General features: G+C 43.0%; 1 protein-coding gene, 1 long non-coding RNA gene and 1 other non-coding gene across 7 annotated transcripts; 2 read left to right on the forward strand and 1 right to left on the reverse strand.

Moving 5' to 3' along the window:
- Positions 1 to 12,081: 12,081 nt before the first annotated feature.
- On the forward strand, positions 12,082 to 12,223 carry LOC117088881. The gene has a single exon (XR_004439398.1). It is a non-coding gene; the product is annotated as a small nucleolar RNA SNORA67 (small nucleolar RNA).
- Positions 12,224 to 16,212: 3,989 nt separating this feature from the next.
- On the reverse strand, positions 16,213 to 108,890 carry ADTRP (androgen dependent TFPI regulating protein). 5 transcript variants are annotated; one of them, XM_033216228.1, is made up of 8 exons: positions 91,428 to 91,448; positions 82,042 to 82,401; positions 72,997 to 73,050; positions 71,217 to 71,351; positions 69,208 to 69,309; positions 39,027 to 39,142; positions 26,403 to 26,554; positions 16,213 to 17,140 (listed from the first exon to the last, which is right to left on the reverse strand). In XM_033216228.1, exons 2-8 carry the CDS (start codon positions 82,192 to 82,194, stop codon positions 17,106 to 17,108), a joined length of 747 nt encoding a protein of 248 aa, XP_033072119.1. In that variant the 5' UTR covers positions 82,195 to 82,401; positions 91,428 to 91,448; the 3' UTR covers positions 16,213 to 17,105. The 5 variants fall into 5 exon arrangements, with proteins under 5 accessions (XP_033072119.1, XP_033072116.1, XP_033072115.1 ...); XM_033216225.1 differs by lacking the exons at positions 72,997 to 73,050; positions 91,428 to 91,448 and adding an exon at positions 108,693 to 108,883; XM_033216224.1 differs by lacking the exons at positions 72,997 to 73,050; positions 91,428 to 91,448 and adding an exon at positions 108,666 to 108,883.
- Positions 31,235 to 34,390, forward strand: LOC117086732. Its single transcript, XR_004438552.1, has 2 exons — positions 31,235 to 33,397; positions 33,847 to 34,390. It is a non-coding gene; the product is annotated as an uncharacterized LOC117086732 (long non-coding RNA).
- Positions 108,891 to 144,179: the final 35,289 nt, after the last annotated feature.

Raw genomic sequence — 144,179 nt, forward strand, 5'->3', positions numbered from 1 at the left:
AAAAGGGAGTCTCACTATGTTGCCCAGGCCAGACTCGACCTCCTGGGCTCAAGTGATCCTCCTGCCTCAGCCTCCCAAGTAGATAGGACTATAGGCACACACCACTACACTTGACTTAGTTTTCTTAATAGATCAAAAACTCTATACATTATCAAACTATATCATTATCTACTCCATATTATCAATTTACACTATTTTTATCAAGTGTAAAATATTGCCTCAAAATTTAGTACCCTAGGGCAACAAATATTTATAATCTCAAAGTTCCTGTGGGTTAGGAATCTGGGAGCAGATTAACTGAGTGATTCCAGCTCAGGGTCTCTCAGGATGTTGCAGTGGAGACATCAGTCAGGGCTCGGTCCTTCGAAGGCTTGCCCAAGGCTGAAGGACCCCAGCAAAGGTCATTCATGAGACTCTCAAAAGAGCCTCTGCTTCTCACCACGTGGTCTTCTTTATCCAGGGCTGCTCAAGACCTGGCTACTAGTGTACCCCAGAGCAAGTGAACTTGAGACAGCCACCAAGACAGAAGCTGATTGTCTTTTATGAACTAATCTTGGGAATGACATACCATCTCTTCTGCCATATTTTATTGGTCACACAGAGCAACCGTGGTACAATGTGGGAGGGGGAGGTATGTCAGCGTGTGAGTACCAGGAGGTGGGGCTCATCTGGGGCCATCTTGGAAGCTGCCTGCCACAAACTCCTACAGTTCAATAAAACAAACCAAAAGCAAACCCCAAGCAGAACAAGAGATATATGGAGACACATATAAATAAATACATGTAGAGTAAAGATAAAGACAAAGGTATATCTTTATGTTAAAATATATCTTAAACATAAAAAGGTGCTTGACCTCACTCAAATTAAGAATAATGTAACTTAAAACTGTATTGGGACACCATTTCTACCCATAAGATTGATAAAGATAAAACACAAAGTTCTAACTCACTGTATAGTTGAGAATTTGGGGAAACAGAACCTCGTATTTTGTCAGCGAGTGCAGACTTTGGTAAAACCTCTATGAAGAATAATTTGGCAATAACTATCAAAAGTAAAAATATACATATCCTTTGATCCAATAATTTCACTTCTAGGAATTTATTCTAAGTATATTCTGGCACATGTGCAAAAATGATGTCTGCATGAAGATATTTATTGCAGCACTGACTTGTAATAGCTAAAGATTGGAAACCATCTGAATTTCTATCAATAGAGAATTGATTAAATAAATTATGATAATATACGTATAATAGAATTCCATGCATCTCTTGAAAAAGAATGAAGCAGCTCTCTTAACACTGATTTAGAATTTTCTGCAATATGTACTGAAAGACGTAAAAGCAAGGCACGGAACTGCATGTCATCATTTGTGGGAAAAATACGTACATGCTTGTATGTGAACTGACTATCTCTACTAATATATCCAAAGGGTTGAGACTTGTAGCAGTTTTTGTAGAAGGGAACCGGGTGGTTAGGGTGTAGGAGTGTGAGGGAGACTTACCTGTTATGCATTTGTGATTGTATATGTTGAATTCTATACTATGCACATGTATTAACCCCTCAAAAATAACTTAAAAATACATTTTAAAAAGCATACTGTAAGCCTGGGCAACACAGGAAGTACCCTGTCTCCACAAAAAATTTAAAAATTAGCCCGGTGTGGTGGCACATGCCTGTAGTCCCAGCTACTGAGGAGGCTGAGGCTAGAGGATTGTTTGAGCCCAGGAGGTCGAGGCTGCAGTGAGCTGTGATTGTCCCACTGTACTCCACAATCAGTGATAGAGAGAGACCTTGTCTCAAAATAAATAAATAAATAAATAAATAATAAATAAAATAAATAAAAGGATATAGTAATGTCCTGAAATTAAGATGCCCTAATCTAAGTTGGCCTCAATAGAAATAAAGAGAAGTAGAGTTGGTAGGACATGGTGAATCATGGGATTGGAGAGTGGGAGAAGGAAGAGTTCAACTTGATGATCCAATTTCTGCTACAGGCACCTGAGAAGATGGAAGATAGGAGCCCAGGAGAATGCCTCTGATAAGAAAACTTATGTATTTGATAAAATGGCTAAAGTTTATAGAAAAAGAAACACATTTTTAAAAAGTCCAGGCTATTCTTTTTTATACTCTACTATCAGCTTCTTGCAACTAGATATTATATTATAAATTTTCTTATAGCTCCTACAGTACTTAGAATGGTGTCTTACTTGTTATAGGTGCCCAATAAATATTTGTTAGATGAGCGTCTGAAAATCAAATTTCTAAAACACTATTTTATCTTTTCAGAACGTGGATTAAATATTTGCCTAAATGCAAAATGTGAGCATCAAAGAAGTTGAAAATGTTATATCTCATTATCTCTTTACTCAAGGGTGAGGGGTCATAAGTGGAGAAAAGATGAAGTTTATGCAGCAAATTGCTAACTGGAACAAGGCATAGGATTTTCAAAACACAAGATAATTAGTTTTACTCCCTCTTAAAAAAAAGAAGAGCCCATTTAGCCACCAGAGGGCTCTCATCTTCCCATTTAATAGCAGGCCTAGACCCAAACATGAGCTAATGTAAAAATGCAGTTGAAAACCAGAAGAGAATATATGTATGTTCAACTGCATTTTTTCATTTTATATTTTGCATATACAAAATACACACACATATATAGGTATTTCCTTTCCACTCCATGAAATGTATACTACAATTGTAAAAACATCCTGCCAAGCCTTCTTATTACAACATAAGAAGATAGAAATTCATCAAAAGTGCTTCAAATACTCTACCTCCAAATATCAAAGAGGCCCTCCTTGTCTTTTGTTAATTGCTAAATGAGGCCGGGCGCAGTGGCTCACGCCTACAATCCCAACAATTTGGGAGGCCTAGGAGGGTGGATCACTTGAGGTCAGGAGTTTGAAACCAGCCTGGCCAACATGACAAAATCCTGTTTCTACTAAAAATACAAAAATTAGCCAGGTGTGGTGGCGAGTGCCTGTAATCCCAGCTACTCAGGAAGCTGAGGCATAAGAATTACTTGAACCCAGGAGGTGGAGGTTGCAGTGAGCTGAGATTGCGCCCAGGGTGACAGAGCAATACTCCATCTCAAATAATAATAATAATAATAATGATAATAATAATAATAAAACAAAAAAGCAAAATGAATTTGTCTCTAGGGCTCTGTAAGACCACGACTGCTTGGGAGGCATTCCTATACACCCGTAGGAAGAAGGAAGGCGCTACAATGGACTGCTTTCCCTTTGCGCAAGTCTCCTGAAATTGGGTTATGTGTTGAAATGTTAATGCTTTGCATAGACTTAGAGGGTTCTAAAATCTAGGATTTCTAGACTCCATTGCATTTACAATATTTCATTGCCTTTCTTTATTTTTATTGTGTTTGAACTTCAAGTTGGGGAATGGGTGCTGGAACATGGGATTTGGAACCCTCTTGTTGATACTGTGAAGCTACGCAGACAGTAAGTGAGCTTCCCTTCCATGAACGCCGTCTGCATCCTAGTGCTGCCATCAGCTCCTCTATGCTATAATTTCACACAACATGTCCCAGGCGTTCAAATTATAACCCATAAGTAGCCTCCATTGGATTAGTAGAGCCTTTTAGTTAAGAGAACAGAGAAAGAAATGGGTGTTTATTGGATGCTGACACTGGGCTGAATGTCCTCAGCCTATTATTATTATCAACATCATCATCCTTCTTCTCAGTAGCACTAACACAAAGCAGGTATTGGGTTCCTCCTCTATATATGAGGAAATCAAGCTCTGAAAGGTTGAGTGAGTAACCCAAGATGATAAATGCTGTGGAAATGGGACTAACTGAATTTAGAGTATCTGTAAACCTTGTGTTCTTTCATTCTGATGCTGCAGTACCACCGTGATGTGAACGTATACTTTGGGCTTTCTTTGTCCCTGGGATACCACCCCCTGTCTATGGCATTCAGGGGTCTCTGGAGTCATAGCTTGTAGGTGGAGCTTTGAGGCAGAATGTCCCATGGCTCTGCAATGTCCACTGAGAATGTCACTTCATGGTGGTTGCAGCAACACAACAGGGGCCCTTCTATATGTGCGGTAGGAGGGGAAAGATAGTGCCTCCTCAACCCTTCATCCTTCACAGGAGGAAGACATGGTGGCCCACAGCTGAGAGAACACATGCTCAGAGATTTTCCCTGACTGCTCCTTGCTTTAAGCAATGTCATAAGAACAGGGTGGTGGCATAGGGTTGGTTGTGAAATCTGCAGCCATGTAGGACAGTGGCCTTCAGTAGCTTGTTCAGGAGGCCACGCCCCAGACCACCATCTAGTAGGCATCACTAGCCACATAAGACCACGTGCCAAACGCAGACCTGTGCAGAGCAGAGGGAGCCCTGGAGCCTGTGGAACACCAAGTCCCCTCACTGTCATGCATGGAACAGTCTCCAATATGAATTTTCAAAGGAACACTCACACAGACAGAGTTTTCTTTCTGGAATCTGCTCCACTGAATGGCTCCATCCTAGGGAGGAGAGACTGTTGTTTCCTTGGTGGGATGATGTGGGATTTGGGGAGACTCTTGAATGAAGAGAGGAGAGTTTGGCAAGCCGAAGCGGAAGGATTATTATAGGCCTATGAGTCACAGACACTGCAGGCAAACGACGCAGAGAGCGGAGAGTGGGCGGATCCAGAGAAAGGAGGTGAGGCCAGGGGAGCTAAGGAAGAAGAGTGTAGCAGTCAGCGATCTCCAGAGAAGCTGGATCAATGGGATGTGTACATACCTAGAGAGAGATTTATTTTAAGGGCTTGGTTCACGTGATGATGGAAGCTGGCAAGTCCCATATTATCAGGGCAGGCTAGCAGGCTGGAGACGGAGGGGAGAGCCCAGGCCACAGTTCAAGTCTAAAGGTCATTTGTTGGCACAGTTCCCACAAGGTGCCTTCCCGGCTATAGTAGTCTGGGCTCTTGCTAGGGAAGTGCACTGAGGCCCCAGGGAGACAGGAGACAGCCCCACCAGAAAGCTTTGCAGAGGCATCTGAGCCATTCCCAGAGTCTGGCTCCACCCTCCACCTCAAAGTCTGTTGCGCCGAAAGGGACCAGGCAGTTGGTCATGCCACAAAATGTGCTGGGCGTTTGCATGGCTGGGCACTTTGCAAGGAAGCTAGGAGAAAGGCAGTGGCTCTTTCAGATGATGTTCAAAACAACCTGAAGACCTCAGCTGCTGCCATAGGCAAGGAAAATGGACAAGAATTCCCATACGTCAGGAATCCAGGTGGCCTCCAACCCTGGCTGCACATGGGAATGACCTGGAGGTGCTTTTAAGATTCCCAGTGCCCAATCTGCAGCCCAGACCCATTCAGAATCTCTGGAGGAGACATCTGGGCATAAGTACTTTTAGAAGGTCCCCAGTGGCTCTGAATCTGCAGGCGAGGCTGAATGGCTCTGCCATATACTCTTAGCAGCAATTCGTATTTCCCCTTTCCCTTTGAAATGGACAGAATGGTCCCCTTCTGTCCATTTCCCCACTTGTATGCCTGTTAAGGCTCAGGCTCAGGAAAGAGGGTGTTTCCAAAATAACACTCGTCCCCAAGCCTGCACCCTTCCCACAGTGCCTCGGAAGATTTGAAATGAAAATGTTTAATGTTTTGACCTTGAGGAGGCAGAAGGAAGGTCTGGTGTTCCAGACATTGTGAAGGGAACAGAAGCAGGATTTGGTAGAAGTTGTGTGGTTTAATGGAAAGGGGGTAGGTGTCAGAGCCAGCCAGAATGAGCTCTGTGCTGTCGTTGGGTAATTCTTTGTTGGAAAAATCTGTCAACTTTGCTGAGCTTCAGTTTCTTTATCCTTAATATGGAGAGAATGATGCCTGAATCTCTGAGCATGGTGAGGTCTAGAGATAATGAACTGCAAATGCCTGTCCTGTAGTGGGCACTCAACAGATGGTATAAATTACTGGCGACTCCTTGAACCAGGAAAGACACGTGAGAAGAGTTAAAAGCTGGAATTTAGCATCTCAATCCCCTCATTTGTCAAATAGGGATAATGTATTGGGTTGAATATGGTCTCACCCCTTTCACCCCCAATATGCATGTCCACCTAAAACCTCAGAATGTGACCTTATTTGGAAATAGGGTATTTGCAGATATGATTAGTTTAGGATCCTGAAATAAATGATCCTAGACTTACACTAGACTCTAAATCGGTGACTAACATCCTTATAAGAGAAAGGACAAGGAGATTTGAACACAGATTCCAGATTCTCTGTAAGGTAAGAGGTGCAGAGACACACAGGGAAGAATGCTATGTGGAAACAGGCAGATATTGGAGTGATGTGGCCACAAACCAAAGATTAGTGGGAGCCACCAGGAAGAAAGATTCTTCCTCAGAGGCTTCAGAGGAAGCGTAGTACTACTGACACCTTGATTTCAGACTGCTGGCTAGCAGAATGGTGAGAGGATACATTTCTATCATTTATTTATTTATTTTTAGACAGAGTCTAGTTCTGTCGCCCAGGCTGGAGTGCAGTGGCATGATCTCAGCTCACTGCAACCTCTGCCTCACGCGTTCAAGCGATTCTGCTGCCTCGGTCTCCCGAGTAGCTGAGATTACAGGCACCCGCCCCCATGCTCAGCTAATTTTTGTTGTTTTAGTAGAGACGTTTCAAGGGATTTCACTGTGTTGTCCAGGCTGGTCTCGAACTCCTGACCTCGTGATCCACCCGCCTTGGCCTCCCAAAGTGCTGGGATTACAGGCGTGAGTCACCACCCCTGGCCACATTTCTATTATTTTTAAGCTACCTAGTTTGTGATAATTGGCTGTAGTAGCTCCAGGAAACTAAAACAGATAATAATCATAACTATACTACTTCTAGGTTATTGTAACTGAAATAAATTTATATTGCAAATATAACTGAATTTAGTAATAGTGAAATTTTAGTTAAGTGTAAATTGGAATTATTTAGATGCTAAGTAAGCAGTCTAGGCTGATGATTTCTGTGCTAGGAACAAAGGCCACTGGCGCTTGGAGGGTCTTTCAAGTGTGACGGTGTGAGGCATACAGTGAAATGGCAAGGGTTGAGTTTAGGAAGGGAGAAGGTGAGACGCAATAAGTCAACACCAAAGAGCGCCCTCTCGGGCACCTCCACTCACCAACCAGGGAAGAGCGGCTGGCTATCCTTTGATCTCTATCTCACAAGCACCTCATGCTCAAATAGCTTAGCATCTTCTTGGCTCTCATCTTGGGGATCTCCCTTAAAGTTATGCTTTCAATCCCATCCCCAATAAGCAGCTGCAGAACCACGATTCATGCAGCCATGGCATTTTCGTTAAGCCCTAGAATGAATGGGTAAGTTTACCTTTGTCATTGTGTATATAGTCATGCCAATAATCCCTGTCTTCCACGTTTGGGGTCTAAAATGGCTCCCAAGTGGACTTAGAGGTGTTCATCCATGAATTGGAAGGACATTTTGGAATGGTTCTTTCCTTTCCCTTGATTTGAGGATTGCATAGAAATCCACATTGCTGAGTGGGAAAACTATGAATTGGTGTCCAGCGGTTCTTTTGGCCTCTTCCTCTTAGTTTGGTGATATGTGAGGGTAACAAAAGATCATGATGGCAGGATGAGTCTGGAAGAGGAAAAACACTGGCAGTGATAATGCAATCTATTTTACAAGAAAGACAATTTTATTTAACCACATGATTTTAAAAATGGGCAAAGTTGCTGGGTGCGGTGCCTCATGCCTGTAACCCCAGCACATTGGGAGGCCAAGGTGGGTGGATCATCTGAGGTCAGGAGTTCGAGACCAGCCTGACCAACACAGTGAAACCCCCATCTGTACTAAAAATACAAAATTAGCCAGGCATGGTGGCACATGCCTCTAATCCCAGCTACTCGGGAGGCTGAGGCAGGAGAATCACTTGAACCCAGGTGGCAGAGGTTGCAGTGAGCTGAGATCATGCCATTGTACTATAGCCTGGGAAAGAAGAGCAAAACTCCATCTCAAAAAAAAAAAAAAAAAAAATTGGCAAAGTTGAGTTAATGCATATATATAAAATGGCAACATAAGTGCATTTTAGAACGTAGTTAGAAAAATTTTCATAAGGAATAAAACATGTCTAGATTTGGAGTCTTCAGAATCATGCACCAGATTCCTGGCAAGGTATTGTAAAAGTCATACAGTACATATTTTCCTAACTCTACGTCATCTAACTGCATTATTAGAATCTTAATAAAATTTAGTGTTGAGTGAAAACAAATCCCTAAAGTGTAACCAAATATATTTGCTCAGGCCAGACTTAAGCCTCAGCGGAAGGTTTTGTAAGCTCTTATGGTGGAAGGGATCCTTTTCTTCTTCCTGTTAGCGTCTCAGAGGAGCTGAGTCTAGCGGAGCAGCTGCTAACAGAGGAAGCTGGGAAAGCCAGGCTTGGCTTCTCAAAGGAGCGGCAAGATGAAAGCATGCGAGCCTCCGACACAGGCCTGCAAATGCCAGGCGGATGACCACCATGTCCCTATCCTCAGGCCATGGCATGCATATGGCCAGGGACATACACATAGTAGGCACTTTATAATGATTTGTATAATGAATGAACGAATCCTACAGTGTGGTGGAGTGTAGTGTTGTCCAACTTACTGAACTAAGTTGAACCCTATTATTATTATTATTGGATTAAGAAATTCATTATTTTTGGCCGGGTGTGGTGGCTCATGCCTGTAATCACAGCACTTTGGGAGGCTTAGGCCAGCGGATCACGAGGTCAGGAGATCAAGACCATCCTGGCTAACACAGTGAAACCCCATCTCTACTAAGAATACAAAAAATTAGCTGGGCGAGGTGGCAGGCACCTGTAGTCCCAGCTACTCCGAAGGCTGAGGCAGGAGAATGGCGTGACTCGGGAGGCGGAGCTTGCAGTGAGCAGAGATCGTGCCACTGCACTCCAGCCTGGGCGACAGAGCAAGACTCCGTCCATCTCAAAAAAGAAAAAAAGAAAAAGAAATTCATTATTTTTAATAACACTATTATTGCATTAAGAAATCAATTTCATGGTCATGACATATTTTAATGGAATAGGAAACAACATCATAGAAAATAAAGTGGCATGTCACCCATATTAAAATCGAGTATGAGTTTATGAAACTTCACAGATGTGTGTGTGTTGTGTGTGTGTGTTTCTACTGGATTATGACGTAAAATGTATTTCTGAGCATACCAGTCAAGAAAGATTGTGCACTGTTGGTGGAGTGGCAACTATTTGGGGCCATTTGGGTCAGACAGATCTTGATTCGAATTCCAATGCCACTGTCAGACACTGAGCTTGTTACTTAAATCCATCTGAGCATCACATATGCATATAAAGTCAACCATATAGTTGCGCTCGATGGGAGAGATACAGTGGTGAGTAGGAAATACTCTTGCCCTCAGAGCAACACAAAATATGCCCTTAATAAGTGTCCACTTCTCTGCAACACTTCAGGATCTCTGTGACTGGTTGGTAAGACAGATGTCTGGATAGAAAGAGATCTTGGAGAAGCTCAACACTGCTTGAGGTTCTTCAGGAGCCAAAGGAATCCTAATGTTTTCTTTGCTCTGTCTTCTTTCTCCTTAAGCATGGCAACAACTCATAGGTAGTAAAAGCTGTGATACTCATGCATTTTGAGGGAAATTTGAGAAATATCAATACCCAAAGCTTCTACCGTGGAGCCATTCATGTTATCCAGTCTTTGTTTCCAGAATCATCACAGGACCCTGATGACAGTAGCACCAACTCTCAAACATAAATTTGAGAAAATGAAAAAGTGGCATTGAATATCTACATGGAACTTCAGAAAAACAACACATGCACACACACACACTCATACACACAGATCCATGAGCAATCATAGTAATTTGAACAACAACAAAAACCATGATGTTGAAATTTGGAAGATGTAGCACCTAAGGGTCTAAGAAAGATTAATTTATGCTACCAACAAACGCACATTTAAATTGTGGGGAAAAAACACAGTGGCAACCCAACACTACTCTCTCAAGACACAAAGCAGGCCAGACATGGTGGCTCACGCATGTAATCTCAGCACTTTGGGAGGCCGAGGCAAGCAGATTGCTTGAGGCAAGCAGTTCAAGACCAGCCTGGCCAACATGGTGAAAACCCATCTCTACTAAAAATACAGAAACTATCTGGTCATGATGGCACATGACTATAATTCCAGCCTCTTGGGAGGCTGAGGCAGGAGAATCACTTGAACCTGGCAGGCAGAAGTTGCAGTGAGCTGAGATTGTACCACTGCACTCCAGCTTGGGTGACAGAGTGACACTCTGGCTCAAAAAAAAAAAAAAAAAAAAGACATAAAGCAAGTTTAAATTCCTGTAGTGCCATCCAGATAATCAAGGCTGGAAACTGAGGGGCACATCACAGCTATGTCCCCTCTGTCCACCCCTCCAAGAGCATGCAGAATTTAGTTGACCTAACAGCTGCCAAAATCATGGACCAGCTTCATTTTGGAGTGCTCTACCTGTCAAGAAGCTCTCTCATGGAGGGGTGCAGAACACTCCTAACCTGCATCTCTTGGCAACTCACATGGTGAAAAATTATGAACTAGGCAAGGTTTGTCCTTGGAGTCTACAGCTGACCCTTCTGCACCTGTTCCTTTACTAACAATATCCTCATTCTTACTCTGCCAAGCACACCCTTCCCCACATTAAAATTTACTTTCAAATCATCAAATATCCTTCACTGAGGATTGAACAAGCATGAGTTCAATAGGTTACTTCTCTCAGAAGTATTATACGTTAAATCTGGCTCTCCATATGAAATGGGCGGCTTTATTAGTGAAATTTTTTTTTTTTTTTGTATATTAGCAAGATATTTAGGGTGGCAGTGAGAACAGAGGCCCTTTTCATGGCCCCGAAATAACTACACCATGCAAGAGGCTGACGACATCATGGTGATGATGATGTGCTAGTCAGACTAGACCAGGCCTTAATGATAAGCACGTGCCATCTGTCAAGAAGGGGTGAGAAGTCACCTAAGGTAAAATGAATGCTGATGTAAACAAGGTTTGTCTTCAACATCCCCCCACCTCCTGTTTAAGGATCAGTCTTCTGACTGGGACCCTAGTAGCCTATAGGCTCGAGTCATCAGGGCCATCTAATCGTCCATTCTAGAGCTTCCCTGCATGCAAGCCATTTATCCTCCAGGCCATTCCTCATCTCCTTCTCCTTTTCATCAAATGTATCTGCTATGCGTCCTATTCTATCAATGTTCATTCACTACCAGGTCACATGAAACTGTAATTTGCTCGTCACTGTAAATAGATTTGCAGTATGTAAAATGGAGAGAGTATCTGAAATGAAACAATGACTCTAATGTTGAGACTATCAGCTTCCAGGGAAGCCTAGGGTGGAAAATAACTGGTGGTGATGTCTCTAAGGTTAAGAAGCTATAAGGAATCCCCAAGTCTGTCTGTGTATTTGAGTACTTTCTAATGGTGCAGAGTTAGGCTCTGTTGGAGATATAAAGAGGAAGACATGGCCCCTAGTCCCAGGAGTTTGCAGTCAAGCAGGTGGGATGGTGAATTAGGCCATTCTTGCATTGCTATAAAACAAATACCCACAGCTGGGTAATTTATAAAGAAAAGAGGTTTGATTGGTTCACAGTTCTGCAGGCTTTACAGGAAGAATGGTGCTGGCATCTCCTAGGCTTCTGGGGAGGCCTCAGGACGCTTACAATCACGGCAGAAGGTGAAGTGGAAGCAGGCACGTTATATGGTGAGAACAGGAGCAAGAGAGATGGGGGAAGGAGGTGCCACAGCCTTTTAGACACCCAGATCTTGCCAGAACTCACTATGACGAGGCCAGCCCTAAGAAGATGGCTTTAAATCATTCATCAGAAATCCACTCCCATGATCCAAACACCTCCCACCAGGCCCCACCTCCAACACCGGGGATCAGGATTCCACATGAGGTTTCGAGGAGACAACACCCAAACTATATCAGACGGAGATCTTGGGTGCCAGGCACTTGCATCCACCACTTTAAATTACCTTATTTAATTGCGGTGGTATCATCATCTAATTTTGCAGACAAGGAACCAAGGCTCAGAGGAGTAAACTATTTTTATCCAAGGTGAGTCCCTCTCCAAGGGGCTGACTAGTGCCCCTCTTAGGACAGCAGCGAGTTGGAATAAAATCGGGCATGCCTAAGGTCTTTAAGGAACAGGGGATGCTTACTTCCTTTGCATTCCTTTGGCCGCCTACATAGCATACTTAAGCTCCTTCTGGATAGACTGTGTCCTCTTATTCACATGATGAAATTGTTATATATTTTTAAACAAATAATAAGCGAATAATACATTTTTCTAAAAAGTAACTGATTTTCTCTGGGTTCAGTACAGATAGCCAGCCATGGGAGTCAGAATTTGAACTCAGATCTGGTCTGGTTCTGAAGGCTCTGTTCTTTCCAGCTTTGAGACAAAGGAGCAAATGTGAGAAGCGCCTTTTGCTCACTTCTGCTTGCCAGCAGAATTTCACAAAAGCCCCGGACTGTGAAGATGTGCAGCTCTTTGGAAAGATGCTTTGAAGACGAAACCTTTAATAGGATTAGTGCCTATGCCTCTGTAATCTACAACCGGATGCACTCTTACACCCAAGCCTTGATGGGATTCTGCTGCGATGTAACTTCTGAGCAAATTTGATGTGATTGTGCAGGTCCTGAAACTCCACTTCCTGTCTGTCAGCAGTGGACTGAAATCCTGGGCTGGAGCAGTCTCATAGGATCTCTCTGAAAGGCTGTTCCCAGGCTGTAGGCCTTGGTCTGTAGTCCACAGTAAGACTTCTGAATACAACTAACTTGAATTCTTTAAAAGCTTGACTGTTTTCTTTAGTTGGCATGGCATTCCATACCATTCCAGAAACAGAAGCCAGGGGGATATGTGAAGGAGAGAGTGATGGCGTAGTGTGTGAAGCTGATTAGCTGTTAACTAGCGGAGTTGAGAGAAGGCAGCCGGCCAAATGCCCTGGAGGGGCAAGGAAAAGCTTTTCAGAGAGCTGGGAAGTGGCACTCCAGTGAGGTCTGAAGCCATGAGGGATGACTTATTTATCCCACAGTAGCTAGAAGAAGAGGGGTCTTTCCAGGGAGTGTGACCAGTTTAAGCAAAGGCTTGGGAGCAGGAATAAAAATGTGCTGGGCCGGGCACAGTGGCTCACGCCTGTAATCCCGGCACTTTGGGAGGCCGAGGCGGGCAGATCACGAGGTCAGGAGATCGAGACCATCCTGGCTAACACGGTGAAACCCCGTCTCTACTAAAAATACAAAAATTAGCTGGGCGTGGTGGCGGGTGCCTGTAGTCCCAGCTACTTGGGAGGCTGAGGCAGGAGAATGGCGTAAACCCGGGAGGCGGAGCTTGCAGTGAGCCTAGATCGCGCCACTGCACTCCAGCCTGGGCGACAGAGCAAGACTCCATCTCAAAAAAAAAAAAAAAAAATTGTGCTGAAAGTGGGAAAGGGGATCTGGTTAAGGGACTAAAAGTTATTCCTTGTGGACCACCTTCTCATCACACGCTCTTTGACTTCATTGTAGTTCAATGGAGGGAAAGAGAGTCAAAAGCAGGAGGTAAGCTTCTCTCCAAGCGGACAAGGGCTCAGCAAACCCAGCCTTCCCCACAGTCTTACCTGGAGCTATTGCCTGGGGAAGAGGGTGTTCAGGCCACAGTAGCCCAAGGCTGGGGGCACCTTTGCTCAGAAGCCCCTGTGGTGCTGCTCCTCGTGAGCCTCCTGGGAGGAAGGGCCAGGGAGCCAGGCGGTTCTCCCATCCCCTTCTGGAATCCTGGCCAGTTTCCATGTACATAACCCAGCTTAATCCATAGAAACAGGAGCTGCAAGGCATGTTCTTTCTCTTTTTTTCCTCTCCAAGATACGGAAACCTTTATTTTCTCCCTACACCACAAACCGGTACTGTTAAATAATATTGGATAATTGCACCTGTCGTACTCCCCATATTGTGCTGAGGAAAAATAATTGCTGGTTTTCTGCTTTGCCGTTTAGCTGTGACTCCGTCATTTGACTCGGAGCATGTCATTTTCTCCCATTTTAGACTGTGTACAGTCAAACCCTGTGAAAGGACTCACAGACAGCGGCCCTGCGTGTGTGAGTGGGCGCGGGCCTCATTCAGCAACGATTTCTAATTTATACAGCATTGAAAATCCACAGCTATAAATAAACAGTTCTGACTGGCTTTGCTGCCTACTCAAATGCTTTATTAAAAAAAAAAAAAAAAAGTCACCAGCAACTGCATGAGAAAGGAAAACAAGAATGTCTGGAGGTGGATTCTGGCTTCTGAATCCTGGGCTTGGGAGGGGGAACGCCCCACTTTGGGACCGGCTCAGTGCTCAGCCCCTCCAGTTTTTGGAAGGCCTGGCCTCCTCGCTCCTTGCTCAGCCCCTCACGCTCCCCACGTGTGGGTGCAATGTGTTTGGGGATTACAGTATATGAAACTGGCTTCCTGTTATGACAAGCATTGCAAGTGAGTAGGTGCGGAGGAACTGAAAATAGCTTAAGAAATGTAGGACCCTTCTGGGGAGAGAATGGGGTTAAGGCATTGTTTAGGCAACAAGACAAGTCTTCTACCCAAATTCAGAATTGGTTTCAAATGTGAGACAGCAACACTGGAACAGAAGCATGAGTATAGGCCAGTCCCTGGGGTAGTGGTGGCAGTGTCCTTCCTCCTCCTGTCATGGGGACAGTTTCCACCAATTTGGGATCTCTTGACCACCTTCTTTTGTCCAGCTCTGCAAGATGTGGACACGTTTTTGTTTTGTTTTTTAAATAAAGGTTTTTGGATGACCCGGTACTGCTTTGCTCTGTGAGAAAGAGGAAGGAAACTGGGCTCAGGAATCAACTATCTGTCTGACCTTGGAGTTGTCATTTCCCTGCTCTGAACGAGAGGTGTGCTGGGGCCAGTCTGCGCAGGCTCTCGAGGACTGAGTGGCTGTGCACATCTCTTCCCAACTCTACATTCAGCAGCATGCTGCCAGCTTGAAAAAGGCCATGGTGAGAGTGTTTACACCATGGAAATGAGCACACAGGATCAATCAGAGCCTGACATCTTTTCCCCAGAGAGCTGGTTGTTAAACATTTCCCAGCACACCACCATCAGAAACTCAGTTTGCTCATTTGTAAAATGAGAACGTAACTCATCTCCTACTTACGAAGTTTCCGTGGGCTAAAATAAGTGAGAGTGGTGATAAATTACTTGACACTATATAAATATTGCTGGAATCATCATGTGGTTGCTATAGTTGTCATTTTCTACTAAGGGCCTAACATAGTGCTATGTAATTTGCAAATACCATGTACCTTACTGTAAACATTTAATCAGTGTGTTATTGTTTTGTTGTTGATCCTTTCTTAAGCCACTGCAGCACCCAGCATGCTCTTGTGTGCTTAGGTATGTGCTCAATGGGAAATGGTTCCGAGACATTTCTAGTGTTGGAAGAGACACTACACAATGGCCAGGCATGCTGCGATCAAGGTTTAATTTGGCCCTAGGCCCAGTAAATCCACAAATAGAAACGTGCAGGCTCCTCCCCACCAAAAGCTTACTGTGACTGCGAGTGTACGAAGCCCGAGTCACCTTTGGGGTGTGGAAAATTTGGGTGATCCCCCGAGGGCCTCACGTTTGGGGAATTTCCACTGTGGCAACTGCTTCTGAGCTCCTGCTGAGACCAGGTGCTTGGAGCAGTGAAGAGGCTGCAGTAGATGTGGGGAAAGAGGTGGTATTCCCAGCTCCATCTGGAAAAGACTTGAGGCCCATATTAACAGAACAGTAGAAAAAGAAGTGGGGATTAAGCAGGTTTCTTGGTGCCTGTCCTGGTCTTCCCTTGGGCTGCCTTCCTCCCTGAGATATTCTGTCCTCTTCTGTAACCCTTCAAGACCACTCTTGCTCATTTTTACCAAAATTTTCCTATATAGTGTTAGGTTGGGAAGTCCAAGTGCAATTTTCTTCAGTGTCCACACCCCAACCCATATAAGCCTAGTGACATACTAGTAGACTCAAATATGTTTACCCACCAATAGACATTTGCCATTTGTGCCAGGAAAATAACACTAGGAAAATCACAGGAGGGATCATGAATCCTTGTTAAGCATCTGAAAATCAGCTTTGTTAAACCACACACTAATTCAGAAAAGTGCTTTGTAGCAAAGCAATCTCAACAGCTCTCACAATTCTATCACTTCCCATCCAGATTCTTCTGTAAGTAAAAGTATTAACACACTGTTTATTTGATGAATTAATCTTCCCATCCAGATTCTTCTGTAAGTAAAAGTATTAACACACTGTTTATTTGATGAATTAATCAATGTTCAAATGGAAGAGGTTTTGACAATGTCACTAATACCTGCCCTGAATGCTTGCTTAGAGAAACAGATTTCCCAGTATTTTTTATAACTTACTTTCCCATTGTCTCCAATTAATTTGCTATTATCTCAAGTAGACAGACAATTTCAGTAGTAGTAGCCATCACCCTACATTTTTAGATCATTGAAAAAAATGGATGAGCAATCGATGAAAATAACTAGCTTACTGAAATGCTTGGTTTTTAAAGGAAAGTTGGGATTATTTAAAAAAAAAAAAAAAAAAAAAAAAAAAGGCCCAGGACTGGTAGCTAGGAGATCTGGGAGACAGAAGCCATTGCCTTGGTTCTGACACTAAGTAACCCTTTTGCCTTGTGCAGGTAACTTCTCATCTAGGTCCTCAGCATCCTCCTCTGTAAACTTAAGAGTTTAAATGACTCTAAGTTCCTCTCTCTCTCTCTCTAGATGTTCTGTAACACCAAGTTTATGTGAGTTTCTTTGGCTAGGCTTTAACCAGAGACCATCCTCCATGAAGGTCAAAGGTAATCAATTCTGAGATGGCAGGAGTTGTTTCTGGCATGTGCAGTCAACCTTTCAAAAAACCAAGAGTTCTCAAGTTAAGCTACCTTCATGAACTTCTTATTAAATTTAAGTATCACTCTCTGTCCCTCCTGCTTTCCTACGTTGCTCCACCACCTCCCTCCATCAGGAAAAAAAAAAAAAAAAAAAAAAAAGATGAGAAAAATCTCTTGTGTTTTCTTCCTTCTTGGTTCTTGGAAAACGGTGTGCAATCACTTCCTCTTGTTCCGTGGCTGCCTCATGTCACCTGTGCAAACAAGAACAGAGACAGACCTCAGGCTTCAGGCTTTCCCTAATGGGTATTTTTGCTGTGGGTAAAGATTCACTCTGATTTGGGGCAGTGGAAAGTCGAACACACTTTTCCCAAGGTGACAAGATACAGTTTAGGGAGTTATGAAAAATAGTTGCCACGACGACAGGGGCAGAGAACAACTCTGCCGTCCTCCCTCAATGCTGGGTTCACAGTTAGCCAGGCACCCATGATGCTGTTTGCCTTCAGGTGCTCTGCATAGCTAAGAGGAGGCATATTGCTGTGGCTCTGAGTGAGTGTTTGCAGGCTACACACAATCCATCAGCAAACTTTGAGACTTTGCAGATGGAGATGAAGAGACCACATCAAATTAGAGAGGAAATAGAAGGGTGGATGTTCACCTAATTGGGGTCATTCTGTGACCTCTTAGCAAATGAATTCATCAGCCTGGTGGAAAAGTACTGGCATATGGATTAGATTTGAGTAAGCTTATTACAGGGGCATTATTCTACTGAAATTATAGCATTAGATTTGTAGAATGACTTCTATTCAGCCAACAAGTTGGTACTCCATATTTAATGATCATAAATCTTTGTGTAAGCTCTGCAATCTACGAAATTTCATTAGCTCATTATCCTTTGCGCTTGTTGCCAAATACTATCAATCCTACTTTAAAAACTTATCCATTCCAGAACTTATAGCCCTGGTAGTTCCGGCTTGATATTCCTGCAGCAAATCCATGCTCCTAATTCCACAATTCACCCTTCAGACCTTGCCACCTTCATCAATTCTATCCTTAACAGTAAACACTAGATATCTTATACTAATTCCATTCTGCTGGAACTCCACTTCTTAAAGGCTATCGTGACTGGTGACTTTTGAAGTCCTGTTTGTGGACCCTTAATCACATTGATTTCCTAGGATGGCCACCTCTTGGTCACGCAGTCCCCATGGCTATCCTTGTGTTCATCTCATGCAACATTTTCAAGATCAAAGCTCTCTCTTCTTCGTCTGCTTCTCATCAATCTAGACTACCCAGTCATCAGCCAACACTTATTGTTTATCAAACTTTATGGGTTTCACATTGCTTTCATTTTTCATTGGTGTGTCTACTTTTTTCTCTTCTGTTTTTCTTTTTCTTTTCTTTTCTTTTTTTTTTTTTTTTTGAGACAAGGTCTTTGCCCAGGCTGGAATATGGTGGCACAATCTCAGCTCACTGCGGCCTTGAACTCCTGGGCTGGAGTCCTCCAACCTCAGTCTCCTGACTAGTTGGGACTATAGGTACACACCACCATGCCCAGCTTTTTTTGTTTGTTTTTTGTTTTGCTTTTTTATTAGATACAGGGTCTCACTATGTTGCTCAGGATGATCTTGAACTCCTGGCCTCACCACGAGAGATCCTCCCATCTCAGCCTCCCAGAGTGCTAGGATTACAGGCAAGAGCCACCACCCTCGGCCTTATTTCGGCCTTATTTTGATGTGAATTCTCTCCTCCCTAATTAGGCCTTCTCTACATTAGGTCTATAAGTACAAGCACAGTACCACCTCTTTCTGTAGAGTATACTCTGGGCCTTTAATGAATTCTTTTTTAATTAAATAACCAGCTTACATACAACAGGGACAATATAAACTTGGTCAATATAAACTTCTCAAATTTCTACCCCCTAGAGTCATTCTGAGGGTTCCTAAAACTTTCTTTCATCCGTGTTGTTTACCAATCCTCAGGCCCTCAAGCCTAATTATAATCATAACCTCAGTCCTTCCACCTCAGGTGTCAAGGGCTGAAGTCTCCCTTCTCTGTTTAAGAAATGCAACAGAACCCGAAGGTCTGGAGAAAGGCCACCCAGGAGCAGACGTGGCAGTGTGAAGCTCTGCTAGGGGAGGAGAGCAGGTGGCTCCTTCCATTGACTTAGAGTCCTCTGTCCAAAACCAAGTAGCTAGGAGGAACACTAAGAAATGTCCACATACCCATCCACATGCTAGAGAGAAGGGACTGTCCCCAAATGGATCTCTGTGGTCCTCCCAAAGTCATTTTATTCTGGAGGGACTCACACGGTGTGAACATTGCAAAAATCATGTTTCTTTTTGCTTCTAGCAGCTGGGAATGGCGAGTAGGGTCTTAAGTCTTGAATTCTTACAGAGCTAAGCAGTTTCTAGGCTTCTTTAAGTCTTCGGAATGTACCTCTGATGGTGTTTTTTTTTTTTGTTTTTTGAGACAGGGTCTTGCTGTCACCAGGCTGGAATGCAGTGGTATGACCTCGGCTCACTGAAACCTCCACTTCCCAGATTGAAGCATTTCTGCCACCTCTCAGCCTCCCGAGTAGCTGGGACTACAGATGTACGTCACCACACCTAGCTTTTTTTTTTGTTGTTGTTGTTGTATTTTTAGTAGAGACAGAGTTTCACCATGTTATCCAGGCTGCTCTTGAACTCCTGAGCTCAAGTGATCCACCCACCTCGGCCTCCCAAAGTACTGGGATTACAGGTGTGAGCCACTGCGCCCGGCCCTCTGACCATGTTTCTATAATACATAGCTGGAAATGAGGAAACTGTTGACTTAACAATAGATCATATATCTTACCCAAACCAAATTCGCAAAATGGATTTTAAGTTGTAATTGGAAAATTATGCTTATTATAAAGATTTTCTTGATTGAGAAGCATTTTTCCCAGTCAAAAGTATCCTAGTTGGCAGACAGTAAGTTAGATTCACCCTAATTTGTTTTATTCCTTTATCCTCTATCAGATAGTACCAAGGGCTAGAAATATTTTTATAACCCTGATATTTCGCCTGATATTCTTGACCACTGGGTGCTTGGCTGGTGACTTCCAATCAGGCCACTGGAAGCAGAGATTCCAGCTGTGTCTCAGTATTTCAGAAGCAGAGATTCCAACAGATTCTAGCTTCCATCTTTGCAAGATCTGAACATTTTCTGCAGGCATGACCAAGAAACTATTGTTTCAATCAACATCACCGTAGGTACCAAATATAATTACATACCTTATTATTCCAATAGTTAGAACTCAGGATAAATAAAAACACAGTATTCCCAAAGATTGACACCTATGTATCTATAATCAGGAAAATGAATGCCAGGAATTGAAAATTTGAAGAACATTTGCCTGGTTTCAGTGGCCTGACTCAGAAAAGGGCAAGAAGGTTGATTAGCAGGTGTTAGAGAAATGAGGTCTGAGCACTGATAATCCTATGTTCACACTGCAGAAGTCCAGGGAGGAGAGGGAGCTGAGGGCTGGCTGGAGAAACCCCTGTGGGAAACAGGCTGAGGAAGAGGGAGGAATGGTAATCCAGAGCGGGCTCTTTTTGAGTTTAGGGAGATGAAGTTAGGACAAGAAAGGCAAAATGGAGATAACTTTTTGTCATTGACTAAATGCTGCCCCAGCAGGACCATGCTTTAAAGTACCTATGGAATCACTGCACGATAAAATTCTTCTGTTATGGAATAAGTGAGTTAATAAGACAAACCTCATTCAATTCCTTTGTGAATAAAACAAGGAGGTGGGCTAAATGGCCTCTAGGCAGCTTTCATCAAGAAAATCTCCCTTTTAAAAAACCTGGTATATGGCAAATAATATTAAAAGCAAGCTTCAATATTCTGTCCAAGACACAATCCCAGCACCACTTAGCCAGGCTGGAATTTTCAGCTTACAATCTATCCTTAGGATGAGAAGGACCTATGGTCTTAGGGGCCCTGACAAAGGACAGCCTGACCCCGGCATGTGTCCACCAGGGGCATAGGGAGAGGGGTCGCGGGCCCTGGGTAAGCTGACTGTCTTTCTAACCATCCCCACATAGCAGAGGCCCTGCCATTTGGGCCTAAGGTGCTTAGCCCCTTTCTGTGCCCCATATCTCTTGTGGGATGATTTTCTCTTCCCAAGAGGCTTGTGTCCTGGTGTCAGCATCCTTGAGTGCTATCAATCATCCAGGAAAAAAAAAAAAAAAGAAAAAGAAAATTAAGCATGTAAGGGGCAGAGAAGGGAGCCTTTGATAGGATGTCCTGATCGCCTCTTGCCCCCAGTCAATGTGGAAGAGAACCTGCCCCGGGCATGCCTTGGTGTTCAGTCATAGTCACGGTGAGCCAAGCTCTCAAGGTCCTGCCAGAGATAGCCTCTCCTGCCTGCTTCTATCATGGTTTGAAGTTAACATTCCATCTAACTCCTCCCAAAAAGCAGAAATTGAATCTTTCTGGGGGGATGACTGGTCCCAGTAACTGACTCTGTGCTTGCCCAACCCTCTGCCTCATGACACAGAAAGGCTAGCACAGGGCAGGGAGTGAGATGGTGACAGGTCAGGCCAGGGGGCCCTGCGGAACCTCTTGTGAGCTTTTTGAGCCTCAGTGCATTCTTTTTTTTTTGAGACGGAGTCTCGCTCTGTCACCCAGGCTGGAGTGCAGTAGCCAGATCTCAGCTCACTGCAAGCTCCGCCTCCCAGGTTCACACCATTCTCCTGCCTCAGCCTCCCGAGTAGCTGGGACTACAGGCGCCGCCACCTCGCCCGGCTAGTTTCTTTGTATTTTTAGTAGAGACGGGGTTTCACCATGTTAGCCAGGGTGGTCTCGATCTCCTGACCTCGTGATCCGCCCGTCTCGGCCTCCCAAAGTGCTGGGATTATGGGCTTGAGCCACCGCGCCCGGCCTCAGTGCGTTCTTGAAGGACCTTCCTGTGGGCCACGACAACACCTGCCTCCCTGATGCTCAAAGCTAGTTCCCTGCAACTGCACGCCCTGGGAGGACTTCATCACACACTTTCCAAGTTAACATGTGATTCTCAGTATTGTTTCCTATTGCTGTCCTTCTTGCCCTCCTGTCCATATTCACCCACTGATGTGGTACAGGAGGAGGGAGAAAGTGAGTAGATATTCAGCTATTGTGACCATCACCACCAACACTCTTCTCAGTCCAGCAGCCCACTCAGGACAGTACCATACTGCACAAGGATGCTGTAGACAGAATTATCCACACTGGGAGGAGACCAGGGTCCTGAAATGTAATAGAGTCTTGTCCTCACACCAGCAGCATCGGTATGTCTGGAGTATGCATTAGAAGGGCAGAATCTCAAACTGCACCCCAGATCCACTAAACCAGAATCCACACTTTAACAAGATGTCCGGGTTCCCCAAGATCCTCATTTTGATGAGAATCAGCGGCCCATACAGGTTTGAGAAGCAATGCTCTGTAACAGCGGCTCTGGATCCTGATTGCAAGTTAAAATAACTGGGAAGCTTTAAAAAACACCCATGTCAAGTCACCATCTCTAGAGATATGGATCTAATTGGTCTAAGGCCGGCCTGGGAATTATTATTTTTTAAACTCCCCTAGTGTCTCTGTGATGTAAAAAGCCAAGGTAGAGAACTACTGCTAGAGAGATCCTGTCACGTTGAATGGCTCTTGACTGATACTTCGCGTGATATTCTTGACCACGTGGTGCTTGGCTGGTGACTTCCAATCGGGCCACTGGAAGCAGAGATTCCAATTCTGTCTCAGGATTTCAGAAGCAGAGATTCCAACAGATTCTAGTCTCCAATAGCCTGACCTCCTATTCGCTGTAAGTACCTGAGGGCGTGCTTCATCTCTGTCCATCTGCTGTCAGGTAGCTGTTACCTTTATTCACTTTCAGCTGGGAAACTGGTAATGTATACATCAACTCGAAGGGGAGAATGAGGGAGAATAAGATGACCAGCAGCCGTGACTAACTCTGTATGCCAGGTCCTGCTGTAGGCGCTAGATCCTCAGCAAGTCATCTGAGGTTCTCCGTGAGCCCAGGAGGAGGTCACCAGCATTATCTCCACTAGGACAAGAGAAAGCTGGGGCACAGAGACCTTTAGTGACTTAGTCAGTCTCACAGGTACAAGTGACAGGGCCAAGATAGAAACTGAGGCAGTTTGGCACCAGAACTTTTCTTCTAACCACAGCCCCCAACTGCCTCCCTGAAGCATTCATTTGAATTTCTGCTCTCACTGAAGGGGGCTCAGGCTGTGGAAGGAGAGAAAACATAGCTTAGCTCTGGCTTTGGACAGAATATGTGGCTATCTATAAGTTTCCAGAGCCGAAGATCTGGAGAAAGGCTCCCAGGTAGGGGAACCAGACAGTGGAGTGCCCAAGCCAAGATGGCATCAAACCTTATGAACACTGGCCCAGCAGGCACAAACAGGGACCATCTCAGGCCTCCTGGGCTTGGTGGCCACTCTACTTAGAGGCTGCCTGATCATGGAGGAATTGAAGTGCATTGCCATAGGATACATGGTTGGTTTGCGGCCAGGTGAGGGACATACCCTGGCTTTCCTGATTCCTACTCCAGTGCTCTTTCCCGTTTAATACTTTCTGCCCTAACATGCATGTCTTCAACAACTCTCTAACTGGTACACCTTGTCGTCACCCTCCTATACTCCTTAAACTCCCTGCCCAATACTCTACAGTCATTAGAGTCACTCCTTATCTGCCATCTCCAGAACACCTTTGCAAAAAGTTCTACTTTACACCTAGGGAAAAAAGTCCTTGGATATCCTATTGTCTGCACTGATTGATGCAATGAGAAAGCTAATGGAAATGAGGGATTTTAAAATGAACAAGACGTATCCCTAATCCGTAAGACACCTGAGGTCTAGTGGAAAAACAAATCCCTAAAGCAGTAGCGAAACAGCAGTCGTGATAAAGTGGTAAGTCTGGTGATTGGGAGGTAAAGGGGGATGCACTGGGAAGGACATGAAGTCCAACCTGGGCTGACCAGGGAAGGCTTCCTGGAAGAGGTGAGTGTTGAAATGAATGAATATGAGCCAGGCAAAGACTGAAGGATAGGAGACACAGAATCCCACGGACATAAGAAACAACATCAATGTGGAGGGAAAACCAGCAGTTTGGTGCCACTGGGGCACAAATATAGAAGAGCAAAAGCCAAAGCAGGGACTGGGTCACAGAGGCCCTTGTGTGTCATTCCAAGGGCATGACTTTTCTTCAGTAAACTGGGGAAAGCCTTAAAGTGTTTTCAGTAGAATAGGACACGGGGAAATGTGTTCACATAGGTTGCTTAGCTTTCAGCAATGTAAAAGTGTTCACTGTAGGCCGGGCGCGGTGGCTCAAGCCTGTAATCCCAGCACTTTGGGAGGCCGAGACGGGCGGATCACGAGGTCAGGAGATCGAGACCATCCTGGCGAACACGGTGAAACCCCGTCTCTACTAAAAAATACAAAAAAACTAGCCGGGCAAGATGGCGGGCGCCTGTAGTCCCAGCTACTCGGGAGGCTGAGGCAGGAGAATGGCGTAAACCCGGGAGGCGGAGCTTGCCGTGAGCTGAGATCCGGCCACTGCACTCCAGCCTGGGCGACAGAGCGAGACTCCGTCTCAAAAAAAAAAAAAGTGTTCACTGTATTGCAACTTTAACAAATCTAATTTTTCTTCTAATTCTTACTAAATTATTCATAATTAATAAAGATCTATCCAAGATTTAATACATTTATGATCTTATTCTGATGTTAAATAGGACCTTTTACTCATTCTCTTCTTTAAAAAGTTAAAAATCTAGAAAGAGCTCGAGAGATGAGCACAGTCATTTACAATTGTCTCTTTCACTTACATGAAAACTTGCATGTACATGAGGTAATTGAGGGTCTATATGTTGATGCCGGCTTATCTATTTATTGGGACTTAATTATAGTTAAAAATTGGATGCAGTCCTTAAACAATAAGGCTTGTTAAGCACTTTGTGTTGAGAATAGTAATTTCAATAATAACAAATATGATGATAATTTTGTTTTTTAGTTCAATGGATGTTTAATATTCACCATAGAGTAACAATTTAAAAATTAACTCAATACATTATTGAACTCAATACATTATTGAACAATTGATTTTAAAAGTTGTTGTTCTCTAAGCTCTAAGTAATCAAGTTTTTCTCTGTACTTCTAATATCTTAAACCTTCTTTAAATATATATATATAGAGAGAGAGAGAGAGAGAGATTTGGGGAAAGCATCAGAAATCTTTACCCAGAACTTCGAGGAGCCAAAACTAGTTAGAATTATATGTCAACACATCTAAAATGTCAACACATTTTTTTTTTTTTTGGCGATAATTTTCTGTGATTTGGAATCCTGATTGGGAAGTAATTTTTAGTATTCCATTTTTTTAAGTGTTTGCTTTCAAAGAGAATTTTGCCCTTGAGAGTTTCTTAAACTAGTCAAATTCTCCAAGAGTAGAAAACACGTGATACACCCAAGTTGCATGCTTATTTCTCCAGGGTCTCAGCTTCCTCTCAGAAACACACGCTCTGGTACTGAACCTTCTGAAACTGTCAGGTTTTTTTGCATACACGGGCTTATGTTTTCACACCAGTTCATAGATTGGGCGGAAGATGGCACTTCTGCCATCTCTATTTTGATAGAACAGAATGGCATGTGGGCGAGTGATGTGGGGGATTGGGTGTGACTCTCTGCCTTCCTTATATACAGAATCAGGGTAGAGTTCCTGCGCTTCTCCTGGGGTAGGGAAATAAGTCATGGGTGTTTTGCAGCCTGACTTTCTGGTAGTTACTTTTCCAACAATAAAAAAATATTCTGGGGTGGGGTAAGGAGAGAGGAAGCAGGAAGGAGAATGAAATCTTCCATTTTAAAAGTAACTAAGATGATTTTTTTCTTAGGAAGAAGCAACAGGATTCTACCCACCTGTAATGAGAAAGTTTAACTTACTGACATATCTCATTGCTGAAGACTCTGTCTGAATGAGGATTTCAGTCTCAAGTCTAGGATGTGATTTCTTCTGGTAAATGTCTTATGGAAGGCTGAGGAGCAGCCTAATGAGGCACTGCTGAGGTGGGAGGAGGTGGGAGGAGCTGAGAGGACTATCTGGACTTACTTCCTTCAGAATGAAATCTTGATATTTTCAAAGCTTGTGTCCCTGGAACCCTCACTTAGGGTTAGGGGGAGACCCCTGATTTTATTTATTCATGCTAGGGATGGTAATGCCCTGTTCTCTAGGTCCTGGGCTTTCTAAAGAAGATGATTTTCAGCTTTAAAGTTAAATGATGCATTGTTTGGGGGAGGAAAGGAGATCCTTTGATGAGGTCCTTTAAAAGAGTACCCCACCCCCAACGCTCTCCTCTTGCCTGTCTTGGCAGAACCTGTCTGAGTCCTTGGAAACATAGTAAGCATCATTGCTTCTGTTTGGGGTTAGTTTTTCTTTCGTTTCCAGGTGAAGTGGAGATGTAGGCACGGAAGAAGTGCATCTGTAGCTAAGAAAGAAATACACTGACCCCATTTCCAGTGGTTGAGCTTCTCTCCAAGTAGGTAGATGCTGGCGATGAAGATGTGGCTGAGAGAGAAGAAAGCTGCTAGACCCACGGGGCTGAGTTTGGCAAACACAGGATACACCCAGGTACCTGTCTCAAAGTAGAGCCACAGGATGCTGCAGGAAATAAGAAGTCATGGTGATTAGAGCAGGAGGAGAAAAACAAGCCATTTTCTCATCAGGATCAATGAGGTACTGGAACCTAGGCAGGGGAAAAGAATCCATACCAGGGACTTTTGTCAACAGCTGTAGTATTCCCACAAACCTAAATAAGTGAGGCTTTTCTGGGTAAATCTACTTGATTCAATAAGACATGCTGTTTGATAGGCTGGGCTGGGTTGTTTTACCTAACTCATTAAAATTCAACGTTGGTGACAAAATAGAAGAGAACATAGGGTTGGGCACCGTGGCTACCACCTGTAATCCAAGCACTTGGGGAGGCTGAGACGAGTGGATCACCTGAGGTCAGGAGTTCAAGACAAGCCTGGCCAACATGATGAAACCCTGTCTCTACTAAAAATGCAAAAAATTAACCGGGCATGGTGGCTCAGGCCTGTAGTCCCAGCTGCTCAGGAGGCTGAGGCAGGAGAATCACTTGAACCTGGGAGGCAGAGGTTGCAGTGAGCCAAGATCATGCCACTGCACTCCAGCCTGGGGGACAAGAGTGAAATTTCGTCTCAAAAAAAAAAAAAAAAAAAAAAAGAGAGAGAGCGAGAACATATTGTTAGCTAAAGGGAGTATCTGGGAACATGAATGATCCCTTTCCCTGAGAGGTATGGCCTTCTGAGACATCAAATCTGCTATTAAGGAATTCATTTTGCTGGCTCTGAGCCAGAGGAGTGGGGTTTGCTTTTTTTGGATCTAAGAATCAGGTGCAGCTTTCCATTAGCTCTCCAAGTCTGCTGGGATGAGGGAGCAGAGATGGAGTGTTATTGCCCTAATACAACATGCCTAGGATTTAACCATTGGCCCTGATTTTCACTCATGCATATAGTCATAAATAGAGTGTTAAGCAGGAATGCATGGATTTGCAGGGAGACTCAGATCTTGCTTATGTGAGGATAGGCTGTAAGTCATTTCTGGAAGCCAAGAGAAGAAAAAGAAATGCTAGGAGAAGAGCCATGATGTCTAAGTGAAGCCTAAAAATGCAGTTTGCTGGAAACCAACTGCACTGGAAGGTGCCAAAGTCTGAAATAACTTTTAAAAATTAAATGTGGGGAAGCTGATGCATCAGCTACAGTTCCTCATTGGTTAGGAGCACAGAATCTGGAACCGGGCTTCTGTGATTCAAATCCTAGCTCTGCCACCTAGTAGCTATGTTACCTCCAGCAATTTTGTCAACCTTTCTGTCCCCATCCCCTCAACGTGTAAAGTGAAGATCCAAATAGCATACACCTTCTAAGGCTGTTGTAAGGATTGCAGGAGTTAACACATGTAAAGGATACAGAACAGTGCTTGGCATATTGTAATATTTGACAAGAGTTCAAAAGCTTCTGTCTCCACTGAGGGATGGCACAATGGGAGTGCTCTCAGAAAATCTTCTTTGAAGCTGCTGATCTCTTGTAACAATTAGGATAGGCCGGGTTATGCTTCAAAAACAACTTTTAAATTTGAATGTCCCATGTTGTCAAAGGAATTCAGATGGAAGAATGAAATTCTGTGCTTAAACTTTCAGAAACCCAAGGGTGATCTCTGTCATTTCAAATACTTGAAGTTTGTTAAATGTTTTGTGGAAGAGACAAGGGCTATATTCAGGGCCAGGAGTAGGGTGAAGCAAGAGAGGTCCTAGGGTGTAAAATTTAAGGGATTATCTCTGTGCATCAAAGGATGCAATAAACAGTGTGAAAAGGCAACCCATGGAATGGGAAATAATATTTCTACTAAGGGGTTAATATCCAAAATATGTAAAATATTCCTGTAACTCAACAATAACAACAAACCCAAATAACCCAATTAAAAATGGACAAAGGACTTGAATAGACATTTTACAGAGAAGATACATGAAAGGCCAACAAATGCATGAAAGAATGTTCAACATCACTAATAACTAGAAGAAATGCAAATCAAAATGACAGTGAGATATTGTCTTACACTCATTAGGATGGACACTATTTTTTTTTTTTTTTAAAAAGACAAGATAACAAGTGTTAGTAAGGACAGAGAGAAATTGGAACTCTTGTCCATTGTTGGTAGGAATGGAAGATGGTACATCTGCCTTGGAAAACTATATGGTGGTTCCTCCCAAAATTGAAATAGAATTACCATCTGATCCAGCAACTCCACTTCTGAGTACACACTCAAAAGAATTGAAAACATGACTAACATGGTGAAATCCCGTCTCTACTAAATATACAAAAAATTAGCCAGGCATGGTGGCGGGCAACCTGTAGTCTCAGCTACTTGAGAGGCTGAGGCAGGAGAATGGTGTGAACCCAGGAGGCAGAGCTTGCAGTGAGCAGAGATCACGCCACTGCACTCCAGCCACTCCAGCCTGGGCAACAGAGCGAGACTCTGTCTCAAAAAAGAAAAAAAAGAATTGAAAACAAGGATCTGAAGAGACATTTGTACACCCATGTTTATAGCAGCATTCTTCACAATAGCCTGAAAGTGGAAGCTACCCACTGATACATGAATGGATACATAAAATGTGGCCTATACATAGGCATTAAGAAGGGAGAAAATTCTGATGCATGCTACCACACGGATCAACTTTGAAGACATTTTATGCTAAGTGAAATAAACCAGTTGTAAAAAGACAAATACTGCATAATTCCATTTACATGAGAAACCTAGAAGGTCAAATTCATAGAGGGAGAAAGTAGAATGGTGCTTGCCATGTGGTTGGGGGAGAAGGCAGTGGGGAACGCGATGGTTTCAATATGGTTTGTTTGTTCCTACCAAAATTCATGTTGAAATTTGGTCCTCTGTGTGTTGGTGTCAGGAGTGGGAGACTAGTGGGAGGTGTTTGGGTCATGAGGATGGATCTCCTAAGAATGGTTTGATGCTGTTCTTGTGATAGGAAGCTCCAGAAATGGATTTTTTCCATGAGAATGGCTTGTTATAAATCTAGGATGCCCCTCAGGTTTTGCCCTTTTCACTCATGTCCATTTCCCCTTTGACCGTCTCCACCACATTGTGAGGCAGCAGTGATGCCCTTGCCAGGAGCCAGGGCCATGCCCTTGAACGTCTCAGAATATGAGCTAAATAAACTTCTTTTCTTTATAAATTACCCAATGTCTGAAATTTTTTATAGGAACACAAAATGGACTAAGCCAGGGAGTTATTGTTTAACGGGTAGACTTTCAGTTTGGGAAGATGTAAAAGTTCTGGGGATGGATGGTGGTGATGGATGCACAATAAGGTAAATGTACAACATGATACAGAGCTTAAAAATGATCAAAATGGCAAGTCACTTAAAATGGTTAAAATTGTAAATGTTGTCTACCTTTACCACAATTTAAATGTATCTAAGGAGGTGTTAATTTTAGGGTCATATAAATGTAGGGTTGGCATTTAGTTCCTTGCCTGGGCCCTGCTGGTATCACTCTGCTTTCCCAAACTTGTCTGGATGTTCCTCCCAGATTGAGAATGAGGTGACTAGAACAAACAATAATTATCATCATTATTACTAATATTAGAATTCTTTTTTTTTTTTTAGATGGAGTCTCCCTCTGTCCCTCAGGCTGGAGTGCAGTGGTGCAATCTCGGCTCACTGCAACCACCGCTTCCTGGGTTCAAGTGATTCTCCTGCCTTGCCTACCACTTCCTGGGTTCAAGTGATTCTCCTGCCTTGCCCTCCTGAGTAGCTGGGATTACAGGCATGCGCCACCACGCCCAGCTAATTTTTGTATTTTTAGTAGAGACAGGCTTTCACCATGTTGGTCAGGATGGTCTCAAACTCCTGATCTTGTGATCCGCCCGCCTTGGCCTCCCAAAGTGCTGGGATTACAAGTGTGAGCCACTGTGCCTGGCCTAGAATTCTTTAAGATATGCATTCCATGGATGCATTACAGGATACCCACAGTGATTCTTACCTGCATGGCGACTTCTCATGGCAGGACAAAGGAAGTATATGGCATAGAAAATAAATAGTTTCAAGTAGATAGGGCTAGGAGTTCTGAATATACTCCAAACAAGTTGCATCACTTAGTTCACTTTGTTTACTTTATATACTTGAAATTAGAGCTTCTAAATGCCCATGCACATTTATGTAAGATAGTCTATAAATAAGGACATCCCTCCAGAGGCTTGGAAAATTTCTGTTTACTTCATATTTGTTTCCTTCAGCATAAGGCTTGTAAAGGAAAGTTCCCGAGGTAAGCTAATGAATTGTGTACTTTGACAGAGAAAGTGCAAGGAAAGTTATAGGTGTGGTACCTGATAGTGGGAAAAGTAACAGAGATACAGAGTATGAGGCAAGATGACAGTAATTTACCAAGGGTACTCAGCAGAGAGGCATGAGTGAGGACAGAGTCACACTGTTAGTTGACATCACTTCTTTATGGCTTGCCTGAATATGAGGGGAAGGTGGGAAGAGAGAGGGGAAGGAAGAAGAAAGAAAGGAAGGCAGGAAGGAAGGAAGGGAGGGAATGAGGGAGAGAAGGAGGGAGGAGGGAGGGAGGGAAGGAGAGAAGGAGGGGGGAGGGAGGGAGGGAAGGAGGGGGGAGGGAAGGAGGAAGGGAGGAAAGAGGGGAGGGAGGGAGGGAGGGAGGGAAGTAGGGAAGGAGGGAGGAGAGAGGAGGGAGGGAGGAGAGAGGGAGGGAGGGAGGGAACTTTGCATTCAACATGTCTTCTATTTCAGTCAATGTCAGCCCTCCCTTCAATCTTGCCCCCACATTTGAGCCCATGAAATCATATCTATACTAAACTTCCTTATAAATGTTTCCTCAGTCTCCCCATTTCACAATCTTCCTTCAGCCTCCTTCATTCCATCTGGGTTTCTGTCACCGTCTACCAACTAGGCTTTCTTGCTCCTTTCAACCCACTTCCCCTACTGCAAGCCACCAATAATCCGGTAATCTTTCTAAAAGCGGTCTCTGTCCACAGCCCTTGCCTGTCTGCAGTGAATCCCAGGACCCCAGCTGCTCACCCCAGCCGACCTGGCCTGGCCGTGCCCACCCTCCATTTGTAGATCTGCGGTCCCTCCATATTGAACCCCTTTGTTTCTTGAATGAACTGAGGTCTGCAGTTTCTTGGCTTTCACACCTGCTGTTGTCTTTGCTGACCTTTTTGTTTCCTGGAACCTGCTTCTCTCTGCCCGGTGTCTGGCTGAATCTTACTCATGCTTCAAATCTCAGCTTAAAAGTCTATTTCTCTAGAAAAGCTTTCCTGAAGCTTTCTCCCCCAACCCTGATTCAGTTAAATGCTTATGCCAGTTGCTTCCTCCACCCTGGAACTTATCTTTGTTACTTATTTGTTTTTCTCACTAGCTTGAAAGCTCTGCAGGGGCAGGGACTGTGTCTGTCATGCACATTTATTTGCCAAATGCCCCAAAATGCAACAGGTTCTTTGTATTTTGAAATGAATTGCTGTGTTGGGTGGCTCTGTAGGACACTGCTATGGACAGCTCTCAGTTGCCTGACTCACCAAGACCACCACAGGCTCTGAAAATTTGGAAATATACCAGTGGCCTTTCAAGTTTTGGTTAATCTCACTTTACTAATACTTTGAAGAGGCCAATGACATTGCCCCTCAGTTCAAAGAGCAATTTCACATCCTTCCTGAGCCATCCGCTATGTGAACCTTTGTGAGTTGGACCAGGTGGGCACCAAATGGCAGCCAAAAATTAATTTTTTAGGGTCTCCTTATCCTAAATCTTAGAGGATTAAAATGGCTGTCAAGAAATTCATAACTTCTGCGTCTTATCAGTAGGGAAATACAGACGTCTGTGGGTGGCAGATAAGCAGATAACGGAGTTTTGTGGGCTTTGGGCATATAATTCTTTCTTTCGGTGTTAACCCTCATGTTACATCTTTCCAGCCCAGAAGGAATATATCAAATAGAAAGAGTCAGGAGAAACTGTAGAGCTAGAGTGTTAGTCAGTTTACCTAGATGATGAAATGTTGGCAAAGATGAGAGTTATTGGGGCGGCAACCTCATCGTGGCATTTAAAGCTGTTGCCTGACCCCTCCCTGAGACACCCCCTTCCAGTTTGAAGTCTCTCCACCCTCAGGGCCCATGGTTTTCTGTCTTCCTGCCCTTCTATCACCTGGTCATTCCTTGCTACCCTTGCTGCTCCTTCTCCCTCCTGTCCCTGAGAGGAGGGCCTTTCCCTGGTGTTTGCCTCTTACTTATTTATCTTCCCTCTCTTCTCTCTCTTTCCAGCAACCTTGTCACTCCACGAGGGTTCAACTAGCTGCATCTCCTCAGCCCCACCTTTCTTGAGACTGCAAGGTCTGAATTTCTGAATGGAAATTCCTCCAGGCAGGTGATTCTCAATCTTGGCTGAAAATTAGAATTGACTTGGGGGCCTTAAAAGTTCCAATGTTGAGGGCACATCCAGAACCAACTAAACCAGAATATTTTTGAAATGAGACCCACTATGGGATATTAAACTCACTGTTTTACTTATACCCAAAACTATTTCTTTCACAATTTATTTTCATCTACCAATGGAATCACCATTTTTCTAGTCTACTAACTTAAAATTTTTAGAATTATCCTAATTTTTTCCTCTTCATTTGTGTGGTACATGTCAATCAATCCATAAAACCTATTCTGTTATTTCAACAATGTGTCTCAGGCGTGTCTCTCATTTCTTATTCTACAGTTTTACTCTTTTCACGCTGTCATTATTTCTGATTTCTGTTACAGGCATTTGGGTTGAACAAGAACTAAGGTTTGAACAGGAAAGATGAGAAGAACAGGAGATGAGATACCCTTTCCTCTCCTAGCCCTCCACCTCCATCCCTCTTCAGTTTGGATCCTGGCTGGGCTGGACCCCACATGTTGACAATAAGGGTGTGTTGTGTGGCATCTTTCTTATTAATTTTCATATAATAATTTACAGGCAGTGTAAGGATTTCTTCTGTGGAAAATGGTGCTGAGATTCCAATCCCTGCTGACAGTTGAGGCTATAAAGCTATGGTTGACCTGGACGGTCCCAGTTGAAGATCATATTTTAGGAAAGGGTAACAGTGGCTCTGGGAGAGAGTTCATCCTAACACACTGGAAAGAGAAAGAGAGAATTGCTGATTCTGGAAATGGCAAGGTGGCTAGTACCGGAACTCAGCTTAGTCCACCCCTTGGCAGCTTTTAATATATTCTCAGGGTAAGATGTGTACGTGTATTTGTAAATGAGGCATGAATTTAAAGAACTGTTACTTCTGGGAACCCAGGAAACTTTGCTGAGGGATCTTACCCTGGCGAGCACAGTATAAAAGAAAGTAATTCTCTCTCTTGCCTCATAGGAACTACTTTGGGGAAGCGACTTTCCAAACATCTGCCCCAAGCCTGGGTGATGGCTGCATATCTGTGCAGTGCTGGTACTGGGCATGTAATACCTTATACACTAGCAGAGACACCTGCAGCATCAGTAGGTTTCTGGTCTACCAAGAGCAGTGTGATGATGGACTCCAGGCTAACTGGGTTGGTTGCTGTGGCGAGTAACATTGTTAATTCTACCAACACAGGGGGTTGATGGGTAATGACAGTGTTGGCACCCGCAGTGGGCACGGTGTGTGAACCCTTAACACTGTGCCAGGTGGGGATGTTGGGCCCAGTGGGGATGATGGTTTTGCCATCTGTGTGTAAGAACAATGCTCAGAACAGTGTACAGCATGGGTTGTGCAGTGCACAACAGGGGCATGTGTGAGCACTCAGCAGATTACTGGAACTCCTTAGGGATGGAGGTCTTGGAAAATTGGACCAAGACCTCCAAAGCAGAAGGGTGTTTGGGGGTATCACTGGAACTATGAAATAATCATTCATAAAAAATAAGACATTGTGATCAAACTACATAATATGCTGGCCAGTTTTTATTTTTATATTGGTTTATATTTTATTTTGTTTCCCATCTCTTGTCACTCCAAATTATTTGAAGCACTGTTGTCAAGAATGACATGTTAAAGCATAATTTGCTGGCCAGGTTACTAATACTGCTCACCCTTACTTTCACTCCAAACAAACAAACAAACAACAGCAGCAACAAATGCTCCCATTGTCTATACTACGTCCAACCTCCTGTAGTCTGCCATCTGCAAGCCTCCACCAGTGGATAGTTCCAGGGATATTTCTCATTAGTCTCTTTCACAAACAGGTCCAGCAAAGAGAATTATTGACCCCTGCTCTCACACTTTCTGCACTCTCCTGGCCTTGGGACTGTGCTCCTGTTGTTTACTTTCTCTCATTTTTTCTAGCTCTAATCCTGCCGGCCCTTCAGGGCTCAGATCCAATGCACGCCTTCCACAGCGCCCTTCCCACACTGCTCAGCTGGATGCAAACTCTTCCTTTTTTGTGACTCCTTGTTTTTTTTTTTTTTGTTTTTTTAATGATGTTTCACCACTTTCCATCTTCTGTACTTATAATTTGTATGCATGGCTTACCTCCACTTATTAAGGATAAACCCCCTGCAGGCTGAAGCTTGGCCTTATATAACGTTGCTCTTCTGAGCAGGACCAACCATGTGTTAGGGAAAATATTTATTCAATAAAAGAATGATAAAAACCAGCAGAAGAAACATTTCTATTTTTTTTGCTCCTCACCACTGCCTCAGGGAGAACTAGGTGAGGTGTTTTGGGGTAAGAGAGAAGGGAGGAATAAGCGAGCTACCATATTTAAAGGTGACTAATGCTTTCCAAAGGAAATGAAAGATTTGCAGTCATTACGATTTTGCAAAGCTTTATTTTCCCACTTAAGGGATGGCTCTTCAATTTTGCAATCTGAAAAAGAACTAAAAGCAACCACCACATGTAAGGCGGTCCCCTCGGTCTCAGGGACTATTTTTAGGTCATTGTAACATGGTTTCGGCAGTGAAATGCTTCTCCAGCTCAGCTTCAGTGCTGTTTTCCTGACTCATGTTCATTTCTCACGCTCCCTCTGGCCCGAACCCATGCTCTTTACCTCATTCGTGCTATGCCATTTCCCCATTTGACCATCTAAACTGGCACATCTGACAGCGGGCCCATAGCCACTTCCCTAAAACATCTCCATGGGTATCCGCAGCTTGTAGAACTTCATGGCCATCTGTGGCTGTGAGGAGCCAGGGCCCCTGGAACCTGCGTAAGGGTGGGGATGGCAGGCACCAAAGAGTCTGAGCTCCTCTAACCGGGATGTGGACAGAAATAGAGATGCTTCCATCAACAGGACAACATCAAAAACCCTCCTTTAAGTGTCTATATTTGATTTGTTCTAGCAAAAATGGGGCTTAATGGACCAAATACCAACTTAGTATTTCTCATGAAGGATGAAATCCCAAACCACCTCAGCTCCCCACTGGGCACTGGAGCCTACCCAGTCACATTTCTTCTGGTGACGGGTCTCCATCCCTTCCCTCCACTCTCTTCTTACCAGTATTTTACTGTCTAATCCAAGCATAGAGCTGGGAACAACATGTGAAAGATTTCAGAGGCTGGGTGTAGTGGTTCACACCTGTAATCCCAGCACTTTGGGAGGCCCAGGTAGGTGGATCACCTAAGGTTGGGAGTTCAAGACCAGCCTGACCAACAAGGAGAAACCCCATCTCCACTAAAAATACAAAATTAGCTGCACGCGGTGGCATATGCCGGTAATCCCAGTTACTCCGGAGGTCAAGACAGGAGAATTGCTTGAACCCGGGAGGCGGAGGTTGCGGTGAGCTGAGATTGTGCCATTGCACTCTAGCCTGGGCAACAAGAGCGAAACTCCATCTCAAAAAAAAAGAAAAAGAAAGATTTCAGAGTGCAGAGCTAGGTCAAGTTTTGTGCATGCCCATCGATCCAGCATTTAGCTGAATGGTTTTGCCCACACTGGGAACTGAACAAATACCTGGCCATATAAACACAGTGGAAAGACAACTGGATTTGGAAACAGAAGACCTCAGTTTTAGTTGGCTCAAGTACCAGCTTTGCATCTCCACTGCACCTCTGCCATATGACCACGGGCATGTCATCTACCCTACCGGAGATTTCGTTTTCCGGTGCTAAGTCATCTTTAAGTCGCCTCCCATTGCTCACACTCTCTGATTTTATGTGTGGATTGACTGATGCTTTCATCAGTGGGCTGACATCAACTCCCCGGAGTTACCAGCAATGCCACCAACTGGTCTACCTGTCTTGTTTCTCTTCAGTCTGATGTCCACACTTCAGCCAGAATCGTCTTTCTAATCAGCTTTCTTACATAAACCACATCATTTCATTCCTCTGATTATAATACTTCTCTACAGAAAAGCACTTGCTTTAAAAGTCCAAACTCACTGATGTGGATTTACAACCTGGCTTTACCCTGTCCTCCAATTCAGCCACACCCTCAGCTCCTCCAGCCCTTTGCAGATGCTGTTTCTTCTGCCTGAAGGTCTTTTCCACATCTCTTTTGACCTATTCTTACTCATTACTTGGGCCTCAGCTTAGACAGTGCTTCCCTTTAAGAGGCCAGTCCTGCATACCTCTCTGTGTGCCCGTAGCATCCCGGGCTTATGCCTATTACAGTCCTATCACCCTGTCTCCCACTGTCTGATACGCTCCTCTTTCCCCGGCAGCCTCTAAAGGTAGCAGGTTTCCTGAACATCACTGTATCCTCCGTATTTTAGCATAGTGCCTGGAGCTGGTGAACCACTGAATGGATAAAGGATGCACTTGTACCTGGTTCCCATCTTGTTGCATTTCTTTCTTCAATCTCCTAATTAACTGCATCATGACGACACCCGCCCAGGTACTGACAAACCAACCTCCTGGCTACTACTTCTCATTTTTATAGCCACTGCAATTTTCCCCAATAACAGCAGTGGCCTTAGGTGCTTTTTATCTTCTTGGTCCCCAAAAAGGAAAAGAACAACAAGGGTCAGATATGTGAACTGATAATCAACTTACAAGTCCTTAGGTAGAAGACATTAGTAAGTAAAAGGTAATAACTTATATATATGAACTACAAAATTTACGCTTTGCAATAAGGAGTAGGTTAAACACCACCAAAAAAGATACAGCATCCGAATTCATGTGTATAATCAGCTAGCTTCTACTTTGCTTCTCTTCAACACACGCAAGAACAACAACAACAAAATCTTTATGTGTCTATACTCTTACCCCAACCCAGGCCCCAGATACTCTGTCTTTAGGGATATATTCCTTTGTGTGAAGCCAGATATGGCAAACACATAGCATATATCTTACCACTGTCCATTGTCATGCTATTGAAAGTCATTGCCTAATAATCAAGCAAATTTTTCTTGGTAGTGTCTCAGAATCCTTCTCAACAGAGTGCTCCAGACATCAACTATCAGTAGGTCCCAAGCTTAAGCCTCGTTCTCTGAAAGTTCCTTTGTTAAAATGTAAAGGCTTCAGAGGCTGAAGAACAATATAGAGCACCGGAGTCTTGGGGTAGATTTACTGAGCAAGTGCTTTCTTCAAGATGGGAGAAGAAAGATTTGGGTACTCGGGGAAAGAGGGGCACAGAAAGGTGGGAGGGGTAGACACCACAAAAGGGAAGGAAGGGTTAGGGAGAAAACAGCAGATGAGGTCTGGACACCAAGTTTGTTTGCTCTAAGACAGAGGCTGGTCGAGTCCATAAAACAGGCACTGCTAGAGCCCAGGTTCTTTGAAATGCACTCTCTCTCGGCTTCCATCCCTGACAGAGCACTGAACTGAACTAAACTTTCCCGCATATAGGGATCAGAGGGTTGTCCAGATTGTCACACATGAATAGCTTGTGTGAGTCTAGAGAAGGAACACTGATTAGCTTCCAATCTGCAGATATTGTGTTCAGCAAGCCTCTTTCTTTCAGTAGGAGCAAAAGCATGGTACCAGATGAGAAGGTTATAGAATGGAAGAAAAGTTTCTCAGTCACTGGGTGAAAGGCCAAGCACATTCCCTTGATTATAGACTATTGGGCAGCATTTCTGAAAATGAGTGTTGCCAGGTGGTTGAATGATGAAATCTAGGCCAGTTACTGAAATCGTCTCCCATGCATTGCCCAAATGCCTTCTAGGAGCTCTGATGCCAACTGCTGATGCAAATAAGCCCATAATGAAACAGGCAACAGGAGTGGACAAACCTAGCCCGCTCTGCCCGCTAAATGCCTTTTTAGGTAGAATGTAGTTAGACGCCTCGGATCCCTCAGCCATTCGAACATGTTCACTGAAGAGAGAGAACCAAGGAGCAACATTTCCTTGGGAAAGCAAGGTGCATGGCTTTGCAATGATTAATCCTTCATGAGAGAGAGAGGGGAAGTTGCGACTTGCTGTGTATGTGTGTGCACACCTGCATGTTTCTGTGCAGGGGAGGTTTCCATGAGCATTAAAATCAAACAATAAGAATCCTTCTTACCTGCAAATGTAAACATGATTAAATCCTTATTAAACCAAGATAAAGGGATTCTGACAGAACAGTACACATTTCTGGAACTTCCCTCGGGGCCTTGAATGACAAGCCTACGTTGACTTTCTCCATGTGATTCTTACCGGCTGATGTAAGTAATGCTGGCAGCAGTCAGCAAGGTGAGTCCTGTCTTCTTTGATGGATAGGAGTGAGGCCCGAGGACGACTTCAGCCAATGTGATGGGGAATATCAAAGTGTGCTGGAGGAGAGAAAATGGCAAATCAGAATGACAGGGTGTCCGGGGTGCCTCTAGTGCCCATAATTCTCTGTTCCCCTTCCAGTCTACCTCTTCCACACTGCTAGATGAACCTTTCCAGGTCATGCTCCCTAGATGCCCAAGGACCGACAGTGGCTCCCTCTTGCCTACCACATTAGTCCAGATTCCTCTGTCTGGCTACCAAGGTCTTTGCATTGTGTCTCACCTTCTCTCTGCTCCTGCTTATTGCCCATTGCTCCCCTGTCCCCACTTCTCACACACATTCACACATTCATGCACAAACATGCACACTCACACTCATGCATACATACATTCATGCACATGCACACACACGTTCATGCATATTCTCACAGATATTCACACATTCGTGCACAAACACGCACACTCACGCATACACACTTAGGCATATTCTCACACATTTGTGCACACACATGCACACATCCATACTCTTGCATACTCTCACACACATTCATACATTTGTGCACACATACACACACCCACGTGCACACACACCCCTCCTCCGTTAGACCGAGGCCGTCTCCTTCACCCTCCGTCGTGTCTCTTTCACCCTCCGTTGTGCTCAGCATGCTCACTCATACTTCCAGCCTCCTGTCCCTGCTTCCTCTCCCTGTGTGGACTGTGCCTTCTCTCCCCGGGATTCAAATCCTCTGTGTTCTTGCGGCCAGTGCAATCTTCCATGATACTGTCTCTGAATTTTCCTCTTGCTAATTTCTCTCACTCAATTCGACTGCATTTATATCCTGTGCCATGTAGTCTAGCACTTATGGTGTATATTCGTAAGCTCTGGGGGGCCGGAGAACATGTTCCACCCATCTCTGCGTTTCCTATTGCATTTAGCACGGTGTAACCGAGCTCAGTTCTGCTGAGGGTGGTAAGTGTGTGGGGTATGCGTGAGCCTCCCTCTGAAACCCCTATGTCCTCCCCCTCCTTCCCTGCATCACCCCCTCCTTATAACCATCTGTTTTCTTACATCCTCCAAACCCTTAACAGTAGATTTTTAAAAAATGACATAATCAAGGAAATAACTTTAGGAATGGTGGTGTTTTCACATGCAAGGACTGCTGCAGCCTACTCCCATCTTGATTCTAGAAGCTGGCCTGGGAAAGGTCACTGGAGTATGTGTGCCATATCTTTTCATTTATTGATAACATTTATGAAGTTCTCCTGCCATCCTCTGAGCTTACTGAGAACATCTAGTAGTGCTAGTATTTTGTGTTTTTTGTACTTCCAGCGGTCATTCCTCCTTCACTCCTCGCCAATTTCCTCAGCTCGTGGCTGCCTCTTTCACCCACAGTCGCCACCTGCAAGCTCCAACCCCATCTTGTTCCTGAGCCCGAAGGCAGCTATGTTGGCCCCTTCGCTAGGGTAGTCTTTGGAGCTTGGGAATGTCACTGTGTTCCCATGCCCAGCAGTGCAGCTGGAACTCTGGGTGCTGGCTCTGGGCAGTCCTTGTGCTGTCATTCACAAAAGTCTTGTGCTCAGGAGGCATCCCCAGGAGGCAGTAGCTTCCTCCCATCTGAGCTGAGCTGGCTACAGCAGCTGGAGATCACGATGACCCACAGATGACCAGAAATGGGTCAAGTGAGGTCATTTGGTGAGGCAGGAGAGGGTGAGAAGGACTAGGCTGTAAGTACAGGGCAGCATGGGGTGAAGAGGACCTCTCAGCGTGTCCCGGTCAAGGCTACAGTGGGGTGGTCCAGAGCACCTGGGCATCTCAAGGGCCCTGGGCACCCTGAATTTTAGTAACAACGCCTAGAGAAACAGCATTGCAGACAAGCCATAGCTTTTACATAATTTGCTCACGGCTGGTCCTGAACACACTGACTGGTTGGAGAAACAAATGGAAAGGCTCCCAGGCCCTCATCACACCTTGCATCTTTCTTCAGTCTGATTTTAGGCTGCAGCTTCTGTGTCTCTCCCTCTAATAAAAGAGCATGGCATCTAGAGGCACACAGTTTCTAATCTAACCCTAGGCTAGAGACAAAATCTCTTTGAACTTCAGATTCCCCAGTTATCAAATGGGTTCAATAAATAGTACATATCTCTGGGGAGGTTGCTATGGGGATTGAGGTGAGTGCGTGGAATATGCTTGGTCTCTGGCCCTGGAGAGCTTCCGAGAGCATTTGCTAGGGTTGTCACTATTATCAATGTGACTGTTGTCCTTCATCTCATTGGTGGGCCCAGGGTGGGGTGCAAGCAAGGGTCCGGGATATCCGTGGCTTCAGGTGTTTAGATGGACTCTGGCCTGGGTCTGCAAGAGGCTATGGCATGCCAGCTACTGGAGTATGGTTGTCCCCGGGGCTCCCTCCCCAGCCCACAGCTGGTGCCTACGTTCCCAGCCAAGGCCACCTCAGAGCCCTGCTGATGCTCAGTGACCAACAGGGATGCTCTCTTCATCCAGAGGCCACCTCAGCAGGCAGAAGATGGAGCTGTCTCCCTGCACAGCCACTTGCCTCTCTCTCCCAGCCTTCACTCTGCTGCAGCCAGGAAGATCCAACCTCTATTAAAAACCATTAACAAGCCCATTATACTGGCCATTGATCTGACGAATTTTATTAACCCTGCCCACAATCAGCAGCTCCCATCCTCTACATTAACAATCATTTGGAACAGAATTCCTGTGGAATAATGTACTGTGTTTGTGTTAGGAGTAAATGAGTTCACGGTGATTAATGCTTTTACAACGAACAACTCAGGAATGCATGACTGGTCACCTCTTTCAGGAGGCTGCCCTTTGCAAGTGACATTCAATTGGATTTCCAAATGAATTCTCCCTGATGGCTGCTGGGAAATTTACTTCAGTGATGTCATTAGTGATGGGCCATATACCTCGACTTCATCCTAGCTAAAAGGTCTTTGCAAGAATCACATTTTCCGGTTGGGGCTGGGAGTAGCAATGAGGAAAAGAGCCTTCTAAATATTGAACTGCAGTGAAGAGCCAAACATGATGCAATAAGCCTTCTGGTGTTTCAAACGTATGGGTAGTTCACCTCACTTTGACATAAATCATATGACCTTTTTCAGACAGCACATATTTCAATAAAAAAAGGAAGAACAAAGTCAGTAAAAGAAAAATCAAATATGCTTTTTGCTTCCAAAAAATCTAATAATTAGGCTGGGATTGACACAAATTAGAATGCTGCCAAAAATTACTGGAAACACTGACTCATTCTGTATTTCAATTAACAGTTTCTCAGTTTCCCTTATAAACAGTGAAGCTGACAAAAATTAATTATCTCAGATGGGGTAAAATATTTCCTTCCAAAGTAAACAAAACATCATGGGCTAAAACAATAGCATGTGTAAACAGAGGGGATCTAGTGGAGCTATCTTTCCTTGTCATTAAAGTCATCGTTTTGGTAGATTTTCCTTTAAACGTCTCTTTCCAAATGCAACGGTTATAAGGACAGTGTTGTTCTTCTCCCATCCTTTTCTATTCAATTATACCTTCCCCATCATTCTCCATATAATGCCAACTTTCACCTGAATAGCTTGGAGTGAGAACTACCAGCATGAAGTATCGATTTAAGTATTAGTGTAATAATCACACTAGATTTGCTGCTTACAAAATAGCCTTGCAGATAAGTACTAAGATTTACCAGCCCACAGAAAATTTTTGCAAAGTTGCGTGAGTGACAACATGGAAAATAATGATAATGATTTGAGCACTTGTTTGTACTCACCCCATACAGGTAGATAAGTGGCTCTATTAAACAACTTCCCTGCATATGAGGCTAAACTTACAGTAGGATGAAGTTTGCCTGACCTTTGAGAAAGAAGCAAGCCTTAATCACTGAGATAACACATGGAGCCAACAGGTCTTCATCACTGTCATAGAGGCTCCAGAGACTGAATCTTTAAGGCTATGTTGATCACACTCTTATCCTAAGGTTCTTACAGGGCCCAAGAGCACTTAATTTTCTCCAGTGAAAAAAATTCAGAGAGCCTGAATTTTACATATTGTAAAATCAGATGATATCATAAAAATATCTAATCTCCGCTTCTTTCCTCTATTTCATTTCCCTTCTGGACTATCTCTTGTGTTGACTTTGAGTTGACCAAGATAAATAAACTGATTTCTACCCTCTCAGATGGGTCATCAAGAGCTTTCTCCTGCAGATGCTGTTTCTATATCACCTGCTGCATATGTGCCTTAATACTCTCTTCCTCTCCTCTATTCAAGCCACATTCTGATCTGAGAATTAGTTCCTCATATTGGCTCTTCCCAAACTGAAGTCCTTTCCTCCAAGTCTCTACAATGATATCTTTGGTTTGCTTATGGTACTAATGGATAAATTCTTTTAAGTGAAGTTTTAGTGCACTAACAAGATCTCATTTCTGGGTACATTAAGGAGGATTTCTTTTGTTTACAATGTATCAAATACATCGTTTTTTAATTTTAAAAAATGGAAGCCTTCACAAAATCTCTTTGGGGAAAACACATGACCAAAATATCAATTAAAACATAAACGTAAATACAATAGACATAGAAATGGAGGCAAAACAAACCTTAATCGAATGCCATCACATCCAGGCTTATTATTACACTGCTGGATCACATTTCTTAAGCTTGAAAATTGCATGCAATAAAGGCATGCAGTAATAGTTGTTTTGTAAATTCTAGTAAAGCAATCTCTGGTTTTGATAATACCATCCATTTGCAGGCTAAAAACTTATACCTCCCTCCTCACTAACTTCCTGTGCTACAATTTCTGCCTCTAACTCCCTACAGATAGAGACAATGGTGATGGTCCGTGACATTTTTTTAGGAATATTTTGTATCTGAAAGCAGAGACCATTTGTATTCTCTATGTTCCTTACATTATTAAAGGTAGAGTTTTGCTTTAAGTAAATCTGATATCTGGAAATCTGGAAACGTGCACGTAGGCTATAGAGCTTACATCTCTACGGGACTTAAAAAAACAACTTCCAACTATGCTACCTGTAGAAGTCTTTTCAGTCTCAAAGGCTGAAGTTTTTAAAGAGAATTGGGTTTGTGAAAATTCTCTTTTCTACTTTCTAGGAACTCAAGTGCACAGGCCAGACACCACTGTCATTAAAGAGTCAACATTAAAATTCGTTGGGAGGAAGGGATTGGGGAGATAAATCACCCACAGAAAGAGACACTGACTTCTCTTTGATCTCCACTGTCAACCTAGGTGGGCTAACACACGTTCCCCAGCCTGCAAATGCAAGTTGTATGGCAAAGAATAGTCATGTTTGCAATTTACTCTGAAATGCACAAAAACAAGATGAATCAATGGATGCACAGGTGGAGAGATCTATGAGAAAGCAAAAACAGCAAACTATTAACAGTAGAATCTAAGTGGTGGGTGACCCAGCTATTCACTGTAAAATTCTTTCAACCTTGCTTTATGTTTGAAATTTGTCATAATAAAACTTTGGGGGAAACATGAATAGTCTTTACTGATCCAGAAAGAGAAATGAATGCCCCATTGGGCCAAGGAAGAAAAGCACACTATTGTTTATGAACTCTTATGTGACTTGAACAGATGGTTAAATGACAACTTTATGAATCTTCTGAAGATAATTTTTAAGCTATCTTTTACTTACTACACTGCTGTCCTTTGGGTTAATCTGTAGTTTGAACAGAATTTCAAAGCATCATTCTATTACAAAACTAGTTGGCTTTGAAGGAATCCAGCCTGGTGAAGAAGTGGCAATTTGGATTCTATCCAGTTAAGGATAAGATTAAAAAAAAAAAAAAAAAAGATATGGGATCTTAGGACCCTACAATCAGGAATCAGGAATATATTAGCCTCTTCCTGTCCCCATCCCCTCTCTCTCAACCCTCTAAAGTATCCAAATCCCTTCTTCCTACTGAGCTCTCGCTGGCGATAATAACACCCTACACACCTGCTGTCAGTGCTGACTGACACCTTTACTCCTCACAATCAAACTTCATTCATTTTTTTACCAAAATGCTTTCCATAGCTGCTTATTCTTTTATCTTCCCAGGCATCACTTCCTTAGCTTTTCCCTATTTTGGTACATACAATCACTTAGCTTTTCCCTATTTTTGTACATATAATCAGGTGCATAGTCTGGTACATTGCAATCAGGCAAACCTAAAAAACAAGTTTTAATGTTGCTGCTCCCCAGCTCAAAACCTTCGGTGGCTCTCTATTGCCTCTGTGCACTATCACCTTCCCTCATCTCATCTCTTATTTCTCAGAGCATCTCAGCAGGCTCCCTCTCTTCTCCTCAGTCTCCTTATTATCCTTTTGTTTCAACCCATTTTTCTTCTCTAGTATTCTTCCTTTTTTTAAATTTTTTAACTCTTTAATTTTTTCTCTCCCAACTAATGCCATACATCTTTGAGATACCTTACCCAAAAAGCCCATTTATTAACATGAGAAGATAGAAACGAAAATTAGAACTCAGAAGAACACTGAAACACAAATACACCAATCAGAAAGCTTACTGGGCTTCTATTGTTGAGATTCAAGTTTAGCAATATGCTTCCAGACAGATAAAGTAAAAAGAGCAAGATGAAATGTACACACTTCGTATTTTTTGTTTTTTGGAGAAATTAAAGATTTCCCCCTAGGCATTAGGCCTGAAAGAAATTACTACCATTGTATTTTCATTTTAGCGAGACTAAGCCTCATAGTGACCTCAACAGTGTGCTCATAACAAACAGTTCAGAGGTCTAGATTCCATAAACTGATAACATCTGAAGGCAAAATAATGAAGCTCAATCAAGTGAAGGAGATGCTGCCAGTGAGGAGGTAATATTTTATATTTTTGTAGCCTTATGTGATCTGAGCCGTAGAGGAACTCCAGAAGTACCATTTTCCCCATGGGTGTTTCGTTTGTTTTTGTTCCAGTTGTGAATCGGACACCAGCCAGGATTTTATTCTTTGTTTAAAGCCTATAGTGCAGGCATTACCACTGTTGATAACACAGAGATCTAAACACTTGGAGAAATTAAAGGAGTCAATGCTAATGTTGAACCCTTTTACTGCAAATAAGAAACCTCACCAAGGAAACCATCCCCAGCCTTTCCGTATTTGTGAGGCTGTGGCCCGTCCTGCCTTCTCATGGGATGCTCACTCTTCCGTCTGTTCTGCGGCTCTGTTGGTCTGCACTCAATGCTTCACTGCTTAACAACATTCCAATTCGTTTTTTACACTGTCAATTTCATGTGTTTTTTTTCCCCTTCCTTTTCTCAAAGAGATGATAAACTCTTTGAGAGCAAAGCTCTCATTTATTTTTTCAGGACTCCCCTCCAGCCTCTCCTTAACACATATTTTGACTGTTTCTCTTGTGCACCCGTCCACTGTAGGATGGAGTCCTTAATGAGGTCTGCAGAAGTCCCAGGGATCTGTCTTTCTTCCCGTGCCCACCCTCTAATTACTCTGCACTCCCATGTGAAGACCAGGTTTCCCCTCTCACTGCAGATACGGCACTCACCTGTGTCTCCTTCACTCAACCCCCTTGGCCTTCACATCACTTTACAGGGCTCAGTGACCCTCAGCTGAACCCTGAAACTCCAGCAGGCACCCTTTCTTGGCAGAACTGAAGGCTCCTGTGCTCATTCCTATCATGATATAACACTCGTACATTCACCTAATACTGACCAAAGTCTTCCAGAGATGGAAGCAACTCAAGGCTTGGGGTCACCATTTTCTCTCTAGTGCCTACAGTGTTTAACCTATTCTGGCCACTTAACATCAGTGACATTAATGAACCAGTCAATGAAACAAAGTGGGGCAGAAGAGGAAGACAGGTCTTCTGCACAGCCTGGGAAACCAACCCAGACTTGCTTCACTGGACTCCAGCACCCACATAGCAGGCTGCGTCCAGGATGGGAGGGTTGCAGAATCAACCCCACTTCCAGCTGGTGACCTTAAGGCTTTCTTACAGCTGTAAATGGCACCCCAAAGCTTGGAAATGGGTGTTGGAGATCAACATACTTTGGATATTTGTCCTCTCCAAATCTCATGTTGAAATTTGATCCTCAGTATTGAAGGTGGGGCCCAGTGGGAGGTGCTTGGGTCATGGGGGTGGATCCCCTATGAACAGCTTGGTGTGTTTGAGTAACGAGCGAGTTCTCACTCTTAGTTCCGGTGAGATCTGGTTCTTAAAAAGAGCCTGGCACCTCCTCCCCTCTCTCTTGCCTCTCTTCCTCTCTTGCCATGTGACATGACATCTCCCTTGCCTTCTGCCATGAGTAAAAGCTCACCAGAAGCCAAGCATGCTTCCTGTGCAGCCTGCAGAACTGTCAGCCAAATAAACCTCTTTTCTTTGTAAATTACCCAGTCTCAAGTATTTCTTTACAGCAATGCAAAATGGACTAACATGGGGGCTACAGAAAAGCCTGTGAAAAAGTATGACTCTTAGAAACAATCAATGGGTGCCCACTCTGTAGTCACTAAATGGTAGACTCAATGAAAAGGCACCACTGAATAGGAGCTGGCAGCCCTGCAGGAAGTCAGAAGATATGGAGCCAGCAGAGACTGTTCTTTGTTCATCTTGAGACTCACTGGTCTGTGGCTCTACATTCCGAGATGAGGCCAGGTAGAAAGGCCCCCGGGTTTTGCTTGGTATCTCCTCCATGCCCCTCCTCTTCATCAATCTTTAATTCACTCTCCTCCATGCTTCTTTGCCTGGCTTCACATGGTGCACATGGAGACTTGTTTTAAAGACAGAAACAGATGGGCAGCTCTATGGAAAGCTGCTCCAAGTTGGAGGAAGGAGATTGTTCTTTTAAAGAAAGAGGAAGTTTAGGAAGCATGGGGATCTGCTCTCACTTTTGGGAAACTGTGTCTCAGGGCACCATCCCTTCCTTTCTGATATCTCATCACAATGTCAAGTAAGGGCTCTGAGTGTGTAAGCAGCTGGTTTCCCTGGGAGATACTAGTGGTTCTGGAAAGCACCCTGTAAGCACAAACTCTGGGGCACGGTTCCAAACCTTCCGCATGACTGATCCCATGACAGATGTTTCCACACTTTCTCCTTCCTGCCTCTGGCCTTCCCTCCCTTGCTGACCTATCAGGGTTTTCTAACGGGATGTGCAGGCTGTTTTGTGAGAATGGCATCTACTCATTGGTGATTTTCCTAAATGTACATCATCAGTTGATTTAGGGTTAGTCAATCTCTCTCTGTCTCTCTCTGTGTGTGTGTGTATGTGTGTGTGTGTGTGTGTGTGTGTGTGTGTATATGTACCTCTTGCCAGTGGAGAAGGGAATGGCTAACAAGTAGGGCCTAAAGGTAAAAGATAAGAAGTTGTTTTCCCAGGAAATGCCTTCATTCAATACCTGTCAAATATCTCTTGAGAAACAGTTCTGCTTCAGCATTCTAGGTAACTGAAAGGTATATAAGATATGGTCTTTGAATTAAAAAAAAATTAATAAATTTCAACTTATATCTATTGTAAACCTACAGTGTCAATCTAGGACTAGGCTAGTCCTAAGGCATTATGTAAAGGAGGCTCTGAAAGTGTTAGACAACAGTAGGCAGCACCACATCAAGCCTTTGGTGTCCACAACGAAAGACAATACGTTCTTGTTTAAATCAAAGAAAGAGTTATGGCAAAATCTTCCTATTCTAAAAGACTCAAGGATTTCCCTTCAACAGCTTTTGTGACATTCCTAAGCTGTATCTAATGATCTCAGAATGTGCCACTATATTGTGTTTTGTTATTTCAAAATAAAAGTTAATTTTAATTCCCTATTATTAAAAACATATAACTACATGTGAGAGGTTATTTTTTCAATTATGAACATTTTTTCTTTCTTTCCTTTTTTTTTTTTTTTTTGAGACAGAGTCTCACTCTGTCACCCAGGCTGGAGTGCAGTGACATGATCTCGGCTCACTGCAACTTCTGCTGCCTGGGTTCAAGCGATTCTCCTGCCTCAGCCTCCCGAGTAGCTGGGATTACAGGCGTGCACCATCACACCTGGCTAATTTTTGTATTTTTAGTAGAGATGGGGTTTTACCACATTGGCCAGGCTGGTCTCGAACTCCTGACCTCAAGTGATCTGCCTACCTTGGCCTCCCAAAGTGCTGGGATTATAGACATGAGTCACCCTGCCCATCCATGAACTTTTTTTCTTTCTGAGAATCCAAGAGCAAAACAAAACAAAAGCAGAAGGTCATCTATAGGATGTCAAGCTAAAGATGTCCAGTGGCTTAGTAGATTTATGAGTTTGACACTCAGAGGAGAAATCCAGCTGGAGACAGAGGTTTGGGAGCCATCAGAGTGTCGACATCACTGTATTAAGTGGTAGTAGTTGAGATAACCCAAAGAGTATGTGAGTTGGAGGAAGAATAAAGCATATAGGAGAAAGCACTGTGGAGACACACCAGTTGAGTCAGAGTTTCTAAACCTCTGTACTGTCAATGTTTTAGAATACATAAGTCTTTGTAGTGAGGGGTAGGCTGGCCTGCGCATTGTAGGATGTTAAGCAGCATCCTTGGCTTCTACCTAGTAGCATGCCTTCCCCATCCCCCAAAGTTGTGACAATTAAAGTTGTCTCTAGACATTGCCAAATGTCTCCTGCAGGGCACAATCCATCCTGGTTGAGAATTCTTGATTCAAAAGATAGGCAAAACAAAAGCATTTTGCAAGGTTGATTGACAGGAGTGGTCAGAAATTCCGGAGGTAAGGAAAAGAGGGAACGAACTATTTCAGGAGAGATGTGTCCAATGCTTTGGAGAGGTAGTCAGGCATGAGCACCAAATCTACTGGGTTTCCAGACAAGAAGGCTGTTGGTAAGCATGCAGGCCAGGAGCTTGCCCCTTGTGTTTCCAATGAGCCTGTCCTTCCTTCCAGGCTAAGTCCTCCATTTCTTGTTGAGTGTCTGGGACTTTGAGGGTTCAACCTCCTGCTAAGTGGATTCTTGGATGTGGAGCCAGGAGCCTGAACACTGAGGGAAGATCAGCAAAGAGATGTTCCCCAGAGGCCACTGCCATCAATTCCACAACTCTGAGGATGGCTGGGAATCTTAACAAGTTTGTAAATGTAAAATTTAGGCACCTACTGTGCAGGACCAGTTGGCAACAAGCCCACTTGCTTAGAACCCTCTACACTCCTGAGAACGCAAGCCTGGGGCATTGAGACAAACTTCCCATGGCCAAGAAATGTGGCTCACTTCCTTATCATGGTCTTCTTAGGAAAAACTGAAACAAAATTTCTCCAAAGGTCACAAAATTCCTTCTCACCACAGAATAGTACAATGTGGCTTTTAAGAGTTCCTACTTGTGTTTAGAGAGAGATGCTGAAAACACACACACGCTTTTATTGGTAACCAATTTGTACCAGGCGAGCTCTCCAGAATATCCCTCTGAAATGATTGTACACTTTTTGGTTTCCAAATTCAGAAAACATAAAAAGCACAAGGGTTTGTTTTGTTTGTTTGTGTAGTGCACTTTAGCTTTCAAGCTGAATTTTCACGGGTTAATTAGTTTATAATAAAAGGAAGAGAAATGCTGAAATCTTCTCTGCCTTTACGAGGCTTCTCTTTTTATTCTGCCCTCAACATAAGAAGAAACTTGATTACTATTGGATTGTTAAAACTTCAAGTTCCATAGCAGCCACGAAAGAACTTGTTCTGTTTCTATTTGTGGAGTTCCACAGGCATGGATTTACTTTTCACATGTACAACGAATGAACCTCATTCCTAGCTTCTTTGCCCATCAACAGGAACCCCTGGTTTCGTAGTCTCCCAGGGGCCAGCAGCAGCCCAGAAATAGTGATGAGGAGGGAAACTGACCTATCACAGGCTTTCACAGAGACAGAAAGGGGCTGTTCCTTTTTTCAACTGTTTTTCCTCTTCCCCAATGGCCTCTCTTTCATCTGGTTACCGCCATGATCGTGTCCTTATTCCTCTGCTTAATTTCAGATTCTGCCACCTTTTCTCTTTGATTCACTAATTCTTTGGAGACATGAATACACAGTTACCTAATTAACATCTGGCCACGGTGGATGTAGAGAGGAAAGGATCAGCCTAGAAAACTTTCTGCCAGATAGTATATGCTTTGAGCTATAGCACCAATCAGAACAGACATTATTTCTCCTCAAGCAAAATATATGTAAATGATGACTCTATGCATCTCTTTGAGCATAAGTCAGTCATTATTAGACCACATGTCTCAGATATAACGACTAAAAGCCCTATAGATATTTCAAGGCATCAGTAAGCTTCCTAGCAGTGTCCTCATTGACAACTTTCTGTATAAAAGAACACTCCAAAGTTTCCAAATATACAGTGTCAGCTATAGACACTGACACTGTGGGTCGCTAAAGGCTTTCCCTCTCCCTCTAATGCTCCTTGGCCCCAGCACACCCCACTCTACCCCAAAGGAAGAAGAACTCTGGGGTCAGTCAAGGTCACAGAGAAACCACTAAAGTAAGAGACGAAGTCTTCATTCATTCTCTCATGCCATGATCATTAAGTGCCTTACTACATGCCAGGCATTGTGTGGGGTGCTAAGGATCGGGAGGTGGACAGATGTGGTCCCTGGCCTTACAGACCTTACAGTCAATGGGCAAGATTTCCTATGAGCAAGTAAGAAAAGATACCAACTGCAATATGTGCTGTGAAGGAAAACAAACAGGAATCTAGGCACCAGAACACAAGTGGAGGAACAAACTTCATGGAAGGCAGTCAGGGAAGGCCATTCTGAGAAGACTACGTCTAAGATGAGACCTAAAGGTGAGCCATGGGAGAGCAGACGGGGAGTGTCTTGGGCAAGGGGGCAGTACATGCTAAGGTTCAAGAAAGAACTCCAAGAGCTGCAGGACACAGTAAAGCCTGGAATGGCTGGAACATGGAGTGCCAGGGGGAGAGAAGCTCAATCTGCATCTGCAGCATTAAGCAGGGCCCAGGATTACCAGGTTTTGTTGGCCATAGGAAGGAGTTCAGGTTTATTCTAAGTGAAGCAGGAAGCCACTGCTGAGTATCAAAAAGGGAAATAACATTTTCCATTTGATTTTGCCGTGGTCTGTAGAGGCCTGAAAATGAAAGCAAGAGGACCAGATTGGTGACGTTGTATTTAGGTGAGAAATAAACATGGCCACAAGGGTGTTGGTGGTGGAGCTAGAAAGTGAACAGATTTGCTACCTATTTTGGAGGTAGAATGGATAAGAGTAGCTAATGGAATGGATAGAGTGGAGGGAGGTGGCAGGGTCAATGCTAGTTTTTGTCTTGGGCAATTGGGAGGATGATGGTTCCATTTCCTGAGATGGAGATGCTCAGAACAGATGAGAATATAATATACTCAGTGAGATTTTATAATATAATATAATAAATATAATATAATATATTCAGTGAGAATATAACATATTCAGCTCTGTACATGTTGATTCAGAGATACCTGTGAGATGCCTACTGATGTATACAGCAGCAAGGTCAGGTAGCAGCTGGCTATGCAAATCTGGAACTCAAGGGAGATCTGAGCTGGACACTCAGCACATGGAGAGAACAAAAGCCATGGAAATGAATGGATGCCAGTTACTGGGGAAAGGGCATTAGCAAAGCAGAGGTCCCGTGGGAAGCCTGGAAGAACATCATCCTTTAGAGGGCAAGCAGGGGATGCAAGCAGAAACCGAGGTAGGAGAAGAACAAGGGAGTGTGGCATCAAAGGGTTAAGGAAGCAGAGTTTCAAGGAGAGAGAGGTGCCCAGTGCTGCTGAGAGGTGAGGAAGATGGGGGCAAAAACAGGTCCCCGGAATTTGGTGACATGGAGATAATTGGTGACTAGAACATGACGAATGAGCAGAATAAGAATAGATCCTAAGTACAGGTCTGAGGGCAACACTCTTGGGCTACGTTCCATTCCAAGAAGCACACTTGTGTGCTTGAGTGACAGTGTGTGCCCCAGAGGAAGTCCCAATTAGCCAACTCTTCTCCCACCTCTGAAAATCTTTGTAAGAAACAGTGCAGGGCTCAGGAAAATGAAGCTATGACTTGAGGTTTGCCTCTGCTTCGGGTGGTAGGAAGAAGGGTTGTCTTTCCACTTTCCACATCTTTACTTTCATCTTATGGAGCAGTCAGTTCCAAAGACTGGAGGCCAGAGAACAGGACTCAGAAAATTGCTCAAGCAGCAGGTGCCATTCTGCTTCCAGTAAAGCCAAAGGGACAAAAGGCCCCAGTAATATTCACAAGAATAAAAGGGGTTGGAAAATTGGGGGAAAATTTAAAAACAGCCACTATGTTGGAAGAATTTACACCTTGGGGCATTAGGCAGCCAGTGCAGGCCTGGGGCAGACCTGAGAGTTTGGTTTCTGGTTAAATCCCTGATGGCAGAAAATCCCAGTTAACAAATAGGACTTGCATTTCACCTCTCCTCTCCTGAGGAGGCCCAGGTAGTCCTGCAGGCCTGTGTGCCTAACTTCCATGCTGACACTAACAGCCACGTAGATCAGGCAATCCTGGGTGCATTAAAACCCAATCTTGAGACTTTAATAATATGCAAACTAAATAAACAGCATGCACCAGGAAACAAACGCAAACTCATCCTTAATTGTCACATTGCCTAGCCTGAAAGGCAGGCAATTTGAACACCTCAAGCAATCACGTTATGATCAAGAGCCTTTTCTTAATTGCCAGAAACCCTATGGTCTCTCCTCCAGGAGAGGATCAGAAAGGACCACACTCCAGCAAATTCATCTATAATCACAATTTAGCATTATTACATAGCAGCCTGTCCCTAATAAAGGGATGAACAAAATGAATTCTTTAATCACTAGTTCTCTTTCTTTGCTGATGCCTGTCCCTTTAAAGTGAGTGTTTAAAAACTTTGCATTTTCCTCTGAAATGTACTCTGACCTCCTGCATATGATCCTCCCCAATCTGACTGTGTTATTTAATTTATTTATTTACTTTGAGATAAGAACCTTGCTTAATCACCCAGGCTGGAGTGCAATGGCACCATCTTGGCTCATTACAACCTCTGCCTCTCAGGCTTAAGTAATTCTCCTGCCTCAAGCTCTCAAGTAGCTGAGACTACAGGCATGCATCACCACACCTGGCTAATTTTTGTATTTTTTGTAGAGATGGGGTTTTGCCATGTTGCCCAGGCTGGTCTCAAACTTCTGGGCTCAAGCAATCCACCTGGCTCAGCCTCCCAAAGTGTTGGGATTATAGGCGTGAACCACTGCTCCTGGCTCTGACTACATTATTAATTGGAATTAGCGATTAGTTGCATAGTGTAGAAATCTGTGCCTTCAAGAACAGTAGAGATGTTTTCAGCAGGAAGGAATATAAGCTTGCACAAAAGGCCTTTTCACTATGTCGTCTCCCATCTCCCATATGAATTGGTTCTAATCTACCCCATACCACTTCCAATATGTCAGGATAGTTTCTCACCATGGATTCAAATTCCCATTAATACTTTTTCTAGTCAATATTTCCTCTTCTGCTGACATGGAGGTCATACCCTCCATGCGTACGTATTATGAGAGTGGTTATTTTAGAAACTATAACATGCATATTTAACCTGGTCATAGCTGACATAGGTCACTGTCTCTAGCCCCTCACCCTCCAACAGTCCAACGGGACCTTAAACTACCTCTACTCCAATCACCCCCTCTCGATTTACACTCTATTTTTGCTCAGCATTTTAGTTCATTTTGGAGGATTTTTTGTATTTTTAATCACTACACATTGGACAAATTCTTTTCCATTGCTTTTAGTATCCAAACCTCCGTTCTGAGATCCTATTTCTTCTTTCTAGAGTATTCCCTTTAGCATCTCCTTCAGAGAAGACTTGTGGGTGGGGAAATCTGCTCTAGTGTGGCTGAAAATGTCTTTGTTTTGCCTCTATTGTAAAAGACACTTTCAGTGAGTAAATAGGTTGACAGTTTTTTCCTTCAGCACTTTGGAGCTATTATTCCATCCCTGGCTTTGTTATTGCTATTAAGAAATCAGCTATCAGTTTAACCATAGTTTCTTTTTAGGAAATCCATCCTATTACTCTGGTTAATTTTTGGATCTTCTTTTCTGTCTAAAGTTTCTGTAGTGTCACACAGTAGGTAGATGAGAGTGGTTTCAGTCCAGCCTTAGTCCTGTATGGAATTTATGTTGTACTTCTTGAATCTGAGGATTACTTTTGCATACGTTCTGGGAAATAATCAATGTTTATCTCTTCAAATATTGCCTTTACCTCACTCTTCTTGGTACCTTTTATGCTACTTTATTTTAGCTTTTGGGAATTTCCATAACTTTCTTGTTGGTAAGCCAAGCATTTTAAAAAGGTTTTTAAGAAATATTTTTATTCAATGTTTTGGGTGTCTTATGAAATATTTTTTTTCAAGTTACTGTTTCACTATATGGCCAGAAACGAAATCACTCAGGACATTTTTCCTTTGAATGAATAACTTTCTCCTCACGTTAAAGATCATAGGCATGATTCAGAAGGAAGCTGTTGATCCATGAATTTTAAGGTCATGGATCAACAGGGTTCACTTGGGAAAACAGAAGCCCATCCAGGGATTCCAAAGAGGAAGAGTTTCAAGGCTTAGGAAGCTATTGAAAAAGGAAGGGCAGTGAAAATTAAAGGAAATTTCAACCAGATGGGGGTGATTCATGGGAGCTCACCAGGAAGCCGCTACAAACATCAAAAGTCTTCATGAACTGCTACCATTGATCTCAGCTACTTGCAGGATGAAGTGTGTGATTCCTAGGTGCTTTTCCAGAAGCCACTACTGGCCTCATGTCTGCAATCTTCCCACATATCTATTTGAAACTGCCACTAGGGAATAATGGCTTCTCTTCCTCCACATCTCATGAGAATGCCTCTCATTGGCTGACTGTTGCCTGAAACCATATGGAGAAAGGCATTCTAGCAACAGTGGGTGGCTCCGGGTTTATCCCCTGCAATGCAGTGGAGAATGGAGAAGAGGCGATGGTGACTCCAAGTCAGTAACAGTTTGCATGGGTCATTAATGTATCACTGATAGCATTTTATATTGCACATGTAACATATTTGTTTCTGCTAACAATGCAGAGAATTAAGGACGGTAAACATGCCTTGCCTGTTTAAAGGAACCCAACATCAAGAGAGGTTTATTAATTTTTCTGAAACTACACAGCAAGGCAATGGCAGAAATGGAATCAGAGTTGAGGTTTTCTGGTACTTAATTCTTTTCATGAAGTAAAAAACAAACTTGTCAATTATTTTTACAACTTGGACACACAGCTAAGAAATTTTACTTCTCCTCGTACCAGTCTGACTTTTAGGGAACAAGCTCCAACATTTTTATTTCTAGTAGCTTATACCTTTCAACTTTTTAGCCCAAGTAGACATTTTTAAAATGTGAAGGGACATTTGTGAATAGGATCTGAGTTATGAGATGGTCCATTTCCTGATGACCTGTACCTGAAGATCATTAGATTATATGCATTGTGCTCTAAAAGTTGCCATCTAAAAAAAAGAAGCCACTAAATTTAAGGGACATTCTCACTGGACATGCAACTCAATCTTCCAGTTGTCAAATATTCAACAAATATTTCTGAAGTGCCTTTTTTTTTTTTGCCAGACTTACAATTTCTGTGATCCTGATGATATTTTAAAGCTTCTGACTCTGACATTAGGTTAGTGAAGTATTATTTTAAAATATGTCAGTAAGAGTATGCATATTAATTAAAATGTTCCCATATATAAGCCTTAAATTAAACTCTCTGTGCCATTTGGAGACAAAAGACCTTTATTAAATACTATTAGATAGGTTACGTATTTTACTATTTCTGCCAATCACTGCTAAAAAATAATACTCATTGTCAAGCATGAAATGGGTAAAAAAGGAAATATCATCTTATGATTGTCTCTTCAAGTCACATATCCTAAGATGATAGCAAAACCAGCATTTGCAAGCAATGGTCACATCCTACTGTTTCTGATCAGTAGGCCTGTTATCATCAGGGTTGAATTCTGTTTCAGCGCCATCATAATTCCATTGCTGGTTCTCTGAGCAGATAGAGGGAGGATGCACCAACACACCTAGAGGTTTTTAGTTAATCAAGGTGCTCTGAAATGGCATCTGGGGCCATTTTAGTTGTCAGCCACTGTTAAAAGTTTGCAAGTACACACTCTGCACTCAGCGTAGAATTCCTGAGATCAGTGATCTGAGTGAGAATCAACAGAATCCCAAATTTGAGCAGACCTTTTATTCACACTTCGATAGATACTGGCAGGTGCCCCTGTCTCTCACATGGCTTAACATGCATGAGCTTCCTAGAGACATAGCTCTTTCTTGTCCTCATTCCCACACCCCTCTTTAGCTTTGCTCCAGTGTAAAGTTTTAGAAGAAATGATAAATCCAGCAAATGCATGAGAGTGACAGAAAGGGGATGAAGCCAGGGTAAGCAGGCCGATGATAGGTTGCGAGAGTTGATGAGATTGAGGAGGGAGATGGCAAAACAAGGACCTTCTATATAAATGGACTTGGATCTTGAATTGGGAGAGAAAGATAAAGGGCACAGCTGAAAATTCAGAAACTCAAGATGAGAAATATCTAAGAGCTAAGGATCCATGTGACAGACGTGTAATACATGGGCAAGTGTAATTATCACATCAAGAAGACTACCAGGAAATGCCCTGCAGAATTATTCCACCGACTGGTAATCCAAGGACCTGGAGGTAGGAGGAAGACAGAAGAACTGGACAAATTCAAATTTCCAGTTAGGCACAGGCGGCTTCTTAGTAGGCAGAGAAGATGTTGAGACCAGGAACAAGGTGTGGGGGCTGGTTGAGAACCTGTCAGCAGCTCCTTATTCAAGGCAAGAACGGAACTCCACAGCCTACAGTGTGTCTGCCTCTGGGGTTATTAAGCAACCAGAAGCATGACAGGGCCTTTTCCGTGCTGGCTATTTAATCAGGAAGAGGAGTGTCGGTTCTAACCTGGCAGAGAAGGCGCTCTCATCCGCCTGGCAGGCTGCTCTCGGGGATTTTTCATGTCTGTCTTGAAATCATGGGAGTTTGGCTCTTTCCTTCCACTTAGATTTTTAGTTTTTGCTCTTAGTATTTCAGAGAGATTTAGGATCTTCTGTTACGAGTTTCTCCAGCCTAGTTATTCTCCAGCATCAAGTCATTCTTCCCGTTGGAGTGTTACACATGGTTGCCATGGAAGTGAGCACTGGTTGATTCACACAGGAGAGGGTCTCACCAGCAAGCCCTCAAGGGCACTGAATAATTTTAGTTACTAAAATTCCTAGTAACTTCTCAGAAGACATCTATACTTTTCTGATCACTAAAAACCTTTGACCTTGAATGAGAAATTAGAATTTTTTTAACTGGTTTTCTTCTGTTTAAAAAGCAGCCTGTTGATATGTTGATAATAGGAAATCACTCAATAATGGAATTTTAAAAATATGCTACTCTTGAGAGCATACATTGGAAGTTCTCTGAATTGGGATTAAAAGGAGGGAAAAAAAAATCACGCTTTCATCATCCTGGTCCTTGCTCTCCAGAGATGAAGAAAGCAGACACAGTGAGTGCCCGATTCCAGCTATGGAAAACCACCAATGGACTGGTTGTCCTCTGGAAGTGTTCACTATTAGACTTTCCTCTGTTTAGCTTAAGATTTCTTGAGAGGCAAAATGGCTTTATGGTGGTTATTCAGGTACCTCTGCTTCCTAATCCCAGTTTAGCTTCTGATTTCACTGTGGCATTTAAGGCATTCAGCGTCTCAGTGTTTCCCAGGTGAATGACAGAAAAGACTCTAACCTACTCTAGGTGAGGAAGTTAATGGAATGATTTTTTTTAAAAAAGGTGGCTAGAAAGTTGTTTCAAAACAAGGATCCACCCATCAATAACACTGTAGTGCTAAAACCTGAATTGATATCCAAGTAAATATACAGGTGTGGTTAATGATTCCACTTTATTTCTGCTCAGGAGCTTTGGTACATGTTCAGCAATGCTCTGAACAAGGGCCTTTCTCTCGGGATGCCATGGAGACATTCATACATTGGCTTAATTTATGTGTCTCTACTCTCCCTAGACTCACATGAGAAGTTATTTCCCAATACTATTTCCTGGTCATTGTTGTCAGTCATGTTTCCTCTTTCTCATGTAGACCTGGTCTAGAACACGGCCAGAGCACATTTTAGAATTTGATGGTCCAAGGGGGCTGGACACAGTAGCTCACGTCTGTAATCCCAACACTTTGAGAGGCTGAGGCAGGTGAATCACTTGAGCTCAGGAGTTCAACATGGTGAAACCCCATCTCTAATAAAACACAAAAAATTAGCCAGGCGTGGCATGTGCCCATGTGACTGTAAACCCAGCTACTCGGGAGGCTGAGGCTGCAGTGAGTTATTATGCCACTGCACTCCAGCCTAGGTGACAAAGCGAGACTCCGTCTCAAATAATAATAAAAAATAATAATAATTTAATGGTACAAGGGATGGAAAATCACAGTTGGGTGACTTGATGTGAAACAGTTGCTTTTGAGATTGTGATTTTAAAGACAGTTCATATGCCCTACCTTGGAAAAGTGTCATTTAAAAAATGCATTGAGAGGTTATCATTGGGGGAAACTGGGCAAAGAGTACACAGCACCGCTATGATTTCTTACACTTACATGTAAATCTACAATTATCTCAAAAAAAAGTTTAATTAACAGTGAGTTAAGGAGTAGAGTAAAGGAAAACTATGCATTTAGTAGATGCTGGATATGTGTTTATACAAAGATTACAGAGGAAGAAATTTATTTTTTTCTGACTAGGGGACTGGACTTGCCTTGAGTAATGGATGTATTAAATACATGAGTATTAGAGAAAACACAGGTTTATGACTTTGGATCATATTCTAGACCCAGCTCTATCACGAATCAGTTCTGTGGTCTTGGGAAAGTTGAATAAACTACTCAAACCTCAGTTTCCTCTTCTGCAAGGTGAGCGGTTTGTAGAGATTGAGACATTTCAGTTCTATGATTCTGGGTTGACATTTATGTCTCCAGGAAACAACACAAGGGAAGATGAATTAGGGCTCACTATTCGATAGCAACTAACACTGACTCAGATCACTACCGACAGATTATAAGCAATTTACAAAGACAATGAATGTTGTATTAAACAACAGAACCAAAATGGGCATTTTAAGAATGTATTAGAAATATATTTTTACTCTCTTCTTCTTTCACCTGGAAAACAGAATAAAGGAAAACTAATATACAGTATAATTCCAGTGTTTCCCTACAAAAGAAACGTAGAGTCTGAAATTCAGGGAGGGTTTTTGATTTTTTCAGTAAATCATGGAAATGATTCCATCACTAACCCACCCTATATGACGGCAACATCTCTTAAATTCCCCCAATCTTTTACTCTCTAATCTAATTATGAGCACTTGAAGGTAGAGACTATTCCAGGTTCAAAATCTTCAATCAATTTCCTTTGCTTACAGAACAGAAACAAAATCCTTAGCATTCATGCCCTTCAACATCTGACCCCACGTCTCTTTCCACACGAATCTCCTGCTTTTCCCCCCTTTGATACCTTTGTTCTTGCCAAACTAACTGTACTAAGTTAAATAGTGTCCTCAAAATTCATGTCATTCCTGGAATCTCAGAACGTTACCTTATTTGGAAACAAATGCAAATGTAATTAATTAAGATGAGGTCATACTGGAGTAAGGGGCCTTAAACCAACCTGGTTGATATCCTTGTAAAAGAGGACAAGAGGCACAGAGGCACATATCTGCAAGGAGTGAGAGGTAAAGACAGACACACAAACAGGGGAAACATCATGTGATGACAAGGCAGAGACTGCAGTGATGTGTCTACAAGCCAAGGACTGCTGACAACACCAGAAGCTGAGGAATGCATGCAGCAGATTCTCCTCTGGAGCCTTCTGAGAGAGCACGGCTCTGCCAGCACCTTGGTTTCAGACATCTAGCCTCCAGAATTGTGTGAGAATACATTTCTGTTAATTTAAATCACCCAATTTGTGGTGCTTTGTTATGGCAGCCTAGGAAACAAATATGCTGATCTACTTACTCATGGTGCCCTGGGCCTGCCTTGGGCTCAGACATTTCTCTCTTTTGGCTCATTATTTCTCATACTTGGACATCACTTGCTGTCTTTTCTATCCAACCTTTGAACCCCAGCTCAAATCTCCAACTCATTCATCACCTGTTCTAACCTGTACAGTGGGGAGTGACTTTCCCTTTAGAAGTATGCTCACGGCATTCATTGGACCTTATCCTGCACTCTTTGATAGCACCTTGTGGCTTGCTCTTTGACTTTTTACTATTTTCATGATGGGAATATTGTCTTTTATCCCCTGCTAGCCCAAATGGTGCCCACTCTGTGCTCAGCACATGATGACATTTTAATGAATATTGGTTGTTGTGTTAATGCTTTGGCAGTGATGCAGCATCACTCTTTAAAATGAGAACCCCATATGTGTAGCTACATGAAACACACAGCCTCCAGGTTTTCTCCATGGTCTCTAAAGAAAGTGGCTTTTTAATACCCTACATGAAGCACTTCCGGGTGGTGTTGGTACGTTGAGAAGGTGGGGCAAGGTGGGGCATTGATTCTGGCTGCAAAAAGGAACATCTGGTCACAATCCATTAATCTGCTCTGTGATAATTCAGAAAGGATGTTCTCCCACATCTTGAGGTAAATAAAGCCTTTACTCTCTTGCTTCTCTTCTTCTGATCAACTTGCCTTGCTTGTGTTCTAGGCCAGTGTTGCAGAGAATGTAATTGAGGCCAATATTTCTTTAGGCAGTACGGAGGAAGGGCAATCCTGCTCACCCAGCAGGGAGTGAGATGGGGCTGGTGTAGTGACTCATATCATTGACATTTGCAAAGGGAGGCCTACTGTTCACTAGCAAGATGCCAAGCAGAGTCTCTTTGTTGGGCCCCTTGGAAGAATGACATTTAGCCAGCAATTCTCTTTGAGGGAACAGGGGCAGAGAGGGGAAGTGGAAGGAAAGAAGAAGAGAAGAACCTTTTGGAAAAACCTGATTTGACATTGTCAATATTTGGCAATGTTCTGTCACCTTTATCAATATCCTACTGATCACTACTTATCAACATCTTTTGAGATCTGATATCTCCTTCTCTGACCAGCCATTCTGAGCTTTACCTTTTCTACTGCTACCACATTTTGTGTCTGTATCATACAATCTCTATCAAATTATATATGTAGTGCCTTACTTTTTCTATTGATAGGTAACTGCACAACACTTTTTTTAAAAAAGAAAATACTTAGAATAGAGGTCACTATTACATGAGCTTAAATAATTTATTGCCACTTTTATGCAACAGAACAAATGGAATCTTTTGATATACCTAGTATAAGACAGCCTTTTCGAAATTGGGGTGGAAAGGGTTACAATGCAGAGACCTAGGTCTGCATTCAATGGTGTTATTTTATAGCACAGGAGGCTGAATAATGGTCCCCAAAGATGTCTATGTCCTAATCCCTGGAACCTGTGAATATGTTAATATGTTACCTTGCATGGCAAAAGAGACATTGAAGATGTAATTAAATTAAGGATTTTAAGATTAAGAGGCTAACTTGAGTTATCTGGATGGGCCCATTGTAATCACAGGGATCCTTATAAGAAGGAGGTGGGAACAGCAGAGGCAGAAAAAAAGGTGATGTGAAGATGGTGGAAGCAGAGGCTGGAGTGATGTGCTCTGAAGGAGGAGGAAAGAGCTATGAGCCAAGGAAGGTAAGTGGTCTGCCTGGAAGAAGTAAGGAAACAGTCTCCTCCGGAGACTCTAGAATGAATGCGACTCTGCTAGTACCTGAATTTTCTCCCATGCAACCCATTTTGAACTTCTGACCTCCAAACGTTAAGATAACACATTTGTACTGTGTTCAGCTATGAAATTTGCATTAATTTGTAATAGTAACAAGCACACCACTCTGTTCTCTCACCCTGTTTATTTATTGTGTGTTTACTGCTTATCTTCCCCACTGGGATGTGTATATAGTCCATAAGGACAGAGCATAACCAAGGCTCTATCTTCACCCCACACACTCTCAAAACTGCCTTTGAACAGGTCACAGTGAGTACCAAATTGCCAAGTCCAGTGGAAAGGTCTGACTCAAGTCCTCTCACAAGGTCATCATATTCACCTCTCAGCAGCTTTGGACATAAAATACTTCCTCCTTCTTGAAATATTTTTACACTGAGTTCCAGGAGACTACACTGCATTGGGTTTTTGGTCCTAATTCACTGGCACCTCCTTCTCGGTGTCCTTCCCTGAATCCGTCTCCCTTTTCTCCCAACCACTGAAGGCTGGAGTATTCCAAGACTTAGTCTCCCGGAATATCTTATCTAACCATAACTACTCCCTAGGTGATTTTACTAAATTTAACTTTAAAAACAATCTGCATAATGAAGATAATCAGATGTATGTCACCATCCCAGAAAGCTACCCTACACATGTCCAAGCTAGAGCAGTATGTCCAGCTGCCTGTTCCACATCTTGACATCATTATCTAATAGGTATCTCAAACTCACATGTCTAAATGGAACAATTGATTTCCTTGTTCATAATCCTTGCACCTCCCCAGCCTCTGTATCTATACTCCTTCCCTGCGGCTTAGGCTAAATATCTTTTATCTTTCTTTCTGCCATATGGATTATTAAGTATATATATGTATGTTAGGGAGGTACAAAGAAGGCATCCCTGAAGAGGTGACTTTTTCTATCATACTCAGAATAACATGCCAACTCCTTGCAAGTCACATGAGGCATAATCTGAACCCTGGCTACACCCTCTCATCTCCTCCCTCCTCATTCTGAACCAGCCACGCTGGCCTTCTTGTTTTTTAGAGATGCCAGTATTTCCTTGGAGGCTTTTTAAACTTGCTGTTCTGTCTGCCTGAGCCTTTCTTCTGCCAGAATGTCCTGTGGCTGTTTCCTTCACCCTATCCAAATTTTTATTAAAATATCAGCTCATCATAGAGGCATCCCTTGGCCACTATAATTTCCCTGTACCCTGTTAAACCTGCTTTTTTTCCACACAGACACCCACTCACACACCACTCTGTTCTCTCACCCTGTTTATTTATTGTGTGTTTACTGCTTATCTTCCCCATTGGGATGTGTGTATAGTCCACAAAGACAGATCTTTTCGATGGTCTTGTTCATTGCTGCATCTTCAGCTCTTAGAAGAGGGCCTTGTACATAGCAGGCATCTGATAAATACTTTTTTGGCACTTCCTTATGTTAAAATCAAATGTCTTGCTTATTATTATACATCTTAGCTATATTGCATATTAGATTAGGTATGTAATATCTCTTTTAAATTTCTTAAGATTAGGGACCGTATTTGATGTTTTTCTTGTCACCCACATAAGGACACAACAACACAAAGCACATACGAGTGATTTTCTTCAAATGCATGATTCTTCATTTTGTCTGTTTGATTTGAACTCAGCAGTGGAAACCATCTGGGGGCCTTCTTTTCAAGTGTATGTTCAGTTATGTCAGGTGTTCTAGGTAAGAGGCCCATAAATGGAATTTGGAGGGCTCATGAGCCTCCTAAAATTGTACACAAAATTTTATGGGTATTTGTGTTTTCCTGGAAAAACCGTCTATAGATTTCTTCAGGTTCACAGAGGAGCCTCTTCTGTAAAGGTTGAAAACCACTGAGTTGGACCAAGATATGCAGACTGGGTGACCTATGCCCAGGGCTGGGGCTGAATTGAGGGTGAGGAATCAGGAAGGGTGGGAGGAGTTTGCAATGCTTGGGATGAAGGGTAGCTGACCTTACTTACTCACCCTTACTTAGCAGCCCAACAATTTCACAGCAAGCTTATGGGTGGCAGAGAAAAATCTGTGATTGGGTCTGAATGCTAATAATAACATCTGGCATGCTATGACTGAGGAAGAAAGTAGAAGATTTTAAGTTTTACTCCCTGGGCATTTTGACTTCCCAGTACATCCCTGGGAGAGGGCTCAAAGGCCATCCAGGCCAACCAGTCACGCCTTGCTCGTGAGTTACAGCCAGGCCAGGACACGTGGGGCACAGAAGCCCTCCTGTCCATGTTCTTCCTTCAGCAATAACCATGTCCCTCTGCATAACACCACCTATGCCACTGCCTTGTATTAGCATTAACTCACTATTTCAACTTTGTGTGTGTACATTAGACTCAACCAGATTTAAGACTGCCAGATGTCAAAACCCTCATTCAATATCAATCATAGTGTCACACATGTAGTGGTGCTTAACTACTCTTTTTCAAGTGAATAAATGACAACATATTAAATAACTAGGTGGCTGTATTTGGGACTTTCGCCAATTTAAAGAGCCAGGGAAAGCCCTGTCTCTCAATAGCAGATTGTTTTGAAACCCTCATTAACATCAATGAAACTTTTTTAGTTCTAGGACTCTGTGATCATGGATTGAGAATAAGCCAGTGTATCTTGGTTGGGAATTCTTAAGTTTTACATGAGAATACCTTATATTCATGCAATCCTTGACAGTTGTTAAAGTTTGCACACACATTCTCAATAATCATGTACTATTTTCAAAGATAGAAGGGGCTCTGAGGAGTACTCTGATCTATTTCACCTCTCCTTTGGGGCAACCTGAAGAATTTAGGTTGATTTCCAGAGAAATAAGTCCTCCAGCTCCCCTCCGGTTAGGATTTGATAATTTTCTCAGTTACTGGGAGTCCGCTTACTGCTATTTAAATCTGTCTGCTCTGATTCTATCTTTAGTAGGCATTTAGATAAGACCTGAGGAGTTAATGTTTTCCCGGCAAAACCTGAAGGAATACTTTGCTGTTCTTTCCCTTGTTTTATGAAGACTGGAGAACTGTTTAGCACTAAAACAGTCAGATTGATCTACTTTAATTAAGGTGCCCTGTCCACGGTGGATGCAAATATCTCACTGATGTTTCTATTTAGTCTGAATACATAACAAGGGCAGGAAAATGTCTGTTAGAGACACAATCCGCTTAGAATAGTCCTGCTGCAATGACAAGTTTCCAATGAGCTACAAGGGTTGAGCTGGGAGCAATCCAAAGACTTGATTCCTTATGAAGGTCCTACAACCACACTGTGTCCAAGGGGAGAGTGGTATTTCTTACTTTGACAGATACTACTCATAGCAACTGGGGCAGCATCATAAATGGCCATGGGGAAAATATTCCAAAGCTAAGGCTAAAATAGCAAACATAGGTAGTGTTGAGAAACGAAAGAAGCTTTCAGGACCGCATGGCGCTGGTGATGGAAGGCAATTGTTCTACTGTGGAAAGGAAAAAGGAGCCATACAGGGAACAGGGCCAGCCCCACGCAGAAGCACTTAGTACCAAATGTCCGGCCGGACTGCCCATCATTACTCTGGCTGCCATAGTGGCGATTTCCCAGAATTGTATTCCTTCCTTTGGACCATCATGGACAGGCACTGGCAAAATGTGGGAAGTGTTAACAAACTGACACAGTAGCAGCCATTTCTACCATGAGTTCACACTAGTATTTAAGAACTTGGCAGAGAACACTCCTTGAGGCAATAGGCCAAGAAGATTTAATAGTGAGGACAGAAAATGTCCAGAACAAGGAACACAGTCTAGAAGACAGAGATGGGATATAGTTATTAGGACACTTAATTTGGAGCAGACATCAAAAGATGGCAGGAAGTTTGGGGATGACTGCGTTAGGGACACCCAAGGCCAGTTTTGCTGATACCAACATTTTTCCTAGAGATGGATCTGTTGAGAGTTTCTTCAACCAAATTAAGAGAAACACAGAAACGTCTGTGTATGACCTAGGGTAGCTTCCTCCTCCTCTTCTCTCCTTGCCACCATTGTTCCACTTCCTTTGACCCTTGCTCCTTTACTCTGAGGGATTCAGGTTACTTGAATGACCAAAGGGCAAAGGATAAGGTCCACGGCACCCCTCAGCTTGTGAGGCACAAAAATATTTAAGGATCTCCGTTGCACAGTATTTGCCTTGCTAATTAGCTCATGGATGTGATGTATGTTATCCAGCTCTCTGCTTCCAAAATTATCACAAATCCATATGGCTGTTTACTTAGCAAGGTCACAAATATTGGGCACCGTCATCATAACTATTTGAAAGAAATCCAACTTTCTATCAACCCTAAAGTGTGTGTGGGGAGGGGAGATGGTAGTCATTGTGAAGAAAAACTACAAGATAAGCACACAAACCTTGAGAAGGTGTTTGACAGGTGCATTTGGCCCCACATAAAAGATGCTTACAAGATTCTGCCTTTTTATTATTTTAGTAACATCTAGCTCAGCCAGTAGTTTCAAATCCCTTCATTTTCTTAGAATTTCGGCTTAGCAGCGTACAGATGAGGATTCAGGATTTTTTTTTTTTTTTAAGTAAGAATTCACACTTTGCTATACTGATCAAGCAAAGCGGGGTCCTTTTGACTGCCTGGTGAATTATGAAACAAAACCAAATCGAATCACAAGTTCTGGACTTAGTGTAGCAAAAGGCAATGAAGGGTGCATTAGCCTCAGATTTCCATCCTAGCTGTGCTTCCTATGAATTCAGTGGCCTCAGGCACATCACTCATCCTCTCCGAGGTTTTATTTTATTTTTGTATTTGTAAAAATCAGGATTATAGTAGTTCTCTAAAGAAGGCTGTGTGAATTAAATGAGCCCATACCTGAAAAACATGCTTTGTACAATATAAAGTACCATTTCTTAAAAAAAAAAAAAAAAAAAAAGGAAGGAATATTCATGACATCAGTGTTTCAGATTAACATTCATGGGAAACTGGGAAGGTGAAGAGTTTGACAAGAAAAAGTTGAGAGGAGGAGGGTTCCTAAGAGGTCAGACTTATTTAACATAGTTTGGTCCTAAACTCTGAAAGAGTTCAGAGCTGTAGTCTATTAGTCAGTCAATCATCAATAACTCACTGAGCACAAAATTTAGGCTGAAATTAGTTTTTTTCTGGAGACCGAGGCTCGTGGCAGGGGCAGTGTTAGTGGACTGAATTGTTTTTCTGAGTTGGTCATCTTGTGAGTTTTAAGACCATGGAAAGGTGGGCAAGAGTGAGGGTAGAAGAAAGTCTGTGAGTGAACCTTTGAGGAGTCTTGACATGACACTTCCTTGTGCCTTTCCCGTTTTTTTTTTGTTTGTTTGTTTCTGGTTCTTTTTGAGGGGGGTCGGGGGGGTGGAGTTTCGCTCTTGTCACCCAGGCTGAAGTGCAATAGTGTGATCTTGGCTCACTGTAACCTTTGCCTCCTGGGTTCAAGCAATTCTCCTGCCTCAGCCTCTTGAGTAGCTGGGATTACAGGCGTCCGCCACTATGCCCGGCTATCCCCTGGGTTTTTAAATGTCATTAGCTTTACAGAATCTGAGACCTTTTTATAATCTCCTGATTGATGTGGAAATACATTTGTAAGTATTGAGAAGCTGAGTTAGGTCTTTGAACAATTACTTTGTTCACATTGTGCCAATGACTCAGTTATCCTCCTCCAACCGAGACCTGGACAATCTCATGCCAACCCTGCTCATCTGGGTCCCTGATACTGATATTCAGGTTCCAGTGACCTAAAAATCTCAGAACAGGCTCTGTTTACTATTCAGCCTCTCCAAAACACAAGCCTGAATAAAAACCCAAATGGAAATGTATTCCTAGAAATATGTAAATGCTAATCCCGTTTGTGATGCAGAATCATGACAAAGCGTGTTACTTAAGTAACTGCTGCTCAGCTATGAGATATTCTTTGGATGTTGGGGTGGGCTTTTTTTTAAAGCTTGCTTGATTCCATCCATACATTGGAAGTTTATGACATATTTGCAGAAGTCGCTTCTCTTTCAGGCCTGCCCTCTCAGAACTGTGTGTCTTTTCAATGACTTCCTAAGCAACATGGCAGACTCTCACCTGGACATCTCCTGTGTTCTCAGTAGACTCACTGTAATTATAGCACTGGTTTGTGTTCATTTTGTACCTTCAATATGCCCTTTAAATAAATAGTGATGGGGTGGAGAGAGGGGGTGAATTGGATGCTGAGAATTGAGACATTTGGAAATATAAATAAGGCACTTTGGAGTTTTCAGTACAGAGGCTATTGGTGTTCTGTGTTCACTGAATTTTCCCCTCACTCACCATTGCATGATTCAGCCACACTGGGATGACAGTATCTAGGACCTTGGGGTAAATGAGATCTCGATTGTAGAGAAAGAGGATCCAGAATGCCAAAAATACAAACTGGAAAATAAAACACAAAAAATAGCATCATTAGGCTTGGCTTTCTAAGATAATCAAGGAAACATAGCTAAATAAAAACAGATAACCATTTTAAAGATATCTTACATATACATTATAGGAATGTAGAACATATACATTATAGAAATTCTACAATAAGCATTCTTCCCTTCATTTCATTGCTATATCTGCTGTTTCTGGGGGATTCCTCAATGTGCCAGAGAGTTAGAGATCAATTGTTTGTCATCGTGGCAGGCAGAGAAGATATGAATAAACAGGATTCCCAGACCATTAGTCATTTATTTTAACCAATAACTTCTTTTTCTAAACTTTCACCAGGAATGCTGAGAGTAGGCACATGGAGTGGCTTGAGTCATACATATTCCTTGTCCACCCTCTAAATAGGCATGGCGAGGGGAAGCAGGAAGGCTGAGAACCATAAGTGCCAAGCTCCCAGGAAAATGCACAAGCTAGTTGACTGAGGGTTAGATCTCCCTGGTGCTCAGAACTTTGAATTGATCTCCTCTTGTACTCCTTGAGTCTCTTGTCAAAGCATCAATCCTCTATGCTACAAAGTCAACGCGAAGATAAAGAAGCTAAAAAATACTAAACTTCTGATCTTCCTATCTTCTGACATTTCAAAGGCTCCATTTCTAAGCCTTAAAAAAATAAACAGATTTTATTGTTGATTTTAAAAACTTGACTATAGCCGGACTTGGTGGTTCTTGCCTGTAATCCCAGCACTTTTGGAGGTCAAGGCAGGCAGATCACTTGAACTCAGGAGTTCGAGATCAGCCTGGGCGACATGGCAAAACCATGTCTCTACCAAAAATACAAAAACGCAGCCAGGTATGATAGCACACACCTGTAGTACCAGCTACTTGGGAAGGTGAGACAGGAGGATCGCCGGAGCCTAGGAGGTTGAGGCTTCAGTGAATCGAGATCACACCACTGCACTCCAGTCTGGGCAATAGAGTGAGACTGTCTCAAAACAAAACAAAACAAAACAAAACCCCCAAAACCAAAAAGCTTGGTCATTAGAAGATTTTACATGGGCAGAGGTAGAGGTATCCTGCAAAGTAATAGGTATCCGTGCTCTGTTATCACAGAACTCATCAGTGCTTGGAGAGTTGCATTTTGCATTTACGTTTGAAGTCTCCATACTACAGGAAGCAGGACAGGTAGAAGAAGGTAGTCATTTCTAATCATAGGCCCTGCTGGGCAGCTGGCATGCCTGATCTCTGTTTGTTTCCATTCTCACTAATGAATGGAAAACATGAACAATGTCATAGAAATGTGGACGGCATCAGCATACAAGCTTACTGTCCCTGGCATATGTCTCACTTCTCCCTGACATCCATCCACTCAGCAACATCAATGAGGCACCCACTGTGTACCCCATACCAGGCTGTCTTTCTCTCCTCGGTTGTCGTTTCCATGTGCCACCTTTGAAGGTCTCATATCTTTCTTCAAAAAAAAATTACTTGATGGTTTTCCACTTGCAGAAGTAACATATGCTTATTGTAGCAAGTGAAACAAGATGTATAAAAGGGGAAAATTAGTCACCTCCCTCCCTAGGGCTCTCCATTCCCATCACCCTGATGGAACCAAGGTTGTCTCAGTTGTATTTTGATTAAGAAAGGTCTTTCAAACTTCCCCATTAGACAGCAATAAGGACGTTGTGCCAAGCCTTTGCAGAGGTACAAAAGCTAGTGATAAATCTGATCACTCATGTGCCCTATTTCCTAAAGCCACTGGGCAATGTGGTGCAGTCCTCAGATAGGACATTGTTGTAAATGCAGTGGGTGTGGTTTCCTATTATGAGCTCCCAAACAGCTTGGCTGCCCAGGAGAAGCTTTTGTCCATATGTACATGTCTGTTAAGATTATGCACACATCTTTGTAACTTACTGTGGATACAGGAAAAGCCAGTGTGGTGAAAAGCAGGTCTCTGAAGGCAGTTAGGAACTTAATGTCTTTTCTCCCTTTGATTCTTTTCAGCACATCATCCAGGCAGGTGACCCCGTAGAAAATGGTCTGCAAGAGCTAAATCCATTACAACAAATGAGGGCATTTTCATTTGCTTTAATTAATACCTTCTTCACTGATGGCAAACTCCATCCCTCTGGGAGTAAGTAATGTGGCTTCGAGAGGAGGTGGCTGTTGAGCTGTTTTGGTTGAGAGCCAATTCAAGGGTTGGGCTTCCAGCTCATTGGGTCCTGACCCTGCTCGCTAAGACTGATTGAGTAAATTTGTTTAGGGGATAATAATGTGTACAGTATTTAGTGTAATGGACTTGAGCTAACATGGAAGCAAAATAAAGAGTCAGCCTAAAAGGGGAACATAAGGAGATAGATATCTTGGCGGCACAGAGGTTGGAAGAACCAAATAAACAGCTCAAATGCAAAGAGGCAGATACAGGGTGGACGGAGTCGGAGTCTTCCTGGGAAGGAAAATTAGGAAAAATGCCTGGTGCTGAAATCTCACTAGAGAAACTGGAAACAGGTCAAGAGCACCACCATGAATCTCTGTGCTCTCCCAAGAAAGACACACAAAATGGTGCCTTGCTTAGCCGAAGAAGAGCCGGTGCACTTTCTTCCTTAAATAGGGCACCTGTAGGCCTCACAGAGACAATCTGGCTGCGGCAGCAATTTACATCCAAGGGGATAGAGCAAGCCACGAGCTCTGGTGGGTTACTAAGTGCTGTGTGGTTCCCAAAGCCAGGACAAAGAGAAGGAGGGTATTTTTCAAGAAAGTAATATGATATGGAAGGCAAACTTTGTACATTCTTACCGCATTGTACAATTCTGTGGTTTCTCATTTAAGGACTGGTAGGTCATGAAGATATAGAGTTTACGGGGGTTTAAGTTAGGCTTTTGACAGAATCCATCCAAATCCTTAAAAGCCCTGGACTGGTACAAGAGGGGTAGTCTGGACTCTGCTTTTAGGGTATAAGTCAGGAAGGTTCTAGAGCCTGGGATGCTGGGCTGGTGATTGATCAAGGTGGCTGTTGGGGAACAATCTCTGAGCTCTGGACTCTAGGAAAGACCTAGCAAAGTCAGCCACATGCTGCTCCTGGGCTGAGGGGGTGGGTAGGAGAGGATACGGAGGTGGGTCAGACCAGTTGCACCCATCACCCTGGAGCTTGTTAGAAATGCAGGACTTCTATCCCATCCCAGACTACAGAATCAAGATCTCTGGAAATGGGGACCAAGAGTTTGTTTTTTAATAAGTTTCTCTAGAGCTTGTTAAAGATTGTTTATCCAGGTGGGATGAGGGGAAAAATTGAAAAACTACCTATTGGGTACTAACCTTATTACCCGGGTCACAAAATAATCTATACTTATATAACAAACCTGCAAATGTATCCTTGAATGTAAAATAAAAGTTAAAAAAAAGAAATTTTTGGCCAACCTTATTAAGATACACTTTACAGAATATAAAATACAGGTTTTAAATATGGAAAAAGATTATTTAATCTTTACGTAGGCTAAAGTTCTAGAACCACTGAATGAGACACAAGTTTAGCACTCAAAAATCTTACTACTCAAAACCATAAAGCGGCCTTTTATTCATTACTTGGTACGTGCCAGGCACTGAAATATGTGTTTAATTCTCATAACGACCTTATGAGCCAAGTCCTATCATTAGACCCCCCGCCCACCACCATTTCACAAATGAGGAGACAAACCTTCCTAAAGCTTCCTGCCTGGTAGATGCCAAACCCAGCAGTCCTTCTCTTGAGCTAGACTTTTAAAAAACAAAAAAATTTTTCAGGTTTCTGAGCATAGTTCAGATAAAGCATTGTGGGAGGTCAGAAGAGAGACAATTATCTCCAGGTGAGAGAACGAAAGACAACTTCACAAAACACTGAGGCCTGATTCCCACCCCCAGAGATTCTAATTTAATCAGTCTGGGGCTAGGGCCTAGGCATTGGGATTTTTAAAATCCTCCCAGGTGATTCTTATCACGGGCCGCTGAGGCTGAGAACCACCTGCCTGGAGGAACTTCCGTTTGGAAATTCAGACCCTGCAGTCTCAAGAGAGGCGGGGCTGGGGAGATGCAGGCAGTTGAGCCCTCCTGTGGAACAAGATTGCAGGAAAGGGAGAGAGGAGAGAGGGGAGAACAGAAAAGAAGGCAGCAAACAGCAGAGCAAGGTCCTTGTCTAAGGGACAGGAGGAGAAGGGGACATGAAGGTACTGAAGAATGACCAGGGGGTAGAAGAGCAAGAAGACAGGAAATCATGGGCCCTGGGGTGGAGGAGGTTTCGAACCAGAAGAGGGTGTCTCAGGGAGGGGTGGGGCAACAGCTTTAAATGGCATGAAGAGGTTGCCACCCTAATACTTCTCATTATTGCTGGTGATTTTGACATTCACACCCTCAGGGCTGCAGAATTTGGCTGTGCAGTCATTTGCACAGGGAGTTGGGAGAAGCTCCCTCCTCTCTCCCGCCCCCACCAGTAGCCTCACCTCACCCTGGTTTCACTTCCAGCTGTTCAGGTCGCAGCAGGCCAGGCCGCTGCTGTAGTTAGGAAGAGCAGGCACGGGCTTGGGCCCAGGGGAAGAGGCCGGCGCTGTTCTATCAGCAGGGCAATTAATCCTGTCCTGAGCCTGGGCCAGGTCTGCCCTCTCTGGGGAGAGGCCGCCTCCGCCCGGCGTGTGAAGTCCATGTGACCCGCTTTCCTCCTCAGGCTGGGGCTTCCTAGAGTCATCATGAGTCAAGCTCCTCCTGACTTTCTCCTGCCTCTCCCAGTCACAGGATGTGGAAATCGGATTGGGGGAAAGAACGCATTACTCAGCTCCTCTGGGCCTTCTCCATCAATAAAAACTCGCTTCACACCTCCAACTTGCCAATCTCCACCCCAACTCACAGTGACTTCTCAGGCATATGGCACATGGGCATCTCTAGATGCCCACGGTGTGTGCCAGGCAGCCCTGTCGCCATTGAGCTTACTCAACATTGAGGCGTCTTTGTCCGAATTCATGAGAAGCGTGTGGAAGCCCCGTGTAGGGGCTCAGGAGGGAGGCACTAGGGAGCTGCCAAGGAAAAGAAACCTGCAAGAGCTAGGGTGTGCAGGGGCCTCAAGGAGCAGCTGGGGCACACGGAGAGTGCGAGGCCAGGAGCTCCATGGGGAGGCTTCCAGGAGGGCAGGAGGGACAGGTGTGCATCAGCCCATCCCACCAGAACGGTCTGCTCATCCTCCGAGGACGATGCAATGTTTATAAAACTCAGGATGAGCTTGACTCGCGATGACAGAAGGAGAGATCAGGGGAGGCAATGCTAGCTGTTATGGGCTGAGTTACGTCCCCTGCCAACCACCACCAAATTCATATGTCGAAATCCCAACCTTTAGGACCTCAAAATATGACTGTATTAAAGCGGTGATGAAGTTAAAATGAGGTCATGATGGTGCACCCTAATTCACTATGACTTTTCCTTATCAGAAAAGGAGATGAGGACTATGGACACACACAGAGGGAAGACCACGTGAGGACACATGGAGAAGGTGGCCATCTGCAAGCCAAGGACAGAGGCCTCAGGAGAAACCGACCTTGCCCACATCTTCACATTCCAGCCCCCAGAACTATGAGAAAATCAATTTCTGTTGTGTAAGCCCAGTCTGTGGTACTTTGTTATGGCAGCCCTAGGAAACTCTACAGTAGCATTAAAAGATGACCGCCACAACTGGTCTTCTTTTAAGACTCTTATAACAAAATTACTATCATTTACATTTCACAACTATTTTGGCACCCAGAAAAGCCCACACGTAACGGCATCTACTTAGTCAAAGTTTATTTCAGAGCTGCTGCTCCCTGATTTATCCTTTCTCCTGTTTCTTCCCTAATTCTGTTCCCACTGCGTGTCCCGTGCCTTTTCCTGAAATGCCGCTGCTCTGAGTTCGTTAGCTGTCTTTTGTTTCTGTTGCTGGCTGACTAACACCTGCGACAAAGCTGAATTGACACTTTTAAATAACTAATGCAATTCAAAAAACTGCAGTTAAAGGATATTTAGTTTTTACATTCGTGTGTCTTCACAAACCCACAAAAATCTTCAAATTGTGGAAGCTTAGCCTTTCTAAGTCATCAAGCTTATTCTCTTGCCTTTAAGCCAGAGCCTCCTCTCTTTAAACTACCTTAGGAAATGAGAATTTCTTCTATTTAAAAAGTAATTCCAGGGAGGGAGATTCCACAAGTTTCCTGAGCAAGACATTACAAGTCTTATTGGATGAGTCAAGTAATCCAACACTGAACTCAGGACTGTGCCTGACTCAGCCAGGCGGGACTTTCTTATTTCTCTCCTTTGAAATGACGCAAGAATCTGCAGTGGGAGACTACACCAGAAGAAAACAGCAATTGGAGGCTGTGATGAGCTCTTTATATAATGGCGGTGGTTGTGTTTGGAGCAGGTACTTTGCCAAGTATATCTGTATTCGTATGGAATATACAATTTCCATCATCATTCATGCACATTTAACTTAAGAAACTGAGATTAAAGGATGAAATAAAGAACACAGGAGGAGAAAGAATGTGCAGAACAGAGTTTGGAATAATGAAGAGAAAAACGAGACCAAGAGTATCGAGGGACAGGTTGGAAAGAAGTACCAAAATGCTTGGCCAGTGTTTCATAGCTGAGGACAACGGGCTTCAGTACAGCAGTCGGGTGGCTGTGGGATAAAATACATTCGTGATGGAATGGCCTCTCTAGAAAGGGGCTCATGCCTGTTAGAACCATGTTCTGCTCATTCACTCATTCCACTGACATTCACGGAATGTCAGTTAGGTACCAGAAATTGTCGGTGAGGTACCAGAACATAATACAGACCTGGGAAAGCTCTGTGTTAATGTCTTTCTCTGGAATTAGGAAAAGAAGAAGTGGAAGAAGATGATCGAGAAGGAGAAGGAGGAGGAAGAGGAGAGAGAGAAACCTTTTCTGTAGGTTTGGTATTTTACATGATGCAGGTCAGGTTCCGTGGGAAACAATCTGAGATTCTGAGATGTGCCTGCAGGATGTTCACCGGGGAATGCTCTCGGACATCTACGAGAGGGAAAAAGGGAGCAGGATTGAAGCAGGGAGGCTAAGTGCTGTGCAGTTGCATGGAATCAGTGGATCCCTTGAGGAGCTCTGAGCTGAGCTTCTCCTTCAGAGCTGTCCTGGAGTGCAGCCTTTGCATCCCATATTGGATGCCAGTTATCGCAGGCAGCAACCCCCGGGAGGGGCCTAAACCTTAGTCAAGGCAGCTCCCTTCTGCTGAGGGCAATTCTGGGAGGGGATCTCAGCTTTGCACCATCGGCAGCGAACACTCCTTCTGAAGCTGAGGACTGAGTATCTCAGTGCTGGGGAGGTATGAGGATCTGGGTGCCTTATCAGAGTATCCACTACACATGAGAAAACTGAGGCACAGAGAAGTTAGGCAACTCACTCAAAATCACACAGCATGTGAGCACAGCCAGTGTTCTGGCTTCAAAAGCCAGGCCTTCAATCACTCATCTCTATACTGTGTCCAAAGAACCTACCAAAATGCTGTCATAGTTGCTTAATAACTTACAGCTGCTTTATTTCGGGTGCTGGTGGTGACTATCACATAGTTCTATCAGTCCTTACCCTTTCAGCTATCGAAATGCATCTTTGTGAGGCAGAATAGTTAAGTGTATTTGACTCTATGAAGCTGAAGAGTGCCATAGGGGCTGGTCACAGTGACTCACACCTGTAATCCCAGCACTTTGGGAGGCCAAGGCAGGCAGATCACAAGGTCAGGAGTTCGAGACCAGCCTGGCCAACATGGTGCAACCCTATCTCTACTAAAATACAAAAAAAATACACACACACAAAAAATTAGCCAGGCGTGGTGGCGCATGCCTGTAGTCCCAGCTACTCAGGAGGCTGAGGCAAGAGAATTGCTTGAATCCGGGAGGCAGAGGTTGCAGTGAGCCGAGATCATGCCACTGCACTCCAGCCTGGGGGAACAGAGTAAGAATCTGTCTCAAAAATAAATAAATAAACAAACAAACAAACAAATAAATAAATATTGCCATAGATTTCTTAAGGTTGGTCCCCCAAGTGTTGAAGTGGGTGCCATACTGTAAATTCAACCCTATCTTCTCACTGTTCACAGGCTGCCTTGGAGGACCCACAGAGGCCTCCCAGGTCCTCTGTTCCCCCAGCCCTAGGCCAGCATCCCCAAGGACCTATGTGGTATTGTCACTGTTGTCATCATGAGAAGTTGAGGGTGATGACGATGGAGCTGCCTGGGGCTTGGGCAACTTATGAAAAGGGAGGGAAAGGTCATGCTTCTGTTGTTGAAGGGGGTGTTGGGGGCATGGGGAGGGAGGAGCCCACTCAGAATCTCCCCTGGAGATCCCAGTTATGTGGCCCCACCTCTAACAATGTTTCAGAAGGAAGTCTGTCTTTAAAAACAAGAAATCCTATTAAACTGAATGAATTCTGTGAGCCAAGCTGTGGCTGCTGAGCCTTGCCCTAAACCCCTAGCTCATATTCCTTGGGATTACGGACAGTCCCTGGATGGAACTGGGGTGGACAGAGAGCAAGGGACACAGCATTTGTGGAGGACTCAGGCACTGGATGATCTGAGCCAACTTGAGCAGCTTGAGGACAGCCATGGCACTGCCTTGGTCTCACGCCCAGCCTCTGGGGTTCCCCATTCTGCGTGGCTGGCTGCTGGCTGCTGGAGCCTGCAGACTCTACCACCAGGACTGCCTGGTGCCTGTGGGCAGCTACAACAGGGAGGGCAGTGGCTTGACAGTGGCCTTCTCCAGCTGGGAAGACAGGGCATGCAGCTCAGGGAGGCGGAAACAGGAGCTATGAAGGGGAAGGGGGTGGATGACTCCTGCTGGCCTCCACCCCCCGCCAACCTAGGTGCTCAGTGAGGAGACTGATGTTCTAAGTCACCCCCCTGCATTACCTTCTCTACCCAGAGAAGTTCACCATCACCTCCTCATCCTCCCCTTTGTCCACCTCCTAACACCATGCTGATGCCATTCTGAGTGCTTCCCACCTGTCAGATCATTTCTCCCCCATGGCTACCCTATGGTTAGGTACTATTTTTATTTCTATTTGACAGATGTGGAAATGAAAGACACAAAGAAGTGTCCAGCCCAGGGTCTCAGGGCCAGTAAGCAGCAGGACTGAGGTACCATCCCAGAGATCATAATTGTAACCATTGTGAAATACCGCCTCTCCCTCCCAGCAGGGAAATCAGTGGCCCCTTCAGAATTCAGTTACTCCCTTATTAGGCAGAGACTCCTATCTGTCCTCTCCTACCTTAGTCAGAAATGGGTCACCCTGACCAATTCCCAGTGGCACCTTAGCTACTACCACCAACCCCAGGGGAGTAGCTCAGTGCAACTCCTGTCTGCCTCCCCTTCCAGTCCCCTGGGATAGCTTCAAGGGGAACTGGGGCAATGCTCACAATGCCAGCTGGCACCAAAGGGGGCTTTGCTCTTATGAAGGGGATACAACTGATACTCAGCCAATTAGAAATTCAAGCTGTTTACGAGGAGGTGTGTAAATTTCCCGGTAAGCAGGATTGGATACTAACTTCCCCAAGCTGAGGTAAAATAAATAGAAGAATGTGAGAGCAAGTTGTGAGACCTTTATGACTTAATAAACACAACCAATTAATTAGTCACGAATGAACACTAATTAATCATTAGGAAACACAACCATTAATCAGCCCTTGAGATCTCGAGAGCCAGACATTTTCAGGTCCAATATTTCACCTTAAGCAACATATTTGAAATCTACATTAAATGGATCCTCTGAAATACACTCAGCCCATCTTCCCCAGTTAGGAAGCATTTCATTAGGTCGCACTTTCAAGATGACTCCTAAGGGAGCTCAGAAAGAAAATCACCCCAGGTAAGCCCCTCTCAGCTTATGTATGAGGGCCAGAAAATACCAGAAGAGAGGGACTGCTCGATGATGCAGAAAGGCTGAGGTCACGTCAACGTACCAAGTTGCAGCTTTTTAATATGTGGGTATCCTGTGCCAGCCACTGTGCTGAATTTAAGGTAAGAAATACAGACGGTTAGGGTTGGCAAGGACCTAGGAGAAAAATACTTCTGTTTTGGAGCCAAAGTTTGATTGGAATGTTAAGACTCACATGGCAGGGAGAGAGGGAATTAGAAAACAATACTGTACATGAATCAGCAGAGACTGAGAGATGCTGTGAAAATCAGAGAAAGGAAAAGGAAATTTGGGCTGGAGTTGGTCAGCAAAGATTTGGGGGGAGTATATGGGATTCCCAAAGTTCTGTGAAAGAAGCAATGTGGTGGAGAGGGGTAAGTAGGTCTTTTTTCTAAGGATAGAGAGAACATTGGGCAGAGAAATGACAGCAGGAAGCCCAGGGACCAATACTAGTGAGATGCAGTCCCTACTGCAGAAGAGACCAGCCTCCCAGGGAGAGGCAACCTGAAGGCTGGTTGGGCAGGTGAGCTCTTGAATGGGAGTATGACATTGGGTCCATGAGGCAGGAGGGAGCCACTGAGGTTTCCCGAGCGGCAGACACCACGCTTCGATCCAGGTCATGGTATAAAACACAAACCAAAACCAGTGCTTTGAGAAGATTAATTTGGAATCTGAGTGGCTGGATTGGACCGTGAAAGGACAGTAAAGAGATGATATGGTCATCCAGGTAGGCTTAATATGAGCCTGGAATGAGAGAGACAGTAAGGTTGAAGAAGAAAGGATGAACTTAGTAAAAGGAGAAACTAATAGGATTTGGTAGCGGATCAATTAGGGAAGCAACATTGGGATTAACACTAGGAAATGATAGTATCATTGACAAGATAAGAGACTTTTCTCACTCTTGGAAAATGAGGGCTCTTGGAAATGTAGGTGAGCCAGAATTAAAAAGTCAGGATCAGGCCGGGCGTGTGGATCACGCCGGGTGTGGTGGTTCACGCCTGTAATCCCATCACTTTGGGAGGCTGAGGCAGGGCGGATCATGAGGTCAGGAGATCAAGACCATCCTGGCTAGCATGGTGAAACCCCGTCTCTACTAAAAAATACAAAAAAACTAGCCGGGCGAGGTGGCGGGCGCCTGTAGTCCCAGCTACTCGGGAGGCTGAGGCAGGAGAATGGCATAAACCCGGGAGGTGGAGCTTGCAGTGAGCTGAGATCTGGCCACTGCACTCCAGCCTGGGCGACAGAATGAGACTCCATCTCAAAAAAAAAAAAAATTAGCTAGGCGTGGTGGCAGGCGTCTGTAGTCTCAGCTACTTGGGAGGCTGAGGCAGGAGAATGGCGTGAACCCGGGAGGCGGAGCTTGCAGTAAGCCAACATTGCATCACTGCACTCCAGCCTGGGCGACAGAGCAAGACTCCATCTTAAAAAAACAAAACCAAAAATAAAAGTCAGGATCAGTTGTGTATGTGTGTGTGTGTGTATACAAAGAAGTAAGGGAGCTGGTTAATGAGTGTGGTGATAAATCTATTCTTAGCCGCACATAGTGTGAGGCAGGACATTCATACTGGAATTGGATTTGATTAGAAAGTCAGTCCTGACTATAGACACATGTCTCTTCTAGTTGACTGTTTTTCACAGAAAGCCAATAGAGACACAAAACTTAAGGATGTGTGTGTGGTTTTTTGTTATTGTTGTTGTTTACTGTGGTACTCCTAGTTCTACAAAAAACATTTTTTGTTTTGTTTCTGTTTTCTTTTTTTTTTTTTTTCATAAAATTCCATGATTGAAACAGGCAGTCACCTTGAAATTTTCAAACACACTAGAGCTGTGTTCAGGGTTCCAATTTTTCAGGCCAAAATCAAGAGGCCACTAACCAGCCAGTGAGGAGGAAGCAGCCACTTCGGGCCTCTTTGATTTTAATTCTCTCCACTTCCACCTCCTTAGCATTTCAGAGTGTCACAGTTTCTGACCACATACATTCTCTGCTTGTCAAATGGGGATTACGATTCTGAAAACAGATGTTTATGTGGCACCCAAGATTTTAGTCAAAAACCTCAAATATTAATTCACATCCCCAAATGATTCCCCATTCTTAGTTTTTAACTTTAAAAGTATTTTTTTTTCCTATTCCTCAAATATTTTTTGTAATCCGCTTTTCTCCCATTCATTCACACTTCATCAGAATGCAGTCAGCCGGGTTAGGAAGACAAGAAAGGATTAAGTCATAAGCTTGGTTTTTAAATAGTTGAAAATGTGTATTTGCCATTCGGTTGGGTGATTTGTCCTTTAAGATGGAGCCTGAACCTATAAAAAATTGAGGTGGGAGCTGAACATGGCAAAATGTGTTTGCTTTTCTTAGATAAATCTGTTAGTCTGTGTGTGCTGTAAAATGGCATTATTCCTTCATTGGAAATTACACTTCCTACACAACATACGCCACTCTGCCTTCTCTTCAGACTTCCCCAAGCAAAGTTCAAAATGCCTCCTGCATTTGTGGTTAATCCCACGGTGAAACCATTAGCGTGGTCCCCAATTTTGAGCACATCTGAAAAGGGCTCCAAGATGAGATTTTTTTTTTTTTCAAGAGAGCATTTAACAATGAGAAAGCACAAAAATGTAACTATAGATAATTTCCAAACTGGGTTTATCAGAGTAAATTGTTAAGTAAACAAAAAACCCAAAACTCACGAATGGTGAAGAAGGAAGACAAATAACAAAATTGTATATTTAATCAAATCCAAAGATGTTATGCGTAGCAGCACTGATATTCTAGAGAAATGGATCGGTTCCTGGTATGGCCATATGGACTTACCAGATTAAGCAGCGTCATGTATTTCCACCTTGCACCATTTGCAAAGATTTTGGGTTTCACCTCGTCTTTTCCTTCCTGTGAGATGTAATAATTGAGGAAAGTATACCAGCTCAGAACAAGGAAATGGTATATGCATGTAGAAGTCTTCGTCATGGCTAGTGCTGACTGGCGCACGGTGAATGTCTTGAGTAGTTTCTGGCGTCCTTCTGTGGGTCACAGCTGAAGTCCAACAGCAGGCCGGTGAGCTATAAACCACACCCCTCTGGGACTGAGAGTTCCAACACCGGCTGAATTTGGTTCTGTTTTAAGCTCCTTTCCTGATAAACTTCAGAGACAGGATTACTGCTGTTTTTCAGATGCCTGCATTTAGATAATGATAGATAATCTGTAGATTTGCATAAAATACAACATGTGGGCTTTGAGAAGGGCAGGTAGCAATCAATGCAAGAGCTGTACATTTTACCGTTTGACTCGGGCCCTGGGGCAGGGGCATGGTTAAATGAAGTAATCATGAAATAGTAGGAAAATCTAACAAAATACTGCCATGGCTGTATTCTCGTTTCTTTTCATTTGCATATAACAAGGAAGTTGCAACCTTATCTCTTGAGAAAAGGAGGAGCAGGTTGATAAACCAGATCATGGGTGTGCTTAGGGCATGAACAGTAGAAAGGAAAAGTGTGTTGTAATTTTGCTCCTGAGGTCTCTGAGATTCTAGAAAGTCTGCAACAACCTTTGATCCCCCAGGGAGCAGTTCCAATGGTTTCTTTTATTTTCTTTCTTTCCCTTCCTTCTTTCCTTCCTTCTCTTTCCTTCCCCTTCCTTCCTTCCTTCCTTCCTTCCTTCCTTCCTTCCTTCCTTCCTTCCTTCCTTCCCTCCCTCCTTCCCTCCCTCCTTTCTTTCTCTCTCTCTTTCTTTCTCTCATTCTTTCTCTTTCTATTTTGTATCTATACCCTGGAGAACCAAAAGTAACCCAGGGCTGTCCCAGAAACTCCATTTGCATAGGCATTTCTGTGCCCTGGGAGGGAAGAGGCAGCTTAGGAGGCCATCGGTACTGTGGCTACCACACCAACATACCTGACTTTAGAAGTTGCTGGGAGAGGGTAAGAGTTCCTGCTCTGCCATGATTAGGATGAGACATGGCTGGGCGAGTCAGCGTGCAGGACTGGGCTCTGACTCAGGCTCCACAGAAGGGAACTAAGGAAGAACTAGAAGTGGATGCCTTGTGACATCGCCAGCTTGTTTCCCTGGGCAACTGACTCCGAGGGGTGAGTAAATCCCTCAGAGAAATGCTCCTGACACAGTTATGTAAGTCTGTAATTGGTGCTTTTTAATGACTTAACCAGGGCTTAAAAGTACTAGCAGAAAGAACTGTAGGCTGGACAAGGAGGACAAAACATAAACAAACCCACCTCCTAAGAGTCAACAGACTCCCAACATCAGGAATGGGAGATGGGAGGAGAGCAAACCGGAGCCCGCCATGGAGGTCTGCATTGCAACCATGTTTTTTTTTCATCTATTGGGGCTGCTATAACAATATACTGTAAACTGGGAAGCCTGGAAACCACAGAAATTTATTTCTCACTTCTGAAGGCTGGAAGTCCAACATCAAGGTGCTGACAGAGTGCCTGGTGTTTAATGTGGGTCGTTTTCCTGATTCATAAATAGTGCCTTCTGTCTGAGTCCTCATGTGGTAGAAGGGGCAAACAAGTTCCCTGGGGCCTGTTTTATAAGCCACTAATCCCATTCATGAAGACTCTGCCCTCATGACCTAATCACCTCCCAAAGCTCCCCTCTCCTAATGCCATCACCCTGGGCGTTAGGATTTCAACACAGGAATTTGCAGGGAACACAAACATAGACCATAGCAAACCATTCTCAAGGGACAGGGTGATCTGGGAAATGGGTACATAAAACTCTGTACAAAACTCCACAGCCTGGGCTAAATTGCAAATAATAACAGAAGCTAATACTTTTACAGTACTTACTGTTTGCTAAGCATTGTTCCAGTTGTTTTACACATATTAGCTGATTAACACTCTAAATAACACTATGAGGTCAGTACTATTATGTATTAAGTACATTTTCAGATGAGGAAATTGAAGTCCGGTCTGCTAAAAGGATGTGTTCAACACTTTGTAAGAGGCAGAGCTGCCATCTGAACTCAGTATGATGGTTCATACTGAGTGGCAACTTGATTGGATTGAAGGATGCAAAGTATTGCCCCTGGGTGTGTCCATGAGGGTGTTGCCAAAGGAGATTACCATTTGAGTCAATGGATTAGGAGAAGCAAACCCACCCTCAATCTGGGTGGGCACCATCTAATCAGCTGCCAGCGTGGCTAGGATAAAGCAGGCAGAGGAACATGGAAGGACTAGACTTGCTGAGTCTTCCGGACTTCATCTTTCTCCTGTGCTCGCAGGATGCTTCCTGCCCTGGAACATCGGACTCCAAGTTCTTCAGCTTTGGACTCCTAGACGTATACCAGTGGTTTGCCAGGGACTTTCGGGCCTTTGGTCACAAACTGAAGGCTGCACTGCTGGCTTCCCTAATTTTGGGGTTTTGAGACTCGGACTGATCCACCACTGGCTTTCTTGCTCCTCAACTTATAGACAGCCTGTTGTTGTGATTGTGTGTCAATTCTCCTAAATAAATTCCCTTTCTTATATACATACATCCTATTAGTTCTGTCCCTCTAGAGAACCCTAATACAGCCAGTGTACCTGCCTACAAAGGAATAATGTTGCTCTGTACACTCTCCGACTCCCACTTTGATATTTCTCCTCCCTACAGAGTCCCTTTTATTATTTTCTCCTCCCATCAGAAAATTATCTCAGAAAAGGATCAGTATGTTTTGAAACTTGGTGGTGCACATATGAATGAATGAATGAATGTCTCCAAGAGTGTTTTCATTTTAGACACCATTGTTTAGAGGTCTTATTCCTTTATACAAAACAAATTTCAAGCCTAAGTCTGCAGATGGGTAAGGATTGAGGTGAAAGTAGGAAAGGAGGGGAAGACAAAGACCCGAATCTCTGAAATGTGTGTGCCCGAACCTGGACACTGGCCCTTCACCGCCTACATAGTTTTTTCCTTTGTGTCAGCCTCAATGCTCACAGATGAGGCCTGTCATAAATACTGATACAATTGTTTAAATTTATTTGTAAGAGTTTTAGTGTTTTACATTGGGATCCAATGAATTGTTAGCATTTTAATAAATAATAACATGTAATACATGTATATCAGGATTTAATAACGTAATATCATTTTAATACATATTAATAATTTAATAAAATGGTATTATTTTAATAAATGACATGTAATATATGTATATAAGGATTTAATCATTACATGTAATACATGTATATAAGGATTACGTTATGAATTAAGAATTATGAATTAAGAAATAAAATTATTTCTTAATTCAACATCTGCCTTTTCTTATAAAACTTTTCACAAAATTGTGGCCAAGGAAAAATTTACATTGCAACCATATTCACATCATAATTTGTGCTCCTGGAATAACCAGATCCATTTTCATGAAGCAGCCTGACCATCCGTCCCCCACCATGAGACCTGGGTGGAGCTTTGGAAAGCAATGAATGTCATCTCTTAGCTACACATTACAAACTAATACATACTAAATGTGCTGTTTGTCTGCCTTTTCCTCTCTCTAAGTATCTGGAGGCTTCACATCATATCCAGGAGAAGTGGGAGGGAATTGTTCAAAAATTTTACTATTTTACAAAGGAAATTTTAAACATTTAAAAATACGCATATTTCATAATTTGATCTGGATATGACACAGGCCACTTGGTTACTAAGAGTGACTTTCTTTGAAACTCTCTACCCACTGGGAGTCTGCAACATGATTCTTTAATTTCACAAATACTTATTAAGCAACAACTATTTGCCAGGCACCTGCTAGGCCCTGAGGATTCCCTGAAGAAGAAGAGAGATGCAATCCCTGCCCTCGTGGAGCTTATATTCTAGCAGGAAAGACGGACATTAAGCAACAACAAAAACAGGTGTTGATTTATAATTATGGCAACTCCTGTGAAGAACAAACACAGAGGACTTATTAGAGGGGACTGCAGTGTCAGACCTGGTGTGGGTAGGGTCAGGGAAGCTAGCCCTGAGGAAGCCACGTGTGAGCAAGGCTTAATCTCCCAATATGCTCTTACTATCCTTCTCACTCTGTTTCATGAGCTCCTCTTCCTCCACCAGCCTCTTCTGTGTTGGCATTCCCCAGAGAGCTGGTCTGACTCACCGTTCATTTCCCAACACATACTCACCCTAGTGATTTTATCCATGATCATAATTTCTACCACTGCCTTCTAGTTTATGACCATATATTTTATACCTCTAGTCCAGGCCCTCTCCCTATCCCCACCAAGTTTCAAACACATCTTTGACTACCTGTCGGAATCTCCTGAAGGAGACAGCCACACCTCCAACTCCATATGTCTAAAATGAGTTCACTGCCTCCCGCCAAGCCAGGCTTTTCTTCTCTAGTCTCTGTCTTGTGACCGTGGCCTCACTATCCACCTGGGAGCTTACCGTGTCCCCCCTCTTTTTTACTCCTCAAATCCAATTAACCACCAAATCCTGCCTAGTTCATTTCCCACATCAGGGTCAAATCAGTCCCTTTCTTTCCATCCCTTCTACAACTGCCCTCGTTCAAGTGGCCGCCATCTCTTGCCACCACCATAGCAAGTGTCTCCTAGCTGGTTTTCCTGAATCTAGTTTGATGTCCTAGCTCTATTTTTCACAAGGTCAGTGAGTGATTCTCTCTGAAATGCCACATCCCCCACAAGCTCATGTCCCTTTACTACATCAGCATCACCTACAGCATTACATCCAAGTTTCATAGCTTTTAATAACCTGCCCACTCCCCACTGTCTCTCTCCAGCCTCGTGTTGCATCCCACATTCGATGTCACTCCAACAACACTGCATTGACAGAGCTTCTCACCCACACCTGGCTATGTCACATACCAGCGCCTTTACTCCTACTGTCTCCTCTCTGTGATGCCTCCTCTCAACATATCTTTGACTGGTTATGTCATAACCCTCATTTAAAATGCAGCTCAGCAGCTTCCTTCTCCAGGAACCCTTCCTTGACAGCCACCACAACCTGGCCATCTTAAACAGCCCCCTCCTGTCTTCTTTAACCTGCTATGCATCCCTGCATATTGCATAATGACTAAGAGTTTGTCTGTTTTATATGTCATTATCTCCTAGGGTTCACATATAATGCGTTTGAATTCCTAGAGTTTAGCATAGTGCTGGTCACACAGTAAGTACTTAATAAATATCTACTGAATAAGAAAACAAATAACCCAATCTTAAAAATGGGCAAAACACCCAAATAGACATCAAAAGATAACATACAAATGGCCAATAGATATATAAAAAATGTTCGACATCACTAAATATCAAGGAAATGCAAATTAAAACCACAATGAGGTACATCGCCTTACACCTGTCAGAATAGCTGTTATAAAAAAGAAAGAGAGAAAGAAAGAAAGAAAGAAGAAGGAAGGAAGAAAGAAAGAAAGAGGAAAACAAGTGTTGGCAAAGATGTGGAGAAAAGAAAATTCTGATATACTGATGGTGGGAAGTAAATTAACACAGATATTATGGAAAATGGTATGAAACTTCCTCAGTAAATTAAAAATAGACATATAATATCATCCAGCAATCCCACCACTGGGTATATATCCAAAGGAAAATGAATCTGTATGTCAAAGAAACACCTGCACTACCACAGTCATTGCAACATTCTTATTTACAACAGTCATGACAGGGACTCACCGTAAGTGTTCATCTGTAGAGGACTACGTGCTCGAAAACAAGACGTTCCTGATAAGTCCTGCTCTTGCAAACGAAGCAGGGCGTTCCTTCTTTGCAAACGGAGGACAAAGGAGCCAGCTGCAAACAGCAGACTCTAGAGGCTTGTTTATGTGTAAACATCTTGAAAATCCAGAAGGTCAAGGAAAGGTCAGAAAAACAATAATGTGTCTTGTGACTTGGTAACACTCCACAAAAGACTGTATAAAATAAAGCGGAGCCTGTCGTTCGGGGCGGCCGCCATGTTTGTGTTGTCTTGTGTGTTCATTACTTTGTTTAGGAAACACGCGGACCCCAACATTAATCCATGGATAAATGAATGAAGAAAGTATGGTACAGATATACAGTGGAATAATACTTAGTCTTCAGAGAGAAGAAGCTTCTATTTGTGACAACATAGATGGACCTGGAGGGTATTATGTTAAGTGAAACAGGCCAGGCACAGAAAGATAAATACTACTTAACCTCACTTATATGTGCAATTTAAAGAAGCAGAGAGTAGAATGGAGGTCACCAGAGGCCTGGGGCGGAGGTGGGAGTGGAGGTTGGGGAAAGTTGGTCAAAGGATATACAATTTCAGTTAGACAGGAAGAATAAGTGTAAGAGATGTATTGTACAACATGGTGACTATAATTAATAACAATGTATCATATGCTTGAAAATTGCTAACAGAGTAGAATAAGTATTTTCGGCCAGGCATGGTGGCTCACACCTGTAATCTCAGCACTTTGAGAGGCCGAGGTGGGCAGATCACTTGAACCCAGGAGCTTGAGACCAGCCTGGGCAACATAGCAAGACCCCATCTCTACTAAAAACACAAAAATTAGCCGAGTGTGGTGATGCGCACCTGTAGTCCCAGCTACTTGGGAGGCTGAGGTGGGAGGATTGCTTGAGTGTGGGAGGTGGAGGTTGCAGTGAGCCGGCATCACACCACTGCACTCCAGCCTGGACAATGGAACCAGACCTTGTGGGGAAAAAATAAAAAGGTATTATAGTGTTATCACTGCAAAAAGAGGATAAGTATGTGAGGTAATGCATGTGTTAATTAGCTTGAGTTAGCCATTCCACAATGCATACAGATTTCAAAACATCACGTTGCACACCACAAATGTATACAATTTTTACTTGGCAATTTAAAAAATAGTAACAGTTATGAAAATATTTGCGGAATAAATGAATATGTGGAATACCAGGTGTACCAGTCTACCGAGTCTTACCATAAGCCGGCTCATTCATTAAAAACCTACTGTGTTCAACGTGTTCAGCTGCTGGGTTGTGGGGAGGAGGTGGAATACAGAAATAAGTAAGACAGCCTGAGCCCCAGAGGAACTCACTGCCAAGTGGCAGAGACAGGTATGTAAACAAAAAATTAGTGCACGATGTGATAAGTACTATAATAGAGGTATGCATAAAGTACTAATGGAGCTTAAATTATCCTGCACATTATTCTGTCATTCTAAATATATGGAAGATTGAGCTAACGATTAATGCATTGAGTAAGTCATGGGAAGCTCCAGACACCATGTAGGAGAAGATAAGGATGAAGGGAGTCCCACGGTAAAGTAGTCATGGCCACTGGCACAAATAACAGTTTTTCCTGGTAGAGATATAACCCATTTCTTATCCAGTCACCAAGGGATGAGGTACAAAACACAGAGAGTCAGGGCACGTGGGCTTGAGTCCAAGCTTGTACATGCTTCAGGACCTGGAGCTGACCAGCCATCAGCCTCACTGGGGTGTTAATTTCCTTCAGTATGAAATGGGGTTCAAGGAACCCGCAACAGTGACTATCTCATTTCCCAAAGCTGAGACGCCAGCTGAACTAAGGGAGCAACTGACCAGGGCTGGCCTCTGAAGAAATGCCCCAACCCCACACAGATTCACACACACCCACACATACCATGGCGCCAGCTGCAGCAGGAGGGGTCGGACGACACTCCTAGGTGACATCTGCAGGTCGAGCAGTCATGAGCAGGAAATAGGGACATAGGGCACAGAGTTCTTGAGATGATGGTGAACAAGTCTGCTGATGTGTGGTTTCATTTTGACACAAGAGAGGGGTTCTCCAGCTGCTGTTGCTAAACAAACAGCTAACCAATATAGCTCTCAAATGTTAAGCTTGAAGGCAAGGTAAGTTGGCGGGACTTGTACTTGTTCCACCTACCCTCATAATCTGCACAGAGTCCATCTGAGATGGCTCGTTACGTTTACAGCTGATCTGTACGTCCAAGTTCTTACAGAACTGTCTTACCTTTGCCCATCCTTGGGGTAATAGTCCCATCATTAAACTCTCAGCTGAGGGAACTGCCTTTTCCTGTTGGAACCCTCACTGATGCAGCCAATCACTATAAGCTCCTCCAGGGGTGTCTGATACATCTCTGTGCCCTCAGCACTATTCATGGTAGAAGGTAAATTCTAAATGCTAATAGAGATTTGTTGTTTGCCAAACTGTCTACCCCAACAGTAACATACATAGGAGTCCAACTCTCCCCTGGGGCCCGAGCCATGACCCCAGCACGAGCAACCTTAAGAAACAGCTTGCCTCTGCCTTCCTCAAAAAATGAACTTCTCTCTTTCTTAGGACTGGCAGGTTTCTTTAGGATATGGATTCCCAACTTTGCCCTCCTGGCTCGGCCCCTCTATGAAGCAGCCAGAGGCCCTCTCAGTGAACCCCTAAGCCCCACACATAACATATTTCCCACTTTTCGTAGACTCCAAACTGCTCTCGCCACTGCACCTGCCCTGTCCTTACAAGATATCTCCCAACCCTTCATTCTCTATACCGCCGAAAACCAAGGAATAGCTCTCGGGGTCTTAGGGCAACAGAAGGGAAGTCCTCCTTCCTTTGCCGCTGTGGCATATCTCTCTAAACAGTTAGACAACACTGTTAGAGGGTGGCCAACCTGTCTTAGAGCGTTAGCAGCAGCAGCTATTTTAGCTCTGGAAAGTAAAAAACTAACATTCGGCCAAAACACCACCATCCACAGCTCTCACAACTTACAGGATCTTCTCTCCTCCCGGGTGTTAAGCTCCCTCTCTCCTTCCTGAATTCAGTCACTCCATGCCCTCTTTATCGAAAATCCCAAATTCAGCCTTGCCAAAAGAGCCCTCCTCAAGCCGGCACCCCTAGTTCCAATATCCTCTTCCCCTCCTACTCATTCTTGCACTGACATTCTGGATCACCTGCAGCCACACTTCCCTAACGTCTCCTCTGAGCCTCTCACTAACCCAGATGACCAACTATTCGCAGACGGCTCATCTTCCGGAGCCCCTGGCTCTCCCAACATTGCTGGGTATGCAGTAGTTACCTTAAACTATATAATTGAGGCTAAATTCCTACTCCCAAGGAACCTCCTCCCAGAAGGCAGAACTCATAGCTCTCACCAGAGCCCTAACCCTCTCCAAAGACAAACAGGTCAACATATACACAGACTCCAAGTATGCCTATCACATTCTTCATTCCCCTGCCACCATCTGGCAAGAGACAGGGTTCCTTACCACCAAAAGAACCCCCACTACTAACGGCCCCTTATTTACCAACTCCTTCAGGCTGCACACTTCCCAACTGAAGCAGGAGTCGTACACTGTTGAGGACATCAAGCAGGATCAGATGAAATCTCAAAAGGAAACAGGAAGGCTGATGAGGCAGCAAAACAGGCCTCCCTTTCTCCTCTCCCTGCACCCATCCTCCTTGTCACCCCAGCATTCCCACCCAAATACCCTCCCACCAAAAAGGTTTCGATACTACAGCAAGGAGCCTCCCTTCAAGGGGACTAGATAATCAAACATCAAAAGGTCGTTCTTCCCCAAGAGCAAAGCAAGGAAATTCTAACATCTCTTCACCAGTGCTTCCATATGGGCACACACCCTCTGTACCTACTCCTTCGCCCTTATTTCTCCTCCCTCCAACTATTCATCTCACTAAAGGACATAACCTCAAACTGTTGTATATTCCTCCCAAGGGATCCTCCACCGTCTCCTCATCCCTACACACCAGCTCAGAGGAACACTCCCAGGGGAGCACTGGCAAGTAAACTTCACCCACATGCCTCCCGTCAAAAAAACTAAATACCCTCTTACCCTCATAGACACTTTTTCAGGTGGAGTAGAAGCATTTCCTACCCTTCAGAAAAAGCTGCAGAAGTCTCCCAAATTCTCATAACAGAAATCATCCCTAGATTTGGTCTCCCTCACTCCATACAATCAGACAATGGGCCTAGCTTCATCTCCCAAATTACCCAACAAGTCTCCCAATCCCTTGGCATTCAGTGGTGCTCCATATCCCATACCAGCCCCAGTCATCTGGAAAAGTCGAGGGGGCAAATGGAATTCTCAAAACTCAATTAACCAAACTCACATCTGAGGTCAAAAAACCTTGGACCTCCCTTTTACCCATAGCACTGGCTTGCATCAGAGCCAGTCCAAAAGTTCCCTCCTTCCACAGTCCATTTGAGTTAATGTATGGATGCCCTTTCCTCTTATAAAAGAGGCCCCCTCCTAACTCTCAATTAGGAGAGTACCTCCCAACACTCTCCCTCATTTGTCATATTCTCCACGAACAAGCTGAGCAGACCCTCCCAAAACCCCACCAAGGCCCCACCGACCAAACACTTCTTCCAGGAGAATACATCTTTCTAAAAACTCTTACTCCAACGAGTCTCAAACCGAAGAGGGGAAGGTCCTGTCCAAGTCCTTCTCACTACCCCCATTGCAGCCAGACTTTCAGGACACAACTTTTGGTACCATCTTTCCAGGTTAAAAAGGGCCGCTGGAGCTGACCCGCCACCAACTAACCAACCAGCTATTCCTTGCAAATACTCCAGCACCCTTCTCAGACCAACTCGACTCTAACACCCATCCCAGAAGACCCCACTCTTCCCCCATGAACCATAACAGATAAGTTGTCACCCCTTACCATTAAGTATCCAAACCCTTATTAATGGAAATCATCCATTACGCTGCCCTTGCAGGAATCACACTACTTACTCTACTCTTTGCCATAGGACTATATACTGTCTTGCCTCCTGGGTGGAGTTTCAAACAAAAAATCTCGATATCCGTAACCTTTTGCCTCATAATCCTGCTTATAGCAGGTGTAACAGCCACCAACAAATAGTTACTGCTCCCTAATGTCCTGTCTTTGCCTGTCCTGCCGTTTCACCCTCTTCCTTCACTGCATCACAGAAAACATCTCATGGCCCTACCCAGAATATCCCACCCTCATGGCACTCCTTGATTGGATCACCGATCTTCTATTTCAAGGGAATTTACAGGAATTCACTCCAGATGAAGCCGAATTCTTTACCTTTACACTTGCTCTCTCTCTATCTACTCCTTCTCCCCTCCTCCTTCTCACTACGGCTCCACCTTCAGCGCACCATTCAACAGGCACATACGATACTCAATCAAACTAATCCCTCCCTGGCCAAGGCCTGCTGGTTCTGTGTACACCCCTCAGAAACCACATCAAAGGATGCCTTCCCAGTTCCCTCAAACTCTGGGTTCTCACCAGTATAACCCTCCACCCCCACTACCAAAGTTTCAGAGGAGTAAATGCACTCAAAGGTTGCAAACTCAATCTTCCTGCACATACTTCAAAACACAAGGTTATCTTAGGAGCACTTACTAAAACTCAGCCAACACGCATCCCTATGCATAAAACGTGAACTTTCCTCAGGAGTCCCCCTAGGCACCCTCTCCTCTACCTTATGCAACTATATCTTAACACTCACTCCCCCAACAGGCATCCAAACAACAGTAACAAACCCCACACAAATTCTCAAAATTTCCAACCCCCTCAGACCCAAGTCACGGGAAAAACATCAGGATTCTACAATAACCGACACAGGTCCTGCTCAGAAATTGCAGGGTGGAGCGCTTGTCTAGATCCTGTCCCCACTTCCGAATGCATGGAAATCCCACTGCCTAACACACCTTCAAATGAACTGCTTATTGACACAAAACACTTCTTTCTACACTTAGAAAACTCAGCAGTAGGAGCTAGCCAGCTCACCTCAACACACCCTCTTCAACCCCTAACCGGAGTGGCTCTAGCCTCTTCCCTCCACACCTGGCGCTCAGAGAACAACCTTTTATACTCCCTTTTTGCCATACATTTACAATTCTGCCTCCCTAGCCAAGGTGTATTCTTTCTATGCAGCACCTCCACCTACCTCTATCTCCCCACCAACTGGACAGGCACCTGTACACTGGTCTTCCTCAGCTCTAAAATAGACATAGCTCCAGGAGAAAACCTGCCCCTCCAAACCTTAAATCCTCAACTCTCACACCACAGGTGCCGGGTCATATAGCTTATCCCACTACTTGTAGGCCTAGGCATCACAGTGGCTGCAGGCACAGGAGTAGCAGAAATCGCAACCTCCTCTTATCACCATAAAACCTTATCAAAAGGCCTTTCAGATGGTATAGATGACCTTGTAACTTCCATATCCACCTTACAAGCTCAGCTAGACTGCCTAGCGGCAGTTGTCTTAGAAAATCTCAGAGGTCTCGACCTACTTACCGCTGACAAAGGAGGACTCTGCATTTTCCTAGACGAAGAATGCTGCTTTTATTTTAACCAGTCAGGCTTCGTTCAGGATGCAGTAAAAAAACTCAAAGATCGAGCCCAAAAGATCGGGGAAAGCAGCTCCTCTATCCGGCCTTCTTGGCCCTCTTGGTCTCTCAGCACCTGGGCCCCCTGGCTACTACCTCTCCTTGTACCCACTATAATCCTTTTTCTCCTCCTAATCTTCGTGCCTTGCTTAATACGCCTCTTCACCCAGTTTTTGCAGAATCATATCCAAGCCTTTACCCATGGAACCATATACGACATGATGTTACTCCAGGAGTATCAACAATTTCAAAACCAAAACCAACACCACCTTCCAGCCTTTCCCCTAGTTACCGCCCCCTCTCAGCCTGAAGCAGCCAGGGGGCCTGAAGAGCCCCCTTTCCTATCATCTATTCAAAGGCTGGAATGTTGGGGTCACCCCGACCAGACTGTTTCCCCTCCCTTCCTATAGGTCTTACAATGTAGTCCTTTGTGACCTCCGCACAGCTCCCCCTGGGCTAAAGACAATCCCCCCCTTCACTGACCCCTCCAGTAACTGTCCAGGCAGTTACGAGATGCAGTTAACATGTCTGTTCACCTTGCATAACAAAACTGGCAAAAAACATCTCCAGGATGCGGTCAAGACACCTGCACCCCCGACTCAGCCCCCTCACCCTGACTCAGCCCTCCTGCACACCCAGCTCAGCTCCCCCCACCCTGACTTAGCCCTCCTACACACCCAGCTCAGCTCCCCCACCCTGACCCAGTTCCTCGCCCTATAAAGCCCTGCGGTAGTCTGTAAGCAGATCTGCCTCCTCTGCTTTTGTCAGGAGATAGCCTGACAGGACTGACAACAAATCAGCTTGCCTGAACTTGGGTCTATGGGCCTCATTCCTTTCCCGGCTGTCCTTCCAATTATCCTTTAGAGTGGGTTGATTCTTTTACTACTATGTAACATTGCCCTTTGTTTCCAGAAGTTTCTTTGCTTGGATAAAATCTACGTTATCTGATATTAATATAGCTATTCTTTCTTTTATAAAAAATAAGTAATGCTTACACAGTATTTTTAGTCCTTTGACTAAACCTATGTATTTCACTGAAATTAAAATGATTACTTGTATATAGCATATAGTTGAGTCACGGCTTGTTTGGGTTTGTTTTGTTTTTTATCCACTGTGCCAATATTTGCCTTATAATTGGTGTATTTAAACCATTTACATTTAAAGTAGTTGTTATTAGGGCTCAAGTCTTCTGTTTAATTATTGGTTTTCTCTTTGTTTCCTCTGCTGCTTATGCCTCTGGTCCTTTCTTCTTCCTGTGTATTACATGAACACTTTTTAGGATTCCATCTTGATTTACTTATAGTATTTTTGAATGTACCTTTTTGTGTAATTTTCTTAGCAGTTGCTCTGGGTGTGACAATATACAAATGTAGCTTATTACAGTCTACTGGCACTGACATTTTATCACTTCAAATTAAGTATGGAATCCTTACTTCTGTTTTAATCCCTTTATCTTTTCCCACTTTTAAACATCATAGTCCTGACTCTCAGATGCTGTTATAATTTTTTGTTCTACTCATTAAATATGATTATTTAAATTCCTGAGAAGAGCTAGTCTATTGCCTGTCTGTATTCCTGACTTTTACATTGTTCTTTCGTCTTTCCCAGTGCTTCAGGTTGCCTTCTTTGATCATTGTCATTCAGTTTGAGTCGCTTCTTTTCCACTTCCTTTGGGTAGGTCTGCTTGCAACAAATCCTTTAAATTTACCTTCATCAGAGAATGTCTTTATTTCCCTTGTATTCCTGCTTTGTAAGAGATAGAATTCACTGTTGACAGTCCTTCTTTTAGCACTTAAGAAATGCTGTGCCACTTACTGTAGCCTCTGTGGTTTCAGAGGAGAAATGTGCTAGGATTTGAATGTGTATTCCCCCGTGGTAAATGTGCCATTATGCTCTGGCTGCTTTCAAGATTTTGTCTTTAGTTTTCAGAAGTTTAATTATGGTGTGTCAAGGCATGGATTTCTTTCGGCTTTCCTATTTTAAGATTGTTCCACTTCTTAAATCTATAGGTCTATGTATTTTACCAAATTTGGGGAGGTTTCAACTTTTTTTTTCTTTTTTTCAAATACACTTTCAAACCACTCACTTTCTGCTCTCCTTCTGGGACTCAAAGGATATGAAGTTTTGATCTTTTTTACTGTCCTACAGTTCCTTGAAGATCCATTCATTTTTTTTTTCAGGATATTTTCTCTCTGTTTTTCAGATTGGGTAAATTCTATTCATCTATTTCGAAGTTCTTTGATTCTATCCTCTGTCATCTCCATTCTATTATTGAGCTCATCCAGTGAATTTTTATTTCTGTTATCGTATTTTTCAGTTCTATAATTTCCATTGGTTCTTTTTAAATAACTTCAATTTCTTTGCTGACATTTTCTATTTTTGTTTCAATAATTCATAATTGTTCATTAAAGCATTTTTATAATAACTGCCTTAAAATCTTTATCAGATAATTCCAGTATCTGATTCACCTCTGTGTCAGTGATTATCTTGTTTTCATTAAAGTTGTGATATCCCTGATTCTTGGTGTAACTATTACCTTTCAGTTGTATCTAGAATAATTCCTTTTAACCAAATGAGTGTGAGCAACGCTGCAATGAGTAATCTGCCAACTTTATTATTTATTCTGCTTTTAACCTGGACATTTTGTATTTTGATTCTTAGGAGACTCTAAGTCATATTTAAATATTTTATTTTAGTAGTCAGACACCCTGCTTGGGTTTGGTACCTGGGTCCTGGCCTGACTTTTGTACACTATGATTCTGATGACAATTTAATTTTCTGGACCTTTGTGATGCTAGATTCATCTGTTTGGTTTATCTAGTACCATGGGGGCTCCCAATGTGATAACCAAAAATGTCTCTAGACATTACCAAAAGTTGCCTTGGGGAGAAAATCACCTCCAGTGGAGGACCACTGCTCTCCAAACCAGAAAAACTCAGTGTCCCCAGTGTGGGGCATGGCATGATCCTATGAGGCGAGCCAGAGAGAAAGTCTTCTAAAGCCTTACAGAAGCACATTAGGACCTTATCCAGTGTTTTTATGAACCAACTCCTTTCCCTGGCAAGAGGAAATGGCTTTATTTGCTTCTTTCTATATCTGCCCACGTTTGCACTCATGGAAGATGTCAATGATGGCTCCTATAATAGACCAGGATTTGATTTCCTATATAACACAGCTCAAAGATTAATCTAGCCCTTCATGAACAAGTGGCCTTTATTAAGGCATTACGGTGATCAAATTTCAAAGTGAAATCCTTTCAGAATTACACATGTATGTGTACATACTTCTATTCTGCTTTAAAACATGCTGTCAGGCTGGGCACGGTGGCTGACGCCTGTAATCCCAGCACTTTGGGAGGCTGAGGAAGGCAGATCATGAGGTCAGGAGTTGGAGACCAGGCTGGCCAATATGATGAAACCCCCATCTCTAATAAAAATACAAAAATTAGCTGGGCATGGTGGCGAGCGCCTGTAGTTCCAGCTACTCAGGAGGCTGAGGAAGAAGAATCACTTGAACTTGGGAAGCAGAGGTGGCAGTGAGCCAAGATTGTACCACTGCACTCCAGCCTAGGCAACAGAGCGAGCACTCCATCTAAAAAGAAGCACACACACACACACACACGCACACAGACACACAAAACATGCTGTCTGTCAAAGTTCATTATCTTTTTTGGTTGTTGATTCTTTTTTTTTTTTTCTACATTGCTGAAATGACATCACATGACCTTTCGAAAGTTTTTGCTTTTCTGCCTGGAAACATAGGACAGTGTTTCATAAAAGCAAGAAAAAGGTTGCTGTGCTTTTAAAAATCTCCTTATCTTGGAAAAAAAAAAGAAAAAAGCTGCCAGATTGCTCACCACAGAGTTCCTCACACTCATTTGGTTAAAAGGAGCTCTTTTGGTTAATCGTTTACTGCCCTGTGGATAGAAAGCCATCCTCAAACTGTGTGAAAATAAAATGAAACCTCATAGAACGCTTGTTTACAAAACGGCTGAAGTTGAAGGTCACACCCATTGGCCTCCGTGGTATTTTCTCCTTGCCAAACAAGTCTGCATTATTGCACATTAATAAATCATCTGGGATCGCTTCACATTATCTAGTTGGTTGAGGTTCATGGACACTAACCATTTTCCACCAATCTCCTCTAGAATGTTCATGGTGTTTTAGGCTACTCAGCATGAGTCCAATTTGTTTTGTGGGTGCCCAAAATAAATCACATGCCAGTGTAAAATAAAATTAGCTTCTCTTTTTTACTTTCAGAGAAAGATTTATTTGAACCCTGGCCTGCTGAGGATAAGAATGTTTTATAGACGTGAGCTCCGTGGACAGAAGTACAGCTGATTATCAGCTGGGTAGAGCAACTGTCTCCTGACCCTAGACTCCAGTAACTGTTCCCTTGTATACTTTCACTTGAACAATGTCCAAATCTCTTTCCACCATGTTTTGCCCTTTCCCTTCCTGTGTTTGCCTTCTAAGATTCAGAGGGAGTGATGTCAAAATGATTTGGAAAAGGCCTACATAGGTCGTAGATGGAGTGCAGCCATTTATCTTCAAGGCTGTCTTCAAACCATGAGGCTGCTTTCTCAATGAACTTGCTTGAAGTGCTGGGGAGGTAGCTTTTTTTTTTTTTTTTTTTTTTTTCCTGTTCTGGAAAGCAATAATTACTGCACTTCATCCAGTAACCTTATTTCAGGAATTCATTGCATGATAATACCCTCCCCAGCGCTGTGGTAACATAGAACAGTTTTGATGTAGTCCTTAGCCCTTTAATGGGGCAAGTGTGACAATCCCTGTTTTCATTAATCTGGCTGTAACTTTCAAAATGAGCACTGGATCAGGAGCAAAAAGAGAACACAGAGTCCAGAAGCCATCAGGCTACATGGCCAACTAGGAAAGTCTAACCTGCAGCCTGGGCTGTTGCTGTTCAAGGATCTGTTGTCTACCACTAGAGTCATCCTTAGGATGCCACGAATGAGAGGATGCCTGAGGAAATGTCTGACAGCTACCAGTTGACTTGAGGGGCTCTCAAATCTCTTTCTGTTATTGTCATGAGGCTGCTATTCTGCAGTGAAAGGCTGGCTTCTGGAGAAGTGTGAATTCCAAAGCTAATCAAGGCAAAAGATTTTCACATAGTGGCCGAGAGTGTGAGTCCTAAATCCTAAGTTACCTACCTCAGATCCTGGCTTCGGCTGGGCATGGTGGCTCATGTCTGTAATCCTAGCACTTTGGGAGGCCGAGGCAGGTGGATTGCCTGAGCTCAGGAGTTCGAGACCAGCCTGGGCAACACGGTGAAACCCCCGTCTCTATTAAAATACAAAACAAATTAGCTGGGCGTGGCAGTGCGCACCTGTAGTCCCAGCTGTTTGGGAGGCTGAGGCAGGAGAATTGCTTGAACCTGGGAGGTGGAGGTTGCGGTGAGCCGAGATCATGCCACTGCACTCCAGCCTGGGCGACAGAGCAAGACTCCGTCTCTACAAAAACGAACAAACAAACAAAAACCCTGGCTTCATTTGTTCCCAACACCGTGGCCATGGGCATGTACCTGAAACTCTCTGTGTCTCGGTTTCCTCAACTATGAAATGGGGATGATGATAATAATACCCAACTTACAGCATTGCTGTGTGGATTGGAGGAGACAGTGCTTATGGAGTACTAAGGACAGAGCCTCTGAGGTCATAAGCTCTCAGTAAGCATTAGGTTTTAGGATCAGAAACCCTTGGAGAATGTCCTCACAGCCACAACCTGGCCAGAATGCCCATGTGGCCCACAACAAGTACCCCATTGCTAGAAAATGTGTTTGCTGGAACAACTTCTGCAATGTTTCTTCAGCATGGCCGAGGTGCTAAATCTATCACTAGGCTTTCAATTGCTAGCAGCCGGAATTCTTTCCAGAAAACATTTGGTGGGAACAATTTCCAAACATATTTCACAGTTGTCTTAAGGCCAACATTAGCTTTTAAACTGAAGAAAAGTCTTCACTTTTGACCTGGGGCTTTCCATTAAGACTGTAACAACTCAGAATTTCCCACTGGCCCCTGCAGTTTCTTAGGAATTGAAAAGAGCAACTGCAATTGACCTGAAGTCGCAAGTTGGTGAATTATCATTACCTCTCTTTTTGAGGCAGGGTGGTGAAGAGAGAAGGAATGTTTGTGTGTAATTAGTAGACATCAGCCCATTTAAAATTATTGTAACGTATTATTTTCTTTATTTTTTAGTAATGAATATACTTTCTATATAAATAAAAATAAGTACTAATGTTTATTAGGCACGTCAATGGCTTAAGCATGTGCACACACTTCACACACATTCTCTCATTTTTTGTTTCCTACAACCCTCTAAAGCAAGTGTTATTGTGCTATATTACCATCAAGGAAGCCACATCTGAGGATATGAGTGTTTAAATAACTGGTCCAACGACACACAGTGCATAAACAGCAAAACTGGGACTTGAGGCCATGGCTGTCTGACTCAAAACTCCATCATCATATGGGGATTCTCTGTACTATCTTTGCAACAGTTCTGTAAATCTAAAATTATTCCAAAATAAAAAGGTCATTTAAAAAAATAAAATGTATTGCTGAAATGGCTCTACTACGCTATTTCTCTAAATGACTTATAAAAGGATTTCACTTTGTTTATATGCTACATTTCGGAGAAATCTTGAAAAACAGAATGCTATATTTTTACCTGAGGATCCTTTTAGCAACTATATTCCCAGAGTATTGTCTTGTACTTCTTCATGTAAAGCACTTAGAATAGAGCTTGACACCTGGAAAGCTCCCAATAAATATTACGTATTATCATCATCATCGCTATCATTGCCATCTTCATAAATCATCCTTTGTTACATTAAATCTTATAGCTTTAAAATTAGTAAATACTTTAGAGTCCCCACCAGACTGTGAATGACTGAAGAGCAGGGACAGACTTCTGCAGGTCTTCAATAAAATGCTATGAAACAGATAAACCCTGTGCTCACAACTAGATTCTTCAGCACTGCATCTTTAAACAGACAAGCAGTTTGTCTCTGTCTCTGTTTCTAATTTGCCTTTGTCCTGGGGGAGGACAGATGTTGCCAAACATCTCCCCATGACTCTGGCCACTTTGTAGCTCCCATCCAACTTTATAGCCCATTGCTTGGGTTAGGGATGAAATGGACTTAAAAGCTGTTCATTCCAAAGGTGGTTTTCCTTGTGCCTGAGCTCCTTTAGCTCTAACCCAATTTGACCCAGCTATCCTCTCTGCTGTGCTGCACGTCAAGGAAAAAAATCTATAAATGGGAACAAAATTAGCATGACCCTCATGCCTCATGCCCAATTTAAAAGAGCCAAATTATCTTTTCTTGCTGTCATGTTAAATGTTCCTCCTGCCATGTCCCCGATTTCCACTAAATGCCAACAACTGTTTATAAATTCCTGGGCCCTAAGAAGATGAGGACATAGTCCCAGAAGCCTGATGCATCAGGATGTGCAAACTCTAAAAAACAAAAGTTTTCACTGCAGCTTTGCTGACCCAGTACACTCTGCGCATTCACTGAGGTGCCAGCCACATCACATGAGATTGCTTAACACTTGACTAGGGCACTGTTTTAAAGGATGTTGGTTCTAGGCGATTGCAGGAAATACCCTCTAGCTCAGCACTATCCGACAGAACTGTCTGCAATGATGGAAATTTCTATCTCTGCGTTGTCCCGTGAGGTTCTCATGGGTAGTCATAGAGCCCTTGAAATGTGGCTAATGCAACAGAGAAACCAAATTTTTAATCTCATTCTATTTTAAATTTTGGAGACCTAAACAGCCCCATGGGGCTAGTGGCTACCTCAACCATCCTGGTTTACCCAGGACAGACGGGTTCCTTGGAATGTGAGAGTTTTAGTACTAAAACCAGAACTGTTCTGGGCAAACTAAGACATTTGATCACCCTAAACTGGATCCCTTTTCAAAATACGTTTGACGTTTTGGGAAGCATGAAATAGACATGTACCAGCTACAGTGTAAATTCAAAAAGAAATGAGGAGATAGGTAAATAACTGAGCTTTCCTTCCCAAGCAAAGTACAAATAAATGTTTTCTGAAAATTATTGAATTGGTGAGACCACAGGGTTGACCCTTACAAGTGAAGCCGTCTATACAAAATCTTAGTAAAAAGCTGAGCCGGGCTGGGCGTGGTGGCTTACGCCTGAAATCCCAACACTTTGGGAGGCCCAAGTGCGTGGTTCACTTGAGACCAGGAGTTCAAGACAAGCCTGGCTGACATGGTGAAACCCCATCTCTACTAAAAGACTACAAAAAGTTAGCTGGGTATGGTGGTGGGCACCTGTAATCCCAGCTACTTGGGAGTCTGAGGCGGGAGAATTGCTTGAACCTGGGAGGCAGAGGCTGCAGTGAGCCGAGATCGCACCACTGCACTCCAGGCTGGGCAACGAGAGAAACTCTGTCTCCAAATATGTCTTTTTATATGTATAAAATATGTATATATATTAATATATATATATTCATATATATGAATGCCAAAAACCACACATAACAGTGTGGAAAAATAACCTGACTTTGTTAGAGAACAACATTATTTCCATTAACTCAGAAAATTCTTCTGTGGGGGTTAAGAAAGTGAATGTCGCAGACATGTTCTGCTGGGTTGCACTTTATCCTGTGTGTATATGTATTTTTAGATTAATACAAGTCATGTGCTGTATTCCTTATGTAATTTATAAAGTTACACAAAATATAAAGAGGAATAAACCTGTCTGAAAGTTTTTGGCAAAGGAAGTTAACCTAAATGTAATAGTTTTACAGTGTACATGAAAATTTGCATTCTATAATGAACTGGATTCATTCTACAATAATGCATTCTATAATAAACTCGTCCTCAAACTACCTGCAGAACCCACCAGTAACTGACTTGACTGCATTCTGAATTCCACTGGAGAAGGAAAGGTGATTGGGTGACCATAGAAAAATCATGACTGCCTTGAATTCCTGATCCCAGCCAAGGGTCTGGTTAAGAACCACTAGAAGTTTCTTATTTAATGTAATTATCCTGGTAAAAGCTTCACTGCCTCATAGCTCATCTACCTGCCAACCAGAGAGCCCTAAATTCACCATCAAAGAGGGAGTCCTTCAGACTGAGCTTCATCTTCTATTAAAACACAGATATCTTCTAAGATTAGTCATATATGACCATATATTAGCACCATATTGTAATTAATTTTTTTATCTTTCAAATCGATCTCCACTATCAAGGTCCTGAACACTTCTGACTATGCATCCTTATCAGTAACAAATTTTGAGCTGTGTCCCCAATATATGTATGTTTAACGGTAATTACTGTCAATCCATACATTAATATAGCATATTTATTTGAAGAAGAATCCCACTGTTACTTTTTATTTTGCTTCATTTTGCTGTTCTCATGGTTCATTTGATTTAACTCAGCATCCACATTAGATTATATATGTATGTCAATACTACTGGCTACCCGAACCACAATTGCTCTGCAAGTAATGATGGCTTGGATGTCTTTGAGTCACTGAGGACAGTTAAAAACCTTTCTACTTTCAGCAGTCTAGCATTTGTTAATTGGATTTTTCTCTTGCCTATTCTGTTGCTTCCCATTTAATCACATTTTTGTGCATTTCTTTTTCTTGTCATTGGGCTGTTGGAGGATGGTGGTAGAGACTACAGCCCAGTTGCTGAGATATATATGAGCCTGAAGTCAAGGCCTTGGGTCCAGTTCCTTTACAAACCAATTTTTTTGCAATCTTCTGGAAGTGGTTACCAAACATTATTGTGCAGAAGAATTACTTGGGGATCTTGTTAAAAAAACAGGATTCCGGCCAGGCGCGGTGGCTCACGCCTGTAATCCCAGCACTCTGGGAGGCCGAGGCGGGCTGATCACGAGGTCAGGAGATCTAGACCATCCTGGTGAACATGGTGAAACCCCGTCTATACTAAAAATACAAAAAAATTAGCCGGGCATGGTGGCAGGCTCCTATAGTCCCAGCTACTCAGGAGGCTGAGGCAGGAGAATGACATGAACCCAGGAGGCGGCGGAGCTTGCAGTGAGTGGAGATCATGCCACTGCACTCTAGCCTGGGCAACAGAGTGAGACTCTGTCTCAAAAAAAAAACACAAGATTCCTAGCCAGGTGCAGTGGCTCACACCTATAATCCCAGCACTTTGGAGGCCTAGGCAGGAGGATCACTTGAGGACAGGAGTTCAAGACCAGCCTGAGCAATATAGTGAGATCCCATCTTTGCAAAAAAAAAAAGAAATATTAATTTTTAAAATTAGCCGAGCATGGTGGTACACACCTGGAGTTCCAGCTACTCAGGAGGCTAGGTAAGAAGATCACTTGAGCCCAGAAACTTGAAACTGTAGTGAGCTGTGGTGACACCACTGCACTCCAGCTTAGGTGACAGAGCAAGACTCTATCTCAATGGTAACAACAACAGAAAAAACACAAAATGAGATCTCTGATCCCTCCCCAAGAGATTCTGATTTAATAGGTCTGAGGACCTATTAATTATCGCCATTTGTAATAAGACTCCCTGTTCCCCAGTGCCACCCACACAGGCAGTCCGGGGTCAGGCTGTGCTTACAACCCAGGAAATATGGGAGGAGTGAGAATGGTGGCAAAGCAAACCTTGCATTGGGTGAAATAGTCCAGACTTTATTACATGGTGACCATTCTCTAAAGCTTGACCTTTGTCACAGAATTGGTAGGGATAAGGCAATGGAAGGAGGGTGTGTGGGTGTGGGCGTGGGTGTGCGCAAACATGAGGTCAGGTTTCTGTCAAAGGTGCCAAACAGAATTGGTTTTCCTTTTCTCTCTCTCAAAGTGGAAGCTTGTTTTGAATGTACATATGTTAATAAACCAAATGACACTTTATAAATTACACCTTTTCTATCTTACACCTCCAAAGAATTATTTCTAAATTCATGTCTTGTTAACAAATGTGCCATTTGTGCCCCCTCAAAAGACAATGTTTTAAATTGCACGTCTTGGTTCCTGGTTCACAACGAGATGTAGGTCAAGTGTGAATTATGGTCACAAGGTAAACATATTACTGTGGCACCGAAAGAATGTAGGGATCACATGATAGACTTCCAGGTGGACGTTTTGCTACTTGCTACAGATGAGTTTCTTAATTTGGGTTGTGGGGCGGGGTTGGATAATTTATTTACTAAAAAGCTCTTAAGCCCCAGCAAATAGACCCCAAATCAGTAAGCCTATTCCTCAGATCCTAAACATACCCAGATCTGTCCGTATCCCAGTGTGAACACACAACACACCTTCTACCTAAAAGTGAGACTCTGGATCTACTCATAGATAAAGTGAATGACAGTTATTGCTGAAGTAGATATAAAACCATATTTCAAATACAATTTCTTCATAAAGTCCTATGGCAATTTTTACTCTTTCTGCATTTTTCTTTGAGGCCTGACCTTGAAAAATCAATAATCATAATTGGTTAGAAAATTGGATTTCTTTCTCTTTGCTTCCAGGAATTAATTTGGCAAGCCATAGTTAATTTAGTGAGCATGTTTGCACTAACCATATTTTGCACGTCTAACACAAGGTATACAACTGTGCTCTGTGACCATTGTGAAATGCTGCCTGTGGCCCATGTTACAAAGTTCAGAGTTGCAACAAAGCTTCAGGGAGACTCGCACGATGTGACTGGGGGGCGGTTCTAGCTTCTTGGTTTCTTGTAGGGCATACCCTCAAGCGTAAATCTATTATTTACTGCCGGTTGAAATCTTGTTAGTCCTCAGGGAACAGTTTTCTGGAGATCATTCTAAATCAAATCCATGGGATTTCTAGCCCAAGATCCCTGAGATTTGTCAGTTTGGTTCAATAGGAAGACCTAACAGCTAGGACATTCCAAAAAATCATGATATAGATGGTTTACTTTCAGTGCTTTGACCTACTGTCATGGGCCACTCTGCCAATTCGCCCTGCTGTCTCTACCTTCTGGGACTTCCATGTACCCCCAGGAAAACTCATTTTCCCCCTTTCTTGTGTCTGGGGATGGTTTTCGGTGTTTGTCAGTGTGAAAGGAAAATAAATCTCGGGAGCCCACAATCACTAAGCCAAAGGGAAGTCAAGCTGCTACAATGAGATAGCTGCTTCATGATTAGCTAACAAGAAAATTCCTTGTGGACAAAGGACAGACAGATCTCGAAGTCATCCCTCTGCCCACGTGAGACAGATGCGTATCTGATGGCTTCCTTTGCCCTGTTGTTTCCAGACTAAGGCATAGTGATTATCCCTCTCTTCTCCTCTCACAGGTAAATTGTGTATTCAGTGAAAGACTAATCAGAGACTCAAAAGAATGCAACTGTTTGTCTTTTAGCTACCTGTGCCCTGGAAGCCCCCTCCCCTGCTTCAACTTGTCCCGCCCTTCCGGACCAAACCAATGTACACCTTACACATATTGATTGATGTCTCATGCCTCCCCAAAATGTATAAAACCAGGCGTGGGTGCCCTGACTACCTTGGGCACATGTTGTCAGGACCTTCTGAGGCTGTGTCACGGGTGCATCCTTAAACTTGGCAAAATAAACTTTCTAAATTGATTGAGATCTGTCTCAGATACGTTTGGGTTCACACCAGGTGCCTATGGGCTGATTTCATCCCTAGTGAGTGAAGACGAGCTGTGGCGAGGGTAGCAGAGGGATGTCAGGCTTTGCTGAGTGGCAGGGGGAGCAGCCAATAGTGTGGGGCTGTGGGGGCGGGGGAGATATCCTCCTCTCCCCTCCTCCACCACTCCCTGCTGGATCATGCCACCAAAAGACTAGACACCACTACATGTATAAATATCTGAGATGCTGGGAAACCATGCAGGCTGGGCTGAGCTAAAACGCTTCGCTCCTTTGCTTTATTCTATATCAGGGGATAGGGAAAACTTTTCCTGATTGTAAAGAAAAAACTCAATTACAACTGGACTCCTAGGCTTCTAAGGGAAAATAGGTGAGAGAGGGAAAGAGGTGTTTCCTCAACTTCATGGCATCCAGTGTTCCACAACTGTGGAGCATTGCAAGTGGCCTGTGCCTGGGGTTGCCGCTGCTCATCTGGATAGGTGAGTCGGGTGTAGCCAGGCATGGGTGTGTGCACCAGGACAGCACAGGGCAGGACAAAGCCTGGCTTGCTCTCATCTGTGTCTCATTGGATTTACATTATCTAGGTCTTCAGAGGGAGGTCTCTCAGCCTCTGAGCCTGCAATGCTGTCCGTATCTTACCAGTGGCCTGTGGTAGCGGGAGCCCCATATTGGGTGGTGAATCTACTAATGACTTCAGTGGTTGGAAACTTGGGAAAGTTTAGGCTAAATTAGAGAAGGAGTGGTTCATAGGCAAGCCACTAGGGGGTTAAGGGATGAGAAGCACATGCTGATGCTTTGGAAAACACAACTTGTTGGCACCTGCCTGCTCAGCAGTTTCTTCTTGCAGGTTGCAAGCCTCTTTTGTCACCGTCAGTGCCTAAGGATCCAGGAAGCACTGTCTATACTAGGAGTTTGTTAATATATCGCCACGGTGAGTTGGGTAATGTTTGAGAGCAAAAGAAAATAAAATGTCCTATATGTGTTTAAGTTGTAGAAAACTAGGAATGGAAGATAAAAAGGCTTTCTGCTCTTGGATCCCAATTTACCTAGTGGGCAGGAAGCCTCCCAAGCACCCCTTCCTCATTTCTGACTAAGGTAGTTAATGGTATTAAATATCTTCATGTGATCTCACGCTAGAACTGTATCGGAGCAGACATCTGGCAACAATTTATTGGCGCACAGGATAAATGTTCAGAAAACCAAGTTGCAGTTCTGAGAAACTTCACAAATTCACCTTCCTGCCCACCCACTTCAAAGCCCCTCACCCTCTCGGCAACTGTTCACCCTCCCACGCTGGCACCTCAGACGCCTGCGATAACCTCCGACAAACTTGTCGGACAGCCCTAATCTTCTAACAAGGGAAATGCAGAGAGCTCGAGACAGAGATCAACACTCTGGACGGGGATTTCCAGGCCCAGATCAGCACCCTGCTGAGACATGCTGTCTGGAAAATCAGAAATATCATGTGGGAGCGTGCAGCCCCGTGGCCCCTCACCTGGCCATGCAGCTACCTCTCCATCCAAGCCAGTGGTACAGGCAGGGAGGAAGGACACTCACCTGTTAGCTATTTAGATGTGGCCTCACCTTGTGGAGTTTCTACAGAATGGATCTCTTCCTGAGTATCATCATCATCATGACTGGCGAAGAGGAGGAGCTAAAGATCTCCTTCTTGGGTGGGTGGGAACTCACTTTGCAAGAAAGGTGGCTCGGTTTGGAGACTCTCTGGGCTGGTTGGCAGATGGGAAGGCTGTCAAAGGTGAGCAGGCAGCATCACACCTGACCAATGAATGGTAACAACCAGGGCTGCTGGGAAGTGTGGATGCAATTGCTGGCAAGAGCCACCTTTGTTTTTTTTTTTTTTTTGGTGAGTGGGCGTTCAGAGGCAACTTTCCCTAGAGCTGGCATCCTCTGTCTGGAGTAGGGAATAGGAATGCACAGGAATTGGGGAGTGGAGGGAGGTTGTGTCTGTGTGTGTGTGTGTGTGCGTGCACGCACATGTGTGACTGCAGGTGTGTACAAATGCAATACCACATTTCTATCTATAAGGTTTAGAAAAAGCCTTCCTTTAATGAAACCTCTATTTTACAAGAGGCTACAAGAGCTTTGGGATTTTCTTCCATGAAGTAACATGATTTCGCAGTGGATTTCAAACACGTTTTAAGGCACCAGAAACCTCTCTCTCTCTCTCTTTTTTTCCTCCCCAAACACAATCATATACAAAAGTCACAGATTAGAAAAGAGATCAAACCAGAGTTGCCCTGATTAAAGTGTACATTGGCCCCAGAGACCCAAAACCTCTGCTAGTCCTCCTTTCTATGGCCAGAAAGGCCCCAAATGAACTCATGGAGGCCCTAAGGGCCCCAGAGCAAAATGTACCAAACTGGTGAGTGAGTAGGATAAGTTCTAGCTTTCAAGTCAGACAGACCTGAGTTTGGGTCCTGACTCTGCCACTTGTGAGCAGTGAGGTCTTCGTCCACTCATTAACATATCTGCTTCTCAGTTTCCTCATCTATACAATAGAAATCATAACCCTTATATTGCAAGGTATCTACAAGAACAGGAGAAAAATACATGTAAGGCATGTGTTACTAAATCCCCATACCTATGTGCCATGGCTGGCACATAGAGTCTTTACACAATGTATTGTTGCCATACGACATAGTTTGGATGTGTGTCCCTGCCTAAATCTCATGTTGAAATGTGATACGCAATATTGGCTGTGGGGCCTGGCCAGGGAGGTGACTGGATCATGGGGGTGGATGTCTCACGAATGGTTTAGCACCATCCCCTTGGTACTACCTTGCAAGTGTAACTGAGTTATTGTGAGGTCTGATCATTTAAACATGTGTGGCACCTTCCTGCTCTTGCTCTTGCTCCTTCTTCTCCTTCCACCATGATTGTAAGCTTCCAGAGGCCTCCCCGAAGACAGGTGACATCAGCGCCATTCTTGTACAGCCTGCAGAACCATATGCCAATTAAACCTTCTTTCTTTATAAATTGCCCAGCCTCGGGTATTTATTTATAGCAGTGCAAGAATGACCTAATACACTGTGGTTAGTTCAAGGAAACTTTGGATATGAGCCGTCTATTGATAGCCAGGAGAGAAAACAAATGACAGTGAGGAGACTTCCCTTAACTCAAAACTTTTGTGCCTGTTACTATCCTATTTGGTATTCTTTTCCTAATGGCACCTACGTGCTTTGTTCAGTATCTTCTCTTTAAAAACAGGACAATCAAGACAGTAAATACATAACCTACAGAATGAGACAGAATATTTATAAATCTCATGTCTGATAAGGTTCCAGTATCCAGAATATACAAAAAGAACTCAGCCAGGTGAGGTGGCTCACGCCTGTAATCCCAGCACTTTGGGAGTCCAAAGCAGGCGGATCACGAGATCAAGACATCAAGACCATCCTGGCCAAAATGGTGAAACCCCATCTCTACTAAAAATACAAGAATTAACTGGGCATGGTGGTGCACGCCTATAGTCTCATCTCCTCAGGAGGCTGAGGCAGAAGAATCACTTGAACCCAGGAGGCGGAAGTTGCAGTGAGCCAAGATCATGCCATTGCACTCCAGCCTGGCAACAGAGTGAGACTCCATCTAAAAACAAACAAACAAACAAACAAAAAAATCTCTGACAACAACAACAACAACAACAACAAATCCAATTTAAGAATGGGCAAAGGACTTGAAAAGTCATTTCTCCAAAGAAGATATACAAGTGGCCAACAAGCACGTGAAAAGATGCTCAGCATCCTTAGTCATTAGGGAAATGCAAATCAAACCCACAATGGACACCACTTCATACTCACTGGGATGGCAATAATAATTAAGAATACAGAAAACACCAAGTGTTGGCAAGGATTTGGGGAAATTGGAATCCTCATGTACTGCTGGTGAGTGTGCACAGTAGTACAGCCTCTATGGAAAACAGTTTGGAAGTTCATTAATAAGTTGAACACCAAATTATCATACAACCCAGCAATTCTACTCCTAGGTATATACTCAAAATAACTGAAAACAGACAATCAAACAAAAATCTTTACATGAATGTTTACAACAACACTATTCACGATTTCCGAAAGGCATAAACAACCCAAATGTCCATTTACTGATGACCGGGTAAACCAAATGAGTTATCTACATAAAAAGAAATATTATTCAACCATTAAAGGAATGAAGTGCTGATACATGCTGCATTTTCTGTGACTCTTAGAAACATGCTAAATGAAAGAAGTCAGACACAAAGGGCTACATATTGTATGATTCCACTTCAATGAAATATCCAAAACAGGCAAATCCATAGAGACAGAAAGTAGATTCACGGTTACCGGGGGTTAGGGGGTTGTGGGAATGGAAAGTGACTGCTAATGGATAACAAGTTCTCTTTTAGGTTAATGCAAGTGTCCTGGAACTGGATGACGGCGATTCGTATACAATATTAAGGGTTTACTTGATGCCACTGAACTGCACACCCTAGAATGATTAAAATATGTTTTATGTTGTGTGTATTTTATTGCAACAAATAAAAGGCAGAAGAAGTGTCCATCTAGCCAAAATATAGCCTGTGCCTTTTTAAAGCAGTTTTAAAGGTTTGGCTTTCCTCTTTGACCATCTTGCATGGATGCAATAAAACACAGTTCTGAAATGCCAGAACATCTGTCTGTACTAAAGAAGTCTCATTCCGATTTCAAGGGCTCACTTGCCTCTGGAACTGGCCTTGAGAATGGGAGCGCCTACTCCTCCCTCAACAGCTGACGTAAAAGGGAGAACTTCTAGGAGGCCAGCCAAGAGCCTACTGGGGCATAACCAGGCTGCCCAACTTGTTGGCTTGGACATGGCTCTTCTCCGTTTAGGAGGCTCTGCCCACTCACACTTCAGGCCTCAGCTTGCCATGTTTTCCTGTTAAGCCCAGAACCCTTCCCCTGGGTCCTTTCCTCAGAGGGGACATGTCGGGAGTCATAGTCTCAGAGATTGAGATTTTAAACATGATGCAACTCTAGGGTAGACTTTGGAATTCTGTGGGTTGTGCTTGGCCCACACCCCACCTTTGGGCCACTTTTGCTGCTACTATTATTTTTAGTTGGTGGGGCAATCATTGTGTGCCTTTGTACGGTTTTCATTTGGGAAGTCTTAGAGTTCTTTAACTCCACTCCATCCTATCACATCCTTGTTTAGCAATGATCATCCTTTTGCATTACAAACTAGAAAAGCAACTCGGTAAGGCTAACAAACACCCTTCAACCAAGTAAAGGAGACTCCTTGGGGAGGAGAGCCGCTGTCTGCTCACCTGGATGACCATGCCTCACATCTGCCGATCAAGCGCAAATACTTGTCCTGTTCTGACACATCCTTCTGGGTCCCAGCTCTTCTCTTGAAGAGATAGTTTGATTTGATTTTGTATTTCTGTCTTGAGCTACTTCCTGCTTTATCATTCAACAGCCTAAATTTAGTTCAACACTCCATCTTTACAGTACAGATTTCCAGTGCACCATCAGAAGCCGAAGTAACTGTGAGTGGGAGGCATTGGAGCCAGCTGGGAGGTAAGCATTCGGGCCAGCAGGGAGGAGGAGTCGCCCATGTAGCAGAGCTGGATGACAACATTCCCACACTGCCCTCAGACACATCACAGACCCTGGTACCACAGGATCTCTCTGATTCAACTGAAGAGAGATACAGAGCTGTATGCCACCAAGTAACTAATCCGTTCTTTTCTTCTTACATCCATTGAACAGTGTGCGGTGTTGGCACAATGCACAGTACTTCTTAACCACTCCAGGAAAAGAAAGAGCCACTCATTCTGATTAGCCATCAGAACTAATTTTAAGCTATGTTATCATATGGTAAAGAGGAAAAAGGAAATACAAGGAAACTGTACTTAAGGCTGGTGCCTAATCAGGTTTTTTCCTCTTCGTCTGTTTTATACAAAAACTCCCTGGAATCACTGGTGTCAGCCATTTCATTCCCCTCTTCCAGTGTTAATTACATGTGATATTTTAAAATATACACTCCTCTCTCCAAGTAGACCAAACCGAGCCCTTTATAAATTGTTCACTGCCCATGCATTTTCCCCAGCAGCTCCACCTCATTCCCTTGTACCTCCTGTTCCCCCATGGGGCCACAACTCCAGCAGCAATAAGTATAGAGTAATTATTTCTGCCAGAAACATTCCCCCTAAAAAAGGCTGGGCTGACTTTGGTGTGTGTATGTGTGTACTTGAAAGAAAGGCATATAATAATATCAGGCCTCTTTGTTTTCCCTCTTTTAATACCCACTGGTTCTCCAAGATGTCATTGGCAAACACAACAGCATTTGCTTTTGTTCCCTTTACAAATATTTTCCTCTCAAGGCCTATTTCTTTCTTAAAACTGCTGCATGTCTCACTATGGAAAGCAATAGTTCTCAATTAGTAGACTGAATGAACTCTGCCTGTGTGGTTTTGATTTAGGAAATATTTACAGAGCTTTTGGTCTGAAACTCCCCAAAATCTGGAACAGCTGATAGTCTCTAGGATAAGTGAAAACAACTCAAATGGTAGGTATTTGTGTTTAAGGTGGGAGTAGGGGCAGATGAGGGGCCTTGGGAAATCCAGTTAATCTACCTATCACTTCTTTTCCAATCATGTCATTATTCATTCAACAAATAATTGCTGAATATGTGCTTGCTGCACTTGGGTGAGTTGGGACGACCAAGCGTGACCATTTGACCCAAGGAGAACTCTTATTACAATGAATTCTTGCAAAAACAGAGCTGAGCATTCTGTAACAATCTAGAAATTTTAACGGATTAAGGGACAATCATATGATTTGTCTTTTGGTATAATACAAATTATATTCATTTTTTAAAATAAAAAATAGGTACTTACATTTGTATCTTATGGTAAGCATTTCTTCCAATAGAGGGAAATGCTAAATGTCTCCAGATTTCTGCATAGGGCTTACATGTTGCATAGATTTGTGACAATCTTGAGATTTGGTTCCTTGATTGGAGTCTCTAATACAAGCTTTCTACTTGGATTGAATGGTCAGCCTTGATGGTCCCAACTTGCCCAGGAGTAGCAAGCACATAGTAGACATTTGGAGGAACCCATCTTTTTTCCAACATAGATTTACACTAGAACGTGTCAATGGAAGACCCAGAGATTTAGAATGGAGAATCCAAGTGGTAGAATGAGTTATGAATAGTGGAATAGGATTCATTAGATTTAGATTCTTAAAGTGATCAAGTTGGACTAGATTCTAGAAAGACTGTGGTTAGAGGTACTATTTTTGTTCAAGAACAGAAAAAGGTGAAATAATACATACTTGTGTACAATGGATCAAATTAAACATCTACCATATAAGAAAGATGATGTGAAAAATAATCACATACTTCTATTAATAGAGTTATCCAAGTGCACTGAATCATGCTTGTGAGCCCCACATGTGGTACCCAGCACAGAAGAGAAGAATCACACCTGTGCACTGGGCCACATTTCACTTAGGTCCAGGGCACTCCCAATAGGAGGTAGAGACAGCTCCCCCCAGAGTCATTTTGTCATGAAGCGTCTGGATTTCAGAGTTCCAATGCCCAAATCAAACAGCTTAAGCTTGGGGGGACCAAAATTTTTTCACAAAGGTGTCACCTATGTGCAATAGGACCTGTGGCTCTTAATCAACCACCTGAGGTTTCCAGAGTATCGGTGAGTGTTCCTCGAGCAGAAACATGACCTTAATGGAATTCTTGGCATGGAGTGGCAGCGTGTGGGTGCATTCTGGATAACTGGACTTTCCCAATGTTTGAAATTGCGCCATTTGGTTTCCTGACAACTGCTATGGAAAGTTGGGAATGACAGAAGGTGAAAAGAATCCAGACATATTGTTATCTAAATAATGACATCTTAAAGACAGGCACTGAATGGCCTATGCAGCCCTCACTGGTAGACGATGTGCAAAGAACAGCAGAATGAAGTCGGAGGCAGCTTTCTTTCCTGTTCCCCTTGGGACCTTTACAGCTGTCTCCTCTCCAGCCCTTCCCTATCCCCTGCAACTACCAATTATCTTGAAAATCAAAAGCAGCTTTTGTTCAAGCAAAAAATCAATATGTTTTATCTATGAATATCTCCAAGAGTATTCAAGCTAAATGGGCTTTCTCAAAAGACACATCAGCCTGGACTCCAGAATTAACAGAAACGATGAGCCTGTGTTTATTAGAGAGCTTCAAAAAGATTAACATGAAAACAATGCCCCTTTCCCCCCTCAAGAGATACTGGACAGATATCCAGATATCCGTCTGCCATAGAGATTGAGATTTTGTTTCACTCAACTTGGAAGAATTGGGGGATTTAAATCTTGAAACTAACTGCAGATGAATAATATAAAATTAGAGCTTGCCTTGATGTTCCCACCAGGGACACATCCATCACATTAGGTCACTCTGCATTTGGGGCCTCAACTAAACTTCCATTTGGCTAGAGATAGTTACACTGTAGAGCAGTATTTCTCATACTTTAGTGTGTACACGAATCACTTGGGATCTTATTGAAATGCAGATTCAGTAGTTCTGAGGAGCACTCAAGGATCACGGGTAATGCTGACGATCCATTGAGCACACTTTGAATAGCAAGGATGTTGTAAATGTACTCCATTGTAAATGATCCAAAAGATATGGGTTCAATCCAAGTAACTTGACTTTGTGCAAGTTACTTAATCTCACTAAAATTCTGATTTATTTTTTTCTCTACAAAATGACAAGTAAAGACATTTGCCTCACAGTATTAAGAGTTCAGTGAGATAATCAGTAAAGCACTTTATAACTCTACATTGGTTAGTGATCTTGAAGCTTTCTAAGGGGAAATAAGTGCTTTCTTGGATTATCCACCAAGCATGTATTGGGCAGCTGGTATCCTATGGGCTTTTCCCAGCAGAACTGAGAAGAGGAAGGTGGGGGAACCCAGCCTCTCTGTGACTGACAGTCCCCATGGCTGCTGTCTTGGGGAGTGGAAGGGTGAGCAAAAGTTAAACTGATTATGGTGCTGCCATCAGGGGCTGGTTGAGAGGCCCCCAGAGAATCCAACAGCTAGCTGTGTTCCCTTTTCATTTCTGAAGAAAAGCCAAGGATACCTATTTCTCTTTTGATTCTGTTTCTTATTAAAGACAAAGGATGGTTTATAGAAAAAGTTGCTTTAACTGAGATGTTAGAATGAATGAATTTTAGAGACAGATGGAGCGATTCTCTCCTAAAATTAAGAGTGATAACTCAAGGAAAAGGCCTTTGAGACCGAAGGTCCTATTATTGTGGAGGCTTATTGTTGAAAAAGACCAACTGGGCTACATGCTGATCATGTTGAATTGGCAAAAAGCTTATAATTCATCCACATGAAAGTGGCTTCCCTGGGTCTTGGCTGGTCATGCGGAGTTAGAGTTAGTGTGAGAGCTATGAGAAATGGCTAGGGTAAAGGTCAAACAAAAACCCCATTCCCTTGAATAATCATTAAATTTCTGAAGCAAATGCATATGAAGCCCCCATAATGTTCTGTAACGTTTCTCTAAATCCCTTTTTGCTTTGGTTTTCTGCCAGAAATGGATGCAGATGCATCAGCTACCTCACAAGGAAAACCTGTTCTCACAAGTTTTATCACACCACTTGGCAGAGAAAAAGGCTTGGGTAGAGGCTGAGAACTTTCACATATAACCAGAAAGCTCGGGAATTCAGCCATCTTGACTTACCGCCCACTGCTGAAAAGAAACTTAGGCAAACTCTCAGAGCCAGGATCTAAGAGTCTCCTCCTAATCAGAAAAGGATAAAACTCTACAAGGTCCAGCTTTCTCTTTAGAGGAAATTCTGTAGACGGCTACAAAGCCAGGCCATTTTAGAATTTCTCAGGGTAATGAGGAGCTCGAAGACCTGTTGGCATGGTTCTCTCACCTCAATCCTTTTTGTCTCTTTCCTCCCAGCCTCCAGTGGCCCAAAGCAAGTTCCCTCAGAAGACTCCCAGGAAAATGCCAAGCTGCGGCTGCGAGGGATGAGGGCTGGTACAAAAAAAGGAGCAGGAAGAGCAGTTCTTTTTATTTGGGCCATTCTAGGTATTTGGGAGTCCATGAGAAATTTAAGAAGGGCTCACTCTAAAGAGTAAACAATGTAGATGGCAGGATATGTGACTGGGAATCTGCTGAGAATGTCTTCACATTACTCACAAGTTAATAATTTCCCTAAGAGTGGGAGTTTCTTGAGGATGTTTAGGATTTATTTTTAAGCCTTTTAGAGCTTTGGAATAACACTCACAGTTTCTCTTTTACTATTTTCATGGTGTTCAGAGATTTCAAGCCCACATTTTAGAACCCACCCACCTTCAACAGATGTAGACAAATTAGAAATACGCAGGGACCTCTCAAACTCATTACAGAGCTTATTTGGAACATGTGAATTATATATGCATTCTCTACCTCATTATCTTCATGGGATGCTGTATGTTGATTTCCTTGTAAATCTGCAATGGTAGCATCTCACTGTATATAACCTGCAACTATGTCCCCAAGTCATTATCATTTATGCTAATGACAATGCTACGTCCTTTTCACAATTAATGCTGTGGAGTATGTAAGTCAAGGGGCATTTGCTGCGAACCTACTAGGTAGATACCAATGCATTAGGGACTGGGAGGGAAATATGCCATCAGAGGATTTGCCCCTCCCTGCCTGGTAAAACAGGCTTCTGAAAAATTATAAAGGGAGGGAAAATCAGTGAGGAATCTGCATTCCAATCAGATCTGCTCATGTTTCCAGGTTACCCAATGGTAAAACAAGCCATCGAACTTGCTTACCATTTGTTGATTTCACAGATTTTATTCCAAGTGTGAGTAGACCTAAAAGACATGCAAAGATCAATACAATGTGATTAAATGAGTCTCAATTAATAAATTCCAAAAAGTATGGTACACAGTAAGAGCATAATAAATATTGACTCTTATTGTTATCATCATCATACTTATTATTTCTGTCATCAAAGACCTCTAAATCTAGTAGAATACATGACATATATTTGTAATAAAATGAAGACAATATACAGATTATATTGTTGGCACAGATAAAATTCTGTAAGAATTCAGAAAAAAGAGGAAATAATTTTCAGACTGAGGATAAGAATTGAAGACATATAATAATAAAGAAGTCCAATACCCTTATTCCCTCAGTATGATGTGTCTGAGAAGTATGGTAATTCGCCCTTCATACAAGCACTCCAAATATTCCTGATTTCCTTAATAATATACTATGGCTCTATGCACCATTAATTGATTCCAGTCCTTTCAATATCTGTTTATACCTTTAGTCATTTGATCAATTAATAAGGGGATCTCCAAGCCTGTTGTTTGCCGAGTGTCCTTTTTTTTTTTTGAGATGGAGTTTCACTCTTGTTGCCTAGGCTGGAGTGCAATGGCATGACCTCTGCTCACCACAACCTCTGCCTCCTGGGTTCAAGCGATTCTCCTGCCTCAGCCTCCCAAGTATCTGGGACTGCAGGCATGCACCACCATGCCCAGCTAATTTTTTTGTATTTTTAGTAAAGACGGGGTTTCTCCATGTTGGTCAGGCTGATCTCAAACTCCCGACCTCAGGTGATCTACCTGCCTCAGCCTCCCAAAGTGCTGAGAATACAGGCGTGAGCAACTGTACCTGGCCGCCGAGTGTCTTTAGGTGGTAGAATTATAGTACTTGTTTGGTAATTCTGTGTCACTGTATTTTTATCTTCATGATTTTATAATTTTTAAATCTCTTATCAGCCTTTCAGTAGTCTAAGTAGGGAATTTTAATATATCAACTAATTGGCCCAAAACAATTCATCCAATCACTTTACTCTTTGAAATGCTTCCTGGCAGGTCTCTAAAGCTCTCAGTTATCATTTTAAGGTACGATAACAGAATGGTACATAGAAGTTCTTGTGTAGATGTACCTTCGTTAGGTTCAAGAAGGCGATGATATTTCCACCCCGTTGTTAAAAACCCCAAGCAAAGGGACCGGCTTCAGGTTGCCAGGAAGCTGTTCATGTCATGGACCTTGGAGCATTGCTTGTTATCTAGGTTACAAATAAAAATAATAATATAATGCTCAATTATAAATTGGTAATGGCTTTTTATGAAGTTGCCTAAAAGGAAATTGATGTAATATGATTAATGTCTCACACATTCTTTTCACTCCTTGTGCTTGTGACTGTATCAATCAGATTACTCATTGAGCACCATTTACATACTCTGCTTTGGGCTGGGCCCCGCAGAGATGACTAAAAAAGTATATGATAGGCCCCCTGTCCTCGAGAAGTTTTAAATCTACTGGAAATGACTTGAAATATAAGAAGACAGCACATGAGCTCATATGATATCTATAATGAATGTTCCGCAGTAAGTTTCAGGAAAAAAAGAGCTTTGATGAGTTCAGAGAGGAGAGAGATTCATGTTGACCAGAGTAGTTAGGGTAGGGGGGGTATTTAGGGGGCTGAGGAGAGCTTTTTTGGTCTACATTGTGGAGCAGAAATGGCCTCTTGTCACAGCCCTTAGTACTCAAGAGCCTTTAGAAGTAAAAATCCCAAGTGGGCTCCTCGTCTAATGAAGACTATGCTGTGAGTTCCCGCATGTTTTCAAAGGAGGCAGCTCTAAAGAACCGAGTTCTGTGAGCGCTTTCATTCACTCCACGTTATTCTCCAGTCGGACCCAATGATCAATCGCCTTTCCCCGAGGAAAATGTCTGAGTTATCTTGTCAGGGAAGATGAAAGTTGACTGCCATCCTCCTGTTTGCCTCAGAGGAGAGGGGATTGTTTCTCAGCTGAAAGGAAGCAGGTCCGGTCATATCCTCAACATCATCGGATGTCAAAAAAATCACATCCGCCCCCTTTTGAGAACATGCCTCAATGTGATGGCATGGAGCGATTCACAGTGCAAACGCCTGTTTCCCATAATGGGTAAGTGTATGTTTTCTCTTTTCACAGATTAGCCTACACTCCAGGGAAAACTAGTCAGAATAACAGAGCCAGGGTGAATTTGGGTCAGGCCGATCTAAGGGCCAGCATCTTGGATTTAAATTCGATCTGCCAGGGGCTTCCTTGGTCACAGTCACACCCTCCCAGCTTACTGCTACCTGTGGGAGAGGTTTAATGACTCAAAAGGTACGACCTGTGCAATGAGCATTCCTAGAAAGTCTTTCCTTTGTTTGCAGTGGTGGATGGTGGGCCATGGGACTGCCTGTAACCAGCATGAACATCCAGATAAAGAAGCCTGGATCAAGGCCTCTCAAAGCTAAGCAGAAACCTCTCTGCCACTCACTCCATAGGCTCATACATCCAACCGCCATTAGCTTAACACCTGTGATTGTCTGGGCATCTCTCTAGGAATCACCCATACAAAGATGAGCTCTAAGTCTGGGGAGAGATAGGCTGTTTCTCCCAAGGAGAAGAGTTAATGGCAGAAGAGGGTGTAGCTCTCCCAAGTCTGAAGGCCTGCATAGTGCTTCTCCTGTTGAGGCTTCTGGAGACTCCAGAGGCCATCTCAGACACTCCATCTGCCATCCCATCTGGTAGACCTAAGTGCTCAAGTTGTAGAGCAGCTTAAGTACTAGCTTGGATCTGCTCTGCAGATTTGTTTTTTTTTTTTTTTTGATGGAGTCTTGCTCTGTCACCCACGCTGGAGTGCAGTGCCACGATCTCAGTTCACTGCAATCTCTGCCTCCTGGGTTAAAGCAATTCTCCTGCCTCAGCTTCCTGAGTAGCTGGTATTGCAGGTGAGTGACACCAGGCCTGGCTAATTTTTGTATTTTTAGTAGAGACAGAGTATCACCATTTGGCCAGGCTGGTTTCAAACTCCTGACCCCAAATGATCTGCCCGCCTCAGCCTCCCAATGTGTTTGGATTACAGGCGTGAGCCACCACACCCAACCTGCAGATCTTTCTCTTGCTCTCAACTCTTTGCAAAATTGTATGGGTCAAAGATAACTTGGAACATAGACGAGAACAGCACACCTAATGATGACATCCACTGCCTCCAGAGCTCAAAAACTCACCAGCTGTTGTGCCTCTTTCTTGGTGGTAGAAGGTTCAAGATATCACAAATTTGGCTTCATTTCACAGGGAATACCTCCAATCACTGCACCCCTGTAAACTTCGCCATAAGTTTGTTTTCTACTGTCTGCCACAAGAGAAGTATATTGCAGATAGGGGCTGTTCCTTCAGCCTGGGTCCAGGAGTAAAAAGACACTTGGAACGGGGTCAGGCAGAGCTGCAGACAAGAAGTAGAGTGAGCAAGATGCAAATGGATGTGGTTACAAGCCTCTGAGATGTGTGAGTTATTTGTTATCACAGCAAGAGCTAACTGATACACCTTCCTATACCTTTCATTTCAGCCTAATGACATTCGTGTCCTGATAGATGCCCCATTCTTTCCAATTGTCACTTCTTGATTGACAAATTAAAGTGCCATTTTTCTTTTTTTGAGACAGAGTCTCGCTCTGTCGCCCAGGCTGGAGTGCAGTGGCTGGATCTCAGTTCACTGCAAGCTCCACCTCCCGGGTTCACGCCATTCTCCTGCCTCAGCCTCCCGAGTAGCTGGGACTACAGGCGCCCGCCACCTCGCCCGGCTAGTTTTTTGTATTTTTAGTAGAGATGGGGTTTCACCGTGTTAGCCAGGATGGTCTCGATCTCCTGACCTCATGATCTGCCCGTCTGGGCATCCCAGAGTGCTGGGATTACAGGCTTGAGCCACCGCGCCCGGCCCGTTTTTCATTGTTTTTGTGCCTAAATCCAGTCTTCAATTCACAAGTGAGTTATTTCTTATAATCCTTAGTTGGAAATAATTTCTCCAGGTTTAACACCTAAAGCACTTTAGTTGTGTCTTTTTCTTTATAATTTATCACCTTCTATCTCTCACTTTATGATTTCTTTGCATGCCTATTGTAGCTACCATGGTTGATTTCTTAACATCTACTCCATCTGAATCTGTTAGTCTAAACCAAACATTGTAATCCCATCTTTTTATTTGTGATTGTTTTTGCAATGGTATTAGAACCAAATCCTGGTCAATGAAAAAACAGAAGAAAACTCTGGGGGACTTCCAGGAAAACTTTCCCTGCTTCCCACCTGCCCCCAACCCCCAAAAAAGACCAAAGAAAGAGACGGAGGCAGCCCTTCTCCCATGTTAACAGTGTGAGGATTAAGCAAACCTAAGGGAAGAGAGCCAGAGCCAGGGCAAAACAAGCACAGAGGAATGCCGGGCACAGCTCCAGATATATGTCCACTGCAAGCATTCTCCATGGCACCAGTGTGGGCCTTGACCAACAGAGACTCAATGAATTTATTTCATGAATAAGTAAAAGGAAAGCCTTTCAGATATTTTCGTTATAGATGTAAGATCTTTGAACAAAGTATAAAACAACGACAATTATTGCAGCCTGGAAAGTTGGTAGAGAAACTACTTAATCAAAATCCTCATGTATACATAGTTTTTGAAGCAAATAAACAAAAAGATAAAATTATTGAGGAAAAACTCCTGCAAAGAAAAAAATAGGGAAAGAACTTTCTGGAACAGCTATTGAGTAATCCAACTTTCTGCAGTCTCTCTAAACTAGGATAAAGATTATATAGATTTTCACCTGTACAGGATTGTGCCATAGAATTCCAGTGAGTGCAGCCAAACTAAACAAGGATGGGAACTAGAATTTTTGATCAAAGACCACACAGAAAAATATAGTAGTTTATTATATGAAATAAAATCAACAGATATTTCTGTATTCATATATATACGTGTGTAGTAGTTTCACATCTACACACATGAAACATCTACACAATACCATGAAAGAACATGGTATTTCATTTCATTACCACAATTTAGAGGGGACATTCTCCTGTTGCCTCTAAGGGTTGCACTGTTTCTCTATTAAACAGAAGAGTAGGTGACTTTTCTTTGGGACCTTTCCACAACTATGATCTTGAAGCTCCAAAATGGGAAGTCGTCTTTTGGAAGTCTGAAAAAGTTTTGTTAACCCCTTGAATTGCCCAACTTCCTAGCATGGAATATATTAATATAAAGCTCCCAGTAAATGAATATTTTAAGTAAAGTGAATGAGGTTCTATAGAGTTTTTGTTTTGTCTTATAAACAGTAGAAGATGTTTGTCAACTGGTCGACAGGGCGGTTGAGGTTTCAATCCTTATGAGAAAGACGACAATTACAAAATCCATTATATAATTATTAATTTCTGGTTTCCTTCAGCCTGGAAAAGAAAAACTCAGTTTTCCCTTGATCTGTGATTCTCTTTTCTCCCCCACTTTAAATCCTAAATGCATGGATATTACTGGAGAGAGTAACAAAAGCAAGAGAGACATGGTTGCTGGCAAATTTAAAACTGAAACTCCATTTATGCAACCAATGTATTAGGAGGCATGAAATTCTGTCCTATAGCTATTATTTTTTCCCCTTGCAATACTGAAAAAAAAATTGCTTCATTCAACTGAAATGGTGTGTCTAACATGACAGAATGCTGAAGAATCAATATTCAGTTGCAAAAGTACAGTTATTTATTCTCTCAGACACACAATGAATGATTCTCAGGCATTGATGTGCTCAGCTTGTAAAGGGAGTGCAGTCTCAAGGTAGTCATTCCAGTATGGTACAGGATTTGAAAATTTTATGTGACATTTCTGTCTTTGGTATCGACTCACAAGGAAGTGTAAAAATAAAATCATTATTTATTCTGCGACTCAGTTTACTGTTTTTACAAATGAGCACATTATATGGCAACAGTCTTAGCACACAGCCTTGAGAAAAACAGGCCGGTTGTTCTCCTTTGCTTATTTCCTTTAGAAAATCATCAGTCGTCGGCTCATTGAATCCCCATCCTGCAGAAAGCAAGTTCTCAGCACATGGTTGTTGCATCAAATACATGGAGAGCAAGCGGCTTTGTGTTTGACCTTTTGAGATAAATGCTAAGTGGGAATCCAAGGAGCAACTTTGACAGGAGCTAGTATGGGAAAAGGGCTAGAGCATGAAGGAAGAGATGGCAAGCTGGGGTCTGGGCTTATCCAAGGCTGGTAACTAAAGAGATCATAGGGAAGAAGGAGGAGAGTTTTCTTCGGCTTTTTCTTTGTCTTGTCTATTTAAAGATATAAAATTGACATTTTATGAGACACTGATAATATTTTAAACATTTATTTCAAAGATTCAGCTCGTACCAATTCTAAGTTGCCTGATAGTGTGTTGCTGTTGGTTGACTTATTTAACTACTATGAATATTTAGGTAGTTAACTAGAGACTGAAAAGGACCACTTTTTTGAAAGATTTCCTTAGTACTTTTATTTCCATTCACTAATTTATATAAAATAATTTTATTGAGTAGGAAGCTAAATATGAACGTGGGATATGAGGTGGCTGTGATAATGGGATTTGCAGATCTTGGCTGTAGATGGCATAATTGACCCAGAGCTCCACGATTGCACTTTGAAATACACCACCACATTGTGCCAAGGATGTACGACAGTAGGCAGCCCACATCTCAAAGCCCAAGGCTATGCCTCCCCTGGGCTGCCCCTGGCCAATGATTGAGTGTGGCAGGGGCATAAGGCAGGCTGTTTCCTGAAAGACAAGGACTTCCTGTGATGGGCATCATGGTCCAAGGACTGCCCTTTGAGAATCCAAGGATACTGAAATCTCTTCTCTACAACGGCATAGTATTTGCATATAACCTCATCCTGTACATCATCCTGTATACCTTAAATAATCTCTAGATTACTTATAATACCTAATACAATGTAAATGCTATGTAAATAGTTGTTTCACTGTATTGTTTTATATTTGTATTTTTTTCCAAATATTCAATCCGTGGTCAGTTGAATCTGTGCATGCATAACCCATGGATATGGAGGGCCAACAGTACTTTCTTAGAACCATACTGCAGTCTAAGACACTTGCTCCCAACCACCCTTCCCTCCTTCCATCTCATCTCACTCTGAGTTCTAATGGCCCTCAGCCTCCTCTGCCTTTCTGCCTTTCTCCCAAATGTCTTTCCCCTCTAAATCTGCTTGTCTCCCTCTTGGAGAGTCCAAATTAGCACAAGGTAAGGGAAGAAAACTAGTCATTTATCATCTTGCTGAGTTCTTATAGGGGCCTATAGGATCTACAATCTGGCCCCCAGCTCCTAGGTGGAAATTAGTGTTAGAATAATCCTAATCACTAGATTAAAGCTTTCTGTACCTTTTTCCAGGAGACGGTTTGACTCTCCAAGGTCAATGGTATTGCTGACCTGGTACCCTTTGTCCTGGGTGGCAATATGAAAGTCTTCTTAGCTTTAGCCTTTCTGATCTCTTTTAACTTTGACTTAGGGCATTTTCCTTTTGACACATCTTTACTTTAGCTGTATCATCACTTTGGAGCCATATAAACCCGGAATAAGTTACTTAAACTATAGGAATCTTGATGTCTCCATATATAACTTGGGAACAATAATAATACCTACATTGTCTGGTCATTCATTATTTGTTCAGTAAATAAGTATTGAATACCTAGTAAGCTCCAGGCATTGTGCTGTAAGGAGAAAATTAGTTAAAATATATAAAGCATGAAACTCACAAGTTGGCTTATATTTGTTGTTCAATAAATGATATTATTACTGATTTGTTGTTATTTTTATTATTGGCATGATGATTGAATTGTAATTCTGCTCTTTAAGAAATATAATTTTTGCATAGATGATCTTATTCATTATTTGCTATTTTTCAAGTTTAGTGCTTAGAATCTTAAAAACCCCACTTCTCCCGGTTTATCACTCTCTCTTTACATTCAAATTTCTTGAAAGAATTGTCTATACAGCCTGACTCCATTTATTAACTTACCTTCAGTTAGTCCTCAGCATGCTCCAATCCAGTTTTCCACCTTCACCCTTCCCCAAAACAACTTTATCATAGGTCGTCTACAGGCTTCTTGTTGTTTATATGCATTAGCTTGGGCTGCCATAACAAAGTGCCAGAGATCGGGGGGTTGGACAACAGAAAGGTACCGTCTCACAGTTCTGCAGGCTGGAAGTCCCAGATCAAGGTGTCAGCAGGGTTGGTCTCTTCTGAGACCTCTGTCCTTCATTTGTGTCTTCACATGTTGTTCCCTCTGTCTGTGTGTGTCCTGATTTCCACAGGCCACACAGACCTTTTATAATGACCCCAGTCATATTAAATTGGAGTCCACCCTTCCGACCTACTTAATCTGAATTATCTCTTTAAAAGCCCCGTCTTGGCCAGGCATGGTGGCTCACACCTGTAATCCCAGCACTTTGGGAGGCTGAGGCGGGTGGCTCATGAAGTCAGGAGTTTGAGATCAGCCTGGCCAACATGGTGAAACCCCGTCTCTACTAAAAATATAAAAATTAGCCAGGCGTGGTGGTGCGAGCCTGTAGTCCCAGCTACTAGGGAGGCTGAGGCAGGGGAATCGCTTGAACACAGGAAGCGGAGGTTGCAGTGGGCGGAGATTGCACCACTGCACTCCAGCCTGGTGACAGAGAGAGACTCTGTCAAAAAAAAAAAAAAAAAAAAGCCCCATCTCCAAATACAGTCACATCAGGAGTTAGGGCCTCAATGTAAGAATTTTACAAGAAACAATTTGGTTCACAACACACTACTTACTTTTTTCCTTTGCTTGTTTTACTTGACCTTACAGGGTAATTCAAGAGTACTGTCCACACTTACTTTCTTAACCTCTTTTCTCTGGATTTCTGCAACCCTGACATGCTCCCAATTTGTCTCTTATTCCTCTGGAAAAGGAGACCCTTTTTCAAAATTATCTTTCACTTTCTGACAATTAAATATTGAAGTTCTTCAAGACTTTGACCTTAACTTCTTCCCTTCCACTCTTTCTAGGTATTCACGTCCATCCACATGGCTTCAGCCTATGTAGAAAACTCTTGTTTTTTATGTGGAGACTAGAAATGTTGTTTTGACCTTTCTATGCATTTTCCCCTGTCTGGAATGTAACAGACATTGAGAAAAACAGAGGGTTTTTTTCCTGTTCAGAATGATTGTTGTATTGAAACATATTTACCCCATAAAATCACCTCTTATTCCATCATACCAATACATTCATAGGAGGGAATTTCCAGACTAATCTCAGATGAACTTGTGTGGCCCTTTACAGAGCTGACCCACATGTGTGGCTGTTCTTGACATGAAGGTGGTGGGGCAAGAGGGGAAATTCCAAGCTGCAGAGTGCATGAAAACAGTTTTTTAAAGTTGGCTGATAACCATCTCCATTGCAGCTATTCTGTGGCTCTGTCATTTTATGACTAAGGACTCTGATGCTGCTGCCACACACTGCCAAAGGGGAATTTTTGTAGTCTGAGCTGAGTTATTTCATTTGCTAGGCTGTGGTGAACAGTTTCAAGATATTATAACACTTTTGATAGTAGATGTAATTATACAGTTCCTGAGATGATGTATTACTATGACCAATTAGAAATGAAAAACCAGGAAGGGTGTGAGGATGGAGGGGGAGTGAGGGATGAGAAATTACTTAATGGATACAGTATACCCTACTCGAGTGACGGTGACACTAAACACTCAGACTTCACTACAATACATCCATGAAACAAAACTACACTTGTACCTCTTAAATTTATACAAATTAAAAAAAAAAAATGAAAAGGGTAAAATTCAATCATTCACCAAGAATGGGTGTGTTGAGTGGCTATACTAGGTATCAAGTATAGTGCTAGTGAGTGGAGAGGCAAGGAAAATGGAGGATGGGAGGGTCCCAAATACAAGCTCCTCAACCTCATCAATGTCATGATTGTGCCTGGACCAGCCCTGTTCATTACAGTCAGAATCCCTCCTGTGCATCTTGGACACAAGCCTTAGCTGGCTAACCTCAGAACAGACCCTGCCCGTGTTTGCCCCAAGGCAGCCTAACTCCATTTTTGACTTAGATATGCAATTCTGGCCATATAAGCTTCTTTCACCAGGAATTATTTAATTATATGCATTCCATGTTTGTCCTGAGGTAAATTAGCCTAAGTGATTATTGTATCAAAACCTACAACTAAATTGTAATCAAGGCTATCTAACCTAGTAAATGTTATAGAAATGAACATAACTGGACTTACATAATTTTTAAAGAATACATGATATTTGTAACAATTTGGGGGGTACATGTGATTTTTTTATATATGCATACAATGTGTAACGATCAAATCAGGGTATTTAAGATTTCCATCACCTCAAACATTATCATTTATTTTCAAATCTTCTAGCTATTCTGAAATATACAATAAATTGTTGTTAACTACAGCTACCCCATCATGCTATGGCACACTGAAACTTATTCCTTTATCTAAATATATATACGTATATATATATTTTAATCTATTAACCAACCTCTCTTCATCCCCCCAAAACATACCCTTCCCAGCATCTGGTAACTATCATTCTAATTTCTGCCTCCATGAGATCAACTTCTAGGGCTCCCACATGTGAGTGAGAACACTGTATATTTGTCTTTCTGTGCTGGATTTATTACACTTAACATAATGACCTCTGGTTCTACCCATGTTGCTGCAAATGACAGGATTTCATTCTTTTTTGTGGCTGAATAGTACTCCATTGTATATACTTACCACATTCTCTTTATCCATTCATCTGCCCATGGACACTTAGGTTGATTCTGTATATTGGCTATTGTGAATAGTGCTTTAGGAGAGATACAAATTCTGCCTGGCTCATACCTGTAATCCCAGCACTTTGGGAAGCTGAGGCAGGTGGATTGCTTGAGGCCAGGTCCAGGACAACATAGATAACAATAATGCTTGAGATCAGCCAGGGCAACATAGAGAGACTCCATCTCTCCAAAAAAAAAAAAAAAATACCAGTTGTAGTGACATGACTCTGTGGTCCCAGCTACTCAGGAGGTTGACAAGGGAGGATCACTTGAGCCCAGGAGTTCAAGGCTGCATGAAACTGTGATCGCACCACTGAACTCCAGCCTGGGTGACACAGTGAGACGTTATCTAAAAACAGAAAGAAAAAAACAAGGTGTAGATATCCCTTTGATGTTCTGATTTCCTTTCCTTTGGATAGATACTCAGTGGTGGGACTGCGGGATCCTGTGGTAGTTCTCGGATGCATATGGGGTATGTCAGTGGTACTCCAGGCATGTGGGGTGCAGGGGCTGTTAGGCCCCAAGGCAGGGTGTAGTCTAGTGGGGGATGGGCTCCCCAAATGCCACTGCACTGCCACTGCTTGGGTCCCAGGGGTGTGTAGGACCCAGTGTGAACCCCATCTTTGGAACAATGCCTACTGCAGATGGCTGTCTGTTCTAGTCTCAGAGCCCCCAAAGGCCAAGCGGCTCTACTGTGCCTAGGAATGTAGGAGTCCGCTGTGCTTGTGTGGACCCCTGGGGTCTCTCACTTACCTTCTCCCCCAGCCAATCCTGGTTGCCTGGCTGCTTTGCTGCCCTCTCTTTCCCTGCCCCCGGGGTCCCCTGTCACTTTCCTGCTGAATTCTAGTGTGGTCTCCGAGAGGCTCTACTCAACATGCGTTTTTCTACTCGCTGTTTTGGTTCTTCTTTGTGGAGGAGGCAAGTGCTGGGCGTCTCTTGTCGGGAGTCTTGAAGCCGCATCTGCACTGATGTATTTATATTTTTTCCACGGCTCTAACTCAAAATAGTTCCAGGAGATATTGGTTATTTCTTGGATTTTTCGTTTCTTTCTTTTTGCCTAACAAGTTTAATTTTGTTTAAGAACAAAAAGGGCCAGGATCCGTGGCTCATGCCTGTCATCCCAGCTTTTTGGGAGGCCAAGGCAGGAAGATCACTTAAGCCTAGGAATTCAAGACCGGTCTGGATAACACAGAAAGACCTCATCTCTACAAAAAAAAAAAAAAAAAAAAAAAAAGTAAAAGAAGAAAAAACAAAAACCAAAAAAATAACTCCACAAAATTTACAAATCTCCCTCTCCTTAGGTGACGGAGTTCCCTTGTGTTAGCTTTACCCGGCATGCGTGAGGGAACCTCATCCCACCTTATCTAAAGCCTTAGGATAGGGACAAATGGGATTTCCAGATATGTGCCCAAATCAGTGCAAAGGGAAAACCTCTAAACAGTAAGAATAATGGAAACACAGATACCTTATGTGACTTTTCTTTGAGGAAAAAAGTAAACAGAACAGGTTCACCTATTTCAAGTGCAGTTAAGTGTGATCCAGGAAAATGGAGGTGATCCCTATGCTAGAATGCTTGTCCCTCCCATCTCTGTCCCTTTTCCCACAAATACCTATGTATGTTTTCTGTATATGGGGCTACCACTGAATTTATAAGGCACTTAGAGAAGTGAAGACTTCCACAAAAGAGGAAATGAGAGAGGGATAAAACTGAACTTCTGATTTCAGCTGAACTCACCCAGATGGCAAAAAGAAAAAAAAAAAAAGGGACAATTTTGACCTTAGAAAGCAGTATAGTAGTAAGAAAAGTCAACTTAAGCTCAACTCCAATTTCCTATTTGACGGCTAAATAAATGTTAAATGACTTTGTAAATATTTTTAAATGAGCGGTTTTTGGAGTGAGAGTGGTGAGAAAAAAGGGAAAAGAGGTTAACTACCACACATAAAACAACCAGTTCATGCAGCCTATGGCCAATTTTTACAGCTGGATTTTTATAAACTGCTTAAAGAGTTGAGCAAGGGATGGGTTTATGATGTTACCATAGCAGTCCTGCAGTTTTTTGACAAAATATTGTGGCACTAAAGCAGATATACTGTGGGAGGTAGACGTAGCGGTTGGGACAAGTGTTAAGGAATTTAAGACCCTCACTAAGTATTTCAGCGAAGAATTTCTCACTGAACTGCCACTGGATTTAATTAGCTGTGGAGTGAGAGGTGAAGGGTTAATCCAAGGTCAGTGTGGAGGACAAGGAAGCCCCTGACACATGCAGCTATTTGATATTTGCTGAATGCCACATTGCAGTCAATTGGAATAGTAAATTAGCCCAGCAGGAGAAAGAACAGGCACTTAGTTTCTTTAAATCAATTGGATATGACGGTGTTCAATTATTTAATTTCCATATGCATTTCTCTGAGCTTCTTTCTGTCAATCCAGTAATTTCTTCCGAGTGTTAAAAGTGCCTGCCAAGCAAGGAAGATGTATTCTCCAACTTTCAAAGTGAGAAACAATTTGATTGAGCCCAATTAAGAACAATTGAATTGTGTTTAATAGTGTTTGGTGTCTACATTTGCCTCTTTATACTACTTCAAATGTTTTGTTTTGTTTTGTTTTTCTCATTCATGGGGGAGGGGAAAAAAGTTGTGGGGCTGACATTTTTTCCTACCCACAGAATTCAGAGCAAGCTTGTTTGGTTGAATAGAACGAACTCCAAAACTCTGTCTAGAATAAAGGAAAATTTCTCGGGCACATGGAACACCTCAATCATTCATTCATTGAGTCAACAAATATTCCTGGAGCATCTGTTACGGACCAGGCATTGTGCAATGCACTGTCTTCCCACCAATCAACCGTAGAAACCCGATAGGTTGGGACACAAAACAATGGCATCGCTTCAAAGGAAAGCTCTCAGGCAAAAGGTATACTCAGTCTACTAACTCAGAGTGATTACATTGTTGGTCACCTCTGTAACAAACCCAAATTGCAGAGAGGTTAACTGATTTGTCAAAGATAACCAGCTACTTCAGTACGTGCAAACGAAGTAAATAATTTTCTGATTTATGTTCTCTGGTTTAACCACTAGATAGATTTTCCATGGTATTTCTCTAATAAATTCTTTGTCTACCTACTTACAGAATTTTTACTAATAGTAAACTCACATACACACTCAAAAGTGAATAATCTGACGAGTGGTATGAATGAGCAAATATCTTCTATTCCAAATTAATGTGGTAAGGAAGAGAGAAGAAAAATCAACTAACTTTAGCAAAGTTACAGAATAGTAAACTCCCAAAAGAGTCCTCAGTCACGTTAAGGTGGAAAGAAAATGTGAGCCACCATTTAACCATGTTATCACATTAGGGATCAACCATGCATCCAAGCCAAGTTACACCAAGGTACAGTGTTAGCCAAGAAATGCTAGCCTTAGCAGAAAGCACTGGGCAATTCTAACCACACTGATGTCTGCAGAAGTGCTTTCAGGAGCTGCATTCAGCAACAGGCTTAGAGGGAATGGTTGAAGATTAGGCCTAAGGCTGGGTGAATGCTGCCACCTTTACCAGCTGCCCTTCAGAGCTGACCTTGGAGTTGAAGCACGTGACAGCTGTGAACCAACGTCAGCAGTTGTGGAAACAAGATACCGCAGTTTCTTTACCCCTACCCCAACAGCTCATGCAATTTGCTCGGTTGAAATCTGTTTCCTGAATGCCGTCATTCAGGCACTGGACTGCCTGCTAGGAATACAGTTCTGGACAAGACAGACTGCACACTGTCCTTGCATCGTCCAGTAGAATCCATGGCATAGGAGTGTGAGTTAGTGATCCAGGTATTTCAGTCAATTGATTTTTTAATTATATGGAGTTGAGTGCCCTTTGCTCTGGTCCCACTAGAGATCTCCTGTCCTAGTAGGAGCAAGGACAGGATCTCTTCTTCATGGAAGTCCTTGACAGGAGATGTGCCTGCCTACCCAGCACCTACATGTGGCAGAATGTCACTGAAGGATGTGGTCAGAGTCACCAGAGCCTTCTTTGGACTTGCGGTGCCTACGTGAGTCTCACAGCAGCCACTTGGAGCTGTTGAATGCATGCAGCCGAACTGGCAATGGTACTTACATTCTACCCCTCTTAGATGCTCAGTCCCTCCTTGGGAGCGCTCCTCTTCTGCAAGTGACTCCTGCAGAAACCCATCAACATGTGTGTCTGTGTCTGAAAGAAATATTAGGAAGAACAAGACCCAGGAACGTGGTGTTCAGGGTTCAATGACATATTTTCATGAGATTCTTAGTTGGCTGCATCGTAAATGTTCAAACTAAACTAACATAAATTACTCTTATTGCTTCATGAATCTTGATCTTTATAAAGGAAGAGGCTTATTTATAAAGAAAAGAGGCTTATTTGGCTCATGGTTCTGCAGGCTGGACAAGGAGCATGGCACCAGCATCCGCTTCTGGTGAGTGCTGCTGGGAGCTTCCACTCACTGAAGGCAAAGGAGAGCAGGCATCACACAGCAAGAGGAAGACAGCAAGAGAGAGAGAGAGGAGTTCGAGGTTCTTTAGACAACCAAGAAATAGATCTACTTAAACTAGTTGAAGCAAAGCAGCATCAAAACTTCTGCCCAATGACTCTCATTGTTAAATACTGAAACAGGAAAGGTTCCCTTGTCTGCCTGGCAGGGTGTACGACATGGGAGTGGCTGGCTTCTTCAGCGCCCCGCTGCTCAAATCTCTAGGGGAGCATACAAATGGGTAGACTGTGGGACTCCGACCCCACGGACCCGTGTCTAGGGGTGAATGTTTACAGCTCCTGAAGCCCCAGTGGGCGTATGTTGCAGGGTGCTCTTTCAGTTTGCTGTCTACAGGCAACTTGTGTTAGTCAGCTCAGTTAGACCCTCTACCTTGTCGCAAAGGACAGAGGAATTTCTGTGTCCCGGGGTTTCTACCCTTAGTGGACCTGAAGAATCGGATTACATGTGGCCTTGAAGAATGGAGTGAGTGCAAGGTTTTATCGAGTAGTTCTCAGCAGTTGGGGGAGCCAGAAGGGAGACGGTTTTCCCCTGGAGTCGGCCGCAGGCCCGGCCCTCTTCAGACAGCCCCGGCAAACCCCATGTCGTTCTGCTGCCAGGGCTGGGGCCAGTGCGTTCCTTTGGACGTCCAGCCGCTTCTGTCTCTGCCTTGCTAGCGTCTCGGGTTTTTATAGGCTCAGGATGGGGGCGTGGCAGGTCAGGGTGGTCTTGGAAAATGCAACATTTGGGCGTGAAGGCAGAAGTGCCTGTCCTCACCTAGGTCTGTGGGGGTGGAGCCCTAGCCAGGGGCCACACCCTTCCTCTACCCAGCAGTTCTCTCCCCCCACTTCCCTATCGTTTGTAGGGACCACACTCTTCTCTTCCCAGCACTTACGTATCAATACTACTTAAAGCTAGCTTTGAAAATTAGTTGTTTGTTCCTAGAAAGGGTGAAGGACACCAGCTCAGAAGTATTCCTGTTGAGAAGATGTGAGATGTTGATGTCAGTTAATCTGTTCCACTGACCCTCAGATAGCCAGACAATTATCAGAAAATTCTTCCTTTTTCCCTGGTAGTAGGAAAAACATTTCCATGAACACAACTCTCTTCTTATAAAATAGGATGATTATTTGGATATGCTTAGAATCGTTTAAAACCATAGATTAATATACAGCATAGAAGAAAAGCAATTTAAAGAAAGACAGTCTCTGAAACTCCAAAACTCTTAAGACCTTCTCGAAATCCATGGAAGAAAACAAAGGTGAGGTTGAATGTATTTCATATTTGGAAATCAAATAATAAGTAAGGGTTCCCACTAAGGTCTGCGATATTTGTAATCACTTAGATTTTGTGAGCTAAATCTTCTATGGTTGCTACAGCAAGCATTTATTGAGTACCTTCTAAGTATGAGACCCTGTACTAGGATGTTTTAAAGATTATACAATTCTTGCTTAAGATGTGATATATAGTCATTAAATCTCATTCACAAAAGTGGGGTATTAGTTGTGCTTGAGCTTATATGTAAAGGTTTGTACATATACATGTATGCGGTTTGGTCTTCTTATCTGCAAATGTCCATATTGGGAGAAAATGCCAGTGCCAGTCAAAGCCAACTGAATTGTTGTACATTGATACACAATGTGAAAAAAAGGGAACAGCAACAAAAATATTCCAGTCCCAATCAAGTGATAAACAAAATATATTCAAATCAACTTTAAAGAACCTGTTTTTGCTGAGTTTTGGAAGAATCATTAAGACAGTGGCTCAAGTTCCCACTTGAACATGAGTGTTTGTTGTTTTTAATGCTAGTGTTAAGGTTGAATTCATTAATGTCATGGTTTTGAATAACTTGAATTTTATTTACCTCTGGGCAGGTGGGCCTCCCTACAAATGACCATGATGTAGGAAACACTTACACACATAGACGTATGTGTCACAAGGATGTGTAATACACTTTTTTTTTTTAGACAGAGTCTTGCTCTGTTGCCAGGCTGGAGTGCAGTGGCACTATCTTGGCTCACTGCAACCTCCGCCTCCCAGGTTCAAGCTATTCTCCTGCCTCAGCCTCCCAAATAGCTGGGACTACAGGTGTGCGCCACCTCCCCCAGATAATTTTTGTATTTTTAGTAGAGACAGTGTTTCACCATGTTAGCCAGGATGGTCTCAATCTCTTGACCTCATGATCTGCCTGCCTCGGCCTCCCAAAGTGCTGGGATCACAGGCGTGAGCCACTGCACCCAGCCAAGATTTTTTCAGTTTGCATGAGAGGGAGGACCTTGGGGAGATGGGAGGATACTGAGCTCTTCTTGGTAACAGGAAAGCCATTAGAATAGGAAGCAGTGAATCAGGTGAAGAATCAGATAGAGTCAGGAAGGAGCCAGTGAAGCTGCAGTGGGTCAGAAGCGTAGTCACGGGGAAGTTGGGAGTTGTCTCAGTGCATTTGCTATAAAGGAACAGCTGAGGAATGGGTCATTTATAAAGAAAAGAGGCTTATTTGGCTCACAGTTCTGCAGGCTGTACAAAAAGCATGGTGGCAACATCTGCTTCTGGTGAGGGCTGCAGGGAGCTTCCACTCACAACAGAAGATAAGGAGAGCAGGCATCACTTAGCAAGAGGAAGGGAGCAAGAGAGAGAGGGGAGAGGTACCATGCCCTTTCAAACAACCAACTCTCAGGTAAGCGAATAGAGCAAAAACTCCTGCATTACTACAGGTTGGTACCAAGCCATTCATGAAGGATCTGCCCCTGTGACCCAAACACCTCCCACCAGGCCCCACCTCCAACAAGGGATCAAATGTCAACATGCGATTTGGAGGAGACAGATATTCAAAGTAATCAGGAGCTCTGGTAGAACTTCAAATGCCAAGAGGTTAAAATTAATGGCCATGGTAGTTACTAGAAGCTTTTGAAATATGAGTGGGTTTAATTATTTGACTGAGTTGATGTCAACAGCCTGAGATAGTAACAATGATGATCGTGTGCTGTTGCTGTTCTTCAGCCCTCCCCACTAAGAAAGTTCTTCGAAGCCCGTGGCCAGCTTGCAGGTGGAGAGGGTAGATGAAAAGAAAATGATCATGAACATAAGCATGATTCTGACATTTTCTGTGGCTCTGGACAGACCGGTCACCTAAGATACCTCCAAAATTCATTTAGAAAGATGTGACAAGAAGGTTTCAGTGTTAGAACGTTGTTGTCTGAGTTATTTATGGCAGAGTCCCAGCTGCTGCCAGAGTTCCCCTTCTTAAAATAACCAACAGGTGGGTGACCTGGTCTTGGAGAACATTGTGTCAGAGTGTGCACGGGATACAATACTGCCTTCTTTCTTTTCTTGCTTAGGTAGTACTACCTTTAGCTAGTAATAAGATCCCTTGAATTTTGGAATTCAGATATCAGAAAAAAGCTGCTAACTCAGTGCCTTTTGTATACACTTAGGTATTTAATACATGCTTTTGCTTATTGATTGGTAAAAACACCTAAAGATAGGTGCATGCTTGTGTGTGTGTATGTGTGTGTAATGACTTTTAGAGGTTGTGGGTTTGGAACTGTCTTTGTTCTATTTAGATCAATATGATCATCCATTTATCTTGCTCTTCTTGTTTCTTATTGACTTTTTTTCCTGTAATGTATGTACCAAAAGTATTTGCTGTTGCATCTTCCTAAGAGAATGCAAACATTACCGTGTTTCTTTTCTCTCAGAAAAAAATGACAATTCATTTTCCAGAAATCATTTAAATTAAAATTGATATTCTTTAGATATGAAAAAAAAGGGTGGGGGCAGCATGAATTTTTTTCTTCTTGTGGTTTGACTGCTCACTGGCAAGAGGAGAAAGCTGGTCCTGAAGCCTGGGGTTGCTGGACTGGCCACCTTTCCCTCCTGTCTTTCAGCATGCCCTTTTAAGAGCAGGAAACATGAAAAGGTTTGGCCACACCCCAATTCCACTAAAGGCGTTATTCAGTTGGCACTGAGGTCTGTCTCTGGCCTTGGTGGCTTCCCTGGTGACTCTGGCATTTGTTCCACAGCAATGACATTCAAATCCCAAGAGATGCATGAAAACACAAAAATAATGTGTGGTGAGGAAACAAGTCTCCTAACTGGTTCTTCAACAATCCTCCTTTGTGTCAAACCCAGATTGCATTTGATTGGATGCAGGGACAGTGTTACGCCATGAAGAAAACAGAGATCAAAGGAAATGGGATTTCCAGAGGCTAGGAACAGAGGCCTTCCAAGCAAGAGAGGCACCCACAAAGTCAGTGAAGCTGTGGTGGTAACCTCGGTTACAGGTGAGGAACCAGAACAGACCCCAAGAGTGGCAAGGGTCATTTTGGAAATGTACAGCTTAAAGACCAAAGCTAAAATCTAGCATAGGTGGTGAGGTGAAACAGAGACCCAGAGCCTGGGAATCAGAAAATCAGAATTCTGGTCTTAGTCTGTCTCCAAGCAGCTGTGAGTTCTTGGCCAGATATTCTATCCCATCTAAGCCTCAATTTCCTCGTCTCTGAAGTGTAGGGTTTGGATCAAATGACCTCTTAAGTGTCTTTAATTTTTTATAATTATATGCCCGAGAGAAGTTGTCATTGTAATTTGGCCCTATTGGGGTTATGTTTTTTAAAGCTTGATAACAAGGAAAGTTTGCATGACAAAGTATATTTATCTGATTTAGAATTATTATTTCTTTTAATGTTTTCACATTACCCCCTTGGCAAGGTTCATTAAATTTGCCATGGGCAACGGATCTAAGGATTCTGATCCTGATATTATAAGATGTCCATTAAGCATCTCAAGTTGGTTATCAGCCCATTCTTCATTGCCTGTGGGTGGCAACACAGAACACATGTTTATCACTCATCTGACCAGGATCCTGGCACCAGGTTTTCAAGAAAGTTATAGGAGCAGCCAGAGTCAGTGGTAAAGAAATTGTTTCACTGAAAAATAGGCAATGAGACATCTTTTGGATAGAACTAAGCAAAACTGCGTTTTTGGACCTTAGATTTAGAATGTAATCCCTCAGCTTGAAAGGGTTAATATAGGCATTAGAAAGCATGTTGATATACATTTTTAAATTGATAAAGACCACCAAATTCATCTCTTCTGGAGGAAGCTGAAGTTCTGAAAAGTTGAGTGAATTCTCCAGAGAAATATAGCTGGTTAAGGCAGGAGTGAGGCTCAGTCTAGGGTATTCCACTCTCAATTCAATACTTTTTCTTTTTTCCCCATCAGTTTTTTTTTTTTTTTGAGATGGAGTGTCACTCTGTGGCCCAGGCTGGAGTTCAGTGGCACAATCTTGGCTCTCTGCAACCTCTGCCTCCCAGGTTCAAGTGATTCTCCCACCTCAGCCTCCCAAGTAGCTGGGACTATAGGCTCTTGCCACCATGCCAGGCTAATTTTTTGTATTTTTTAGTAGAGATGGGGTTTCACCATGTTGGTCAAGCTGGTCTCAAATTCCTGACCTCAAGTGATCCACCCACCTCGACCTCCCAAAGTGCTGGGATTACAGGTATGAGATACTGTGCCTGGTCCCCCATCAGTTTCTTCTTAACAGAACCAGCCCTATTGGAAAGTGGAAAACATCAGTCTTCAAAGTGGTGGCATCAAAACCTGCACAGCTGAGGGGACCTGGGCAAGACGGTCAAATAGGAACAGCTCTGGTCTGAAGCTCCCAGCAAGATCAATGCAGAAGGCAGGTGATTTCTGCATTTCCAGCTGAGGTACCTGGTTCATCTCACTGGGACTGGTTAGACAGTGAGTGCAGCCCACGGAAGGCAAGCCAAAGGGGGGTGGGGCATTGCCTCACCCAGGAAGTGCAAGGGGTTGGGGAACTCCCTCCCCTAGCCAAGGGAAACCACGAGGGACTGTGCTGTGAGGAATGGTGCATTTGAGCCCAGATACTATGCTTTTTTCATGGTCTTCACAACCTGCAGATCAGGAGATTCTCTTGGGTGTCTGCACCACCAGGGTCCTGCGTTTCAAGCACAAAACTGTACAGCCATTTGGGCAGACACTGAGCTAGCTGCAGGAATTTTTTTTCATACCCCAGTGGCCCCTGCAACAACAGCAGACAGAACTGTTCATTCCCCTGGAAAGGGGGCTAAAGCCAGGGAGCCAAGTGGTCTAGCTCGGCAGATCCCACCCTCATGGAGCCCAGAAAGCTAAGATCCACTGACTTGAAATTCTTGCTGCCAGCACAGCAGTCTGAAGTTGACCTGGGATGCTTGAGCTTGGTGGGGGAGGGGTGTCTGCCATTACTGAGGGGTGAGGAGGCAGTTTTCCCTTCACAGCATAAACAAAGCTGCTGGGATGTTCAAACTGGGCATAGCCCACCACAACTTGGCAAAGCCAAAGTCACTGTAGCCTGACTGCCTCTCTAGATTCTTCCTCTCTGGGCAGGGCATCTCTGAAAGAAAGGCAGCAGCCCCAGTCAGGGACATATAGATAAGACTCCCGTCTCCCTGGGACAGAACACCTGGGGGAAGGGGCGGCTGTGGGCACAGCTTCAGCAGACTTAAATGTTTCTGCCTGCCAGCTCTGAAGAGAGCAGCGGATCTCCTAGCACAGTGCTCAAGCCCTGCTAAGGAACAGACTGCCTCCTCAAGTGGATCCCTGACTCCTGTGCCACCTGACTGGTAGACGTCTTCCAGCAGGGGTTGACAGACACCTCATACAGGAGAGCTTGGGCTGTCATCTGGTGGGTGCCCCCTGGGACGAAGCTTCTAGAGGAAGTAACAGGCAGCAGTCTTTGCTGTTCTGCAGCCTCTGCCAGTGATTCTCAGGCAAACAGGATCTGGAGTGGATCTCTAGCAAACTCCAGCAGACCTGCAGCAGAGGGCCCTGACTGTTAGAAGGAAAACTAACAAACAGAAAGGAATAGTATCAACATCAACAAAAAGGATGTCCAGTCAGAGACCCCATCCGAAGGTCACCAACATCAAAGACCAAAGGTAGATAAATCCACAAAGACAGGGAGAAACGAGCACAAAAAGGCTGAAAATTCCAAAAGCCAGAATGCCTCTTCTCTTCCAAAGGATCACAACTCCTCACCAACAAGGGAACAGAACTGGATGGAGAATGAGTTTGAAGAATTGACAAAAGTAGGCTTCAGAAAGATGGTAATAACAAACTCCTCCAAGCTAAAAGAACGTGTTCTAACCCAATGCAAGGAAGCTAAGAACCTTGAAAAAAGGTTAGACAAATTGCTAACTAGAATAGCCAGTTTAGAACATAAATGACCTGATGGAGTTGAAGCACACCATGAGAACTTTGTGAAGTATACACAAGTATCAATAGTTGAATCAATCAAGCAGAAAAAAGGATATAAGAGATTGAAGATCAACTTAATGAACTAAAGCATGAAGACAAGATTAGAGAAAAAAGAATGAAAAGGAATGAACAAAGCCTCCAAGAAATATGGAACTATGTGAAAAGACCAAATCTACATTTGACTGGTGTACCTGAAAGTGACAGGGAGAATGGAACCAAGTTGGAAAACACTCTTAGGATATTATCCAGGAGAACTTCCCCAATCTAGCAAGACAGGCCAACATTCAAATTCAGGAAATACCAAGAACACCATAAAGATACTCCTTGAGAAGAACAATCCCAAGACACATAGTCTTCAGATTCACCATGGTTGAAATGAAGGAAAAAATGCTAAGGGCAGCCAGAGAGAAAGGTCAGGTTATCCACAAAAGGAAGTCCATCAGACTATCAGCAGATCTCTCTGCAGAAACCCTACAAGCCAGAAGAGAGTGGTGGCCAATATTCAACATTCTTAAAGAAAAGAATCGTCAACCCAGAATTTCATATCTAGCCAAACTAAGCTTCATAAGCAAAGGAGAAATAAAGTCCTTTACAGACAAGCAAATGCTGAGAGATTTTGTCACTACCAGGCCTGCCTTACAAGAGCTCCTGAAGGAAGCACTAAATATGGAAAGGAAAAACCGGTACCTTCCACTGCCAAAACATGCCAAATTGTAAAGACCATCAACACTATGACGAAACTACATTAACTAATGGGCAAAATAACCAGTTAGCCTCATAACAACAGGATCAGATTCACACATAACAATATTATCCTTAAATGTAAATGGCTTAAATGCCCCAATTAAAAGACACAGACTGGCAAATTGGATAAAGAGTCAAGACCCATTGCTGTGCTGTATTCAGGAGATACATCTCACATGCAAAGACACATATAGGCTCAAAATAAAGGGATAGAGGAATATTTATCAAGCAAATGGAAAGAAAAAAAAAAAGCAGGGGTTGCAATCCTAGTCTGATAAAACAGACTTTAAAACACAAAGTTCAAAAAAGACAAAGAAAGGCATTATATAATGGTAAAGGGATCAATGTAACAAGAAACAAGAAGTAACTATCCTAAATATATAGGCATCCAATAGAGGAGCACCCAGATTCATAAACCAAGCTCTTAGAGACCTACAAAGAGACTTAGACTCCCACACAATAATAGTGGGAGACTTTAACACCCCACTGTCAATATTAGGCAGATCAATGAGACAGAAAATTAACACGAATATTCAGGGCTTGAACTCAACTCTGGACCAAGCAGACCTAATAGGCATTACAGAACTCTCCACCCCAAATCAACAGAATATACATTTTTCTCATCACCACATCACACTTATTCTAAGATTGACCACATAATTGGAAGTAAAACACTCCTCAGCAAATACAAAAAAAGGAAATTATAAAAAACAGTCTCTCAGACCACAGTGCAATCAAATTAGAACTCAGGATTAAGAAACTCACTAAAAACCACATAACTACGTGGAAACTGAACAACCTGCTCCTGAATGACTACTGAGTAAATAACAAAATTAAGGCTGAAATAAATAAGTTCTTTGAAACCAATGAGAACAAAGACACAACATACCAGAATCTCTGGAACATAGCTAAAGCAGTGGTTACAGAGAAATTTATAACACTAAGTGCCCACAGGAGAAAGCGGGAAAGATCTAAAATTGACACCCTAACATCACAATTAAAAGAACTAGAGAAGCAAGAGCAAACAAATTCAAAAGCTCCAAAAGACAAGAAATAACTAAGATCAGAGCAGAAGTGAAGGAGATAGAGACACGAAAAACCCTTCAAAAAAAATCAATGAATCTAGGAGCTGGTTTTTTGAAAAAATTAACAAAATGGATAGACAGCTAGCCAGACTAATAAAGAAGAAAACAGAGAAGAATCAAATAGACACAATAAAAAATGATAAAGGGGATATCACTACTGATCCCACAGAAATACAGACTACCATCAGAGAATACTATAAACACCTCCATGCAAATAAACTACAAAATCTAGAAGAAATGGATAAATTCCTCTCCCAAGACTAAACCAGGAAAAAGTTGAATCTCTGAATAGACTAATAATAAGTTCTGAAATTGAGGTAGTAATTAATAGCCTACCAACCAAAAAAAGTCAAGGACCAGACAAATTCTACCAGAGGTACAAAGAGGAGCTGGTACCATTACTTCTGAAAGTATTCCAAACAATAGAAAAAGAGGGACTCCTCCCTAACTCGTTTTATGAGACCAGCATCATGCTGATACCAAAACCTGGCAGAGACACAAACAACAAAAAAGGAAATTTCAGGCCAATATCCCTGATGAACATAGATGTGAGAATCCTCAGTAAAATACTGGCAAACCAAATCCAGCAGTACATCAAAAAGCTTATCCACTGCAATCACGTCAGCTTCATCCCTAGGATGCAAGGCTGGTTCAACATATGCAAATCAATAAATGTAATCCATCACATAAATGGAACCAATGACAAAAACCACATGATTATCTTAATAGATGCAGAAAAGGTCTTCCATAAAATTCAACACCACTTCATGCCAAAAACTGTCAATAAACTAGGAATTGATGGAACATATCTCAAAATAATAAGAGCTATTTATGACAAACCCACAGCCAATATCATACTGATTGGGCAAAAGCTGGAAGCCGTCCCTTTGAAAACTGGCACAAGACAAGGATGCCGTCTCTCACCACTCCAATTCAGCATAGTGTTGGAAATTTTGGCCAGGGCAATCAGGCAAGAGAAAGAAATAAGGGTATTCAAATAGGAAGAGAGGAAGTCAAATTGTCCCTGTTTGCAGATGACATGATTGTATATTTAGAAAACCCCATCTTCTCAGCCCAAAATCTCCTTAAGCTGATAAGCAACTTCAGCGAAGTCTCAGGGTAGAAAATCAATGTGCAAAAATCATAAGAATTCCTATACACCAATAATAGACAGAGAGCCAAATCATGAGTGAATTCCCATTCATAATTGCTACAAAGAGAATAAAATAACTAGGAATACAACTTACAAGGGATGTGAAGGACCTCTCTTCAAAGAGAACTACAAATCACTGCTCGAGGAAATAAGAGAGGGCAGAAACCAATGGGAAAACATTCCGTGCTCATGGATAGGAAGAATTAATATCGCGAAAATGGCCATACTGCCCAAAGTAATTTATAGAGTCAATGCTATCCCCATCAAGCTACCATTAACTTTCTTCACAGAGTTAGAAAAAACTACTTTAAATTTCATATGGAACCAGAAAAGAGCTCATATAGCAAAGACAATCCTAAGCCAAAAGAACAAAACTAGAGGCATCATGCTACCTGACTTCAAACTATGCTACAAAGCTACAGTAACCAAAACAGCTTGGTACTAGTGCCAAAACAGATATATAGACCAATGGAACAGAACAGAGGCCTCAGAAATAACACCACACATCTACGACCATCTGATCTTTGACGAACCTGACAAAAACAAGCAATAAGGAAAGGATTCCCTATTTAGTAAATGGTGTTGGGAAAACTGGCTAGCCATATGCAGAAAACTGAAACTGGACCCCTTCCTTATACCTTATACAAAAATTAACTCAAGGTGGATTAAAGGCTTAAATGTAAGATATAAAA

This window comes from Trachypithecus francoisi, unplaced genomic scaffold, assembly GCF_009764315.1.
Source record: "Trachypithecus francoisi isolate TF-2019V2 unplaced genomic scaffold, Tfra_2.0 Lachesis_group10, whole genome shotgun sequence".
In the NCBI taxonomy this organism is placed as follows: Eukaryota; Metazoa; Chordata; class Mammalia; order Primates; family Cercopithecidae; genus Trachypithecus; species Trachypithecus francoisi.

What these genes read in the sequence shown, in the direction of transcription:
- ADTRP (XM_033216228.1), bottom strand. Translation starts at nt 82,194, where the DNA reads ATGACGAAGACTTCTACATGCATATACCATTTCCTTGTTCTGAGCTGG. An exon ending in ACATGACGCTGCTTAATCTG is followed by an intron (nt 73,051 to 82,041) that starts GTAAGTCCATAT and finishes TTAAAAGTCTAG; the next exon opens with CTCAAGAGAAGGACTGCTGG. An exon ending in AGCATTACTTACATCAGCCG is followed by an intron (nt 26,555 to 39,026) that starts GTAAGAATCACA and finishes TATTTCCTGCAG; the next exon opens with CATCCTGTGGCTCTACTTTG.